The sequence below is a fragment of the Camellia sinensis genome, chromosome 11 (genome assembly GCF_055761805.1).
Source record: "Camellia sinensis isolate YWXY chromosome 11, ASM5576180v1, whole genome shotgun sequence".
NCBI classification, from domain to species: domain Eukaryota; kingdom Viridiplantae; phylum Streptophyta; class Magnoliopsida; order Ericales; family Theaceae; genus Camellia; species Camellia sinensis.
The window spans coordinates 57098384-57242562 of record NC_138971.1 but is presented as its reverse complement, the minus strand read 5'-3'; the positions used below and the strand labels follow the sequence as shown (position 1 = coordinate 57242562).

Sequence of the window (144179 nt, the reverse complement as noted above, 5' to 3'; positions counted from 1 at the left end):
AAAAATTTGGAATCAAAATAATGAAGATAAGTTGCGCGGGCCCAGCCAATACACAAGGAATTATTCAATGCATCTAGGGCATAACATCTACACATTTCATCAAAGCCAAGTGTTTAAATATTTATTTGAGAGAAATATAACACAAGGCTGACGCAGCATGATGCAGGCAGATATTCCTTGATATTGGCGGAATAGTCCCTGATATTTTGAAAATTGTAATTTGGTCCCGAATTTTTAGATAATTATCGTGTGGCCCACCTCTCGGGAAAGTATTTTAGTAAGGCTACAGCGAAGGTTGATCCTAACTAAACGGACCGTTTTGGATGTAATTGCGAGGTCGGAATGGTGAAATTCTAAATTTTTTTTTAAGATTTCAAAAGAGCCTAATAACACATGCCCGAGGAAATGAAATGAAGCATGGCCGAAGCAGTGATTGTGCATGTCCGAAAAATTTAAAATTTCCCATACATGCAAGGGGCAAATGTACAAGGGGTTAACTTACGCCCATTAATTAATTGGGCCCGGTTGGAGCCTAATCGAAATGCCCAAAATTAATGGGTTCGGAGAAATTATTGCCAAATAGGCCCAAGTGAAATCCATTGAAAGGGCCCAGGAGAAAGCCAACAAATTGCGCCGAGAAAGACTCATCAAGTAGATATCTCTAAAAAGAATCCAATAAGCCTATCCGAGAAGACCCAGATCGTACGGGTGTTCTAGAAGGTTAAACGTTACTTTCAGAGGAGATCCATTCTCTGAAGTATTGGTTTAGTCTTGAAAGGGTTCGGAACCACGAACCTAGAGGCCTATTTGAGCTCGGACTCGAAAGGGTTCGGATCTACGAACCTAGAGATCCGAAGCACTTGGCTTCAAACGGATTCAAACGCAATCTAGAAGTCGCTCCGTTAATGAGTCCCAGAACACTTGTGGGCTCGGAGCTTTCTCGGATCTACGTACCAGAACCATGGGCGTAATGGAGTTCGAACAATGGACCCAATCCCGAGGATGGTGAGTGGAGATAAATTCACTCTTTGGTTAAACTAGCCTATACCCGGGTCGAGGTGGCACGATCTAGGGGATCCCTGAGACTCGGTAATATTTACAACAGGGCGTTCTCTTGAACTACCCCTGACCCTTTTGCAGTAGGGCGTCTTCTGGGACTGCCCCTGACTCTTTAGGATGATTGGGGATCATTGGTTAGGTGTGGCTAAGAAGAAGGGTTCGCCGAGAGGTTGATCTCCTCTTCGGAGTTTTCTTTATACTCGAAGAGGTCACCTCCTCAGATAAGGTGGTTAGAGAGAATATTCCCTATGTGCCTTGTACATGGGCTCCATTCTATATCATGAGGTATCCATATATAGCACCCACCCATAGCTTTACAAGTAATAGATTTTGGAGAGATAACTCTTGGGAAAGAACTAATTTCCCTTCTCCATTATCAACCTTGAGAGTGAAAATGAGAGATCCATGGGAGAGCCTTGCCATTATTCTCTCTCTAGCTACTTTGCCTTCTTCTTCACCCAATCTCTTATTTCCATTATCTCTTTGCTTTTGTGTTCTTAGTTGTGACTATTGAAGAATCTAAGCCTCTTACTATTTCTAGAGAATTTGAATTTTCTTCAAAGATCTTCGAATATCTTTGAATTTTCCAACAATGTTCTTGGACCCTTTCATACTACACAACTTCGGTGAAGATAGCGAGTGAAGAAGAAATTCATCAATAAGGTTCTTTCAACGGTAGTGACGAGACGACTCTAGTTCAAGATGCACCTCTCATCATTGAAGCCATTCAAGGACTCTAGCACACTCAACAAGAGATTCTCATGACCCTTCAAAATCCCATCTACACCATGTTAGTGATGGGTTCGAATTTCGTACCACTAGCAACAAATGGAGGTCAAGTCGGTGCCGGCAAGCATCAATAACTTCATGGTGATGTTGGGAATGGTCAAAACCATCAAGACCCACCCTTAATTCTCCTTGAAGTTGCTCAAAATGATGTGCAAAATCACGCACCTGGAGAATTGAGCCATGGTCCATTGGTGGTTGAAGGAGTTTCCGGCGCAATGAATGGTGTTTCAGCAGTAGTGAAAGTTCAAGAAAGGCCCACATAAATTTCTCTACAAAATGGTGCTTCATTCATGCCTATATTTGTTGCACCAATTGTAAATTCTACTCATGCATTGAGCGGATCTCCTTTGGCTCTAACGCCAAGTTTGCAAGCCCAACCTAGTATAGTCGTGGCATGCAATGAACTTTATGGGGCCCAATGCAATGTTCCATCACCAAATGGCATGTCCATAGGTGCCGATGGCCAATATCGTCATGTGTTTTCACTAATGATGAATTCTCAACACCCAAATGGCCAAGTCGCTCCAAGTTCAGTCTTCGGGTTTACAAGCCAAGTTCGAGGAATACCACTATCAAGTTCTCTCCCTCAACAATTTCTCATTCTCGCTGATGTGCAAGCCATGTTCTATCTCGAACGGGGTAAGAGGGCTTTACCCTCTTTGCCCGATTCGGATGTCAAGCCACCATACCCTATCGATATGTTGAGTTATCCATACTCGGAGGGGTACATGGTGCTGAAGTTTATCAAATTCGATGGCAAACAAGGAAATGCTTGAGAGCATGTTGTTCAGTTCATCGAGACTTTGGGATTCATGGTTCAAATCATGTCCTCCGACTGAGAGAATTATCCAAGTCCCTCACCGACCGAGCATATAGTTGGTACGTTAACTTGACCCCAAACTCTGTTCGGAGTTGGGAGGAGATGGTCAACAAATTCTACACCAAATTCTTTCAAACGACTGAGAAGGTAACTGTACTTACCCTATGTAAGGAAAAGCAACAAGAGGATGAAGACATTCTCGAATATGTGAAGAGGTTCCAAGACAAAGCCATGGACTGTCATAAGGCTGTGGAGGAAAGCTACTTGGTCCAAATCTGTGTTGAAGGGGCTTTGAACGGGTACAAGATGCTTTTTGTTAATCACAAGCTACCCACCTTCTCGACACTAATTGAAGCATCTAGGAACATCAACACACCTCAATCTCAGGAAATTGGGTTCGAGACAAGTTATAAAACCAGCTTCAAGTCATCCCGAGAACCTTCTGTCACTGCGACTTCCGCGTCTTCTACACGAAAGTCGTAGGGGGAGGAATTCAGAGGTCAGAAGAGGAAAAATTGTGAAGATAACACTCATTTGCCGTGTAGTGTTGTGGAGGTGAAGGCCTTAGTTAAAGAATGGATGGCAGACGAAGAACTAAAGTTGCCTCGTATCAAAGAGCTTTTTCCGAAGAAGGACCGCGAGGGTCCTAATTATTGTGTTTTCCACCGATCACTAGGACATCCTATAGAAAAGTGCCAGACACTTAAGAAGATCTTTAGAAAGAAAGTCGAAGCAGATGAGCTAGAGTTCAAAGAACAGGGGCCCCAAGATATCTTAGATGATGTGGCTATGATGGTATATGACGGCCACAGCTCAAGCAGCTAGTGAAAGCTTTCCAAATGACCTTGCAACTCTAGGGGCAAATGTTAACATTCTATAGAAGAAGTCTATCCATGACATTTACAATTTGTATTTACGGCATTGTCCAAGAGGTTTTATCTTTCTTTCTTATGTTATGAAAAAATTTATTTCCTCCTTATAGTATATCTCCATTAGAAGTTATTTTCTCTATATTGTGTATCTTTATTGTAGTATGTTGCTTGAAACAGTTTTCAATTTTTGTTGCCCCCTCAAAGATGAAAGAGAAATAGTAGACTCGGTTACCAACCTGAAAGGACTTTTGTTGACGTAGTAGAAGTGTACTCTTACTCAGAGAGGGACACCTTTGCTTCTATTAGTTGCCGAAATAGTGTGTGTTTCCACTCGGACCTCCAAAAAGCAGCCATTACTTTCATTAATGCAAGCTTTGAGGGTCTTTCTTACTAAAGTAAAGTGTGTGCTCCCACTCAAACTTCCGAAGAACGGCCCTTACTTCCATTAGTGCAAGCTTTGAGGGTCTTTTTTGTTGAAGCAGAGTGTGTACTCCCACTCGAACTTCCGAAGAACAGCCCTTACTTCTATCAGTGCAAACTTCGAGGGTCTTTCTTGTCGAAGCAGAGTGTGTGTTCCCACTCGAACTTCTGAAGAACAGCCCTTACTTCCATCAATGCAAGCTTTGAGGGTCTTTCTTGTTGAAGCAAAGTGTGTGTTCCCACTCAGACTTCCGAATAATAGCCTTTGCTTCTATCCGTGCAGGCTTCGAGGGATCTTTCTTTCCAAAGAAAAAAGTGTGCCTCCACCAGGACTTCCGAGGGACAACCCTTGCTTCTATTTGGACTGCCAAGGGATAACCCTTATTTCCATCAATGTGAGCTTTGAGGATCTTTTTTACTAAAGTAGTGCTCCCTCTCGGACTTCTGGAGAGTAGCCCTTGCTTCCATTAGTACGAGCTTCGAGGATCTTTCTTGCCAAAGTAAGGTGTGTGATAGCCTTGCTTCCGCTCGGACTTCTGACAGACAATCTTTATTTTTGTTGGTGCAAGCTTGGTAGACTCAATTACCTTCTAGAGAGATCCCTCTTGTCGAACTAGGGTGTGTGCTACTTTCGAACTCCTGAGGGACAATCTTGCCTCCGTTCGGACTTTCGAGGAACAGCTCTTGCTCTCATCAGAGCGGGATCTGAGGGCACCGGGGTTATGGAGTTCTTACGAGAATTCATTCACTTGAAATAGTAAAGCCAACAAATGAGATAAGCGATATTGAGTTCAGATTATGATTCAAGCGTTATCGAAATAGAGGTGACATCAACTATTTATTTTCCAAGCATCCACAAGATCAAGAAGACAATAATTAATCATTTAACAACAAGATTTATATGCAATATGAGGGGCTCATTTCCTCGGGTTTCGTTTGCAACAACATTTATTTTATTTTGCTCTACAAATTTCAAGACAAGCAAGTCTAACAAAATTTTCAGTAACAACACCAACAAAACGCAAAGGATTCAAATTTTCTCTCTCTACACCAATGAATCTTTGCAACATTAATACCCCATCTATATCAGATTTATCAACACAAGGTCAAGCTCCAAAACAAGAATTTTAGGACTACATTTCATTATAAGTTCAAGATCCAATCGGAGGCGTTCAACAAGTATCTCATCTTCTCTCAAAAAAATCAATTGCCAGTGTCCTAAAGGCTATAATGTTCAAACCATATTCAAGCACCAGTGACTCAGCTTATATGAGACTAGCAATTCAAATTGATTTCACAAATTTTGAGGTTTTGTACAAATTAAACATTCTATGTTCCAGCTCCAGAGTCATGAATATTAAGCCCAACCAATCAAAGCTCAAAGCATAAATATATACGTGTATATATATATAATACGATATAAGAAAAAGGAGAAAAGGGTTTTGGTAGAAGTAGTAAGATCAGATTCAAAGCAACAATGAGCAAAGAAGAAATTGAGAATAGCGCAAGCAGGTGACGAAGCAGCTGGGCAGACCGACACTGTGCTGAGTCGGCAATGTAGTTGGCGTCTGTTGGTCACAGCTGAAACCAACAGTGGTGGACTTTAGTGGGTGTGAAAGTAGGACTGAGATCTGTGTGTACGGAGCTCTGAAAAATGTGGCTGAGGTAGAACACCGACGGCAAGCTGGGTTGGTGTTGGTGCAAGATGACAGGGCTGAGGGATTATGCCACTGGGCCGTGACACCGACGTGGCTAGCTGAACCGAAATCATGGTGTGGCTACGGCGTTATATGTCTGAAAAAATATTAATATTGAGAGAGAGAGAGAGTGATTGAAAGACTAAACATAAACATAGACTCTTTTTATTTCAATCTTTTAAGCATTACAATACTACTCCATTATATAGGAGGTTTATACAATATGATCAGATGGAGGCCATGAGGCCACGAGGCCAAAAACACAAACCAGCAGGCCACGAGGCCACTACATATTATTATAATAACTAACCACCGAAAGCATGAAATAAATAAATCAACCGAAAGCATATGGAATAAAGAAAAGGCACGTGGCTTGATTTTCAACACTCCCCCTCAAGCGACGTTGTAGATGTTAATCATGCCCAATTTGTCCGTCAGAGCTTCGAAGTTAACTCGAGCAAGAGCTTTGGTGAGAATGTCAGCTTTTTGACAGTTTGTTGGAGTGTAGCTGACTTGAAAAACTCCCTCTTCAATCTTTTCCTTGATAAAGTGTCGATCTATCTCCACGTGCTTAGTGCGATCATGATGAACCGGATTCTTAGCGATACTGATGGCGGCTTGGTTGTCGCAGTATAAAACCATGGGATGCTCAGATGGAACTCGTAATTCTTCTAACAGTCTGTTCAACCAGATTCCCTCACAGATACCTAGGGCCATAGCACGAAATTCTGCCTCAGCACTACTACGGGCGACCACTGACTGTTTCTTGCTTCGCCATGTAACCGCGTTCCCCCAAACAAATGAACAATAGCCAGAGGTTGATCTTCGATCAGTTACTGAACCTGCCCAATCTGCGTCTGAAAAAATCTCAATTTTTCTATTTGTTGTTCTTTGGAAGAAGAGACCCTTTCCCGGTGCCTTTTTTAGGTACCTCAATATTCTGGTCACAGCAGTCATGTGTTTGTCGGTAGGATTGTTCATGAATTGACTGACCACACTAACAGAGAAGCCGATGTCTGGCCTTGTATGAGAAAGATAAATGAGTTTTCCCACAAGACGTTGATATCTCCCTTTATCACTTGGTGCACTACCGTCACTTTCTTCCAATTTGATAGTTGTGTCCATAGGAGTTTCTGCCGGCTTGCATCCTAGCATCCCTGTTTCATTCAGTAAGTCTAGAACGTATTTACGTTGTGAGACGACTATGCCTTTCTTTGACCTAGCAATTTCCATTCCAAGAAAGTACTTAAGATTTCCAAGATCTTTAATCTCAAATTCCTTTGTTAGGAATGTTTTAAGTAAGCCAATTTCCTCTTCATGATCACCTGTTAGAATTATGTCATCCACATAAACAATGATAATTGCCAATTTCCCTCCTAGGGAGTGCTTCACAAATAATGTATGATCGGATTGACATTGAACAAAACCGTACCCTTTTACTGCCTTAGTGAACCGTTCAAACCAGGCCCTGGGAGATTGTTTGAGACCATACAAGGATTTTCGGAGTCTGCAAACTTTGTTGAAATTTGATGTCGTCTCAAGTCCAGCCGGAATGTCCATGTAAACTTCTTCCGCTAAGTCACCATTGAGGAAGGCATTTTTTACATCAAGTTGGTGAAGTGACCAATCGAGATTAGCTGCCAAGGATAAAAGTACACGAACAGTGTTGAGCTTGGCAACCGGAGCAAAGGTTTCTTGATAGTCAATGCCATAGGATTGGGAGAATCCTTTGGCAACCAACCAAGCTTTATAACGTTCCACATTACCATCTGCCTTGTGCTTTACTGTGAAAATCCATTTACATCCAACGGGTTTCTTACCTCTTGGAAGATCAGTAATTTCCCAAGTACCATTCGTTTCCAGAGCCCGAACTTCCTCATTGACTGCTGCCTTCCACTGAGGAGACTTGAAGGCTTCCTGAATATTCCGAGGAATGTTTATCTCCGTGATGCTAGAAGTGAAGGCACGGAACGAAGGTGATAGATTATCATAAGAAATAAAGTTCCCAATGGGATGCTGAGTACATGATCTAACTCCTTTTCTCCAAGCTATGGGCATATTAAGAATACTGTTTTCGAACTCAGAATCAACAGTACTATCTGTGGTAAGAAGATTGTTACCTGGAATGTTGCTTGGATTAGAACCCGGTTCAGCCTTATGGGATTGTTGAGAAAGTGCTCCTTCCTCCATTTCCTCTTGGATGTGTTCATTATCCCGCAAGGCAACAATGAACTCGGAATTTTCGGCAGGTACAGATGGATTCAATGACTTAGGAGGTGTGGGATTTTTGGTGGTGATGGATGGCTCACTAAATGACTCAGGGGTCCAAAATTGATATTCAGGGGTCCAAAATTGATTTTCCTGGGTTGGAGTCTCCCCCTGAATATCAATTTTAGGGTAGTAAGACTGGGTTTCAAAAAATGTGACATCCATGGAAGTGTAGAATTTCCTAGTGACCGGAGAGTAACACTTATACCCTTTCTGATGTGACGAATACCCAATGAAGACACACTTGAGCGACCGGGGATCAAGTTTACCTCGATACTGTTGATGGACATGAACAAAGACAGAACACCCGAAAATTTTGGGTGGGATGGTGGAGATGAGGCGAGTAGTGGGAAAGGATTTTAGGAGAAGTTGACAAGGAGTTTGGAATTGTAGGACCTTAGATGGCATCCTATTGATAAGATAGGCAGCTGTAAGAACAGCTTCCCCCCAGAAGAATTGTGGAACATTTGTGGAAAACATGAGTGATCTAGCAACATCTAACAAATGCCGATTTTTCCGTTCAGCGATGCCGTTTTGTTGTGGGGTGTCAACACATGAACTTAAGCGAACTATCCCTTTGTCTGCTAAAAAATCTCCTAGAATTGAGTTGAAATAGTCCCGAGCGTTATCAGACTTTAGAATTTGGATTTTTGACTGGAATTGTGTCTGAATCATAATTTGAAAATTTTTGAAGATTTGGCTCGTTTCAGATTTGTCTTTCATGAGGAAGACCCAGGTTAATCTAGTGTGATCATCTATGAATGAGACAAACCACCTAGTACCAGTTACATTTTTTATTCTGGATAGACCCCAGATATCACTATGAATTAGTGAGAATGGACGAGACGCTTTATAGGATTGAATGGGAAAATGGGACCGTACATGCTTAGAAAATTGACAGATTTCACAATCAAAAGGTTTTGGATTTTTATTAAATAATGAAGGAAATAAATGCTTGAGATACATAACATTAGGATGACCTAAGCGATAGTGCCACAACATAATTGCTCTATCGTTATTTTGACACGAAACCGAAAAAGAACTACCACAAATTGCCGTTTGAGGTTGTTCTTGTGGATAGTGGCGTTCCTTAAGGATGTAGAGTCCAGAGCATTCCTCAGCATTGCCAATCATCTTCCCCGAATCCAAATCCTGAAATTCACAATGAGTGGAGAAAAAATTAGTAACACACCTCTTTTCCTTAGTGAGTTTACTAATTGACAATAAATTACAGTCCAAGTCAGGAACAAGGAGAACAGAGTTGAGAATAAGATTACTAGACAGCACAACTGAACCTGTACCAGCAACCTTTGATAGTGAACCATCTGCTATTCGGACCGTTAAATTATTTTGACATGAGTTATATGTATCAAAAATTGTTGCATCTCCCGTCATATGGTCAGATGCTCCTGAGTCCACAATCCAAGGTTTTTTACGTTTCTTACTAACAGTAAAGGCGTTCAAAGAATTACCTTTGTGAGCCAAGGTTCCGGATCCTATGATGTGGTTGGAAGACGAACCAGATTGTGACTGTAGTAGTTTCTGGAGCATCTCCATTTGCTCCTTGGTGAAAGGGCTTGCTTCAGGTTGTGGTGATGGTTCATTTGTACCTACATGATTACCTCGTCCTTCTTTCTCAAGAGGCTGACGTGGTTTCCAATCTACTGGCTTTCCATGAATCTTCCAGCAAGTTTCTCTCGAGTGACCCGGCTTTCTGCAATGATCACACCAAGGCCTACCTCCTTTATTTTTCTGACGGTTGTCGATAGGAGCGAATTGAGTCTTAAGAGCCGAGCTTTCTGCCATATTCAGTTGTTGATGAGATCCCATCATGAGTTTTTTCCGACTTTCTTCGCGACGGACTTCAGAGAATGCCTCTCTAAGGTTAGGGAGCGGTTTTACTCCCATAATTCTTCCTCTGATTTCATCAAGATTTGTGTTCAATCCTAACAAGAATTTAAACACACGCTTCCCTTCGACAATCTTTTTATATAACAGACCATCAGTAACACACTGCCAGTTATGAACCTCAAACGTATCAAGTTGACGCCATAGACGAGTAAGGGTATTGAAATATTCAGTTACCGTAAGATTGTCTTGACGTAAATTGTGGAGGGAGCTTTCAAGCTGGATGATTTCAGATGTGTTTTCCTTGTCTGAAAACGTTTCTTTTGCCATGTCCCAGATCTCTTTGGCAGTATCAAATGACAGAAAATTTTCGCCAATGTCAGTGGTCATAGAGTTGACGAGCCACGACATGACCATATTATTTTCAGCTATCCACCTTTTGTAGGTTGATGCTGTGGTTTCTGGTAGCGCCGAGGCTCCGGTGATGTAGTCATCTTTCTCCTTTCCCCGTATAAACATTAACATGGATTGAGACCATTGCAAATAATTTTGCCCATTCAGTTTATGGGCAGTGATCGGAAGATGAGAGGTTTCCATTTGATGAGAGGATGAAGAGGATGAGATGATAATATCAGAAGAAGAGGAGGATGAGTTGATAGTCATTCCGAAAGCTGGACCGTATTTAGTCATGCAATAGAAGGATATATTTGAGTAGAAGAGAAAAATTCGAATATTGACTGAAGAGGCGAAAATGACGAGACAGGATTACACCCGCTCTGATACCATGAAAAAATATTAATATTGAGAGAGAGAGAGAGTGATTGAAAGACTAAACATAAACATAGACTCTTTTTATTTCAATCTTTTAAGCATTACAATACTACTCCATTATATAGGAGGTTTATACAATATGATCAGATGGAGGCCATGAGGCCACGAGGCCAAAAACACAAACCAGCAGGCCACGAGGCCACTACATATTATTATAATAACTAACCACCGAAAGCATGAAATAAATAAATCAACCGAAAGCATATGGAATAAAGAAAAGGCACGTGGCTTGATTTTCAACAATGTCGTCAGTAATTTCTGGAGTAAGATGGAGCTGTGGTTTGCTAATTACAAAGGAAGATGCTGAACTGCTGATTTTCAAAAAACAAACAAATGGGTTTCAAATTTCAGAGAGAGAAAAGCATACCCAGAGAGAGAGAAAGCCGAAATGGCTATATCAAAAAAAGAATGGAGCTATTGTTTAGGGTTTGTCTTTTTCTTTAAATAAAAAAATTAAGGTGTGATATTTGGAATATTCTTTCCAATATTCTGAATATGTGTATATATATATATATATATAAATGGGTCTTTTGTTAAGTTGATTTTCTTTTGACTTTGAGGAGACAAGTTTGAATTGGTGAATAGTAAGAATTTGACAAAATCTGGAATCAAAATAACAATGAGAAGTTGCGTGGGCTCAAACAAATACACAAGGAATTATCTAGTGTATCTAGGGCATAACATCTACATATTTCACCAAAGTCAAGTGTTTAAATATTTATTTGAGAGAAACATAACACAAGGCTGAGGCAGCATGATACAGGCAGATATTCTTTGATATTGGCAGAATATTCCTTGATATTTTGAAAATTGTAATTTGGTCCCAAATTTTAAGATAATTATGGTGTGGCCCACCTCTCGGAAAAGTGTTTCAGTAAGGCTCCTAAAAATACAGCGAAGGTTGATCCTAACTAAACGGACCGTTTTGGATGTAATTGCGAGGTCAAAATGGTGAAATTCTAAACAATTTTTTGAAAATTTCAAAAGAGCCTAATAACACATGCCCGAGAAAATGAAACGAAGCATGGCCGAAGCAGTGATTATGCATGTCCGGAAAATTTAAAATCTTCCATATATGCAAGGGGCAAATGTAAAAGGGGTTAACTTAAGCCCATTAATTAATTGGGCCCAATCGGAGCCCAATTGAAATGCCCAAAATTAATGGGTCCGTAGAAATTATTGCCAAATGGGCCTAAGTGAAATCTATTGAACGGGCCCATGAGAAAGCCAACAAATTGGGCCAAGGAAGACTCATCAAGTGGATATCTCTAAAGAGAGTCCAACAAGCCTATCCAAGGAGGCCTAGATCATACGGGCGTTCTAGAAGGTTAAACATTACTTTCAGAAGAGATGAAACCCTCGGAGGAGATCCATTCTCCGAGGTATTGGCTTAGTCTTGAAAGGGTTTGAAACCACGAACCTAGAGACCTATTTGAGCTCGGATTCGAAAGGGTTCAGATTCACGAACCTAGAGATCCGAAGCACTTGGCTTCGAATGGAATCTAGAAGTCGCTCCATTAATGAGTCCCAGAACACTTGTGGACTTAGAGCTTTCTGAGATCTACGTAGCAGAACCATGGGCGTAATGGAGTCCGAGCAAAGGACCCGATCCCGAGAACGGTGAGTGGAGATAAATTCACTCTTTGGTTAAACTAGCCTATACCCGGGTCAAGGTGGCACGATCTAGGTGGTCCCTGAGACTCGACAATATTTGCGATAGGGCGTTCTCTTGAACTACCCCTGACCCTTCTGCGGCAGGACATCCTCTGGGACTACCCCTGACCCTTTGGAATAATTGGGGAACATTGGTTAGGTGTAGCTAAGAAGAAGGGTTCGCCAAGAGGTTGATCTCCTCTTCGAGGGTTTTCCTTATCCTCGGAGAGATCACCTTCTCGGACAAGGTTGTTAGAGAGAATATTCCTCATGTGCCTTACACATGAGCTCCATCCTACATCATGAGTTGCTTATAAATAACACCCACCCATATCTTTACAAGGGATGAATTTTGGAGAGATAACTCTTGGAAAAGAACTAATTTCCCTTCACCATTATCAACCTTGAGAGTGAAAGTGGGGGATCCATGGGAGAGTCTTGTCATTATTCTCTCTCTAACTACTTTTCCTTCTTCTTCACCCAATCTCTTATCTCCATCATCTCTTTGCTTTTGTGTTCTTAGTTGTGACTATTAAAGAATCTAAGCCTCTCATTATTGAAGATCTTCGAAGATCCTTGAAGAAAAATTTGAATTCTCTAGAAGATGATGAGAGGCTTAGATTCTTCAATAGTCACAACTAAAAACACAAAAGTAAAGAGATGATGGAGATAAGAGATTGGGTGAAGAAGAAGACAAAGTAGTTAGAGAGAGAATAATGGCAAGACTCTCCCATGGATCCCTCACTTTCACTCTCAAGGTTGATAATGGAGAAGAGAAATTAGTTCTTTCCCAAGAGTTATCTCTCTAAAATCCATCCCTTGTAAAGCTATGGGTGGGTGTTATTTATAGGCACCTCATGATATAGAATGGAGCCCTTGTGCAAGGCACACGGGGAATATTCTCTCTAACAACCTTGTCCAAGGAAGTGACCTCTCCAAGGATAAGGAAAACCCTCGAAGAGGAGATCAACCTCACGGCGAACCCTTCTTCTTAGCCACACCTAACCAATGATCCCCAATCATCCCAAAGGGTCAGGGGTAGTCCCAGAGGACGTCCTGCCGCAGAAGGGTCAAGGGTAGTTCAAGAGAACGCCCTGCCACAAATATTGCTGAGTCTCAGGAACCCCCTAGATCGTGCCATCTCGACCCGGGTATAAGCTAGTTTAACCGAAGGGTGAATTTATCTCCACTCACCATCCTCGGGATCGGGTCCTTTGTTCGGACTCCATTACGCCCATGGTTCTGGTATGTAGATCCCGAAAAGCTCCGAGTCCACAAGTGATCTGGGACTCATTAATGGAGCAGCTTCTAGATTGCGTCCGAATCCGTTCGAAGCCAAGTGGTTCGGATCTCTAGGTTCGTGGATCCGAACCCTTTCGAATCCGAGCTCAAATAGGTCTCTAGATTCGTGGTTCCAAACCCTTTCAAGACTAAGCCAATACCTCGGAGAATGGATCTCTCTGAGGGTTTCATATCTTCTGAAAGTAACGGTTAACCTTCTGGAAGCCCGTATGATCTAGGCCTCATTGGATAAGCTTGTTGGACTCTCTTTAGAGATATCTACTTGATGAGCCTTTGTCGGCCCAATTTGTTGGTTTTCTCGTGGGCCCAGTCAATGGATTTCACTTGGGCCCATTTGGCAATAATTTCTCCGGACCCATTAATTTTGGGCATTTCGATTGGGCCCAATTAATTAATGGGCTTAAGTTAACCCCTCTTACAAAAGGGTTTTATGTTAATTGTTTGTTTGTTTGTTGTTGTTGTTTTTTTTTTCTTTTTTTTTTGGTAGCAAATGATACGCGATGAATCACGATTCCAACAAAAATTGACCGATACATGTTTGTATTGCACAATTCATATTCTATCAATACTATACATGATACGTATCTAGTTTGCTAATGATACGGTACGTGTTGTAAGATACAAGCTGGTCAAGATTTGTCTTAAAAACTTATACTATTTAATGTCTCATTTGTAAATATTGTATAACATGCCTTTGTAAGCTCTACCTTCAAATCCTAACATGGTAAACATCTATCTAAGCGATGTACTCTTAGATGATGAAACCCAAAGGAAATTTTAGAGATCGAAAGAAATGTGTTGAGGAGGAAGAAGATGATAACAATAATGGAAGGGATTGGGCTGAAGCCATTGAATCATGATTTATCGTTTAAGCTAATTACTAGAAAACCCTTCACTTCTAGGTGATTTATCTTTCATTCCCAAGTTGTAGTATGTCGATAGACGTAAATCTATACTTTAGCATTTTTGGCGAATAGGGTTGGATGTTAATTTTTGTGGTTCCATATAGTTAACTCTCGTTCGGCGCCCATCCACCACATGTGCAAATCTAGGTAGTATAAAATCCTCCATTAGGCTCTCTTCGTTGCACGTGCAGGCCTATCAACTTTATGTGCAAGCGGTTTGCCTAAGATTCCACTGTGATTGCACAAATCTACATGTGCAGGCCTACCCCAACACACGTGCGAAGCACCCTGACGGGTGCTCATCTTCCAAAAATGATTTTAAGTTTGAGAATCACTTCCTCAAACCCAAAACTCAAATACAAAATGATTCAAATAAACAAGCATAGTCCGACACAACACTAATGATCTTAGAAATAGAAATTAATAACAACTAAATACTCAAAAGGATCCAAAAGCAATACAAGTACGTCCAATTACAAAGTTCAAGTCGGGTTTAAGACGTGAGTTGCTACACCCCCAATCTATTTGAAATGAAACAAAATCGCTTGTAGATACTCCAATCACCTGAAAAGCATGCAACTTGTGTAATTTAGGATAGAGCCAACTAAAAATCTAAGTATTTCTAGTCAAATCTTCCTTAAAAACTTCTACTATTTAATGTCTTATTTGTATATATTGTATGCATGCCTTCATAAGCTTTACCTTTGAATCCTAAAATTGTAAACATCTATCTAAGCGATGTACTCTTAGATGATGAGGCCTGAAGGAAATTTTAGAGATCGAAAGAAACGTGGTGAGGAGGAAGATGATGATGGTGAAGCCATTGAATCATGACTTATTGAATACGTCAATTACCAAAAAAATCGGTCACTTCCAAGTGATTTATCTTTCATTCCCAAGTTATAGTTTGCTGATAGATGAAAATCTAAACTTTAGCATTTTCAGCGAATAGGGTCAGATTTTAATTCCATTTAGTTAACTCTATTGTCCTCATATTCTCTTAATTTGCAGTAGCATACTCTTCTATATACTCCATGAAAATCCATGAAATTTGTGATTTTGTAAAATTTACATAGTTTTTTAATGCACAAACTTTGAAATTTCGTAATATTTTAGAAAAATAATAAATTTCTCAATTTTAATAAACTTTCACAACTTTTATACAAGTGTGAAACTTTAAAGATTTTGTACAAATTTTTTTAGTTTCTCAAAAAGAAATAAGAAATCAACTGTGATATGTAGCCCGAATTGTTCGAGCTCGAATTTGCCCCGAATCCAAAATGACGTCGTTTTAGATTTTTTTATTTTTTTTTTCTTTTTTCGTTCTCACTGTTTGGAAGATGAAGATGAAGATGAAGATGAAGATGAAGAACAAGCAGAAGAAGAAGAAGAAGAAGAAGAAGAGAGGAAGAAGAAGAACATCATCAACAACAACATTTTCATCAACTAGAAAGAAAAAAAAAATCAGATCAGATCAGATCCACTAGAAAAAAAAAAAAAAATCAACATCTTCATGAACACATCATCATCATCAACAACAACATCTTCATCAACATCATCATCATCAACACATCATCATCAGCCCAAAAAAAAAAAAAAAAAGAATCAGATCCGATTCAACTCCAGCTCCGATGACCTCTATCACCGTCGATCTTCCTCCTCCGCTATTACTGCCATCACCGTTTTCTTCTCTTCCTCCTCTCTCTCTCCATCTTTTCTCCTTCTCTTTTCCTCTTCTTTTCTCTTCTCTTCTCTTCTCTCTCTCTCTCTCACCTCTGTAAAAAAAAGCAAGAAAAGGAAGAAAAAAATGAACCAAAAACGACGTTGTTTTGGGTTTCGAGCCAAATTCGAGCCAATTATTTCGAGCCCTCAAACAATTTTCATAAGAAATATCTCAATTTCCTATGCAAAAAATGCAAAATTTTATAATTTTTGAACAAAAACTGTATAATTTTGTAATTTCTCTAGCATAAAATTGTAAAATTTCATAATTATTGATAATTTTTTTTACATAATTTAATATCCAAAATATTGAATTTGTTTGATAGATGTCGATGAGTAGATTCTAAAAATAGAAATTTGACTAAAACGTAAGTAGCATTCTTAAACATGTAACTTAAGGTGTTTTCGAGTAAGGGGCAAATCAATTTGAATGTTCATCTACATTTTCAAAACATGACAATCTACGTAAAGTAAAATCAACAAGATCTCTTGGATTAACTATAGAAGAGTAATGAGATTTGGGAGTTGCCACCAAAATCTCTCTTTTTTTCTTTCCAGTTGATATATACTTCCAACAATAGATAAATGTACATCCAACAAAACTGTACTTTGCTTGGTTTGAGTTTTCTAAAAACAGTTTTTAGAAAATTCTATTTTCTTATTTTTCATATTTTTTTTATTTCTACTAAATTTTTTTAATTTTTAGACACCTACCATAAATACACTTAAAAAATATAATTTTTGTGAAAAAAATCTTTAAAAAATTCACTAAATAGCAAAAATACAAAAAATATGAAAATTCAGTACATTTTCGTATTTTTGTGTATTTATTAATTTTTTAAAATATTTTTTCAGAAATATTTTATTTTTGAGACACATCTAAGTAAGATGCATCTAAAAAAGTAAAAAAAAAATTAAAAATATTCACTAAAAACAAAAAAATACCAAAAACAAAAAACTCAATTTTTAAAAAACTTAATTAAAAAAACTCAAACCAAACACACTTCTTTTTATTTTAATTGATTGTAAACAAGTTGAAAGTCTCTAAACAATATTGTTTGAAACTAGTGGACTATGTCCAAAAATACCTACAGAGTGCTAGGAGTTAAGGGATTCAATTCTTTCCACATAAGAATGGATTTTCCCTTATTTTTTTGTGGTCTTTCTTATGCTTATTGGGGGGGTTTTTGTTTTTATTTTTTATTTTTTATTTTTTATTTTTTAATACCATTATAGGTATATATGTATTAGACTTTCTTTCACACAGTTGAATATATGGTTTGATGTAATTCTTATGAGGATTGCTATGTATTATCAATTTAGATGCACATGGACATTGTTTTCAGGCTCCATCAGTCCACTATAGGAACCACTACACAAGGTATATAACTACAACAGAGATGGGAATTTTTTGTAGTTGTCAACGGAGTTTCAATTAATTCAGTTTTCATTGTAAACAAATTAAATAAATGCTGATTACATTTCTCATCCATTCTAGGCATAATATTCTTCATTCTTAAATTGTTTGTTAGGTTCTTTATCGATTAGACACTTTGGTAGATTGGTTAGACAAATATGTTGCTATTAGAAGGAATTGTAAGACCTATGTGTGGCTACAGACTGAATTTTGTAGAAGTATTTGGCCTATTAATTTAATTCTTATTTACGCCAACCCCAGATATTTTGAACAATGAATCGTGAAGTTGGCATTGGTGTATTTGCATTTTTGGTTTTCATGGCGTTAGTATTAGATAATTGCTGATAATAGGATTTGTTCTTTAGGGGATATGGTGGTGGAGAAGGATTTGAACTCTGAACATGTGAATCATGTTTCTAGTGAGCCAAATGGAAATCATTTATTCGAGGTTCAATGCGAGTATGGACTAGAACCTGATATAGTGATGGATCAAAACTGCCAAACATTCCTGGATTTGAGCAAAGAGGAAGGTGAATGCACAGTTCTTGCAATTAAAGATGGTGAGCCGGTGATATGTGAAGGACATAAAGTTGAAAGTTGTTCTGATTCTGAACAATTTATGACATATAATGCTTCTGATCTTAATAAAGGAAACTATAACCCATTTGGAAACTTCAAAACGAATTGATTCATTTGTAAGAAACCTCTTCTATTGTGTAATTTTGATTTGATTTCTTACATTTTTAGCAAAATACTCTAAATTAGGTAGTTTGGAAATTTTGTTTTTCACTTGTTTAATATATGGTTAATTTGGTTGTGCATTTGTAAAGATGGAAGAAGATGAGAAACAGTGCCTTGGAAGTCCTGATGTAGGCAATTGTTATGAGTTCAAAGATAAGCTCATGTCTAAACTCAGAGAATCATATGACCAAGAAGAATATGAAACACTTTCTCAACTTATAAATGGGCAGAAGCTGATGGACAAGCGCCATGGAGACTTTCGTGGGCCTACGACGTTAAAATCATACTCGAATGCAACCCGTTTTATCTTGAACAGCATAAGAGTGAGTTGAATACCATATGCAGGTTTTTCTGGTGATTAGTTCTTTGATTTCTTCTCTTTTTAGTAGCACTACACTCGTGGCACGGCATAACTGTCACAAAACCACCAGATTAGAGAATAAACTTATGCAACTTCATAGAAAGAACTGTATTTATTTGAAACTGTAGGTTTTATTCAACGTTTCACTACTAGAGTTGATCTAAAGAGATTATTTATTTGTTTTATTTTGATAAAATTTTTAGCTCCTCGTCATTTTAAATTTTTTGTAAAAAATATATACAATGCATTAACGACAAAATTGAATAACCAGAATGATATCAATCTAATAATAGGATTTGTATCCAAATAAACAAAGAGCAAAATAATTAGAATTGAAATACAATCCATTCATTCAACACCATTTCCTTTGAAGGATTGAAGTAATTACATTAATTGAACATAGTAGCAAAACATAAATCTTGAAATTCTCATCCAAAATATAATGAAATTTAACTAAGCCAAAGCTGATCATACACTGTCTCCACCTGACACTTCCCCTCCCAAAAGCAACTTGGCAAACATTTCCAATTAGAAAATCATATTGATTTCTTCCAATTGCTAATCTACATAAGCACCAACAAAAATAGAATAATTGCTTATTTTGAACAAATAGTTAATTATATTTCAATTTGAAATGCAAAAACTAGCCATCAAATGATTGTTTTATCATATTTTGTTCATTATTTCACATGTCAATCTTGTAATGGTAATAGATATGGGTGATGGAACATTATAAGATTGACATGCATGATGAATAAAATGTGATAATTTTTTTTTTTTAAAAATGTAGTCATTTTAGCACGGGTTAATTACGTTTTTAATTCTTAGTGTAATTTAGTCTTCAAAGTGTTTCAATTTGATTCTTGAAATTAATGTCATCAACATATGCCATTAAGACAAGCAATAAATGTGAAAGCTCACTTAAAAAAGAAACATTTTTAGTTCCCAAAATATGTGATCTATGTCATTTGGCTCTAACTAAATCCTATTGACGAAATTAGTTTGGACCAAATGTAAACACTTTTTATGGATTGGAGATTAGATTGACACAATTTAAATATATATATATATATATAGATTGTTTTTTGGATAATCAGGAATCTGGATCAACTTATGCACATCTCGACTAATCTCAGAAGATCAATCTGACTGTTTGAAACAATTTAAACATAGAGTAACAAAATGACAGAGATCTCATGCTTTGATAATGAAAAATGTAATTAACCATTTTATCATGATTGGATTCCAAATCTATCTGCCTCTAGTTATTGGCAACACGATTACTAAGGTTCTGTTTGGATAGATGTAGATTTCAATTTAAGGGATTTGACCTTTAATTATTCAATGATGATTACTCAAATTCGGATGTAATAATTTATTTATGAATTTTAAGATTGAGTAAAATAGTTTAATCTTGAGGGATTTAAAATCATCATATAAAATTAGTTATTTGAAATCATAGTAAGAATTCTTTTTCAATTATAAGGATCTTACTAAAATGTATATATCTTTTTATCTCAACTTGTCTTTATCAATTATTTTTGTATATATTTAAGCATAAATTTCTTGATTTAAAATTTACAATCATCCAAACAGACCCTAAATGTAGTACATGTACCAACTTGCATATGTTCAAGGACACGTACCTCCCATTTACGCTCTTTTATTTGGGTGGATAATATTTTTTGAAATATATTCTCCTTATTTTCTAATATTTGGTATAATGAAAAACGAAAATCAATGAGAAATATTTTTCATAATCAACAGAAAATAAACTTATTTAGGCTAAAAAATATTTTTCACTTTTAGATGGTCGAAAACATTTTTTGAGCTAAAGTCTTACCAATATTACCACACTACCACCGCCACTCTCACCTCCACCACCACTGCCACTGTCGCCATCACTTCCGCCACTACCCCACCTCCACGCCACGACCTCCACCTCCACCTCCACTTTTGTCCCACCAGCACCACCAAACATAAAAAATATTCTCTCCTAAAAACTTTTTTTTGAAAAAAAATTTATGTAGAAAATGATTTTGGCCCAAACAAATGGAGCATTCTACCCACATATATGTATGGCAACTATACATGGCAACATGCAGGGATGCAATGACCTTTTACTTTGGTACTTTCAAAATGTGGTGCAACACTTTGATATTCTACTGGAAAGGGGTAAGGGAAGCGAGAGAGGAGTGGGGGAAAGGTTATGGTGGCAGGCGAGGAAGAGGTTGGGGTGGCGAAGAGGGGTTGCGATGATAGAGGACATGAGGGAGAGGGCTGGCCAGTGGCGGGTGAGATTTGAGTCATACCATAACTGCGAGAGGCATTAAATGGAACATAATAATATTTATAAGACTTATGGGGAAACAAGTCTATTAAAACGGATTTAATACCAAATACCCCTTTCAGTTAAGCAATAATACACATGACCTTTTTATTATATGAGAAATTCTATTTACACATTACCAATTCTCTCACTACACACCATGTCTTTAAATTTTTTATTACATCTTTATCCTTTTAGTCAATTACATTTTTAACCTTTACACTAATTTCTCAATCCACACCACACCACCTGCTCTAACCCACCACACCACCTGCTCTAACCCTCACCCTTACCAGCGAAACACCTCCCCCCCACGACTATGAAGGATGGGTACTTCGAAAAACATGTTGTACCCATATCGGGTACTTGCCGGCGTATGGTACCTCGTATGATACTTCTGCATGCGTACTGGATACTCGAAACACGTAATCAATTTTTTTCTTCTTAATTTTTGACATACCTATATATCCAAGCCGTACCGTACCGTACCTTTGTTGAAACAATATTTTCTTATACTATAGAGATAAAACTCCTTTTGCTGGATTTCTTTTTTATTTTTTGTTTTATGCTTAGCATGATTTTAAAATTAAATTATGATTTGTAAGTTATTTAATATATTGACATTTAATTTTGATTTATATCTTTTCTTTTGGCATTAATTGTTAATTGTAGGTTGGACCTTAACAAATTAAACCATTTAATTAATTTTGCATTACTCTAAATTAAAAAATAAATATTTTTTTTACAAGCGTACCAAGTTCTACCCGTACTCTATCTTTTCTTGAATTTTACCATATCGACGTATCCATATCGTACCAGTATCCATACTCGTACTCGTACTCATGCTTCATAGCCCCACGATGATCTTCCCCAACCCATTGGAGTGGGCTTCCAATGGCAACGATTGTGAGGATTAGGAGCTTCTTGCAGAAGGCAACTATGGTGGCCTAAAAACGATTAAAGCTTCGAATCGAAGCTTGAAATTAGAGGCCGAATTTATGAGTCTATTGATTGATGATGGTGCTTTCTGGTTTACGCAATTGGACTCTTGCAGACCCTACATCTAGGGTTTGTTCCATTTTTCCTCTCTAGCTAATGTTGCTAACACCACTCTTCCTCGAGTTATAGAGGAAGAGAGAGAGTGAGAGAGTGAAAGAAAGAGAGAGATGTGACAAAGAAAAAGAATAAAGAGAGAGAGAGAGAGAGAGAGAGAGAGAGAGAGAGTATCAAGGTGAGGCCAAAAATGATGTCGGTCGAAGGGTAACGGTGACAGAAAGAGGTGGGAAGGCTGACGACAACGATTGATGGCGATAGTGGAGGAGTGGAGTTAAGGTTAGGGTTAGAGGTAGGGCTGTGATTGGAAAAGATGGGAATATTTGAAAATTGATGGTGTGCATTGAGTGAAAAATATAAAATCAAAATTGGATGTGGTGTGCAATGAGTAAATGATGTGTACTAAAACAATTTGTGGTATGTAAATAGAATTTTCCTTTTCATATATATGATGGTCAGAAAGCATATTGCAAAATAGATAATGCATTAAATGCCATAAGGGAATAAAGTCCAAGTGGAACTTTCACCATCTAGACAGATAGATTGTCAAAAAAGCCATAGCTACTTCAAATGCTTCAGCATAATCTGACAAAAGGAAGTTTCTCCCCAACAAAGCTGCAATAACCTCTCATTTGTGGTAGCCAGTGATCCCCTAACACCAACAACATTTTGACTATCAAACAAGCCCCTGTCAAAATTAACCTTAAAGATACCCTCGGCAGGAGCTTGCCAATTCACAGAACTAGAACAATGCTGCACCCCTACCATCCGGCCATCACTTGACAGAAATCCTGAACAAGGTCACATACATTTCTAACTATTTCCGCAACTGATCTGAAGTTTTTATTAAAAATAGCCTAGTTTTGGGCTATCTACGTGCTTCAACAGAGCGTAAAGAATAGGCCCAGAACAATGTTGGCACATAAATTTCAACCAAGTTTCAAATACGGTCAATTAGTTAATAACACACATAGAGCCTATGATAAGATTGTTGTAGGTAATCACTTCCTAAAATGATCAACTTGATCTGTTGAAGTGCATAAATAAAGCGTCATATCTCATCGACGTTATTTAAGATATTCAAATGACATGTGGAGCCTACGAAAGATGATACTTGTAGAGCCTATAGCAAGGACACCACACAAGATGAAGTTTAAAGGGTCAATATGGTTAATCAGATATACGATTAATCAGATATGGTTACACCCAAATTCAGATGGAGCTATCATTCAAAATTCAGATGGCGTTATCATTCAATTGAAATTTGAAAATGAAATTGAGGATAAGGCCCTCTTATCACCTAGATGGCCCTCTATAAATATGAGGACCATTACACAAGAGAGGAGGTCAGAAAATCAAAAGCGAGAAGATCGAAGAGAGAGAAAGAAATCAGGAGCTAAAAAAGTAGTTACAAGAAAGAAGAAACGAAACTCAAAAAACTCAAGAGCCTACGCTACAAATGCAAAATGGCGATGAATAGGTAAAAGGTTCCAAGCCTAAGAATTGTACTTCGTATTCAAGGGTTCAAAACCCATAACAATTTCAATAAAATATTTATTTTTTCCTAAATTGTCTTCTGTTATTTATTTTATTCTTCATTAATCAGAGATTTTATTTAAATAAAATATGTAATTAATGATCTGGAATACAGATTGGAAATAGGAACCTGCTATTCAAATAATCAACACTATTTAGTCCAAAAACTAAACAGTGGACCTTGTAACATGAATTTTGAAATATGTTGAAACACTTCACGTTTCCAAATTTTTGTCTACAAATTCTAGCACGCCCAGTGAAAGGAATCAATTCACTGCCAAGGATCCAAGCCGTTGGGGGTGAAAGGAGCACATTCACTGCCAAGGATCTAAGCCATTGGGGTGAAATGAGCGCATTCACTACTAAGGATTTAAGCTATTGGGGTGAAAGGAGCCTAGTCACTGCCAAGGATTCAAGTCATTGGGGTGAAAGAAACCCATTCACTGAATTCAAGCCATTGGGGTAAAAGGAACACATTCATTGGCAATGATTTAAGCCAATCATTGCCATTGGAGTAGAAGGGGCAATGATACCTACAAAAACTCTGAAGCCTTGCGTGTTGCCTGCAAAAGAGGTAAAAAAATAATTAAAAAAAACCTAATTATCGTGATTCCTACAATTAAAATTTACTTGCACAAATCACAAGGGGGCAAGGCTAATTTGATTTTAAAAAAGAAAAAAATAGAGGTTTGTTCAGATGGCCAATTGTACATACAAGGGGCTGCTACTGGTACAAAATAAAATAAAGGGTAGCAGGCTTAAAGCATAGTATCCATGAAGCTAGTATGGGTATAGGAAAAAAAAGGGAGATAAAAAGCTACCTGCGTTGGTTTGTTCTAACAAAAATAAAAAAAAATACACAACCAACAACAAACAGGTTGCTGCTGTAAAAACAAAAAAAAGAAAGGACTGTCTGTTTTCATATTTAGGTTTAGCAAAAATCTGCTAAATAAACAAATACATGCTGTTACAAGAGGTATAGCAGGTTTTTCTTTGCTATCATAAAACAAGAAAAGTCTTTGTTTGGGCTCATGGTTAGCAAAAAAAAAAAAAAAAAAATGGTAGCAGCAGCAGACAAAAAAAAGGTGCTATGGATAAAAGGCATAGTGCATACTTGATGAACAGCTTGATGCCAATAAAAGAACTTGTTCTTTCTTAAAGTAAAGAAATCTTATGCCTTAAAAAAAATGCAGAGGTAGAAGTCTTGTTATGCCAAGGAATGCTACTGCATGCATAACTATGAACATGACATCCATGAAGTTGGTATGGGTGTTAAAAAAAAAAATTAAGCAAATACTGCGAGAAGATGATCATTTAAAATACAGTAGCATGCCACAAACAAAGGGCTGTAAAGAAGCAAAAAAATAATAAAGAAAATTAAAAGAAAGGAAAGAAAAGCTTTAGCTTCTAAAAAAAAACAGGCAGTAGGTTTTTTCTAAAAAAAATTATAAGTTTTTGTTCATATTTAAAAGCAAGGACTTTGTTCATATTTGGGTTAGAAAAAAAATATGCTTGAAGGCAGCCATGTCAACAATTTTGTTCTTGTGCCAAAGCACTAGAAAAAAAAACAAAAGAAAAAAACAAAAACAAAAACAAAAACAACAACAAAAACAAAAACAACCAAAAAAAAAAAGAAAAAGAAAATAGACAAACAAAAGAAGAAGAAAGACATACCTGACATGAAAAGATCGTTGAAGAACAACTTTTGCTGGGAAGATAAGAAAGAAAATGGTTAGAAAATTGTTGTTGGAAATATGTTGGAAGGATAAATATTTGCTAAAAAAAATCTGCTGGGAGAAAGAAAGTTGCAGGAGGAAAAAATATATATAGTCTACATGCATGGATAGGTGTTATATAAAGCAAAAGGTCTTACTTAAGAGGAGCGGTAGTGGTCTCCTAAAATACTCCAAAGAAGCAAGAGTTCATGTAGGATTAGAAATTCTATCAATACCAATCCATCCTATTTCATTTAGGCAAACTCCTAGCAAAAATCTGCTGTAAAATTGAAAGGGACTGATTCTGCAAATCAGTGTAAAAAAAAAAAAACAAATACAAAAGGATTAGGAGTCTCATAAATAAAAAAAGGCTCTTGCAAAAAGAAGTGGTGGCAAGTTGGTAAAAGGCCCACATTATAGAACGGAGAAAGAAGCCAACAAAATAAAAGGTCAATTAAATTTTTGGGCCTTACCCATGACCTTACATATAAAAAAAGGGGGTAATTTACCAACCAATCTCCCTTTCTAGCCTTATTACCTATTAGGTTCTAACTTATATTTTTATGTTCTATTAAGTCCTTAGTTGCCTATAATACCCTCATTGAATTTATTCCTCATTAATTTTCTCAATTTTTATTAACTTCTCTCTCTTGATCATTTTTCCAAAACCCTTCTCTCTCTCTCTCTCTCTCTCTCTCTCTAGAAAATACCACCACTGTTGCCATGGCCATGGCCATGGCCATCCACCCACCACCACTGCCACCACTGTCGTTTGTCACTGATCACCACCACCTTCGTTAGACATTACCATTACCATTGTTCACTAACCATCTCCACCATCGCCCATCTATTCACCAGCTTCAATTCACCGCCACTGTTTACCAACCACCTTCGCCATCGCCATCGCCATCGCCATCGCCATCGCCGATTTACACTATGCCATCGCCGATCTATACTCCGTCCTAGATCTACATTGATCTAGTTGTTTTTATTGTGAAATCAACTTCAAACGACTACAAGCAACATTGATTCTCCAAATCTCACCTTTCTCTCCCTCCCTCCCTCCCCATCTCTTTATTTCTCTCAAACCAAATCTGTTGCAAAGAAGGGTTTAATATATCAGTGATAAATTTATCACCGATATATGTCTTTGAATCTTGTGTTGATTTGTTACAATGATGATGAGATTTTCTTTTTGTAATTTTTTAACAAACAGTCAGTGAGAAATTATCAATGAATGTGTCTATTAGTGATTATCACTGAATATGTCTTCGAATCTTTGTGTTGATTTGTGACAATGATTACGAGATTTTTTTTATAATTTTTTAACAAACAGTTAGTGAGAAATTTATATGAATGTGTCTATCAGTGATAAATTTATCACTGAATATGTCTTTGAATCTTTGTATTGATTTGTGACGATGATGACGAGATTTTCTTTTTATAATTTTTTAACAAATAGTCAATGAGAAATTTATCAATGAATATGTCTATCAGTAATAAATTTAACATTGAATCTTTGAATCTTGTGTTAATTTGTGACAATGATGACGAGATTTTCTTTTTTCTTTTTTCTTTTTTTTACAAACAGTCAATGATAAATTTATCACTAAATATGTCTTTGAATCTTGTGTTGATTTGTGACGATGATGATGAGATTTTGTAATTTTTAACAAGCAGTGGTTAAATTTATCGTTGAATGTGTCAATTATAATTTTTTTTATTAGGTTTGTCTTTGATTCTTTGTGTTAATCTACGAATGTGAATAATTATTTTCTGGTAAGGATTCCTCATCTCTTTCCTTCATTTTCTTCATCCTTATTCTTCTCTTTTTCTCTTGTTGCCACATTGTTTGAGGAGGTACTTTGGTATTGACATGGTTGGGATGGAAAATGGCCGCACAAAAAATATTGTCAAAGTTCAGAGGTAGTTGCTGGAGGTCAATAATGGCTGCTGGCAATCAAAGATCAAGGCCAAAAGAGTCATTGGAGGTCGATGATGGTTGCCGACAGTCAGAAGTGGTTTTCGGTGGCCAATTAAGAGAGAGATTCTAACAGTTGTGATAGAGAGAGAGAGTAGAATTGTGGAGTGGTTTCTTTATTTGGACTAAATGTCAAGGGTAAAATGGAAAGATGTTCTAAATCTTTTTGAGTAAGGACCTCATAGGAATTAAGTCCGGTCCAAAGGACCAGCCCATAACTCCCTCTAAAAAAAAAGAGAGGATCAAGTCCACAAAAAGGGACCATGCCACAAAAATAAATAAATAAAAGGCCCATAGACTATAAAGAGCAATCAACCCATAGAAAAATAAAATAAAATAAAATATATTTTTTTTTAAAAAAAAGGATTAATTAGATTTTTTTGGGGGGGGGGTGTCAATGTATGACATAGCAAAGTTACAAATAAACAAAAAAAAAGAAAAAAATACAAAGCCTGAAAAGTGGCCAAAAGGAACCAAGGCCAAGAAATAATCTCATCCATGATCTAAAGAGTGTCTACATAAAAGTGCCAAATTGTCATGACTCACACAATTAAGAAAATTCACTTGCGCAAGTCATGAGGGGGCATTTGTTGGCACACAAATTTCAACCAAGTTTCAAATACAATCAATCAATTAATGACACACATAGAGCCTATGATAGGATTGTTGTAGATAATCACTTCCTAAAATGATCAACTTGATCCGTTGAAGTGCATAAATAAAACAACATCGTATCTCAGCAACGTAATTTAAGATATTCAAATGACACGCGGAGTCTACGAAAGATGACACATGTAGAGGCTACAACAAGAACACCACACAAGATGAAGTCCAAAGGGTTAATACGGTAATCAAATATCCAATTAATCAGATATGGTTACACACATATCTAGATGGCGCTATCATTCAAAATTCAAATGGCGTTATCACTCAATTTGAAATTTGAAATTCAAATTGAGGATGAGGCCCTGGATGACCCTTTATAAACATGAGAACCATCACACAAGGGAGGAGATCAAAAAATCAGTAGTCAGAAGTGAGAAGGGAGGAGCTAAAGAAGTTGTTACAAGAAAGAAGAAAAGAAACCCAGAGAACTCAAGAGCCTACGCTACAAACGCAGAATGACGATGAATAAGTAAAGGGTTCCAATCCCAAGAACTATACTTTGTATTCAAGGGTTCAAAACCTATAATAATTTCAATAAAATATTAATTTCTTCCTAAATTGTCTTCTGTTATTTATTTTGTTCTTCATTAATCGGAAGTTTCATTTAAATAAAATGTGTAATTAACGATTTGTAATACAGATTGGAAATAAGAACCTGTTATTCAAATAATCAACACTGTTTAGTCCAAAAACTAAACAGTAGACATTTGTAACATGAATTTTGAAATGTGTTAAAACACTTCACGTTTCCAAATTTGTGTCTACAAACAACATCATCATTCTGTTTCTCAACTAATACGAGGGACTTCGTGGGTTAAGAACATGGACTATTCCTTCTATAAGCTATATATATGCCTTCTCTTACGAAGGAGGCACACATGGACTACTTTTTGGTGGGTCTTAACCAAAATTTTCAATTAAACCATTATGCCATTGAACCAATTTCAGATCATCCTTGAATGAGGGTTGCTTTTGAAGTACTACCCTCTTCGCGATTCGCCCGTCTGCCAACCTCTGGTTGGGTAGAAAAATTAGCCTCCTTGTCACTATTATCACTAGTATCACTCTCTAAAATGGCTAGCTCCGTGATAGTGATAGTAGTAGTTTTGTTATGTTGGCTCTGCTTATTACCCGCAGAAGTGGCAATGCCCTTTCCCTTCACGCTTGTAACTCCCGTTTTGGGAATATTGCTAGAAGGTGCCCCTTGTGGTACCTCTTGAGGTGGTTCCTCTCCATTCCCCCTAGGAGCACTGGCTGTGATAGACATCTCCTGTTGAAAACAAAAGCAATCACAAAAAAGTCTAAGAGGGGAGGGGGGAACCATAATCAAACTTGATCAAGCAAAGTCATAATTATAATAAGGAGCCAAATATCAGGAAAAATTCCAATTTTGTTGTACCATTAGATTCCAGTTTTTGTGAATCATTCTCATGTAGAATTCTAGAAGATTTTGAAATGCATATTCACAATTTGAAATATTCGGTATAAACTCGGACACAACTTAATGTCTACAATACTTGACAAACTCACATTTTTTGGAATTCGGGCCTTAAGAAAGTCTTTTCATCCAATCCTAGTTTCATACCAGTTGACTTCACACAATCCAATTGAAGGTTGGAACATTTTAACTCTCACAAAAGAAAATGCTAAATACTGTCTTATATTTCACACACCATTCACAGTGTGAGAGCCATATTAAAGTCTGGGCTCATACTATAGTCCCAATTTTGAATCACAAATTTTTTTTTTTTTTAAAAAAAAAAAAAAAAAAAAAAGTGATGATGCAGTATCTATTACTTGGTTAGACAAGGCATATCCACTTTGGAAGCCTATGGTCTCCAAACCACACAATAAAATTTTTGGAGTCTAAAGAGAATGGTTTTAGTACTGTTTAGAGTCTCATTTTTACTTTATTTAAATTTAGTTTATTCTTAGTTGGTTTTATTTATATCAATCTTTCAAGAGTTAAACAGAGTATCTTGGTTCTTTGTTTGTTGTACATGAGTAGGCTGACCCATAAATCATATTTGGGGTCAAGTATTGTTATTTGGGTCTTCAATGCGGTCTATACTAGGCCTAGAGTTTTCTAAATAGTACAAGACTCAGAGGTATTATTAGCTTCCGGATTTGAAGTCTTTAATCCTATTAGAATTAGAAGTAGCCACCAATATAAATATTATGTGTGTAACCAATTTTTTTCAAATGGAGAGTTGAATTTTGGAGAATTTCTGCTTTTGTGACATTTTCTTTGCCCCTGGAGAGTAAGTCCTTTCTTTTCTTCTCTTTACAATCTACTTCTTCCCCTACTTTTTCTCATTGCAAGAAAACCAACTAATATTCTAGTGTTACATTTACAACCATAGAACAACTCCTAATTTAGGCTCAAAACCTTACCAAATCAAGCCTAAAATACTCATAATCCTTTCTCCCACATTTCAGCTTTTAACTCTGGGAGTAGCTCCCCTCAAGACTCCATTCTCTCCATATCCCTCAAAACTCTATTTCATGAATCCCGTGGGCCCACGACGGTGATCTGAACTGTTCATCTCGTAGATCTCAAAGAGGAATATATATGAAAAAAAATTAGCTTGTTTGGACATTGATAGACATACTTATTGTATTTTGTTTTATAAAGAGGATGGTTTTAGTTTAAAATGATACTTACCATTCATTTCATAAAACAAAACACGGTTAGCTCAAAAGAGAAGAATATATATACAAAAAATTGTTTGATTGGACATTGATAGACGTACTTATTGTATTTAGTTGCTGGAAATTGTGTTCATGCATATAATATGATAGTGGTGTTGGTGGTAGATAGTGGCATGTATAGAATATGATAGTGGTGTTGGTGGTAGATAGTGGTATGTATAGAATATGATAGTGGTGTTAGTTGTAGATAGTGGCATGTATAGAATATGATAGTGGTGTTGGTGGTAGATAGTGGCATGTATATAATATGATAGTGGTAGATAGTGGTAATATATAATATGTAAGTGGCATATAATGGGTTATGATGATGTTTGTAATATCTCCTATATAAGGAGTGTCATTTGGTCTTGTAAGATAAGAAGTTTTGAATATAACAGAAATATATTCCTTCTTCCTCATATTTTCGGAGTTCTTCTTCTTTATATTTTCTAAGTTGGTATCAGAGCAACAAAAAACACAGCAGCCCTAAAACCGTCATAGCCACGTCGGAAGTCACGTCCGGAACCACTTCAACCCCTGCCGCTGCCATTCCGGTGAAAACGTCCAACTCTCACTCTGTCCAAATCACCACCATCCGCCTAAATGGTGATAATTTTCTCCGCTGGTCACAATCTGTCCGGATGTATATCCGTGGGCAAGGAAAGATCGGTTACATCACTGGTGACAAGAAGGCTCCTGCTGTTAATGATCCGCTGTTCGACAATTGGGACGCTGAAAACTCCATGGTTATGACATGGTTGGTCAATTCCATGGAGGAGGATATAAGCTCTAATTACATGTGCTATACTACTGCACAAGAATTGTGGGATAATGTTAGTCAGATGTATTCTGACCTAGGAAATCAATCTCAAGTTTTCGAATTAACTTTGAAGTTGGGAGAGATTCGTCAAGGAGATGATTCCGTCACCAAATATTTCAATTCGTTGAAAAGGTTGTGGCAGGATCTTGACATCTTCAACACATACGAATGGAAATTGGTTGACGACTGCAACCACCACAAGAAAACTGTGGAAGACAGCCGTATTTACAAGTTTCTTGCCGGTCTCAACATTGAATTCGATGAAGTGCGAGGAAGAATTATTGGCAAACCTCCTCTCCCATCCATTGGCGAAGTATTTGCCGAAGTCAGAAGGGAAGAGAGCCGAAGGAGCGTCATGCTTAAGAAAAAAGGTAATGGTGAATCAATTGAAATTTCTGCTTTAATTAGCGATGCTGCGGCCAACAAGGCTGCAAATTACCAGCGCAGGTTTGATGATAAGCCACGGGTCTGGTGTGATTTTTGCAACAAGCCTCGCCATACACGCGAAACGTGTTGGAAGATTCATGGCAAACCTGTCAACTGGAAAAGCAGCAAACAAGGAGAGAAGAATCGTGGCTTTCCTACCGCTAATGAAGCCGATTCAGGTCCCTTCAACAAAGAGCAGATTGATCAACTCTTAAAGCTGATAAAATCCAACTCCTCAACCGGTACTCCTAGTGTTTTGTTGGCACAAACAGGTAGAAATCCTAAAGCCTTCTCTTGCCTAAACTTCTCTCCGTGGATCATAGATTCCGGTGCCTCCGATCACATGACTAGTTTTTCCCATTTATTTAGTACCTATTTCCCTTGTTCTGGTCATGACAAAATCAGAATAGCCGATGGTAGTTTTTCACCTATTGCAGGAAAAGGATTTATTAAACTAACTGAGAAAATTAATCTCAATGCTGTTCTTCACGTCCCCAACTTAGCCTGTAACCTTTTGTCTGTCAGTAAACTATCTAAGGATTCTAATTGTCGTGTTACATTTTTTGAATCCCATTGTGAATTTCAGGACCAGAACTCGGGGATGATGATTGGGCGTGCTAGGATGCTTGAAGGTCTTTACTACTTTGATGAAGTACCTGTTAGTAATAAAAAAGCTCAGAGCTTTAATAGTACCAGTTCAATCTCTGTTCGAGAAAAAATAATGCTATGGCACTATAGGCTAGGACATCCTAGTTTTCTTTATCTGAAACATTTATTTCCAGAATTATTTAAAGGGATTGATTGTTCTTCTTTTCATTGTGAAAGTTGCATTTTTGCAAAATTTCATCGCTCTACTTATTTGCCAAAACCTTACCAGGCTTCAAAACCTTTTTATTTGATTCATAGTGATGTTTGGGGCCCTTCTAAAATCACTACTCTTTCTGGTAAAAGATGGTTTGTTACATTTATTGATGACCATACCCGCTTATGTTGGATTTATTTGATGAATAAAAAATCTGACGTGAAAAATTTATTCACAAATTTTTACAATATGATTGAAAACCAATTTCAAACCAAAATTGGTATTTTACATTCTGATAATGGAACAGAATATTTCAATGAGCAGTTGGGTGAGTTTTTGGAAAAAAAGGAAATTTTTCATCAATCTACATGTCGGGATACCCCTCAACAAAATGGCATTGCAGAACGAAAAAATAAACATCTACTTGAAGTAGCACGTGCTATAATGTTTTACATGCATGTTCCTAAATATTTATGGGGTGAAGCAATTTTAACAGCCTCTTATTTGATAAACAGGATGCCTACAAAGGTGTTAACATACAAAACACCTTTTGATTGTCTCAAAACTTTTTTTCCTGACACGAGGTTGTTTTCTGATTTACCCGCCAAAGTTTTTGGATGTACTGCCTATGTTCATGTTCCCAGTCAATTTCGTTCAAAACTTGACCCCCGTGCTATAAAATGTGTTTTTTTGGGTTATTCCTCAAACAAAAAGGGGTATAAGTGCTTCGATCCTCAAAACAAGAAATTTCATGTGAGTATGGATGTGTCATTTGTGGAAACAAAATCCTATTTCCCCAACACTTCTCTTCAGGGGGAGACAAGTGGAGTAGAAGACCGTTTTTGGGATATTTCTATCCCGCTCCCCAATGTCATTTATCCTACACAAAAACCACATCTGTCTGATAATGATCACTTAGGAGAACCAAGTTCTACGGTGCCTAGTCAAGAAGATTCTTGTTTAGGGGGAGAAGTACTACAAAATGATCTAAATCCTGAGCTTCAGGTTTATACTAGGAAGCGATTTCATCTGAGGAATAATGACCCGAATGTCCATCCTAATGACCCGAATGTCCACCCGAGTTCTGGCATCGAAATTTTAGGTAATCCTATTCCTTCAATTTCCGACCTTGATGTACCTATAGCAATTAGGAAAGGTGTCCGAAATTGCATTAAACATCCTATTGCAAATTACCTCTCCTATCAAAGACTGTCTAAAAACCATAGAGCTTTCACATCTAGGATTTCACACTTGTTTGTTCCAAGGAATATACAGGAAGCATTGGATGATCCGAATTGGAAATTAGCAGTCATGGAGGAGATGAATGCTTTAAGGAGAAGTGGTACTTGGGAGATAGTTGATCTACCCAAAGACAAGAAAACAATTGGGTGTAAATGGGTGTTTACGATAAAATGTAACGCAGATGGAAGCGTTGAGAGATACAAGGCGAGACTGGTAGCTAAAGGCTTCACTCAAACTTATGGGATCGACTATCAGGAGACGTTTGCTCCTGTTGCTAAAATAAATTCCATCAGAGTACTGTTATCTCTTGCAGTAAATTCAGATTGGCCTCTACATCAACTTGACATTAAAAATGCATTTCTCAATGGTGATCTTGAAGAGGAGGTGTTCATGAGCCTACCGCCGGGATTTGAGCAGAGACTTGGAAGTGACAGAGTATGCAGATTGAACAAGTCATTATACGGACTCAAACAATCACCAAGAGCGTGGTTTGAACGCTTTGGGAAGGCAGTTATCAGTTGTGGCTTCTCGCAGAGTCAAGCAGATCACACAATATTTTATAAACATTCAAAAAACAGTAAAATTGCAATTTTGATTGTTTATGTTGATGACATCATTTTAACTGGTAATGATGAAGCAGAGTTAGCAGCCCTCAAAGAGAAACTCGCAAAAGAATTTCACATTAAGGATCTGGGAGCCCTCAAGTATTTCCTCGGAATGGAATTTGCAAGATCCAAGGAAGGTATATTCGTTAATCAGAGAAAATATGTTCTTGATCTCCTTGGAGAAACAGGTATGCTTGGCTGTAAGATGGCGGAGACTCCGATCGAGCCTAACTTGAAGTTACAAGCTGCTAAGGCTGAAGAAGTCAAAGAGAGAGAACAATATCAGCGACTTGTAGGGAAATTGATTTACTTGTCTCATACGCGGCCTGATATTGCCTTTGCAGTCAGCATGGTAAGTCAGTTCATGCACTCACCAGGGGCAGAGCACTTTGAGGCCGTTTATAAGATCTTAAGATATTTGAAAGGAACTCCAGGGAGAGGCTTACTGTTCAAGAAACATGGACATCTTCAAGTTGAAGTATACATAGATGCAGATTGGGCAGGAAGTGTTACAGACAGGAGATCAACATCCGGATACTGCTCCTTTGTAGGTGGGAACCTAGTTACATGGCGGAGTAAAAAACAGAATGTGGTAGCTAGAAGTAGTGCAGAAGCAGAGTTCAGAGCTGTTGCCCATGGAATCTGTGAAGTAATGTGGATTAAAAGAATTCTTGAAGAATTAAAGTTTTCTCACCCGACACCTATGAAGGTCTATTGTGACAACAAAGCAGCTATATCTATAGCTCATAATCCAGTTCTACATGATCGCACAAAACATATAGAAGTAGATAAACATTTCATCAAGGAGAAAATCAATGCTGGCATAATCTGTATGACCTACCTTCCAACAGGTGAACAATTAGCTGATGTGCTAACGAAGGGACTACACAAGAAGCAATTTGATAAGCTGACTAGCAAGCTGGCTATGGAAGATATCTTCAAACCAGCTTGAGGGGGAGTGCTGGAAATTGTGTTCATGCATATAATATGATAGTGGTGTTGGTGGTAGATAGTGGCATGTATAGAATATGATAGTGGTGTTGGTGGTAGATAGTGGTATGTATAGAATATGATAGTGGTGTTAGTTGTAGATAGTGGCATGTATAGAATATGATAGTGGTGTTGGTGGTAGATAGTGGCATGTATATAATATGATAGTGGTAGATAGTGGTAATATATAATATGTAAGTGGCATATAATGGGTTATGATGATGTTTGTAATATCTCCTATATAAGGAGTGTCATTTGGTCTTGTAAGATAAGAAGTTTTGAATATAACAGAAATATATTCCTTCTTCCTCATATTTTCGGAGTTCTTCTTCTTTATATTTTCTAAGTAGTTTTATAAAGTGGATGGTTTTAGTTTAAAATGATATTTACCATTCATTTCATAAAACAAAACACAGTTAATTAATTTGTCTATCAATGTCCAAACAAGCTAATTTTTTTTGTATAAGTTCTTCTCTTCAAGGACTACGAGATGAACGCTTTGGATAATTGTTGTGGGTCTCATGAGTCACACGAAATGGAGTCTTGAGGGAAAAGTGCCAGCTGTACAAATCTTCCAGTAGCCACTTTTCAGAAAATTCTGCAACCTGCCTTCTGGGAAATCGTGCCTAATCTCGCACCGATTCAGCTCCCAACTTGCACCTAAATTTCTCTATTGACCTACCACAGTGGTTACTAATGTGGAGTTGTCGACAAAAATTGAGGCATTTGTAAATTTTTTTGAATAAACTCGTATATTCAATTGTATGTAAAATATAAGAATACATTGTTTTATACATCAATCTAACCCTAGAACTGAAAAAAGGAAACAAAATCCCTAATATATACAGAATATATAAACTACCATTTATACATGAAATATAATATTCTCACACCTCCGCTCAGACTCAAGGTGTTTTAGCAGAAAACACTGAGAGTTTACCACGAAGAAACTGAAACCGAACAGTGGTGTGAGTCTTGGTAAAGAAGTCAGCAAGTTGCAAACCCAACGAGGCGAAAGGAAGCAAGATAGAGCCAAACTGCAAATGGTGACGAACAAAGTGACAAGCAATTTTAATGTGCTTTGTCCGCTCATGGAAAACAGTGTTATGGGCAATCTGAATAGCACTACGGTTGTCACAGTAGAGGGAGGTTGGAGAAGACTGAGGGATACCCAAATCAAATAAAAGACAATGAAACCAAACAATCTCAACAATAACATGAGCTATAGCACGGTACTCAGCTTCGGGAGTAAAACAAGCAACAACAGTTTGTTTCTTGCTTTTCCAAGAGAGCAAGGAATCACCAAGAAACATACAAAACTAGACGTGGACTTGCAATCAGTAACATCACTAGCCCAATCAAAATTAGCATATACCACCAAATCTGGAGAGGAAGTAGAGGACAATAATAAACCCTGAAATATAGTACCTTAGAGATAATGAAGAATGTAAACCAATGCAGCCCAATGTGTGGAGCAAGAAGCAGAAGCAAACTGGCTAACCACATGAACAGCATAAGCAAGATCAGGACGAGTAACCATTAAACAGACTAAGCAACCCGCAAGCTCGCGATATAAAGTGAAATCATCTAGAGGGACACCATCAGTAGAGTTGAGCTTCACGTTAAGCTCAGTAGGTGTATCAAAAACCTTAGTATCAGTAAGACCAGCACGGTGAATGACCTCATTAGCATACTTAGTCTAAGACAGAAAATAGCCCTTTGAAAAAGAAACAACCTCAATACCGAGAAAATACTGCAATGGACCCAGATCCTTCATCTCGAATGTGCAGAAGACATGCTGCTTGACCTTAAAGATAGCAGCAGAGTCAAAGTCAGTAATGATCATATTATCCACATATAGTAAGAGAGCAACAAAACCAGCCGAGGTATGTCTCAGAAACAAAGCAGAGTTGGAAGCAAAAGGATGAAACCCAAGCTCAGTAATAGCAGTCTAAAAGCGATCATACCAAGCACGAGGAAATTGCTTCAAACCATACAGAGCATGCCGAAGATGACAAACCTACCCAAAAGAGTGGGGAAGGTCATGGGGTGGACACATGTAAACCGCCTCAGTGAGATGAACGTTAAGAATGAGATGACCATTAAGAAAAGCATTCTTAACGTTCATCTAATAGAGAGGCCAATGTCAAATAGCAGCAACAGAAATCAAGGTACGGACAGTAATCATCTTGGCAACAAGGGCAAAGGTCTTCTCATAATCAATACCACTCTTGCGAGAAACTCTTGGCAACCAGGCGAGCTTTATATCGCTCGAGAGAACCATCAGAATAAGTCTTGACTTTATAGACCTATTTGCAACTAACCAGATTCTTGTCAGTAGGCAACGGGACCAACGCCCAGGTGTTAGTCTGCTGCCAGGCAAACAACTCATCCTCCATAACTCGAACCCAATTGGGATCTTGACAGGCCTACTTATAAGACTGAGCTTCTAAAAAATAATGAATAGCAAATAAAAAAGTACACTAAGAAGCAAAAAAAACATGTATTAGACCAACCCAATCTGTTTGGAGGATGACACTCTCGAGTAAGATATCGATGTGCAACAGGATCAGAGTCATCAGAAGCAGGAGGATTAGCAGTAGGAGCAGAGACAACTAGTAGAGGGAGAGCCTAGCGACGAGAATAAACTAACAACGGAGGAGGAGAAGGAGCAAGCTAGGGGGAAGAGAAAATAGAGTAGATTCATGGGATTCAGTGGAGAAAGACTCGGCATGAGGGGTGGTAGGAGGAGAGGAGGGAACAAGTTCAGGAGGAACAGTAAAGATATACTCATCATGAGGAACCTCGAAATGAAATGGATCAATATGAACCAAATCCTCTTTGGAAATAGAAGCAGTGATAGGAGAAAGCTGAAAGTAAGGCAGATGTTCGAAAAAAGAAACATGACAGGAGATATAAAGACGATGGGAAACAGGGTCATAACACCGATAACCTTTCTGAGTAAGACTATAACCTAAAAAGACACCAGGGACAAACCGGGCACTAAGTTTGGTCCGATCTTTGCGGGGAAGAAGGACAAATAGGAAAACCCAAACACACAAAAGAGGGAGTAATTAGGAATTTGAGAAAACAAAACCTTATAAGGAGACCGACCAAAAAGAAGGGGAGTAGGCAAGCGGTTGAGAAGAAAACCAGCAGTAAGAACTACCTCTCCCCAAAACGGAGCCAGAACTAAGATAGAGAGAAGAAGAAACCTAGTTGTCTCAAGGAGATGACGGTGTTTACGCTCGGCTCGACTATTTTAGGCAGGTGTATCTGTACAGGAAGTTTGGTGAATGATACCCAAATTGGCTAAATACTCACAGAACTCATTTTTAAAATATTTCTCACCCAAGTCAAATCGTAACACTTTAATTGTAGACCCAAACTGAGTAGTAATCATAGACTGAAAGGTATGGTATATTTGATAGAAATTGGACTTATGAGTCATAAGATAAACCCAAGTATAATGGGTGCAGTCGTCAACAAATGACATATAGTATGCAGAACCCCCTTTGGTGAGAATAGGAGAAGGGCCCCAAACATCAGTATAAACGAAAGAAAACAGTGTATCAGATAGAGAAGTACTTCTATGAAAAGGTAAGGCTGTCATTTTGGCAAGTTTACACCCTCGACATTCAATAAATTCACTAGGAGAAACTTTACCCAATATACCTGATTGAGCTAAAGACCGTAAACGGTTAGCAGACAAATGCCCCAATCTAGAATGCCACAAGTAGAAAAGACTGGACAGAGAATCTAACTAAAAAGAGGAAAAGACAGTCGGAGAGGTTGTCATAGGCAGATGCAAGCTCACCACCATATAGAGGTTTCCAATTCCACGACCAGTCCTAATCTGTTGCTTTGACATCCGATCCTACACAGAGATAGAAAAAGAAAAATAACATCAAAACTGGAGGCATCAAGCTGACTGATAGATTATAAACTGACAGATAATTGAGGAACATAAAAGAAAGATAGAATAGAGACAACAGACCTATCTGACAGTAAGACAGACCCAACAGATATAACAGATATACTAGACCCATTAGCAGCATTAACAGTAATAGGAAAAGGAGGGGGAGTACAATTTTGACGTAAGAAGAGATGGGAAGTCATGATGAGAGGCACCAGAGTCAAAAATTCAAACAGACGAAGAGATACTTGAAGAATACCCAAGCAAACCTAAATGAAGAGATGAAACAATGGAGGCAGATGAGGATGGCTGGGAAGTAGATAGCATATGCTGAAACTAACTAATCTGAGCACTCAAGGAAGCCAAGGTAGGATCGAGAGCTGGAGCAGATGCAGTAGAACCGGCAAAAGGCCAAACGGTACTCAGAGGAGCGGCGTAGAAGTGGATCGAAAACTGCTAAGAAGACGAAGCAGACAGACATCATTTCTTGCGACAATGGTACTTCCAATGACCCACCCCTTTGATGGCAGTAGGCACATTCATCAAAAGCCAGAGACATTGTAATAACCAGAAAGCTCAGGGGTTCAAGTGTAAGAACCCAAAGATCAGAACTAGAACCGTAATAAGCAAAAAAGTTATCCAACGAACCCATAAATTAACAAGGTCCCAAGTGGGGTCACTTTATAATAACCAAAATCTTGACCCAACCCACAAATATTCCAAGTCAAATAGACAGAACTGGAAGCCCTGACCCACAAATATCCCAAGTAGAATCAGAGAGAGAGAGAGAGAGAGACTGAAGCAGAGATAGAGACCAGCGATGGAGCTTCATAGGGCTCTGAATAGCAACGATAGTGAGAGAGATGATGCCACGACTAGCGACTTGGTTCCTAGGCCAACTTGGTTCTTCGACTGAAACTGAAACAGAAACAGAAACAGAAACAGAGGCAGAGACCAGAGGAAGAGTTATGATGATCAAGAACCAAAGAAATCCAAAGAAGGGTCACGTTGAACTCAACCTAGAGAGATAAGGCCAATGTGACACTCCTTCAACCAGTGCAGACGGAGCACGAAGTCATCTTCCTAAAGCAGATGAGGAACCAGTTGATCACGTGAGACACTCGTGACCTTCGATTGAACCAAACGAAGACAGAGGAAGTCACGACTTGTGACTTAGAGAGAGATGAAACCAAAGGGCTGCTTTCCGAGAAATAATCGCGACGAAGGAGACGACCTATGATCACGACTTAGTGAGAATTTGATGAGGAAGACGATTCAGAGACAACGTCTAGGGTTTGGGCTCAGAGGCGGCTCTGATACCATGTAAGAATTTCTAAACAACCCGTATATTCATTTGTATGTAAAATATAAGAATACATTAGTTTATATCAATCTAACCCTAGAACTAAAAAAAGGAAACAAAATCCCTAATATATACAGAATATATAAACTACTATATATACATAAAACATAATATTCTCACAGCATTTTCAAAAGAACATGAAGCTCAGAGAGAAATCATGGTTCAATAATAAGTTCTTCAAAAACAAAAGTTGATACCACTCAATTCTTGAAGGCTTCCACTAATACTTTTTTTGTTTCTTTTTTCATTTTTCAACAAGGGTATAGGAGCGGGTAGCTAATGTATCATGCTTCAATATCCCTAGTTCAATATCAAAAGTTGAAACAATTGGACGCTAATTTGCCAATACAATTCCCACCACCAATGTTACTCATAAGGGAAGAACCACAAATTCAACTAAGGTAGCAAATTCCCCCTCTACAACCACAACAATGGCTTGAAAGGAATCATGGAGATAGAAGAAACTGGGTGGTTGACAAAGAAATATAGTAAGAAGTTAACTATTTTAATGAGGACAACCATTCCCATGTTTTCCTTAATTTAGATACCTAATCCAGAAAGCTTTAGATGGTATGAGATGAATGAAAATTCAAAAGGTAGTGTTTGGTTTGATTTTTAATACATGATTTGGATGAAAATTTGAAATAAAGCTCAAGGGAGCAACACATGTTTGGTGGATCAAAGTGCAAGCAAACATTCAAAGGACTGGAATGGGTGAGATTGGAACTTGGGAAAAGATTAAGCAAGCAATTATGCACCAGTTTCTGCCAGTAAACTACAAGCAAAGTACCAATCTTCAATTATGCCCTTGAGGCAAGATAACATGTCTATGGAAAAGTATACATGTAACGTCTATCACTTGGCCATTCATTCTGCTTTTGAATTTTTTTTTTTTTTTTTATATAAATTTTTTTGGGTAGTTCTTTTGATTGGAATGAAGATGTTATGATTATAATGAATTAAAGCCACAGCTTGCTTTTAAACTTACTGCAACTATGCTCTATTCGTTAAGTGATACTATTCAAGTTATAAGAGGATTTGTCACTAAAATCTTCCATAAAATTTCCACTGCAAAATAACTATCTAAGCGAGAAATTAGTAAGCTGGTTTTAGTGATTGTTGAGAGATTGCATAGTGGTTCTTCTAATTCTAACAGCAGCCCAACTCATTCTTCAACAAGCACATTAGGGAATCTAATGTACCCAATAAGCGGTCTAGTTCTAGTGCTTTTAAGCAATGATGCTTCTGAAACATGATGCTATAATTGTAATGGTTTTGGTCATCTCCCTTTTGACTGCCCTACCAAGTTTGTTGCCATGGTTGAAAAGGAAATTCCTAAAGAGTCAAGGGGATTTCATAAATCACCACTTGACAAAGAGAGATGTAATGCCCATCATGTTCTAGGTCTCCAAAATTTTTGAACTCCTAGACTCTTTTTTTTCCCCTAGAAAAGATAAGCATAAAGGCTAAATAGAAGCAAAGAAACATGATAAGATAAAATAGAAAGGCATGCAACCTACTTCTAAGGAAGAGAACCTTTATGTTGTGTTTGGATCATGCATTTGTAGACAGATTTGTGGAAGGAAAAAAAAATGGGAAAGGAGAAGTGTATGAAGTAGAAGCATTTTTTTTTTTTCACTTTCCCATTCTCATCTCTTTTCCCTCCACAATTCCAATGCGATCCAAAGCGATGCTCTATTTGAATCTTTTATGAAATCAAGCATTTTTTTACTCATCTTTTGGGCGTTCATCATTTGCTAGAAGTTTCTATTCAAGTGTGGATCTTACACTAGTTTTGGCTATTTGCATTGATCAAACCTTATCAGGCAAAATGTCAATATCAATAAAGACAGTCTCTGCATACCAAATTTATAATATTCAACGCTGATTTCAACAAACTTTTTTTCATAATTTCCTTTCGAGTGCGTGTTGGTTTTTAAATCTCCACCTTCATTGAGCCTCCCATGATTCACAACCTCCCTCCCTTAATATGATTTTAAACCTTTTTCTGTCTTTGTTTTCACCCATTTGAACACAATCTTCTAGAATCACTCTTGGCAACTACGTGTAAATGAACAAAGGAACACGGTAACTGCTAGGCAATAAGATATAGGGTTATACAACTATAGAAGTATTCACATAGTTTCAAGGGAAAGAAATGAATGAACATGTTTGACAGCTCCACAAATTTACTTCAAATTTTTACATTACCTTCAGATGTGTCACTTTCTCTTGGTTATCTGTCTCCCCCAAGTAATCATTTGAAACAGAAACCCCTGCCAATGTATCGTCAGTATCGCTCTCAACAACAAGCTCCATTGCCACATACTGTATCGGTACCCAGAAAAGTAAGAATGCAGAAAATGAAAAGGAAGAAGAACAAGTGGAAGAAAGAGAAGAAAAAGAATAGATTTGATAAATGGAGGATGCAATCATCGAGAAGGATAATGACAATCACAATTTTTTTTTTTTTTTTGTATGTATGGATATTATAGGCAGTTTTTGCAGACTATTTATAGATGTGGCATGAGTAAATTAGACGTTCCACCAAGCTCCCTTGCTGCAAAAATGTTGTTTTTACTAATGTATGAAAACTTTGAAACCTTTAGTATGTGTAGTTTTGAATCAAGTCATTTTTCTTTGGAAAGATAATAAAACTTAAAGACAAATGAATACCAATGCAATAAATTTACTACAGGGTAAGGGGAAAAAAACCAGTTGGAGCCGTAAAAACTGAAATGGCTACTCAAATTCCTGTAATACCACCAGTGTGCATGCAATAATTTCATTAAGTGTCCCTCAATTCCAGTTTTATATAAATAAAATAAAAAATTATGTAAATCATTTCAACAATATAATAAAATTTAAAATGCTCTTGCTCCTAGAGTGAAGGTCCAACAAGATTTTTACTTAAATTTCTTATAATGAAACACAATGGTAAGTCTTTATTCATGGGCAGTGGTCAATATTTAAAGACCTTTAAAGGAAAAATAAAAACCCTATACACATATATGAACTCGTGTTCATGATAAAATTAAAATAACAATAATAAATAAATATTAATAAAAAAGAGTTTCATACATACCTGATTGTTCAAGCTGAAGAATTCGAAAGTGTTACATGATGCACTTCTCCAAAGCCATTCATCAAGTCCTGCTTGCATTCTCACTAGCTTCTTTGAGCCTTCGTGTCCACAGATGGACTTCATTTTGGGACAGTCTTTTACCCATATTGCATTCAAGGATGGGCACTTCAAAGTGTATTTTCTAGGGAAGAAACTAATGAGCTTTGGTAGAGATTTAAGGGTAATGGAGTCAAGTTCAGGGAACTCAATCATGTTGGCAGTTACTACATCCCCTTCTTCCTTTGTAATAATTTCTTCCATCATTTTGCATCTTCTCACATCTAGTTTTTGAAGTCTAGCAATGCCTCTAAATATGGAGATTGGAAAGAGATTTTGCAAACTATCACAATCATGTAATTTCAAAGTTTTTAGATTTTGAAAGACAGCTTTTACTGTGGGGCCCTTCTTCAATATGTGCTTCAAGACAGGTAGTTCTCTTAGCACCAACTTTTTTAACATTGAGAACGGCGGTACATGTTCATCTTCAACAACAATTCCTTCCAAGTCAAAAACCACAGCCAATGAGCCACAGCATTGAACAACAAGATCTTGTAGATTGTGTAAACTTTCTAATGTACTAGATGTAACAACACTCAACAGTTTGTCACAGTTTTCAGCCCACAAGGTTCTTAGCTTGCATAAAGACAAAGAGGGAAGGCTGTGGCATATGTCATTCATGTTCACAAAGTTGAGATTGAATTCCTCTAGGCTAGGAAATGAAACCTGTCAAACCATTTTTTGCTGTGTTAAAGATAATTATGTAACATAACCCCCAAGCTTTTAGAAACTTTCAATTCTATTCTATTCACACATTTATCAGAATGCACAATTGTGAAAATTACAGTCTACAACTAAATGGATAACCTAAAGAAAGGAAGGAGAAGAGAAAAAAAGCAATGGATAATAACCAAATCATCTGCCCATTACAATCTTTTTCAAGCACTACTATTGGTCTGGGCCATGTCATAACTGGTTCAGAACTTTCATTGGCTTTTATTTCCTCCCAAAACAAGTTCTTAGAAATAATTCATTTATCAAATTGAACAAGAAAAAGGAATTCCCTCCCCGAAAGAACGGGAAAAAAAAAAGTAGTTTGTTTTCATACCTTTTCATTGAACAGATACTGAACAGATATATTGAGGTCAGCCTCACGAACTGTTTCTTCGGATTCTACATGTGTTCCCCTTAACTTTTGAGTGCTCCAGAATCTGGATGGAAAGGACTTCAACTGGGGGCATTTATCTATGGTTAGTTGTCTCAAGGAGGGCCATTCTAAAGTGCAATTCCCCAAACAAAAACTCATGAGATTTGGTAGATCTTTGAGCACAAGAGCATCCAAACAACGGAACTCAATTATATCAACTACTTCTTCTTCTACTACTATTTCTTTCATTGAGTTGCATGTAATTATGGTTAGAGATTGGAGCTGCACTAGACATTTTGCCACGGAAGCTGGGAATACAAATCTCAAGCTATCACAATTCTCAATATTCAGGGAACCTAGGTTCTGAAATCCTTGAAACCCAGGGGGTACCCCGTGACAAACATATGTTAACTTAGCTAAATGTTGCAATGTCAATTCTTTCAAATTACGGAGTTCTGCACATCTGTCCACAACATTTAGTCCTTCAAAGTCAAAAACCTTCACCAGAGAAGGGCACCTTGCAACATAAAGTCTCTCTAACTGTTGTAACCTTTGGAGTAAATTGGATGGAACAATGCTCATCAGTTGGTGACAGTCTTCCACCTCTATGAGCCATAGTTTACAAAACGACCCAATTGGAAGTTTCCCATGCCATATCTCTCTCAAATTATTAGCATATGAGAGCTTCAATTCCGTCAAGCGAGGCAATGTAATCTGGGGAAAGATATCCACGTTAGCCATATGTGTTCCATGATTTACAAAGACTACTGTATCAACTTTGACCTTTCAGACTGAACCCAAATAAAAAAATTTAAAGTTTTTTAATGCTTGAGAAAGTGAAAGGTTAACTTGGCTTATTAAACCATAGAAACTTAAAAGAATAAACAAGCATTTTATGGATCTCCTTTAACAACTCTTATCTGCTATTACAATTGCCAATATTTAAACCATGATCTAGACTAAGTTGCCAAGGCAGGAAACTGCCATGGCACAAAAATTAGGGGGCATATGGTACGCAGCAACAAAAATAGTTCCATTTGTTCACCGGAGCATTTTAATAGGAAAAAGTTCATTCATAAATCAAATCGTAAACAAATCTTTTTGTTATAATTACAAAAGATGAACAAGAAGAAGGAGAAAAGGTAATCATCAATCATATGTAGAAGGGGCAAGCTTTAACCGAAATCAAGAACCCACCCAATTTTACCTGTTTAAAACCCATTTAAATGTGTCCATGCCATAAAGGGGTTTAAATGGTTTGCAACTTACAAACCCATTTAAAATGGGTTGGACATGGGTACCTGTTGGGAAAGCATAAAAACAAGCAATAAATAAAGAACCTACCATCCCACCCCCACCCCCACCCCCACCCCCACCATCCAAGCTGATAATATGCCCTCATAATTGGCTTAGGAAAATCTTATGAATAATAAAAACAGAGAGAACGAAACAGGCCAGTAAATTTAATCTAGTTGCCATCAGATACAGAAGTCCTCAAGAGAACTTGTAATTTTTACCAGGCCCTCTATAACAGAATACATGACATCAATGTGATCTCCCACATAAAAAAGGTCATAGCAATCATATTCATTGGCATAAGTCTCAACCCATTCTGGAAACATCATAGCAATCTAGTTGCCCATGTCTGTCGTAGTGTGGGGATGAGTTCCTGATTTTGAGCTAAACAACATCAAAAATGGCTCCACCACCACCACCAACGTCCCACCACCCCACCGTCCATTGGAAAAAGAGTTCAATAAAATAAATGGATTAGTCAGGTTGATTTGTCCAACCCATACCTAATTCAACCCAAGGGCTTGGGTTGGAGTTGTTCTAATACATCCATCTTGACCTTCCCCAACCCGCCAGTTGGTCACCTCTAATCATATGTCAACAAAAATGTATAATAATTACATCATTCTGAAAATAAAAAATAATGAGCCTAAATGGAATCTATTGAATAAATAAATAAAATTCACTGTGAGAAACACACACACACATGTTTAAGTTCATTGTGGGATATCCATGTTGCAGTATGACAAACCACTAGACAGTTCCCTATTGGCTTTTCATAATTTTATTTATTTGTTCATTTGTTTGCTTATTCTCAACTAGAGTGGACTTTTGGGTCAAAACCTAGACCAAAAGGTGATTTGGAGAATTCTCCTGGATCTTCCAGTTTTAGAAGATATGGATTTAGAGAAATAAAGTTATTTAAACTACAAGGGTAACAATAAATTTCCAAAGTCTGCAAATATGTTTGTCGAACATCCATAGCAAGTTTTACATAGATAAGGTGTCCAAAGATGTTAGAGAAAATATTACGTACTGCATTTCAAAGCCTAAATTTAGAAGTGTTCTCTCTTTTTTAATTTTGCAAATATATGTTTCAATTATGGCTACAAATTTAGAAAATTTTGACATCAAGAAACTGAGCACTGTCTTTTATAAACCTCTTGGGAGTCAAGTTACTCAAAGAAATGTTATTTAGGTCATTATGGCTTTCCAGTGCTTCAAATACTGGCCCTGATAAACTAGTACATTTATCAGATTACTTCAGTAAACATGGGAAATAAGCCTTTGTAAGCCAATTTCTAATTGTCTCTAAAAGTGCACACCAAATCCATATCCATATCCATATTCATTTCCAAAATAGCATTGCAAACAAGTTGGCACATCTTGCCACCTTATCAATTTCAACACCATCAACTGAATGGAAGCATGCATAATGGTCAGTAACCTTCAACTCCAATCTTAGTGACTAAAGTTGTGGGATATAACAAAACAGAAAAGCATATCATCTGAGTAGAGGCTCTATAAGCAGGTAATCAGTGATAAGAAAACTGGTCATAATATGAAAAGAATGTTGCAACCATCCTAGCTGGATATTGACAAGATATGTGCATACCTTTTCATTAAAGATGTGCTTTAACCGTACATCAAGATTTCCCTCCAAATGTGTTACCTCCAATCCATTGTTGGTTATCCCTACCTTTTCTGCAGTGAATTTATCAATTTGGGAACATTTTTTCAATGTTAAAGCCTCCAAAAGTGGACAATCCAAAGAATAACTTCCATTGCAGAAAGCAGTAAGGCTTGCGAGTTTTCCAAGTGATATAACTTTCATATTGGGGAACACAATCTTTTCAACGATTTCACCATCCCTTCCCCTAGCAATAACTTCTCTTAATTTCTTGGATTTTCTTACATCTAGACAATAAAGTTGCACAAGAACTCCAGCAATTGATGGTGAGAAGATACTAACCAATGAGTCACAGCAATCAATTGTTAGAGTACTTAAGCTTTGAAAGCCCATATATACTTTTGAATCCATGCTCCATAAATGCATCAACCCAGGAAGACTCAGTAATGTCAAATCTCTTAACCGGGAGAGTGGCTTTGCATACCCTTCCTCAATATCAAGCTCCTCAGTGTCAAACATTTCTTCCAATGAGCTACAGTCTTCTATAGTAAGTGTTTCTAGATTTCGGAGTCTTTGTAGAAAACTGGAAGGACCAACAGACAATAATTTAGGAAAACAGACCACCTTTAGTTCAAGTAGTTTCAAGAAAGACAAGACCGGTATTTGTTTGTGCCATATCTCTATGATATTTTCCATATCACCAAGGATCAATTCTTCCAATTCTGGGAATGCAACCTACATAATTCATCTAAAGGTGTTAACATTCAAAATGGGGACTAAATAAAACATACATTATAATATTAAAAGTCACTTGAACAGGATTTTTGTCAAAATTCAGTCTGCAAAGCATAAATCGAAAGAAATGCTAAACATATCATGTGATCACTTATTGTACAGCATAAATATGAAAGCTACATCCCCCAGTGTGTTGGGAATAAACCCACCTAAAACTCTAATGCCACTTGTTGGGAAAAATTTCCTGTGTGCCAGTTTAAAGCATGCCCAAAATAAATTTGCAAACACACGCTATTTCACTTGGTTCGGCAAAAATGCCTACATCCACAGATGAGAGAGATAAATCCACCACGAATAATAAAGAGTACAATGGTGAAATAAAAATACACAAAACCCAACACCAATACACTAAGACCCTTGCTGTAGGAAAAGGTTTTGTATACCAATCAGGTACCACATGGCACTACCTTTCACCAATCACAAATGTATATGCCCCTATTATTCCCAAACACCCAACAATATGCCCCTATTTCACTACCTTCCACCAATCACAATTGTAGAAGGTACCACATGGATATATCCTATCCACATACAAATCTCTCTCCTGCTCAAGGGTAATTGAGTCCCGAAGCACCAAGCACTATAAAGTTCCCACTCACTATGTTGTTTTTACATCTCACACCTTGCACCTCTCACCTCACTATCACACAACCACTTTTACAACACTCTGGGCTGTCCTTGTAGCACCCTTGGGCTACCTTCCCTCTCAGACTTTCTCACTGTAAAGACACCAACTTTCATACACTCAACATGAAGATTTAGAGAAGAGAAAATGATAGGGAATAGGTTAGACCTCATCCCCTTTTATATTGATAATACTAAGTAATTACAAGAGTGCCATAAGGCATAAATTATGGGCCAACCCATTACATCCATAAACGGAAAAATAAATATAGAAAGAATAAAATATAACAAAATAATCTTTTATATTCTAACACTCCCCCTTAAGCTGGTACGAAATCTCTCATACCCAGCTTGTTGAGAATGCCATTAAATGGTTTGCTCCCTATGCCCTTGGTGAGAACATCTGCCAGTTGGTCCCCAGTCTTCACAAATGGAATACATATGGTGCCACTAGTGAGTTTTTCCTTGATGAAGTGCCTATCAATCTCCACATGCTTAGTCCTGTCATATTGAGCTGGATTATGAGCAATGTTGATTGCGGCTTTGTTGTCACAGTACAATCTCATGGAATCGGTCTGATGGATCCCCAAGTCTTCCAATAATAGTCTAATCCATAGCAACTCACATACACCCTGAGCCATAGCCCGGAATTCTACCTCAGTACTAGATCTAGCAACCACATTTTGTTTCTTACTTCGCTACGTGACTAGGTTGCCTCCAACAAATGTGCAATATCCAGAAGTTGATCGTCTGTCAGTGATGGGTCCAGCCCAATCCGCATCAGTGAATGCCTCCACACTAAGATGTCCATGTTTTCAAAAAAAGAGACCCTTTCCAAGGGAAACCTTCAGGTATTTTAGAATTCTCATAATTGCCTCTAAGTGGGAATTTCTAGGAGCATGCATAACCTGTCTAACCATGCTCACTGCAATAGCAATGTTTGGACGGGAGTGGGATAAGTATATGAGCTTACCCACTAGCCTCTGATATCTCCCCCTGTCCACTGGATCTCCACCTTGATCCTCACTTAGTTTCTGGCCCAGTTCTAGAGATGTATCACATGGTCTACCTTCAAGCATTCTAGTTTTCTTGAGCAAGTCAAGTACATACTTCCTTTGGCATATGAAGATGCCATCCTTGGACCGAGCTACTTCAATGCCCAAAAAATATTTCAAATTGCCTAAGTCTTTGATTTCAAACTCCTTGGCTAAGTATTTCTTCAACCGAGGAATCTTCTCAACATCATTTCCTGTCAAAACAATATCATCACCATAGACAATAAGAGTTGTGGTTTTACCAAGTGAGAAATGTTTCACAAATAAGGTGTGATCAGCTGGACTTTGCTTGAGCCCATATCTCAACATAGCTTGATCAAACCTTTCAAACCAATGCACACTTTATCTTTGGACCTAGCATCCTCAAAACCAAGGGGAATATCCATATAGACCTCTTCTTCTAGGTCTCCATGAAGGAAGGCATTCTTCATATCAAACTGATGAAATGGCCAATCCAGATTTGCGGCAAAAGAGAGTAGTATTCTCACAGAGTTCATCTTAGTAACCGGTGCAAATGTCTCCTGGTAATCTACCCCATAAGTCCGAGTAAAATCCTTAGCAACCAGTCTTGCTTTGTACCGTTCTATGAAACCATCTGCTTTGTATTTTACAGTATACACCCACTTACATCCAACTAGATTTTTGCCTCTAGGTAACTCCACTAACTCCCAAGTGCCATTCTTGCTGAGAGCTCTCATCTCCTCCATCATGACATGTTTCTATTCAGGAATAGTGAGAGCCTCCTGAAAATTGTTAGGCAGACTCACAGAAGAAATAGAAAGGCTTTATATGAGGGAGACAGATTATAATAAGAGCCATGATTCGTAATTGGATGCTATGTACATGACCTAACCCCCTTTCTATTAACAATGGGAACATCAAAATCTAAAAGCTCAGGAATGGGAGCACTATGATCAAAATTACCTGGACTCTCAGGAGAGGGGGGTGACTCTGGACACTCATCCGAGGAAGCGGTTTGTAGTAGAGGAGGAAAAATAGGTTCCTGCATCCAGGTGACTTGCTGTCTGTCCTTGTCGCTGACATAAACTTTGCCTGCGTCAACCGCTACTGGCTCATTATCCTCTATCTGTGCAACCACTGGCGGAAGTGGAACAAGAATCTCTTCACACCAAGGATCCCCCTGGAAGGATGACTAGGACACTGGAGAGGAGAGAAAGTAAGACTGGGACTCAAAAAATATGACATCCATGGAGATAAACCATTTGCAAGTGAGAGGATGATAACACTTATAAGTCTTTTGGGTGGCAAAGTAACCTAGGGAAACACACCTAAGAGAGCTAGGATCCAATTTACCATGAGTAGGGGAATGATTATGGACAAAACAAACATAGCCAAAGGTCTTAAGGGAAAGGGAAAACCCAAAAGAGGTGGACCCGAACAGAACTTGGAGAGGTGTTTGCTTTTAAAGGACTTGGGTACGAAGAGGATTAATCAAATAAGCGGCAGTGAGAACTGTCTTCCCACAATAAGATCGAGGAACACGCATTTCAAAGGATAGACAACGGGCCACATCAAGAAGATGATGATTTTTCCTTTCAGCAACCCCATTCTATTAAGGGGTATTAGTGCAGGAAGTTTGATGAATAATGCCACGAGTGACAAAATAACTGGCAAGACCAAAGTCAAGATATTCCCCCCCTAATATCATAACGCAAAATTTTGAATACCGCCCCAAACTGGGTGCAAATCATTTTGTGGAAGGTTTGAAACATAGAAAACACTTCACTTTTATCTTTCAGCAGATAGACCCAAGTTGCCCTAGAATAATCATCGATGAAAGTAACAAACCATTTTTGATTTTTTAAAGACACGAAACGTGAGGGACCCCAAACATCAGAATGAATCAAAGTAAATGAAACTGAACTTTTATTAATAGAATAAGCAAAAGAAGCTCGGTGTTGTTTTCCAAGTTGATAAAGACTCACATTGAAAATCAGACACACTATTATTCTCAAAACCAAAAGGAAATAAATGCTTAAGTAGTAAAAAAGAGGAATGCTTTAAACAACGATGCCACAGCCAGAGGTCTTCCTTGGTGGATGGTAACTGAACAGATGAATGAGCCAACCTATTTGTCTAATCGAGAATGTAGAGACCATGTTCCTCTCTACCACTGCCAATCTCCTTCCTTATGATAAGGTCCTGGAAAAGACAACGATCAAGAAAAAACGTCACACTATAATTTAAACCACGAGTAATACGACTCAAAGATAAAAGATTAACACTAAAATTAAGAACATGAAAAACAGAGGATAATGGAAGGGAAGGTGTGACATGAATTAAACATTTCCTAAATACAGATGACATAGTACCATCAGCAATACGTACTTTTTCTTAACCTGAACAGGGGTTATACTCGGAGAATAACTGAGAGGAACCAGACATATGGTCAGAAGCACCAGAATCAATAATCCAAGGCACAGTGGTATGAGATAGCAATCCATATGGAGAAGAAGCCAAGTTACTCAAATTGGCAAAGGAAGAAGAGAGTGCACTTGTGGCAGAAGTGGAGGCGCGACAGTCTAGCAAGTGGTGAAGAACGATCTCAAAATCCGAATCAGATAACTCTGAAACATCAGCAGCTGGTAAGACAACGGGAGATGAAGGTGGTGGCTCAACCGTGTCTAAAAGATGAGCCCGAGCATTGGTCCCTCAACCTCTAGACGGGCCAGATCTATCCCCTCGATTACCAGGATGGTCCCCGCGACCACTAGGAGTCCCATGCAACTTCCAACAAGTCTCTCGGGCGTGTCGAGGTCGACGACAGTAGTCACAGAAAAGATTATCCTTCTCAGAAGAAGGACGAGAACCATGAGACATACGCTTGCCAGGTCGGGAAGGTGCATAAACCAAAGCAGAACGATCAATGGTAATAGAAGGAAGCATTGCAGAGCGGTAACTCTCCTCATTCTGTACAAAAGCAAAGGCTTCCTGGAGAGAAGGAAGCACGTCCATGCCAAGTATTCGGCCCCGAACAGGGTCATACTCCACATTTAGGCCTTCCAAGAACTTGAAGACCCGCTCTTGTGCCACAAACTTCCGATAACCAGCAGAAGCAGTGGGATAGACAGGCTTGTAATCCTGAAGATGATCAAGCCTCTTCCACCCATTGCTAAAAAAGGTAAAATACTAGAGAATAGTCATCTCACCTTCTACTGACCTTTCAATGGAGCGACGTAACTCGAAAGCCTGGGAGAAGTTCCCTTTTCGGGAGTAAGTGGTAGCCACGGCCTCCCAAATATCCTGTGCAGTGTCCATAGAGAGATAGCCCTCTCTAATCTCGAGAACCATAGAATGGATCAACCAACCCATAATGAGGGAGTTGGTGATCTCCCACTGATCATAACTTGAGTCCGTGGTGGTCAGTGCTGGTATATTGCCATCAACATATCCCATCTTCCCTCTACTCTTCAAAAAAATAGTCAAACGTTGTGACCACGCTAGATAGTTCTAACTATTGAATAGAGAGGTAGTGATCTTGAGGCCACGGTTGAGGTTATCAGTCATAGTAGGAGATATAATGGAACTCTCGCTCTGAGGTGGCTGAGAAATAGTGGATTCACTAAGGGAATCTACCATGGATACTCTACCATTGAACTCTCAAAAACAAGGCCAATCACAAACCCAGAAGATAAAAGTGGAAGGAAGAAAAGACACAACTACCACTATGAAAGTATAAAGAAATTAAGAACTCTCAATATATATATATATATATATTTTTCACTGCATTTTTTTTTTCTTTTTTCTTTTTTGTGGTTTTAGGTTAAAACATCAAACAAAGAGTTTAAGACATAAAAGCGAGAGACCCAGAGACTGCCAATAGAGACAGAGGGCCAGGGGACAGAGACAAAGTGTCGTGGAAGGGCTAGACAGCCAGAGGAACTGTCGTGATAGCCAGAGCGACTACCGTTGAAGGGGAAGAGCCTTGAAGGACTACCGACAGGGGCTCTGGAGTTAATAGGACCTTGCGACACAGCCTACAGAGCCAGGGAGGGCTCTCAACAGACCCCTAGAAGACGAGAGGGGGGCTGCCGAGGCCTAGGTAGAGGGTGTCGGGAGACTTGGGTGAGTAAGAGAGGCTAGGTGAAGGGTTTTTGTGGCTGGGTGCTCGGTTTCGATGGCTCAGAGAATGCCAGATAAGAAAGAGGCTAGAATAGGATGGCTAGGGTCTGTGTGGCTCTGATACCATGAAGATTTAGAGAAGAGAAAGTGATAGGGAATAGGTTAGACCTCATCCCCTTTTATATTAATAATACTGAGTAATTACAGGAGTGCCATAAGGCACAAATTATGGGTCAACCCATTACATCCATAAAGGGAAAAATAAATATAGAAAGAATAAAATATAACAAAATAGTCTTTCCTATTCTAACACAACACATCTCATACCCCCATTACATACATATAGATACAAAAATTTCAACTGTTGATCTCCCCAAAGTTGGTTGCCACATTTCAATGATGAAGAAAAATTGTGCCAAATTAATATTGTATCATTCTAGGCACTCAAGAGCTTCCCCTAGAAACTCACCAACCTTTTTGACTGACTTCAATAAAAGACCATATTTATTTATCTAGCAATGTGATGCTAGCCTTCTCCATTTTTCAAAGCATCACATGAATAGAAAAAGATGACTATTCACATTCATTGGTCCCACATAGACATAATCCCAACACAAAGACAAATTCTCCGGTCTATGTACTAATTCTAGGCATCAACCACAGTTATGATGCACTAAAGCATTCAATATAAAGCCCAACTCAGATAGTTGGATTCAATTGGTTAAAGCTTCATCCTTGTGTTCCATATAACTGTGTGTTTTCTGTTTCAGGGTTCTATACCTTCTTATCAAAGGCTAGAATGTCCTCGAATTGTCATTCCAATGTTCATGCTAAAAGATTAAACAGGAAAGCAAGATATTGAAAAAGCCACAAAACAAGGTTTCAGGGTTGTCCGCAGAAGCTGATAAACCAATGTGAACTAATAGAACAAGAGGAAACAGGCTCTGCGAATTGTTGCTGGAAAGAAGTTTACAACAATGAGCCATTAGATCACGACGTGAGTTATTTTTTACCCATTATTTGTTTTTTCTGTTCTTTTGCAGAAAAATGATGTATTCATGAAGTCAAAGACAGGTTTTCCCATTGTTTTAAAGCAAAATAATCAATATGGAATGGTATAGGAGCTCACATAAATGAAATTAGAGAGGCTACCCTGTATAGCTTCTCACCCCGTACGTACCTTATCATTAAAGAGTTGTTGTTTGGAAACAGTAAGGTCGAGATCAGAGGGGGCGAAGGAAGTCAATTTGTGACAGCCAGCTATCCTCAGCGTTTTCAAGGATGGCCACTCAAAAATACAACATTCTGGGCTGAAGCTTGTGAGGCTTGGCAGGTTTTCAAGTACAAGGCTTCTTACTTGAGGAAACACAATCTCTTTTGCTGATGCTTCTTCTCCTTTCGCCTTAGCAATTATCTCTTCTAGAAACTTGCACTTAATAATTCGTATTTCTTTAAGTTGCACAAGGGTTCTGCCCACCGAGGATGAGAAGAGATTTTCCTGACACCCACAATTTCTCACTTCTAGAATTGTCAGATTTCTAAGGCTAAGGACTCCTTGAGCATCATGGCTCCATAAATGCTTCAATGTAGGCAGGTTAATCAGCTTAATTTCCCTTAACCGCAAGAGAGCAAACTTTGCTTCTTCTTGTTTAATTTCAAGTATTTCAATGTCAAAGACCTCTCTCAGTGAATCACAGCTGCGTACTTCTAGCAATTCTAGATTATGAAAACTTTGCAGCAAATTGGTTTGAGCAATTTTCAACAGAGCGCAACACCCAATCACCACCAGAACTCTTAACTGATACATGGATGTAGGTAGAACTTCCGTGCTCCATATCTCTTTCAAGTTGTCCATGAAAGTGAGCTCCAGTTTCTCCAGATTGGGAAAAGAAACCTGCAATAAAATTTATCCATACTTTTAGTAACTGAAAATATATATTAAATTTTCTTTTCGTGTCTCTCTTTTTGTACACCAGTTCTTAGGGGTAAAGATCCTGAAGATAAGAGTCCAACCAAGTTTGACTCCCAATTGAAAACGGGTCCTCCAAATTATATTAATGACGTAGTGTATTTATTTATTATTATTAGGGGGCAAGTACTTTGTTGCAATGCTAAATGGCCTAATTCTTATAAAGAACAAACTGTTTCAATTAGTCTTCCAATAAATTTCCTACAAGGCATGTTTGAGCTTCACAATGATCTGCATTTTACTTTGAAATGAGAAAAGAAATGAGCTAGTCAGCTAGCTCAGATGGAAGATACGGCACTACTCAAAAAGTATATTTTACTATCTAAAGATTTGTCCAATTCTTAAAAAGCCAAAAAATCATCCCAAACATACTAGCTTTTTTTACCTCATATTTTAGTCAAAAAGCCAAAAAATTACTAAAATAGCCTGTTCCCAAATGAAGCCTCACGTCAGATGTATTTATTTTAAGTTGGGATCATATTGTCTGCAACTCTGCTATTGCTCAAGTTCATGGAAGGTCTTCCATTCCAGAAGCTCTTAAGAAATGACATAGGATAATAAATATAAGATTTTAAGATACGAAAATACCTTTGCATTGAAGAGAGGTTGTCGGGTGACCTGTTGTGCTGACTGATTTACCATAGGCCAAAAGCTAATGATGTTTGGCAGGCTTCGAAGTTTCAAGGAATTCAACTGAGGGAGCGAAATCTCGCCAATGACTTCTTTTGCACTTTCATTGCTGAATATTTCCTTTATCATCTTGCACTTGTCCATTATTAGTAACTGGAGATGTACAAGAGTTCTAGCAATGGATGGTGAGAAGAGATCCTCCAGTGCATCACAACGTTCTACCTCCACAATTGTAAGATTTTTAAGGGATAAAAGTTCTATGGTGCCTTTCCACATATGCTTTAAAGTATGAAGTTGAGAGAACCTCAACTCTGTTAATTGTGAGAACAGTAGAGTCTGTGCCTTTTCTACTAGAAGGCCAGTAAGGTCAAATACCACCTGTAGCAAAGGACAATTGAACACCTCAAGCACACTTAGCTGACCAAAGGACCCTTCTGGAAGTTGGCCATGGCAGCATATGCTCTTCAATTGTTCCAAGTCCTGGACATACAGTTTCTCTAAACATGGGAAGGCAATATATTTACCTACCTGCATTGTATCAATGATATTCTCTACATCATGGCAACCAAAAATTTTGAGATACTTCAGTAGTCTAAAGCCCTTGCGATCTAATTCATAAAGAATATTCTTCAAGTCCTTTAATCCATCTAGACAGAGATCTTCAGTTCTACCCAACAAGTCAAGAAGTCCATATTGTAGAGGAATACCCATATCAAGTTTGAGTCTCAAAGTAGCTGAGAATAGATAGCTAGCCTTCTCATTAAAATGACTGTCAACCGACAATCTAAATCTCACCAGATTTCGAAAGAAGCTGCTTTTGCCCAACAATTTGACATCAGGTACATGAATGTCTAAGATGATTAAATTTGACAACGATTCCAGCTCAACAAAGCTTGCATTGCTTCTCTTTCTTCCTTCTTCTTCAATCTCCCAACACACAGAAGTGTCTCCCATATACAACTCTTCCAGTTGGGACAGGCTTGATATTATACCTGGTTGAATAACTTCTAGTTCATGACAGCTGTCCAAATCTAATAACCTCAAACAAGTCAATTGTCCAATTTCACTTGGCAACTCTCTGATGCTTGAATTTGAGAAGCTAAGAATCTCAAGTGACTTTAGTTCACCCAAAATTGACACGTTATCCAAGTTGCAATGATTTAGGCGCAATGTCCGAAGGTTTGCCATAAATCCAAATGATGGTGGTGACAGAATGTTACTCATATCCAAAACACTAAGTTCTGTCATTCCCTTAAACACAGTTTCAGGGATTCTTAGAGATCTAAAATTTCCTAACAACGATAAAAGCTGGAGTTTTGGGCATTCCAGTGATTGTGGAAGATCATCACCGTCATTAAACATCAAGGAAATCCCAGTATATGGTGTCAAAGTGTCCTTCCTCGGCCGCCATGCTTTCAATTCAGCACCTGCTTTTGCCATAAATATATGTTTACCTTTGGATGCAATAAACAGGCCAACATCCCGAATGACATCGTGCATTCTCACACATCCTACATGCTTGCTATCTGATAACAAACCAGAAGCTTTGAGGTCATATATCAAAGAATATGTTCTGTTTCTCTCGTCTTCAAATGTATTGACATTTTCAAACAACCTTAGCCCTATTGCATATATTACCAATTGTTCAATTACAATATCTGTGTCTGCTGTAAAAAGACAACCAAGCAAGAAACATGATTTGGCCTCCTCACTTTCTAAAGAGTTGTAACTCAACTCTATATTTGCATACACTTTGCCATGCATTCCTTTGATGTTTCTTGGAGCAGAATCTTTTAGCAAGTGAAGAGCATCCTTCCACCCATGTATACCTTTCTTTTTCAATGCATTTCCAACAGTTATAATCGCGATTGGCAAACCACCACATTCTTTAGCAACTTGTGTTGCTATCGAACGCAAGTCAATGGTCTCCAAAACATCACCCACGATCTCCCTGAATAGACTCCACGCTTCTTCGTCACTCAAAACGTTGATGAAGAAATCCTTTTGGGTTTTCATCTCGGTACACACATCTTTGTCTCGAGATGTAAACATGATTTTACAGCCCTTACAATCATTTCCAAAAGGGATGCCTATAGTGGCCAAATCAAGGCCCGACCAAACATCATCCAATATTACAAGAACCCTTTTTCCATTCAGCCTCGCATGTAATCGACCAGCTCTTCCAGCTTCAGTCTCCTCAGAAAACTTCAAATCTAAGAGATCCGCAATTTGTCCTTGGATTTCTCTTATTTTTGGTGCTTGAGACACGACTGCCATCACAACCTCTTCAAATAATTCATCTTTTTTTGCCCTAGCAAAAACCTCTTTCGCAATTGTCGTCTTCCCCACACCTCCAATCCCATGTATCCCAATCATCCGAAACTCATCTTTCTTCAAAACCTCCATTATCTCCTCCATAACCGGCATTCTCGATTCAAAAGTCTTAAATGCTGTCGGGGCAATACCCGGATGAGGGGCTGGATGTGAGACGCCGTCCCCAAAATCACCGTCTTGTAAAAGCGCAACAACAATGGCGTCCTCTTTCTTGGCTTCCTTACTCAGCTTATAGGATGAACAAAGATGAAGACAACACACATTGAAGCAGCTCCTTTTCTCCCCAATAGCATCATCTTCCAAGAATTTTCCCAATTTCTCAACAACCTCACCTACTCTACTAAGCCACCTCTCAACATCTGATTCAATAAGTTCCCCATTTCTTTTGGCTAGATGTACCCTCCCTTGAACCCTAGATCTCTTATCTTGCAATTTCTCAAGTAATTCTCTGATGTTTTTCACATTTTTATTGTAGTGAAACAGATAACCAAATCGATCCGTGATGGGAGGGAATATGTAATCCGATAGTTTCGAAGCAATTGGAGCAATCACAGAACCAATCATAGAAATATAACTCATTTTTCTCTCTTATTTTCACTTTTCTTTAGATCAAAATGATAATATAAAAAGCAAAATCAAAGAGTATGCGACAAGAACTTGTAATGCTTACCTCTCGTGCTTTGCTTTTGCTTGCCTTCCCAAATGAAAAAGAAAAGAACTAGCTAAGTGAACGTAGAGAACAATGAAGCTGAAGACTGAAGCTTTATATGGGAACTGGCTCAGAATTAGCTGAAAAACGATCCCCTGTTTGTGTGTGAGAGAAAAGTGAGTAGGAAACAGGGGGAGATTTTTCTCTTTGCTTGTCGTTTATCAACTGTATATATTTTAGGTAAAAAAAAAAAAAATTAATATAAATTATCATACCACTAATTATTATAAATTAACATATCATTCTTACGTAATTTTATATATACCAATTAATATATTATTATTATTATTAATTTCATTCATTAATTATATTATAAATATTAAAAAAAATCTAAATTTTATTACATCATTAATTAATTAGTGTACTAATTATCATCCATTATATTTTTTCACTTATCTTTATTTAATAAATAAAAAAATTTATTAAAATAATTTATTTTCAGTCTCAAAATGTAGGAGTTGACCGACTTTGCTCCGCATGTGTTGAAAATACAACCACAGTAGCGTATACTATTAATGGCTTGATTTGACAGCAGTCGGTAATAATATCTATCAAAATAAAAGTCAATTTAAATTGGTTGGAATTATGTAAATACATATTATTTTTTTTATCTTTTTTATAAAAATAGTGCGGAGAATAGAGAAATAAAAATATATATTTTTATAATACACTTTAAACACTTAATTAAATTATACCATCTCTTTATTTTTTTTATATATTTTTTTATAATAAATAAAAAAATCAACTTATAAATTATACTCAAAACAACTCTTATTTATTGACTTATTAATTTATTTATATTATATCATCTTTTTATTTTTTTATATATCGTTTCATAATGAATATATAAAAAATAAATAAAGTTAACTTATAAGGGATACTTAAAACAAATATCACTTTTATTACTGTAGACTTTTTCATACCATAAAATTTTTTTAGTTCAGAAGTTAATATATACGAGTTTATAGATTAAGGTTAAGTTTGACATCTTTAAAAAAATTCAAAAAGTTAAAAAGTCACTATCCTAATTTTGGCAACATAGTTTTAAGCCACTTTTTTTGTTTAGTAGCAAAAGCCAAAAGTTGGCTTTTTTGGCTTTTTTTTCATTTGGGAAGTTGGTTTTTAGCCAACAGTGAAATTACAATTTTACCCCTCATGGATCAAAATGTGTTACATAGGTGAAGTTGTAAATATTTTAAATAAATGGGGGTAGTTTAGTCATTTTATTATGATTTGACATCATAAACAAATATTAATCAAAAAAGTCAAAAGTCACTTTTTACTAACTTCCCAAATCATTTGTCAAAAAAAGCCAAAAGCTTGGTTAAAAGCCAAAAAGCCACTTTTTACCATCTTCCCAAAATAAGCCAAAGTCACTATCCTATTTAAGTCACATCATCTTATTTAAGTAACATTACATCTCTACCACATCATTTTAAACTCAATCTATATTTCATAAAAAGTCAAAAAATACACTTATTTAGAACATTCCAAAAAAAAAAAAGTAAACTAATATTTTGAATGTGTTTTCATAATAATTCTAAAAACTTCAACTCCAGGCCTTGTTTGATTTTTCATAAATTGTTTTCAAATGGATTTTGATTTACTTTTGGTAATTTTTTTAAAAAAAAAAATTTAGTCAAAAAAAAGTTTACTTTAAAAACAAACCAAAATCTATTTGAAAATAGATTTTAAAAAAAAGTTCACATCTCTACCACATCATTTCAAAGTTAACCCATACCCAACTCATATTTCATAAAAAGTCAAAAAATACATTTATTTAGATCATCTCAAACCATCCCTAAGCATGATTTGCTGGTGTTATTTTTTCCGGGTGATTTTAGATTGATTTTTTTTAAATGACTGAAATTTAATTTTATAAAAATAGAAGGTATAATATGTGACGATCTCGCCATGTGTAATATTTGGTATTTAATTAATTAAGGAGATTCGAATTTTAATTAGTCATTATTCTGATTTAATTTGAGAGTTATAGGAATTATTTAGCCTGATTCGTATATGATTTGATTAAGGATTTATTTTGAAATTAGAAATTAAAAGCTTAAATGGCTTAAGAAGGTGAAATTGATGAGTTGGATCGGTTCAATTTCGAGTATTAGACCATATGGGAGTTAAATAAAATATTTGATTCATTTTAGTGAAATTAAGATTTGATCAATTGGGTCCGAATTGAATTTAATTAAGTTTTGAGGATTGAGAATTAAGATTATTATGGATTAAATTTATTTATGAGGTGTTCAATTTGGGGGCTTTTCCCAATATAAGCCATTTTTTCATTGTATTTCCAAAACTAGGCCAACTTCTGACGGAATTCCAAAACTAAGTTAAAGCGCCATTACTATTCGCGTTTTTACTGTTAGGACCGTAAAAGTAGATGAACAGGAAAGTCGCTATTACAAATAGCGACTTTGATTAAGAAGTCGCTATTGCAAATAGCGCTTCTAGCTTTACTTTTTGTCCGGATAAAAACGCTTTTCTCAACAGCGATTTTCACACAAAATTTTCTTGCAAAAAAACGCTATTCATAATAACGATTTTAAGAAATTTTTTTTGCAAAAAAACGCTATTTAAAATAGCGATTTTACTGTGCATATAATAATTTATTTATTTTTTTTTTAAAAAAACGCCATTTGAAATGGCGTTTCTACTTCATTCACCCAAAGCCAACCCACACACTGACACACACACACACACACCAATGGGCACACCCATCAAGCATTGAAATAATATAATTTATATATATAATAATAATTTATAATAATTAATTATATAATTTTTATAATTTTCGTAAATATAAACCATTTTTAGGTTATGAATGGTTTGATTTATAATACGTATGTAAGGATAAAATTTTTTATAATCAAAAATAATTTTTATAATTTTTATAATCGAAAACAATTATAATACGTATGTATTATAAAAAATTTTATAATAATTTATAATACGTATGTATTATTTGAATCTTTACATTTTTTATTTAAAATTTTTCACAGTAAACCCATCTTCACATTTTATAATACGTATGTATTATTCAAAAATAATTTATAAAAATTTATAATTAATACGTATGTAAATAATTTAATACGTATCTTCACATTTACATTTACAGTAAACCCATCTTCACATTTACATACGTATGGTTTAAGGGTAAATTTTTTTATAAATGACTTAAATGATAAATCAAACCATCCATAACCTAAATTTTTTTACCCTTACATACGTATGGTTTAAATAATTTATAAAAATTATTGTCATACGTATGTAAAAATCGATTATAAAAATTGCAAAAATTATTCAAAAATTATTACAGTAAATCCATCTTCACATTTAGATTATTTATAATTTTTAAAATTGCAAAATATAATTTTCGTAAATATAAATCATTTTTTTACCCTTTATTTATAAAATAAAGTGTAAAAAAATTGTAAAAATTGTAAAAATTAAAAAAATTTAAAAAATTATAAAAATTATATAATTGATTATTATAAATTATTATTATATATAAAAAAATTTATAATCAATTTTTGCAATTTTTATAATCAATTTTTACATACGTATGGCAATAATTTTTATAAATTATTTAAACCATACGTATGTAAGGGTAAAAAATTTTAGGTTATGAATGGTTTGATTTATCATTTAAGTCATTTATAAAAAAATTTACCCTTAAACCATACGTATGTAAATGTGAAGATGGGTTTACTGTAAATGTAAATGTGAAGATACGTATTAAATTATTTACATACGTATTAATTATAAATTTTTATAAATTATTTTTGAATAATACATACGTATTATAAAATGTGAAGATGGGTTTACTGTGAAAAATTTTAAATAAAAAATGTAAAGATTCAAATAATACATACGTATTATAAATTATTATAAAATTTTTTATAATACATACGTATTATAATTGTTTTCGATTATAAAAATTATAAAAATTATTTTTGATTATAAAAAATTTTATCCTTACATACATATTATAAATCAAACCATTCATAACCTAAAAATGGTTTATATTTACGAAAATTATAAAAATTATATAATTAATTATTATAAATTATTATTATATATATAAATTATATTATTTCAATGCTTGATGGGTGTGCCCATTGGTGTGTGTGTGTGTGTGTCAGTGTGTGGGTTGGCTTTGGCTGAATGAAGTAGAAACGCCATTTCAAATGGCGTTTTTTAAAAAAAAAAAAAAAAAAATTATTATATGCACAGTAAAATCGCTATTTTAAATAGCGTTTTTTTGCAAAAAAAATTTCTTAAAATCGCTATTATGAATAGCGTTTTTTTGCAAGAAAATTTTGTGTGAAAATCGCTGTTGAGAAAAGCGTTTTTATCCGGACAAAAAGTAAAGCTAGAAGCGCTATTTGCAATAGCGACTTCTTAATCAAAGTCGCTATTTGTAATAGCGACTTTCCTGTTCATCTACTTTTACGGTCCTAACAGTAAAAGCGCGAATAGTAATGGCGCTTTAACTTAGTTTTGGAATTCCGTCAGAAGTTGGCCTAGTTTTGGAAATATAATGAAAAAATGGCTTATATTGGGAAAAGCCCCTTCAATTTGAGTATGTAATTTATTGATGGAGATTTTGAGCTTTATTTGAAATTGAAGGCTTTAAAGATTTGGAAAACCGAAACTGATGATGGAAATAAATTTAATTTGATATTTGGAACCTTTTGAGAGTTTGATTAAAAATCTGATTCAGAATGAGAAAATTAAATATAATTAATTGAGCTCTAAAGAAAGTCAAATTAGACTAATTAGATTGAGTGGGATTTGTGATTAGTTATGATTAATTTCATTATGTATTAATCAAGATTTATTAAGACTAAGTGTTGCCTAATTAAATTAATCTTGACCATAAATTAAATTGTAGAATGCTCTAAAATTTGAGGATGCATGTGGGTGTGGGTGTGCAAAGAACTATTGTGTGTGTGTGTGTGTTGAGAAATCAGTGTTAGTGTACATGTGAATGATGTATATGTGTAATGTTTGGTTGGTTTGCTTCAATTGTTTTGCTGGAAGCTCAAAGAGCCGAGAGAAAGAGAAGAAAAACCGAGAGAGAGAGAGAGAGAGAGACCAACTCCAGAGAGAGAGTGAGTTCCAAAATTGTGAAGAGAATAATAGAATTAAGCTCAAAAAAGAATCAAAGAAGGAATGTGTAAAAAGGAAGGGAAAAATGAGGAAAACATCGAGGAAATCATCAGTTGAAATAACTTTAGGTAAGATTTCTTCATGTTTTCATGTCTTGATCTTGTTTTGCATGGATTTACATACTAGAACTTGTATTTTGGGTTTTGTAGAGAAGTTCATGGAATTTTGTAACCTAGAGTTTGAGATTGATGAGTTCATGCATCTATCTTGTATTTCATCCTTGTATTCATGCATTTTCATGATTTTATGAGAGAAATTATGTATATTGCACTACAAGAAAACTGGGCTTAAGAGACGGAACTTTTTGCGACTGCGCATTTGCAGTCGCAAAAAATGACTTTTTGCTACGGCACAACTTGCCGTCGCAAAAAATGTGACTTTTTTAGACGGCACAACTTGCCGTTGCAAAAAAATGTGACTTTTTGAGACGGCACAACTTGCCGTCGCAAAAAATGTGACTTTTTTAGATGGCACAACTTACCGTCGCAAAAAATGTGACTTTTTGAGACGGCACAACTTGCCGTCGCAAAAATTAGAGTATTTGCGACGACATAAAATACGGTCGCAAAAAAAAAAAAAGAGTATTTGCGACGGTAGAGATTATTGTCGCAAAAAAAATAGAGTTTTTGCGACGGTACAAGCTGCAGTCGAAAAAAAAAAAAAAGTTTTTGCGACTGTAATAGGTACCGTTGCAATATATATATATATTGTGGCTTTGAGACGGCTTCATATATATATAGTCACAAAATGGTTTAAATAAATGCAACGGTATTTCTCTATCACAAAAAAAAATTAAAAATAAAAAACGACGTTGTCTTACTCTTTTGAACGTTTCTCTTTTCACTCATTTTTTCATCTTCCTATCTCTCTGTCTCTGTCTCTCTTCTCTTCTCTCTCTTACTCATTACTTTTCTCTGTCTGTCTGTCTCTCCCTTTCTCTATGTGTCTCTATCTCTCTTTTCTCTCTCTCTCACTCATCACTCTTTTTTGTCTGTCTGTCTGTCTCTCTCTCTGTGTCTCTGTCTCTATTCTCTTTCTCTCTCTCACTTATCACTCTTCTCTGTCTATCTGTTTGTCTCTCTCTCTCTTTTTCTCTGTGTCTCTCATCCATCTCTCTTCTCTCTATCTCTTTCATCTATTTTCTCTCTCTGTCTCTCTTTTCTCTTTCTTATTTTTTTCTCTCTCGCTCTCTCGCTCATCTATTTCTGTCTCCCTCTCGTTTATCTCTTTTCACTTTTTTTTTTCTCTCTCTCTCTCTTTGTCTATATATTTTCACCCATTTTTTCATCTTTCTCTCTCTCTTTTCTTCCTCTCTCTCACTCATCACTCTTCTCTATCTGTTTGTCTGTTTGTCTCTCTCTCTTTGTGTCTCTCATTCATCTATCTCTTCTCTTATCTCTTTTCTCTCTTTGTCTCTTTCGCTCATCTCTCTTCTCTCTATCTCTCTCACTCATCTCTCTTCTCTCTATCTCTCTCACCTCTCTCTTACTCATCGCTCTTCTCTCTGTCTCTCTCGTTCATCTTTTTTCTCTCTATGTCTCTCTCGCTCATCTCTCTTCTCTCTATCTCTCTCGTTCATCTCTCTTCTCTTTTTATCTTTTTTTCTGTCTTCCACTCTCTATCTCTTTCTCTTTTTGTCTCTCTCTCTCTCCTCTATCTGTCTCTCACTCATTTCTCTCTCTCACCACCCATCTTCTCTACCACCTTCACCACTACTGCAAACGCCATTTCACTACCACCACTACTGCCACAGTCGCCACTTCACCTCTACGACTACCATTACTACTACCATCACCACCACTCCACTACCACTATTGCCACCACTACTACTACTACTACTAATACTACTACTACTACTACTACTACTACTACCACCACCATTACCTCTCCTTCACCCCTGTCACTCCATCTACTCTACCACTGCCACAACTTCACCACTAATCTCATTCGCCGCCGCCGCCGCCACCACCACCATCATCTCTTATCAATCACCTTCACCACTACTGTCGCTCCCTCTCCTCTACCACAAAATATTACCTTTACTTCTACCAAATAAAAAATAATAATAATTTTTTTTTCATTAAAATAAAAATAAAACAAATAAATTTTCAATCTTAATAACTAATTTTTTTTTTTTAAAAAAAAAATTCATTAACTACAAAAAATAATTTATTTTAAAAAAAGTAATTTTTTTTTGGCAACACAACCCCCGTCGCCAAAAAAAAAGAAAAAGGAGTTAAACCACGTTATTTAAGTTTGTTGTTTAAATTTCATTTGGGACTGAAATTTTTATTTATTTTTTCATTCCCCGCTTTGTTCCCCCCTCTTTTTTTTTTCCATGGGAAATGATAGAGAGCTTTAAATATAGAGCTCTAATTTAAGCTTTAATGATGTGTCAAAACAAAAAAAAAAAAAAAAAAAACAAAACAAGACACAAACATCACATCAACGTGGGATCCACCTTCCCATTAGAGCTATTAGAGCTCTAAAGCATTTTTGTTCCCCCCCCCCACACACACACACACACACACACACACACACACACACACACACACACACACACACACACACACACACACACACACACACACACACACACACACAAAAAAAAACAAAAAATCCCTAATCTCAAAGCCCCCTCCTCCCAAAACCAAAAATCCCTAATCCCCCTCCTCCCAAAACCAAAAATCCCTAATCTCTTGCCAAGTCATTCTCTCACATGCTTAACTTGGCTAACCTCGCTGAGGAGGTTCAGATTGCTTGCCGTCGACGAATCAAGTTGAAAAAGGGGGATTTTGCTTAGGAGAACTCGGCAATGACTGAATCAGACATTGAAGAAACTCTCAAGAGACTTGTGGGGGAACTGAAGAAATCTCCTGAAGAAGTTTTTGATGCTCTGAAAAATCAAACTGTCGATCTGGTCTTCACTGCTCACCCTACTCAATCTGTCCGCAGATCTTTGCTTCAAAAGCACGGAAGGATTGTCATTAAATAGTTTGTAATCTTTCATTTGTGTTGTCAACGTGTTATAATCTTTGATGCTATGAATTGTTTTTTATTTGCTTTGATCAATCCCTTATTTTTTTCAGTCAGGATTCGTAATTGTTTAACCCAATTATACGCCAAAGATATCACTCCTGATGATAAGCAAGAACTTGATGAGGCTCTACAGAGGTAAGTTTGACTGCATAATGCATTAGCTTATGCATACCATCATGCTTTGGCATTTTTCCCAATACGTGACTTCTCACAGATTTACCATAATGCACTAAATATCAGGAACATCAATTATGAGTTGCACCACCCACCATTGTCATTAGATTGAGAAGGGTTAGGTGGACAGAAGTTTGTAGCAGTCACAGAGTCACTTTAGTAGACTAAAACTCAAGATAAGTAAGATGCGAAGTTATAGGTCAAAGCAATGCAATTTTGTTCTGCAAAATCAACAATTCTAAAATCACATATTTTTTTATTTATTTATTTACAGGTAAGTGCTCAAAATAGCAACACTGCATATTCATCTTAGACAATAAAGTTAATATATTAGACAATAAAGTTTGAGGCCTCAGTTTTTAGGAGTCTTGTATGTCTTTTAAGCCTTTTAAATTTTGACATAGCCTCAGGGTTGTAAGAGAGTTTCTTTTGGTTTGTTATGTTTTCTTTTGTATGATTCCATGAAGAGATTTGTTGCCTAATGCATTTTTCATCATGTGACTCCTGAGGATGTCTTTTGCATCATTGTATATCTTTATTGTTTAGTATATTAACCTTCTACTTACGAAAAGAAACAAAAATATCAGACAGTTTCAGGACCCGAACTCAGAAGTAGAAACTTTGTATGCATAGATTAATCTGAAAATAGGGACTGCAATAGGAAGTTAGTGGCCTAATTCATCAGGAATTATAAGACAGAATGCACCATGTATTTTATCCAGCAAACCAACAGAAGAATGTCTCTTAATCCAAAATGAAACAAAGTCATTTACCATAAAGGAAGCACATCGACTGTAAAGATTTTGTACACGGGGAGGGAAAAAAAATTTGAGAGAGAGAGAGAGAGAGCAAAAACCAAAGTATGTTACAAAAGAATTTTAGTATCATCCTACCTTGTCTACAGTTTTGATCTCAAGAACATTCCGTATTTCAAGGAGTTGCCGTTACACGTTTTCATTCAAATTCAGTCAAACACATCAAATCATTTCTACAAAATTATTTATTATAAGTCAGAAAATTTATAGCAAAAGAACAAAACAGTTCACCAGAGTAATGAAATTACAAGCAAAGACGCAATTCATTCTATATCTTAATAGACAACCAATTTGATTACCAATTAATATTCCCTTGCCAATTTCTCATACAGTTTAACTACGAACACAAAAATCAAATAAACCCATAAAGATTTTACAGAATACGTTGTTTGTGCCAGATTCAATTATAGAAAATTTTATCGATTCATACATATTCCGTGACTGATTTATGTGTTCAGATACTTATTACTCCCCTAATAATCATACTGATTCACCCTAATTAACCAATTTTAACAATCTTGTTGATGATAATGATGATGATGATGATCAGTACTGAAAGATATCAGCAGTAGCCATGATGGGTTGTTGATTAAGATATATCAAGTTCCAAGAATTGTTCATGAAACTATCAGGACTGGTCTCAAAACCTTAAATCTCACAGATTTCTTTATTTTTAATCATGCACCCAAATTTTATACTGTTACTTCTTGGTAGAAGTAATGTTTTGTAATGCATGTCACTCTCTAACATGGCTGATCAATATGGAGATTTATTTATTTATACATGGAGAGAGAGATTGATGGAGAAAAAAATAAGATGCTCGCTTACCTGTGTTTGTGTCTTTTTTTTTGGGTGTATGGAAGTGATATGACAATCAAATTAGGGATTAGGTGAGTCCACAACCATGAGAACTACTCTTTAGTCCAAATTAATGAGTTTGCTTCGCAGTTGGTAGTATATTGAGACAAAATGATAGAAAAATTTGAATAAGGAAAATTTTGTCCCATAAAATTAATTACAAGTACGTGGAATTAAATTTTGATTCAACCCGAGCTCGCGTTCTACAGACATATAAAATGTTGCATTATTATTATTATTTTTATTGCTTTCATAATAATCATGTTTGCATTTTTTATTTCAAATTTTATAATGTTTGATTAAGAGAGGGTTTTACAAGACAACAACCATCTGGATTAAGGTCTACCAGATTTGCAATTTTTTTATTCTAAACAAAAGGGGTAAAAAATGTGTTGTTTGGTATACGCTTTTTGAATCAAATCATATGGGCAAGGAATCAAGGCAGATACAAAATTGTTCTAAAGAATCATCATTTTGGGTATTTTTGATTGTGACTTGAGAGACGACCCAAGTAGGATTTGGTTGTGACTTGACATTTTCTACATTATCTTGGTATTTGGTTGTGATTGGATTTTGAATTTATTTTGAATGTGTTTGTGTGGTATAAATTGAATTGATGAAGTGTAAGGTTTATATATAAAATAAATTTGAGTTATTAATTTTTTAGGTAAATTTTGGATTTCTAGTATTGTTGATTTGAGATATGCATAAATTTGGAATTCATGATCAATAAAATTTGTATTATTGTAAATTTTATGTCTGCACAAATTTAATGACTGTCTCTGAATGGTATGTTAATTGATCAACATTTTTAAAGAAATTAATTCTTTTATAAAATAATATATAGTTGTGTATTCAATCAAATTATTCATTTATTTGAGGATATAGAACCTTTGTTGTTAATTGGACATGTTTTCACTATGGTATTTTTGGAAGATGAGATTATTACTCGGTGCTAAGATGTTTTGGAAACGTTCAGATTACCAAAGAAAGATAACATATGAAACTTATGATTGGCAAGTGGGGATGTAGCTCAAATGGTATGCGCTCACTTTGCATGCTCCAAAATTTTACTTTTTTTTTTTTTTTTGTAGTTTTGTTTCTAGCTTTACTGGTTCACCAAATCAAACAGATCTTATGCTGAGAGTTGGGAGATCGTCACTTTGTTTCTCGTCCTCAACGAAGCTTTCAGTTCTAGAATTAAACTATTTGATTTTTGCTGAAACGTAATCCTTCCATCCATCTCATTGCACATTAAATTCATTTTTCCATTCAACTTTGTTTAGCTTGGAAAATAAAAAACAAGTATTTTTTGAGAGGTGACTATTGTTTAATTTTACTTTTTTGAATTTTGCAAGTGAAAGTCAAAATTTATTTTATATTGGATTTTGGGCAATGTAAATGATGAAGTTTAATCCCAAAAAAAAAAAAAAAATCTCACATCAAAAGTAGTACAGAATCTTATCATAACAATCGAATGGAAAGAAGTTTGGTTTGATGAAGATGTAATAAACAAAACAATTGACAGTCTGTTAAGACAAATAGAATCGTTAGTATTTATTATGTCCATCTAATCACTTTATGTCAAATAGAGAATATTTATTTATTTCCCAACTTCATCCAAAAACTTAAATTTTGATTTTTTTTTCTTCTGATTTTTTAGATAACCAAATAAAAGTTTTAAATTTTTAAAAAAATTGAAGTCAGAATTTAAGAATCAAACAGGGTGATTAGTTTTTGTTACAGTATTAAAATTTATAAATTTTTTTTTTTGTATTTGATGCTATAGTAAAATTTTTATTTTTGTATTTGATTGAGATGTTTAATTATCCATGTGGGATTTGATGACTAACAAAAAAAATGTTGTATTTGATGCTATAGTAGTTAAATTTTTATGTTTTTTTGTAATTAACATTAACACATAATTATATTGTCATTAATTATTTTTATTTTTATTTTTAAGATATTTTCCATGTAAGAGTGTGCTTCTTGTGAAATGCATGCCTGTGGAGAATGTGGCTAATTTTTGTTTTTGTTATCTACGAAGAATGATGAGAAAAATATTTAATTTTGGTTTATGTTATTTTGAATTATGAACAAAACCATGTATTTAAACATTATATATGTATAATGGAACATTATGTAGTGGGATAATTTTGTTGATGTGTAATCATGAATGGAAGAATATTTTATTATGAAGAAATTATTTTTATACAGGAATTTTTATATTATTATGCAATTATTATGGAGAAATTTTAATGTTTTTAATAATTTTATCGGAGGATGTCTTTTTCTTTTTTGTGACAGCACTACACCGTCGCAAAAAACAGAAAATTTTAATATTTTTATTGATTTTGTTATAGGTTTTACTTTTTGCAACGGCAATAAACTGTCGCAAAAAATAGAAATTTTATTATTTTTTAATACTTTTTGCGACGGCAGTACACTGTCGCAAAAAATAGAAAATTTTCATATTTTTAATACTTTTTGCGACGGTACCACACCGTCGCAAAAACAGTGTTCTTGCCATCGCAAAAAAAAAAAAGACTATTAGCGACGACAGTTTTTGCCATCTCAAATAACATTTTTAACGACGGTAAAATAGTGCCGTCGCAAAAAGTCAAGAAATTTCAAACATTATTAGCGACTGCAAAGTACCGTCGCAAAAGGCAAAAATACCGTCGCAAAACATGTGCCGTCGCAAAAATTCTTTTGCAACCCCCCTAGTTGCGACTCCCCTCTTGCCATCGCAAAAAGTTTTTTGCAACAGCATTAAGAGTATTAGCGACGGCATTTTACCGTCGCAAAAAGCTGAAATTTTAGTAGTGAATCATATTTTGTAAGATCTGGCATGTGTATTTGAAGATGCAAGAAATTCATCATATATAAAATAGTGAATGAGAAATCTTGAAAATTTATTTTTGTTTTGAATCTTGAATAAAGCTTTCAATTGATGTTATCTAACATATTTTTAGAACTTTATGACTCATTTTATGAAAGGAATTTGAAGTTTGTTGATGATTTTTAAAGATGAGTTTTCATGTTAAATTTACGAATCAGAAAACTTGGAGATTGTTTTGAATATTGAATTATTCTCTCAATTGAAGTTATTTTACTTATTTTTGGATATTTGGGACTTTATTGAGGTTGATTAATTTGAGTTTGAGAATATTATTTTGAAGATGAGTTTATATACAAATTTACGAAGCATAAATAATTGAATTAGGCTTAATTCATGGATTAAGTTTTCAATTGACCATGTTTTTCATGTTTTCTTGCGTATAGGACCCCTCATATAGCGATATTGGTTTTGACCCGACACTTGTAGTAGTCCGAACTCGGGTTTATGGTTTCTAAATGTTGTTCATTGTCATTTTCTCTTTATTTCTCCTTAAATTTGATTATTTGGACGTGTTGAGCGTGTTCAGAACAAGTGGGTTGCTTGGTTTTCAAACCTTAAGTTTCCTAGATTTTTGGTCCTCTGCTCAAGTGGCCCTTTTTGTGCTTGAGCGGGATTTGCACACTCTCAGTACCTTGTACGTCTGTAAAAGTACTGAAAGAATGTTTTCTACGCTCGAGCGGCGTTTCTTATGCTTGAGCGGTGGGCGCTCGAGCGGTCTTTCCTGCACTCGAGCAATTTGTCTGTTGTCTGCAAAAGTACTGGATATGTGTATTCTGCGGTCGAGCGGGTCACTTTTGCTCGAGCGGAACAACTTATTATGTTTGACGCTCGAGCATCAACTCTTGCGCTCCAGTGGACTGTGCGTATATTAGATCACGAAAATGACTTTTTGTATCACTTTTTCAAATCTTTTCTTCCGAAAACCCTAAAGTGAGACACTCTCTCTCTAAAGTACTCTCTCTCACTACATTTTCTTCTTGATCCGTTGATCTCTCCGCTGTAGTGTCTTTGGGAAAATGGTAGAACATCTTGAGAGCTCCGTTTTGATTCGATTGGAGTTTGGTTTCGGCGTCGTTGAAGTTTCGTCCTTGCTCCACTAATCTTCTAAACTTGAGGTAGAGAATTTCTACACCTTAATATGAGTTTTAACTTGGTTATAGGTTGTTGTGTGAAAATGGTGAGATTTGGAAGGGGGTGTTTTGAGCAAACTTAGGGTTTGGGTTCAAGTTTGAAAAGAGGAGTTTCTTTGTGGGTGTTATAAAAATGATTATAGGTATTGGATATGAGGTCATTTTGGGTTAAAACAATTGATTTTGGCCTTTGAGTTAATATTTGAAAAATGATGAGTTTTGTCCTAAAATGTCTTGAATAATTATTTTGTATAAATAATAAAATTGGTATAGAAAATCTAAAATTGTGAGGATATATACATGAATGGTGTTGTTGGATTTGTTTAATCACTCACCTATGGAAATTTGACGATTTATCTGTTATAAAGATTGTATATCTGTTTAAAAATATCTGCTTTGGCTATTGGTGGAGGGTAGTCATAATTGTTGTAGACATCGCATGTGGATTAGGCGAATTGAAACTAATCCCTGAACCATTTTTCATTGAATATGATTATGAATGATATACGCTGTATATGTATGATATTTGGGAAGAGAAATGGGATGTACTCCATGTTTTGAGGAGAAGAAAAGGGATGGATTCTATTGAACTAAGTTGGCCTGTGTGTCCAAGGTGAAAGTCTCGAAACCATTAGTATACATGGGTGCCGATTCCCGCGGACGAAATTTTCATAAAATGGCAAATAGAAGTGAATGTATTTGTATGATGATTTTATCTGTTGGAAACTTGAGATATAACCTCTGTTGATGGGTTAAATACAATGGAGGTGTCTATTGAATCAAAATGAATGAATTGAGATGCGAGTTTGACATAACATGGTTTTGGAAAGAATTATAAAGATTTTGTCGTATGACAATGAACATGTGCATCATACTTATATCTTATTAATTCTTATATATTGCGTTAGTATGTTTCTACTACGCTTTAGCTCACCCTACTTAGGGACCATTTTTAGGTGTTGGAGACATGCTTCCACCGAGACAGTAGTTTGGGGAGACTTGAAGCAAGAGCTTCTTTTTATTTTGTTTATTTTGTACAGCCAAGGGCTAAGTTGTATTGAGTTAGACTCTCCCTTTTGCTGTGACTAAGCAATGTCTTGGAAAGATGTAAACCCGTAGAACATTTATTTTGTTGATTACTATCTGGCATTACATGCTATAAATTCAGGATAAACATTTATGAAGTATATTGCATTTGTTATCTTTTATAATACGAACTCTGATGAATGAAAGCATATCACTTTATCATATTCATTTCTCTTATGAGTTGGATTAGTTGCATTTATTTTAGGGGTGCCACAATGGTGGGTTTTGGGAGTATTTTGGACAAACCTAGGGTTTGGGGTGTAAAATCAAAAGAGGGGTTTCTAGTGAATATAATGTAAATGGTCATGGGGTTTGAAAATGAGGTTATATTGTGTCACAATTGTTGATTTTAGCATTTGGATTGATATGTGGGAAAGATGGAAGTTAACCTAAAATGGTTCAAATATTTATTTTATATAAATATGAAATTGAATGAATGTTGAGATAAATGATGGAGTCGTGTATGTATTACCTCACACCATTGAAAATTTGAATAAATTATCTGTCTTGAGATTGAATATTTGTTTAGAAATATTTGTGTTGGGCTATCGATGGAGGATAGCTGTGGTTATTGTAGAAGTTGAATGAGGATTAGGTGAATTAAAACTAATCTCTTGTGGGTTATCATTGACGATGACTATGTTTTAAATACATTGTATATGTATGATTGTTTGAGAGAAGAAAAGAGATGTACTCCATTGTTTGGGAGGAGATAAGGGATGGACTCCATTGAAATTAAGTTGGCATGTGTGTCCAGGGTAAAAGTCCCGAAACTATGTGTATACATGGGTACTGATCCCGCGGACGAAATTTTTGTAAAATGGCAAATTGAAGTGTTTGTGTGATAATTGTGTTAATTTGGGAACCATTGAGTTGTAGTCTCAGATGAGTTTGAAAAATGATGAAATTGGTTCATGAAGTGAGGTGAAATGAATTAATTTGAATTGACGAGAAAGAAAAAAGATTAAGATGTGAATTTTGGTACTTTATGATTATATAGAATATAGATGTTTTATCACTGGCATTGTAAATACACTTTATATTTATATCTTTGTTAAGATCTATATACTGTGTTAAATTGTTCCTACTAGGCTTTGGCTCATCCTATTTGGAAAAAATCATTTTCAAGTGTTGATAATATGCCTCCATCAAAGCAATAGCTTGGAGGGACTTTGGAGCAAGAGCTTCCTTTTGTTGCATTTTCTTTTGTATAGCCTAGGGCTTTATTTGTAATGAGCTAGTCTCGCTTTTGTTGTAACCAAGTAATGACTTGGAAAGATGTAAGCCCTTAGGGCATTTAAGTGTCTGTTTAACTTTCATTCCTCTTTACTACTTGTAACACATGTTGTAAATTCAAGATGAATTATTTATGAATGTATAGCGCATGTGTCACTTTTGTATATCAATTCAAATTAATGAAAGTTTATGATTTCGATTATGTTGTCTTGTGTTAATTGTGTTGGGTTGGATTATTGTAATTATTTTCGGGGCGTTAGAATTTTAAACCCTTGAATACAATTCTTGGGCTTGAAACCCTTTAGCTATTCATCGTTATTATGTATTGGTAGCGTAGCCTTTTGAGTTCTTTGGATTTCTCCTCTTCTTTCTTGTGAAGACTTCTTTAACTCCTGATTTCTTTTTCTCTCTGTCTCTAACCTTTGATTCTATGACTTCCCATTTTCGATCCCCTCTCTTATGTGATGATCCACATATTCATATAAGGCCATCTATGTGATAAGAGTGTCTCATCTTCAGTTGGAATTTCAAATTAAATGACAGCGCTGTTTGAATTTAGGCGTAATCATATATGATTAACCGTTTATCTGATTTTATGAACACGTATGGTATTTATTTATTTGAATTTAGGCATAATCATATCTGATTAATCCTTTGAATTTCATCCTATGTGGCATCCTTTCGGTAAGCTCTACAAGTGTCATCCTTCGTAGGTTCCATGTGTCATTTGAGTATCTTGAATAACATTGTTGAAATACGATGTTTGTTTTATTTATGCATTTCAACAGATCACATTGATCATTTTAGGAAGTAATTACCTATAACAATCCTATTATAGGATCTATGCGTGTAATTAATTGATTGACTTTATTTGAAATTTGAATATAAATTTAGTTGAAATTTATATGCCAACAAATGCCCCCTCATGACTTGCAGAAGTGAATTTTCTTAATTGTGCGAGTCACGACAACTTGACATTTTTATCTAAACCCTATTTAGATCCTGAGTGAGATTATTTCTTGACCTTAGTCACTTTCGACCTTTTTTTATTTTTATTTTTTTTATCCCATCATTTTTTTATATATATTTTATTTTATGGAAGGTTATAGGTAAGGTTCATGCTTTAATTGATCTCCTTTTATGAGTTGGGTATGCTTTATTTTTTATTGCATGTGTTCATTTTTTTTCTTTTTTTTTCTTAATTTTTTCTTGTATTTTTTTGTATTTTTTTTTTTTTGTATTTTTTTGTATGGACTTAGGCTCCCAAGAATTTAGTTGAAGCTTTATGCCACATGGGATTTAGATAAAAAAATGATAATAAATGATATTAAGCACCCATGTTCTTTCCACTAAACACGTTCTCCAATACAATAGTTCCATACTATAGAGATCCTGGTTTTGACCAAACTCTGTTTGCATCCCGAATTCGGGTTTAATGATTTCATATTGTTGTTTACCTCTTGATTCCCTTGTATCTCCTTGAATTGGGCTTTCAAGTTGTTGTGGTTGTGTTTGGACAGGTTGGTCGCTTGTTTTTCAAATCTTTTGTTGCCTAGATTTTTGGTCCTCTACTTGAGCAGCACTTCCTGTGTTCGAGCGGGCTTTGCAAACTCTCAGTACTTTTGCAGGTTTGCAAAACTACTGGGAAAATGTATTCTACGCTCGAGCAGCATTTCCTACGCTCGAGCGGATGGGTGCTCCAGCGGCCATTCTTGCACTCAAGCGATGTTCTTCTGTCTGCAAAACTACTAGATGTGTGTTTTTTACGCTCGAGCGTCATTTCTTGCACTCGAGCGGTGAGCGTCTTTTTCATTATGTCTTGGCGCTCAAACGACACTTCTTGCGCTCGAGCGGAACAACTTATTGTGTCTGACGCTCGAGCTTCAACTCTTGCCCTCGAGCAAATTGTACGTATATCAGATCGCAGCAACACCTTTTTATATCACTTTTTCATATCTTTTTCTCTCAAAACCCTAGATCTAGAGCCTCTCTCTCTAAAACTTACCTTCTCTCTACATTTTCACCTAGATCTAGTGATTTCTCTACCCTTGTGCCTTTGTTAAAAAGGTAGAGCATCTCAAGGGTTACGTTTTGATCCAAATAGAACTTGGTTTCGGTGTCTTTGGAGTTCCTCCATTGCTTCCTTTGGTCTTCTAAACTTAAGGTAAAAATTTTCTATGCTTCTATATGACTTTTAACTTAATTATTTGTTTTGTATAAACATCATTGTGATTTTGGGAGGATTGAAACAAACCTAGGATTTTGGTTTAAATTCAAAAGAGGGGTTTTCAAATGGGAGTATCGAAAATGGTTATGGAAGTGATTATGAGGTTATATGGTAACAAAATGGTTGATTTTGATACTTAGGTTGAATAGTTTGAAAAAATAGAAAGTTTGCCCTAAAATGTTTTAAATGTTTATTTTGTATAAATAAATGAAATTGGTATTGTAAATGTGAAATTGGATGAATGTTGATATAAATGGTGGAATTAGGTATGTATTACCTTACATCCATGAAAATTTAGATAATTTATCTGTCTTGAGATTGTATATCTGTTTAGAAATATCTGTTTTGGGCTATCGGTGGAGAGTAGCTATGATTGTTGTAGAAATTGCATGAAGATTAGGTAAATTGAAACTCATTTCTCATCCGCTGTTATTGAATATGACTATGTTTTTAAATACATTGTATATGTATGATGTTTGGGAGGAAATAGGAGATGTACTCCATATATGATTATGTCTTTAATTACATTGTATATGTATGATATTTGAGAGGAGATAGGGGATGTACTCCATGTTTGAGAGGAGATAGGGGATGGACTCCATTGAATTAAGTTGGCCAGAGCGTCCAGGGTGAAAGTTTCAAAAATCACGATTATATATAGGTGCCGATTCTCGCGGACAAAATGTCCGTAAAATGGCAAATAGAAGTGATTGTATGATGATTATTCTGGTTAAAGACTTATTGAGTTATAGTCTCAATTTGGTCGTCTGAATAAAATAGACTGTTGCTATGAAGTGTAATAATACTGTTGGTACTACATGTTTTGCAAAGAAATTATGAAACGGTTTATCAATGGCATTGTAATTACATCTTTACCCGCATATCTTCGTTAAGTTTCATATCTTGTACTGGATTATTTCTACTGGGCTTTGGCTCACTCTATATGGGAAAACCATTTTCAGGTGTTGGTGATATGTCTCCCCTAAGGCAGTAGCTTGGAGGAATTTGGAGCAAAAGCTTCTATTTTTTTTATATCTATTTTGTATAGCCGAGGGCTTAAAATTGTGCTGAGCTAGGCTCATTTTTGTTGTAACCAAGCAGGGACTTGGAAAGATGTAATCCATTAGGGCAAATGACTATATATGTAACTTTTATTCCTTCTTGTATCTGTCTCTCATATATATTAAACTCTAATGAATGAAAGCTTGTTAATTCAATTATATTTCCATTTATGAGATGGATTTGTGTATTTACTTTGGGGCGTTACACATACCATTCTAGACTTCTTCTCTGCCACAATCAGTTACTCTCATCATTTATTTATTTATTTTGATTTCTTTCTCCTTTTAAAACGTTGTGTAGTTCCTATCTAAAATAATAATAATAATAATTATTGGGCAGTTTCCATTCATCTTCACCATCTTCACTTCTCTCTATTCAGTGTAAAACAACACTTCTCTATTCAATAATATTGCAATCTTATGGCTATTCAATAACATTGCAATCGTATCCTACACTATAAGTGTAATATTTGTTAATTATACTTTAATTTTTATTCCATTAAAATGTTCCACCAGGTTATCAAGTTCTTTGGGAAGAAAAAAAAAAAAGTATAAGAAATAATTCAATATTTCTTAAAATTTATTTATTTTTTTAAAAATGATTTTTTTTTTGTTTTTAATTTTTTATGGTAAAAATCTTTTTGACAGTATAAGAGTCTTAGGTTTGTAATTTGTCAAAAAGTTGTTTATTTGTTTTGTTAATTTTTTTTAACAAATATGTTTTACTATGACTGTTTATTTTTCTTTCTGTATATCAAATTTCTTTGAAAATAAGTGTTCTAAGAATTTTGGATTTATAGTTATTTAAAAATTTGTTTATTTGTTTTCTTAATATTTTTTGCAGTGTTTTTTTTAAAGAAAGAATTTAGTGTTCTGAAAAAAAAAAAGAGTTTCTTCTTTGGTTTTATTATTTTTTTAATGTTAATAGATTTTTATTATTATTATTATTATTATTATTATTATTATTATTATTATTATTATTGTGTATATCAAATCTCTTTGATTATAATATTCTAATAGTCTTGACTTTGAATTTTTCTATTTTGTGTGCTTTATTGTGCAGTTTTATCAAATACGTTTTACTATAACTGTTTATTTTTCTTTATGTATATCAAATCTCTTTGAAAATAAGTGTTCTAAGAACTTTGGATTTACAGTTTTTAAAAAATTTGTTTATTTGTTTTCATAATATTTTTTTGTCGTGTGTTTTTCTAAAGAAAGAATTTAGTGTTCTTAAAAAAAAAAAAAGTTTCTTCTTTGGTTTTATTATTTTTATAATGTTAATATGTAACTCCCTCAAAATATGGAATAAATCAACCCAAGAGATTCACAAGCATAACATGAAATGTATTACTTTCATTCACTAGAGTTTATATTACAAAAGAAATTACATGCATTACGCTTTCATAAATATTCGTCTTGAAACTATAGCATGTAATCCTATTTGATATCAACAAAATAAATGCCCTATAAGCTTACATCTTTCCAAGAGATAACTTGGATACAACAAAAGTGAGAGTCATAAGCTCTTTACAATTATAGCCCTTGGCTCAAAAGAAAACATATAACACAAAGTAAAATAACAAAAGTAGAGTCTCCAGCCCCCTAAGTCTCTCAAACTATGCCCTTGGAGGTGGCATGTCACCTGTACCTGAAAGTAGTTTCCCAAGTAGGGTGAGCCAAAACCCAATAGAGATATGCTAAACAATATATGAGAACTAACTAAGATATAAGCATCAACTAAAAGTGCAATATTCTTAACCAATACAGATTCTTTCCAATACCATTCAATATAGATAACCAATATATCAATTCATTTCCATTCTTCCATTTCGGGTAAATCAATTAACCAAAGTCATTATTATCAAAGCAACTAATATGAGACTACAATTCAATGGTTCACAATTCAATACATTCATCAATGCAACACTTCTATTTCTTGCCAGTTTACGGAACCACGTCCGAGGGAACCGACACCCATAAGTATATAAGATTTCGGGACTTTCACCCTGGACACTCCGGCCAACTTAATTCTCAATGGAGTCCATCCCCTATCTCTTCTCACACAACAGAGTACATCCCCTAACTCCTCCTAAACAATGATACATATACAATGTATTTAAACACGTTGTCATATACAATGACTAATCAAATCGCATATTCAGTAGTTTAATCAAACCGTTATATTCTATGACATAATTCATATGACTAGTTTCAATTTACCTAGTCCTCATGTAGTTTCTACAACAATCACAGCTATCCTCCACCGATAGCCCAAAATAGATATTTCTAAACAGATAAGTAAATCTATCAATAGATAATTTATCAACTTTTTTCATAGGTGTGTGATTTATCAAACCAAACTACACCATTCAATCACATTTTCCCCCAATTTCATAATTTCCAAACCAACTTCATTATTTACACAAATAGTTAATTCAACTCAACTTAGGGAAATTTTCCCCCTATTCCAAAACATCAACCCATAGGTCTAAATCTCACCATTTCAACACTAAAGAACCTTATACATAAACCCCCAAGGTTATTTTGTAAATCAACATAAAAACCCCTCTTTAGTTTAGAGCCCAAACCTTAAGTTTTACCCAAATCCCTCCATATATACAAATGACAAATATCTAGCTTAAAACCCATATAAAAAAATAGAATATCCCTACCTCAAGTGTAGAAGCTCAAAGGAGAAGAAGGGAGAAACTTTGAAGATGGCCAAACTCCACCTTTTTTTGGATCAAATGGAAGCCCATATCAAAAAATACAATATACAATCACGGAATTCGAGTCCAGAACGCAACAAAGGTCGGGGTAAAACCGGGATCGCTATGTAATAGATTTCACTATTATTATTATTATTATTATTATTATTATTATTATTATTATTATTATTATTATTATTATTATTATTATTATTATTGCGCATATCAAATCTCTTTGATTATAATATTCTGAGAGTATTGGCTTTGTATTTTTCTATTTTGTGTGCTTTATTGTGCAGTTTTGTCAAATATGTTTTACTATAACTGTTTATTTTTCTTTGTGTATATCAAATATCTTTGACAATAAGTGTTCTAAGAATTTTGGATTTATAGTTTTTAAAAAATTTGTTTATTTGTTTTCATAATATTTTTTGCTGTGTGTTTTTTTTAAGAAAGAATTTTGTGTTCTTAAAAAAAAAAGAGTTTATTCTTTGGTTTTATTATTTTTCTTAATGTTAATAGATTTCACTATTATTATTATTATTATTATTATTATTATTATTATTGCGTATATCAAATCTCTTTGATTATAATATTCTAAGAGTATTGGCTTTGTATTTTTCTATTTTGTGTACTTTATCGTGCAGTTTTGATTCACTTTCACCATTTTCACTTCTTGTAATGCCCTCAAAATGTGACATAAACCAACCATTCATAAGATCCATAAAAAGGTAATAGATATGTTATATTTCATTTATCAGAGTGTATATTACAAAAGATATTACATGTAATTTCTAAATGTTAACAACAGAATAGGTGCCCTACGGGCTTACATCTTTCCAAGTTGTCACTTGGTTACAACAAAAGAAGAGTTCTAACTCGTTTACATATAAAGCCCTTGGCTTGGATTTACATTTGAATACCGAAAATATAACAAAACGGAGCCTCCGACCCTTAATCCTCCCAAGCTATGCCCTTGGAGGTGGCAGGTCACCTGCACCTGAAAGTGGTGTCCCAAGTAGGGTGAGCCAAAGCCCAGTAGAGATATGCTACACAATATATGAGAAATAACTAAGGCATAAGTATCAGATAAATGTAGGATATTTCTTAATCGACACATATTATTTCCGTGACCATTCAATACACATAACCATAACTCAATTCATTTCCAATCATCCATTTTGGGTAAATCTATTTACCAAGTTCATAGTGATCAAACAACCAAAATGAGATTTCAACTCAATGGTTCACAATTCAATGTATTTATCAATCCAACACTTCTATTTCTTGCCATTTAATGGAACTACGTCCGACGGAACTGGCACCCATAAATAAATAAGATTTCGAGACTTTCACCGTGGACAGTCTGGCCAACTTAATGCTCAATGAAGTCCATCCCCTATCTCCTCCCAAACAATAGAGTACATCCCCTATCTTCTCCCATACAATGATACATATACAATGTATTTAAACACGTTGTCATATACAATGACTCATTAATTCACATATTCACTGGTTTACTCAAACCGCCATATTCAATGACATAATTCAATTGATTAGTTTCAATTTTTTCTAATCCTCATACATTTTCTACAACAATCATAGCTATCCTCCACCGATAGCCCAAAACATATATTTCTAAATAGATAAATAAATCTATCAACATATAATTTATCAAGTTTTCCATAGGTGAGTGATTTATCAGTCCAACTGCACCATTTAATCACATTTTCCTTCAATTTCATAGTTCCCAAACTAATGTCATATTTCCACATTGATTTCATTATTTATACAAAATAGTTTATTTAATTCAAACTAGGGCCTTTTTTCCCCCTTTCCCAAAGATTACACCCAAGGCTAAATTTCATCCCTTATACACAAACAACCCCATTTTCAAGACCTCACATACACATATGGAGTCCAAAATAGAAAACCCCTCTTTCACAATTTGAAACCCAAACCCTAACTTCACCCAAGCTTTCCAACTCCATCATTTATGCAAAAATGACAAATGTCTAGGTCAAAACTCATATTAAAGAGTAGATTATCCCTACCTTAAATGGAGAAGCTCAAAGAGGAAAAAGGAGAAACTTGAAGATACTCCAAACTTGAACTTTTTTGGATTAAAAGGAAGCCCACGCGATACTCTACCCTTTTTACAAAGGAAGTATGGTAGGAGGACTCTAGATCAAGCAGTATTTGTAGAGAGAGAGAGTGTGTGTTTTAGAGAGAGAGACAGTCGATCTAGGGTTTTTAGTGAAGAAGAGATCAAAAAGTGATATAAAACCACGCTGCGGCGAACTGATATATACGAGGCTCGCTCGAGCGAAGGAGTTGTTGCTCGAGCGACCAGACACAACAAGTGACCTCGCTTGAGCGCAAGAAGCCTCGCTCGAGCGACGCACCTTTACTTTCCCAGAAAAGCTACGTCTAGGAGAAAACCTGAAGACCCTCATTTCTCGCTCGAGCAAAGAAGCAAACTATACAAGGCTCGCTCGAGCGCAAGAAGCCTCGCTCAAGCGAAGAGGCCAAAATCTAGGCAACAACCATTTGTATGAATAGACAACCAACCTGTTCCAAACTCGCCCAACAAGTTCCAAAAGCTCAAATTAAAAGAATAAAAGAAAGGAAATAAGACATAGACAACAACATACAATCACAGAACCCGAGTCCGGAACACAATAAAGGTCGGGATAAAACCGGGATCGCTATACTTCTCTCTATTCACAGTAAAACATTATTTTTCTATTCAAGAACATTGTAATCTTATCCTATATTGTAAGTGTAATATTTATTAATTATATTTTTTATTTTCTTCATTGAAAAGTTCCATTATATTATCAAGTTCTTTGGGAAGGAAAAAAAAAGAGAGTAGAATATAAGAAATAATTCTGTATTTCTTAAAATTTATTTATTTTTTTAAAATTAGTTTTTTTTTTGTCTATTTTTTGTTTTTTGTTTTTTTTTAAATTTTCTTTTCCATATTAAAATCTCTTTGACAATATAAGAGTATTAGGTTTGAAATTTGTTAAAAAGTTGTTTGTTTGTTTTCTTTTGTGTATATCAAATCTCTTTTAAAAGCCAACCCTTAATTTGGTGTCTCAAAACTTTATGCCACGTGGAATCCAGATAAAAAAATAATAATAAAGAAATTAAGCACCTGTCACGCCCCACTTTTTATTACTCGGAGTCAGTACCAAATTCTTTAACTTAATCCAATTTCAGAGATAACATGCGGAAATAAATTCATACATTCAATCCGTAGAAATGATTAACAATACTCTCATTCGTATGCAAAGTAAACATTACATGAACTAACTTAATAAATTGCCCTTGGGCTTACATCATTAAAAGTACAAGAAGAAGGGTGTAACCCTTTACAACAATGGCATTCCGCCAACATAACTAAGGCCCCGTGGCCAACATATAAGAAGATCCAAATCTTGTAGCACACCCTGCTAAACACCTGAAAAAGATTCAACAACGTGGGATGAACATATAGTCCAGTAGGGAACTCAACATGCTCCTTAACAATAACAACATTACAGATAGCTATGATCATGAATACCCATTCTCATACTAGAATAATAATGTGACAGTTTATACAAAATATATATATAAATATATATATGAACTTTTCTTGAAAACAATCATTTATTTCACTGCTATAAGCGATTTATCCTCCCTTTTTCCTTTCATTAACCCCCGTTCCCAATCTTTTATAACATTAACAACTACTTAGAAACATAGATTCACTAAGCCCATTACTCTTCCATTTGCCACACATACAACAGATGTGCCTTTTCAAAACATATTTGGCATTTCAATGCAATTCCAATTATATCATAATTATCCATGCACACCTCTATAAAAAAAAAAAAAATAACAACTCAACTACATACATACAATCAATCAATGAGTCAACTCATCCCTCCAACACTGTAACAAATACAATCCACAATGTTTCCAGATACACTGAAACAATAACAAAACAACACTGCACTACTAGCTATATGCGTAGTAAGCCAAAGATACACTTCTCACCACAATCTACCAGTTTACCAGGCGCTAGCTGGAAGGGTATGGTACCTTAGATTATCAACGCGTCAGTTCTCCAGGCGCTAGCTGGAAGGGTATGATACCTCTGATTATAAGCGCTGAACACATAAGTGTGTGGAGTCCATCCCCTATCTTCTCACACACACTGGAGTATAACCCCTCTCTTCTCCCCAACCGGTATACAAATATAATGTAATTCAGCATTTCATTACATATGATGTTCAATCAACAATGGTGTATTACATACACGGCAATTCAACACAACCACGTCATCCTCCACCGATGACCAAGGACAAAACCTCTAGATGCAAATATATAGTACACCTATTAAAGACTCAATTACTATGAGACCACAAACCCGACAACAACATTAACATGGTAGTTCAAGATACAATTCCACACATGTGTGTGTTCAACACTCATGAAACAATAATCCAATTTTCATACGTATTTCAAAACACTTTTCCCATTTCACAAAACAAGTTCCACTTCCCTCTTTGTTTTAACAAAACCAACTCCGTCTCTGTAACGCCCTCAAAATAATAACATTAAACCCATCAAATAAAACATCCATTGACATATAAACTAACCACATTCCTTTATTCCTTAGAGTTCCATTACATAAGTATTACATGTTAACATCAAAACAAAATGCCTTACAGGCTTACAGCTTTCCAAGTTAACACTTGGTTACAAACAAAGAGTACTAACTCGTTTACACAAAAAGCCCTTGGCTTGAAGTTACATGTAATACATCAAAAGTCAAGCAACAAAGTATGCCCGCTACTAGCCTCCCAGCTATGTCCTTGGAGGTGGCATGCTTCCTGCACCTGAAAATGATATTCCCATATAGGGTGAGCCACAGCCCAGTAGAAATACACTAAACCAACCATGGACAATGACTAAAATATTAGCAATTGATAGATGGCCAACACTGATACAATCACATAAATCATATATTTATGTCAAACGACTTACAAGTCCCAATTACTATTCATTTTCCCTTTTTCAACAGATAAGCATGCTAGCTCTATCATCATTTCCACAGATACGTATAAAAACTATATCTCACATTCAGATAAGCATAAAAACTATATCCACATTCTCAACAGATATGTATAACAACAATATCCACAGATAAGCATATAAGCTACATCCACATTCTACAACAGATATGTATATCAACAATATCCACAGATAAGCATACAAGTTGTATCCACACTTCACAAAGATAAGCATATAAGCTCTATCTTCACTTCTCTAGACAAGCATATGAGCTGTGTCTACGGAGTTCATCCCCTATCTCCTCCCAATACCTATCCGGTTTAGAGGTACATCCCCTATCTTCCCCTAAACCGCGGAGTACATCCCCTATCTCCTCCTTTACACATAACGTATATAAACACATTGGTTCTATATACAATCACCCAATACATACAATTAATGTATTCTATCAACTGTCAAGTTCCATGACACATTTCATTGATTAGTTTCAGTTTACCTAATCATCATGCATTGTCTACAACAATCACGACTATCCTCCACCGATAGCCCAAAGCAGTTATTTCTAAACAGAAAATAAATGCACAATGGATATTCAATCAACATTTCATTTCCTCATTTCTTACCATTAATTATCCCAATTAATCAATCAATGTAATTAGGCCATTTTCCATAATTACCATTTCAACCCTTAGGTCCCATTTTCATCAATGATTCAACAATCATTCCATTTTTCTATGCCAAACATGCAATCTAGGTTTATTATGAATAAAACCCCAACTTTTGTAAAATTACACAAAAGCCCCAAACTTTCACAAAATTACCAAACCAAGCCCAACATCTCAAAATACCAAAATTTAAAGACAAAACCCATAGAGAGGAGTAGGATATCCCTACCTTGAAATTTTAGCCCAAAAGGAGATGAAGACTCGAAGAACAACTTGCTCCAAATCCAAACTTTTTCAGATTAAATCGAAGCTCTCAACGCCCTCTATCTTTTTAACAAAGGCCCTTGGCTAGATTCACACCCTAGGGAGATCAAATCTTAGAGAGAGTGCAAGTTTAGAGAGAGAGGGTGTCGGATTTAGGGTTTAATCAAAGAAAGGGACTGAAAAAGTGATGTTTAAGACGCTGGTGTCCGCTGATATAAAACACTCTCGCTTGAGCGAAGACTTGGTCGCTCGAGCGACCAGACACAGAAAACTCTCGCTCGAGCCAAGAAGTTCTCGATTGAGCGAAGAAAAACCCAGACCGCTCGAGCCACGAAAAGCTCGCTCGAGCCAGGAAATACAACTCTCAGGTCCAGAACCAGATGCAACACTACACTCGCTCGAGCGACAAACTCCTCGCTCGAGCGAAGGACCAAAAATCTGGGCAGCAACACTAGGCTCCCAAACACAACCAACCTGTAACAAACCTGCCCAACACATCCCATAACTCAATATGAAGAAAAAGGAATGTAAACACGATAATAAACAACCACCAACATCCACGGACACATGTCCGGATCACTGTACAACAAGGGTAAACCCGGGATCGCTATAACCTCCCCCCCTTAAAGAATTTCGCCCCCGAAATTAAGCACAAGTTTTCAAAACAAGTTTTCCTCCATTTTAAACAAAGTTACACTTGAACATTCAACCATTCGACCCCATACCGGTCATCCCATCCCTTTAACAAGAGACATATCACAATATGTAAACAACATATGTATTTTCAACATGCATCAACATTATGCACTATCTTTCCAATTTCAACAATAAATTCAACACATATAGTGTCACATTCGACTTCCATATGAGGCAAGTTCCCAAACATACTCTCAATAACCAAAACATTTTCAATGTTTCACAACTTAAGACATATATAAAAGCTCTTAAGTTCAACAAAATGTAAAAATTTAAATACAAGATTACATATCAACAAACAAGTCCGGATATTTCTCTCGGACTTCCAACTCACGTTCCCAAGTGGCTTCCTCCACTCCGTGATGTTTCCACAAGACTTTCACCAAAGGAATGGTCTTGCCACGCAGGACCTGATCCCGCCTATCCAAGACCCGAACCGGTTTCTCCTCATACGAGGCATCCTCATCTACCTCTAAATCAGTCCAATCCAACACATGTGATGGATCTGGCTCATACTTCCGAAGCATACTCACATGAAACACGTCATGCACTCCGGACAACTGCGGTGGTAAGGCTAATCGATAAGCAACCTCACCTATCCTCTCAAGAATCTCAAAAGGACCAATAAACCGAGGGGATAACTTCCCACTCTTCCCAAATCTCATCAGGCCTCGTCTAGGTGATATCTTCAGAAAGACATGATCACCTACCTCAAACGCCAAAGGCCTCCTCCTACGGTCGGCATAACTCTTTTGTCGACTCTGGGCTGTAACAAGCCTCCTACGGATAAGCTCAACTTTCTCCGTCGTCTCCCTAACCAACTCCGGACCCAACAAAGGTGCATCACCCACCTCGGCCCAACAAACTGGAGACCTACACGGTCGGCCATACAAGGCCTCAAACGATGCCATACCGATGCTAGACTGAAAACTGTTGTTGTAGGCAAACTCTACCAAGGGCAAGTGCCTCTCCCACGTCCCACTGAAATCAAGGACACAACCCCGAAGCATATCCTCAAGGATCTGAATAGTACGCTCGGACTGCCCGTCAGTCTGAGGATGATAAGCCGTACTAAAGGTCAACTTAGTGCCCAAGGCACTCTGCAAACTCTACCACAACCTAGCAGTAAAACGAGGATCTCTATCTGAGACGATCGTCACTGGGACCCCGTGCAATCTCACTACGTCCCGCATATACAAATCGGCAAGATGATCTACTGAATCTCTCACGCGCATAGGAATGAAGTGCGCCGACTTAGTCAACCGGTCTACAACCACCCAAATAGCATCACTACCCCGCTGAGTCCTCGGAAGACCTACAACGAAGTCCATAGTGACATGCTCCCACTTCCACTCGGCAACAGGCAAGGGTTGCAACAAACCCGCTGGCCTCTGATGCTCGGCCTTCACTTGCTGGCAAGTAAGGCACTTTGATACGAAAATAGCCACATCTCTCTTCATACCCCGCCACCAAAACTGGCGACCCAAATCCTGATACATCTTAGTACCTCCCGGATGCACCGCAAGGCGCGAATGATGAAACTCTCGGAGTACTTCCTCTCAGCAAGACTCCGGTACAAACAAACGGTCTCGGTATCTCACACTCAGGTCGGGATACACCGTCAAACCCTTCTCAACTTTCCCACTGGAGATCTTCTCTCGGAGGGATTCTACCTCAAGGTCACCTCTCTGTGCCTCTAACACTCTAATCACAAGTGTAGGCTGCGCAACAACAGAAAACAAGGCCGCAGCCTCAACAGATTCGCCCAATAGCAAATCAAACTCGCCAAGTGCTCCCAACATCTTCCATTCTCGGATGGCTATACAAGCTACATCACCAATGGATTTCCTACTAAGGGCATCGGCCACAACATTGGCCTTTCCCGGATGATAATGCAACTCAAAATCATAATCCTCGATGAAATCCATCCATCTCCTCTGCCTCAAATTCAAGTCTCTCTGTGTAAACAGATACTTCAAACTCTTATGATCCGAGAATACCTCGAACCTCTCACCATAAAGGTAGTGCCTCCAGATTTTCAAGGCAAAGATCACAGCTGCTAACTCTAGGTCGTGTGTGGGGTAATTCTTCTCGTGTATTTTCAACTGACGTGAGCCATAAGCTACCACTTTCCCCTCTTGCATCAACACACAACCCAAACCCTCTCGTGAGGCATCACAATAAACCGCATAACCCAACCCTCTCTCCGGAATAATCAACACCGGAGCGGTGGTCAATCTAACTTTCAACTCTTGAAACGACTTTTCACAAGTCTCACTCCACACAAACTTGACTCCTTTCCGAGTCAGTCTAGTCAACGGTGACGCTAACCTGGAGAAATCTTTCACAAACCGACGGTAATACCCAGCTAATCCCAGAAAACTACGGATCTCAAACACACTCTTAGGCTGTGCCCAATCCTGCACTGCCTCTACCTTGGATGTATCAACAGACACCCCTTCCCCGGATACCACGTGGCCTAAGAATATGACCTCCCTCAGCCAGAACTCACACTTCCCTAACTTGGCATACAGCCTATGGGCTCTAAGCAGCTCAAGCACCACTCTCAAGTGTGCCTCGTGCTCCTCCTCAGAAGACGAATAGATAAGGATATCGTCCACGAAAACAACCACAAATCGGTCTAAGAACTTCCGGAAAATCCGGTTCATCAAGTCCATAAAGACTGCCGGTGCATTGGTAAGCCCGAATGGCATCACCAGAAACTCATAATGGCCATACCGCGTACGGAATGCCGTTTTCGGAATATCCTCATCCCTGACCCTCAACTGGTGGTAACCCGATCTCAAGTCTATCTTAGAGAAACAACGGGAACCCTTCAATTGGTCAAACAAATCATCTATACGGGGCATAGGATACTTATTCTTAACCGTAGCCCGATTCAACTTCCGGTAGTCAATACACAATCTCAAGGCACCATCTTTCTTTTTAACAAAGAGTGCCGGTGCTCCCCACGGTGAAACACTAGGGCGTACAAAGCCCTTATCGAGCAATTCCTGGAGCTGAACTTTCAACTCAACCAACTCTGCTGGAGCAAAACGGTAAGGTGCCATAGAAATCGGCGCCGTGCCGGGCACTAAATCAATAGAGAACTCTATCTCTCGGTGAGGTGGCAAACTAACAAGATCTTCGGGAAAAACATCCGAATACTCACAAACCACCCTCGGCAATACATGCTGGGTCTCACCACTCTCACCACTCTCAAAACTAGCAAGTAGACTACTAAGTTCACTTCGCCCTCGCGAATCATACCCCGGTGGCAAAACACTACCAACCCGGTCTCCCAAGAAATGGAACCACTCCCCGCTCAAGGTACATAACGTGACCCTCTGGCGGTAGCAATCGATAACAGCCCGGTATGACGATAACCAGTCCATACCCAAAATAACATCAAAGCCCTTCATGGGCATGACAACAAACGGAAAAGGAAGCCTATAGTCGGCGACCTCTATATCACATCCTCTAACACCCTGTTTCAGGATCAACTCACCACCCAAAGGCGATACCACACAAATAGGAGATGCTAACTGTGCTAACTCCAATTCCAAAACAGATGCAAATGCAGCAGATACAAAAGAATGAGATGCACCCGTGTCTATCAACACACTAGCAACTGAGTTGCAAAACAGAAAAGTACCTCTCACTACTGATGGAGCCGGTACTAAATCCTGTGCGGTAACAGCATACACGCGCCCCGTAGGCCCCTGGTCTACCTGCTCACCTCTCGGAGCAAAAGACTGCTGCACAGACTGGGATGACGAAACTCCCGGATTGGCCCTCGAGGCCTACACAGACTGAGCTGGCTGAAAACCCTGCGTCTGCCTAGAACCAGACGCTCCCGAAGTGGCACTCAACTGTGGGCAAAACCTCTTCAGGTGCCCAGGCTGTCCACACTGATAACAAGTCAAGGGCTGCCCCCTGCCCAAACCCTGACTTTGCGGTCTAGCTGAAGAAGAAGCAGCTTTCTGACCCTCACCCTTCTGCGGGCAAACTGAAACCTTGTGACCCAGCTGGCCACACTTGTAACAAGTGAATTCCCCCTGAATGCCTCTCCCCGAGCCTACACTCGGCACTGGAAAGGTCGATCTAGAGACTGCACCCTGAGACTGCTGAGGGTTATAACCCTTCTGTCTCCTGCCATCACTCTGACTATCCTGGCTCCTCTTGGAGCCCCTCTGTTCTTCCTCCTCCTCCTGCATCATAATCTCCATATGAGCAGCAGCATCAACTAGGTGTCTATACTCTCGGATGTAAGACCCACCAACTCTCAACTTGAGGCCCCGCCTTAACTTCCGCTCAAACTCATAACAACGGCGTTCCTCAGACGCCACCAGTTCCGGTGCAAACCTGGACAGACTGGTAAAAGTAGCCTCAAACTCGGCCACTGACAAGCCCTGCTGATTAAGCCGGCTAAACTGATCCCTCAGCTTCTCCCTAGCTGCTGCAGACAAAAACCTCTCCTGAAAAGCATTTATAAACGCCTCCCAAGTACCACCAACACGAGCCTTCTCGTACTTCCACCATTGACCCGCATCTCCCTTCAGTTAGAAGGATGCCAAGGTCACTTTCAGTGCTCCGTCCTCAATGCCAAGCATCTCGAACGTCTTACTCATCTGTTCTAACCACTCATCAGCCTTCAGTGGCTCCTTCGGATCCCCGATAAACTCATCCGGATTAGACCGGAAGAACTCCCTCTTCAAGAAAGAAGGCCCTGTCTCAGCTGCCTGATTCTCAGCTCTAAGAATACCCAAAGCTCCTGCTATCTCTCTGGCCAAGGCACCCATAGCCTGCTGACCCACTGGCTCGGCCACATTGGCCTGCCCAACTCCCTCATGCACTGCCGGAATCTCACCCGGTAACGGTACTTCCTGCCTCGCAGGTCTACCACGCCTAGCTCCCCTTCCTCGTCCTGACATCCTAATAAAGGCAACACAGAACGTTAGCACATTCATAAATGTGCCGAAACTAAACACTCACGTCCCAATGCATGGACAACTATAATTCACTCCACATAAGCACATAAACACATAAGCACTTACGAATTTCATTTCCGGATAATGATAGTCCCGAGGCGTTACTAGAGTTCCGGTTAGAAACAGCATTGATCAAGTGCTTTTCCAACAAGACTCCCAGAAACTCAAGGATCCAATCAACATCCCAGAAATTAAATCCCATACCCACATAGTCACATAAGCATGTCATCAAATAAGCACATAGCATATGGTACTACATCTAAGTCTCTGTCAAGCGAGACAAACCCATTGTGATACTAATCACTTCCCACGTACCAAAAGTATTCGAACCCGGTACGCTCTGATACCAAGTTGTAACGCCCTCAAAATAATAACATTAAACCCATCAAATAAAACATCCATTGACATATAAACTAACCACATTCCTTTATTCCTTAGAGTTCCATTACATAAGTATTACATGTTAACATCAAAACAAAATGCCTTACAGGCTTACAGCTTTCCAAGTTAACACTTGGTTACAAACAAAGAGTACTAACTCGTTTACACAAAAAGCCCTTGGCTTGAAGTTACATGTAATACATCAAAAGTCAAGCAACAAAGTATGCCCGCTACTAGCCTCCCAGCTATGTCCTTGGAGGTGGCATGCTTCCTGCACCTGAAAATGATATTCCCATATAGGGTGAGCCACAGCCCAGTAGAAATACACTAAACCAACCATGGACAATGACTAAAATATTAGCAATTGATAGATGGCCAACACTGATACAATCACATAAATCATATATTTATGTCAAACGACTTACAAGTCCCAATTACTATTCATTTTCCCTTTTTCAACAGATAAGCATGCTAGCTCTATCATCATTTCCACAGATACGTATAAAAACTATATCTCACATTCAGATAAGCATAAAAGCTATATCCACATTCTCAACAGATATGTATAACAACAATATCCACAGATAAGCATATAAGCTACATCCATATTCTACAACAGATATGTATATCAACAATATCCACAGATAAGCATACAAGCTGTATCCACACTTCACAAAGATAAGCATATAAGCTCTATTTTCACTTCTCTAGACAAGCATATGAGCTGTGTCTACGGAGTTCATCCCCTATCTCCTCCCAATACCTATCCGGTTTAGAGGTACATCCCCTATCTTCCCCTAAACCGCGGAGTACATCCCCTATCTCCTCCTTTACACATAACGTATATAAACACATTGGTTCTATATACAATCGTCCAATACATACAATTAATGTATTCTATCAACTGTCAAGTTCCATGACACATTTCATTGATTAGTTTTAGTTTACCTAATCATCATGCATTGTCTACAACAATCACGACTATCCTCCACCGATAGCCCAAAGCAGTTATTTCTAAACAGAAAATAAATGCACAATGGATATTCAATCAACATTTCATTTCCTCATTTCTTACCATTAATTATCCCAATTAATCAATCAATGTAATTAGGCCATTTTCCATAATTACCATTTCAACCCTTAGGTCCCATTTTCATCAATGATTCAACAATCATTCCATTTTTCTATGCCAAACATGCAATCTAGGTTTATTATGAATAAAACCCCAACTTTTGTAAAATTACACAAAAGCCCCAAACTTTCACAAAATTACCAAACCAAGCCCAACATCTCAAAATACCAAAATTTAAAGACAAAACCCATAGAGAGGAGTAGGATATCCCTACCTTGAAATTTTAGCCCAAAAGGAGATGAAGACTCGAAGAACAACTTGCTCCAAATCTAAACTTTTTCAGATTAAATCGAAGCTCTCAACGCCCTCTATCTTTTTAACAAAGGCCCTTGGCTAGATTCACACCCTAGGGAGATCAAATCTTAGAGAGAGTGCAAGTTTAGAGAGAGAGGGTGTCGGATTTAGGGTTTAATCAAAGAAAGGGACTGAAAAAGTGATGTTTAAGACGCTGCTGTCCGCTGATATAAAACACTCTCGCTCGAGCGAAGACTTGGTCGCTCGAGCGACCAGACACAGAAAACTCTCGCTCGAGCCAAGAAGTTCTCAATCGAGCGAAGAAAAACCCAGACCGCTCGAGCCACGAAAAGCTCGCTCGAGCCAGGAAATACAACTCTCAGGTCTAGAACCAGACGCAACACTACACTCGCTCGAGCGACAAACTCCTCGCTCGAGCGAAGGACCAAAAATCTGGGCAGCAACACTAGGCTCCCAAACACAACCAACCTGTAACAAACCTGCCCAACACATCCCATAACTCAATATGAAGAAAAAGGAATGTAAACACGATAATAAACAACCACCAACATCCACGGACACATGTCCGGATCACTGTACAACAAGGGTAAACCCGGGATCGCTATAGTCTCTTTAGTTGTCACAAAACCAAACCCATCCCTTTTGTTTTACAAAAACCGATTTCTACCAATAAGGAAGCCATAACTCACATTAGTACACTACATACATTTCAAACCCATTCCAAAGCCAAAGTTAACCCCTTAGGCATTAACACCTTCACCCACTCACATCAACAATAGAGAGTTACAATTTAGGTTCATTATTCTCCATTTTAATTTATCAATCAAAATATGATTTAGGCCTTTTTCCTTTATCAACTACAACATGCTAATTTACACTCCAATTAGCCCAAAACAACCCTCAATGATAACATAACCATTTTCATATACCCAACCCTAGGTTCCTTCTCATGATTTCAAACAAATCCAACATGGATATGATTTTTATGCAATACAAAATTACCACATGTCTATCTATAGACGAGGTATTGAGAAAGAACAAGGAGAATCCCTACCTCAAATGGAGAACTCAAATGGAGAAGATGAGCAAAACTCGGAAGTGCTCCAAATCCCAAATTTCTTGGATCACAACGAAGCCCTCGACGATCAACACACTTTTTACAAAGGCCCAAGGTGAGGAAAACACTCTAGCTAGATCAATCCTAAGAGAGAAGTTAGGTTTTAGAGTGAGGTGCTCTCCAATAGAAGTTTTGAAAAAGTAAGAGAGAGAAAGGAAATCAAAAAGTGAACAAAAAAGTGATTTCACGGACTGATATAATAACAGGTCCGCTCGAGCGTACAACACCCCGCTCGAGCGTCAGACACAGGTTCACGCTCGAGCGTCCAAAGATCCGCTCGAGCGCCGGATGCACTCACCCAGAATTTTCTGCAGACGTCCAAAATGCTGAGGGAAGGAAATTCACGCTCGAGCGTCCAAATTGCCGCTCGAGCGGAAAGGCAACAACAAATGCCCGCTCGAGCGTCAAATCTCCACTCGAGCAGAGAGACCAAAACCTGGGCAAAAATTCAAAGCTCCAAAACACAACCAACTTATTCGCAACTTGCCCAACACAGCCTAAGGGATAGAAATGAAGATAAGACCACAACGAATCTACGGAACCGAGTCCGATTTACAGTTAAACAACAACAGGGAATACCGGGATCGCTATAACCTCCCCCCCTTAAAGAATTTCGTCCCCGAAATTTAGAACACGCCAAAAGCACAAGGCCCACTGATCACACAGCACCCAACACCTGAGTACTAGGAAAGAAACTATTCTCCCTACAAACCTTCAATTTACTCTTACCAAGGAAGAGACTAACCAAGGGAACACGTTCCAAAAGACAGCACTGTAGGCATAAAAGCCACAACAAAACCAAACCTTTTTCCGAAACAATTCACCAACAACAGACTAGCGCTTCAAGCCAAGTCACTACCCAACAACAAAACTTCAAATAAAAGGGTAATCAAGGCAAATCTATTACATCAATATAAGGAAAACATTTTCTTGCTCATGAAACATTTCAAAATAAACCTTGCATTTTCAACGCAAAAACTCAAAAACTTTGTATACATTTTCACCAACACGATGTTATCCAAAACACATAACCATCCACAGTTTATTTGCCAAAAAGATTCATTTGGAATTCCTCTAAACCCTTGAATTAAATCAATTTCTCAACAACATCTTTAGGTGGCCCAACCACCAGAAAAATTTTGTTTTCCATTTCTTTCCAAAATAATACCATCAACAACCATCACTCACACAGTGATGTCACAATCAACACGGAACATAACATTTCTATAATGATAGCTAATAGAAATAACAACAGTCCTATCAACACATAAGGCATAAGAAATTCATGGTTTTGCAATTTCATCCCGCCTCCCTTTACTTAACCAATTTAATAACATACACCTGGCTCAGAACCTGGCCAAACAATTAAATGAGATAAAAACTCATATAAAACAGTTTTCACTTCACAATAGATAAGCATATGAGCTATATCAATCTTTCAACAGATACACATTTTGGTGCTGTATCATCGGAGTCCATCCCCTATCTCCTCCCAAACAATATACATATATAATGTATATAAAAAAAAATCCAATCATTCACAATGATCATTCAATACACAAATTTGCTGTATTATTATAACCGTCATATTCAATGACACAACCGGATGATTAGTTTCAGTTTTCCTTAATCAACACACAAAGTCTACAACGAATGAGACTAACCTCACGGTGACCGATGTCAACCAAAACCCAATATCAAAAGCTAACTAATCAACTCAATAAACCACCACTCTCAGTAAACCACACACTGAAATGCCACTAACCCCAAACACGGAGTTCCCCACACGAACCCTCAAATTTTGGAATCTCAACAGATCTCCTAAAATCAAACCACAACAACACTATGTCTAAGGGAAGTACTATCCCCCACAATTGATAACCAATCACCCCACAAACACTACCCCAATACAACCGATGGAATCACCACGGACTCACTAAGTAGCAAGGCCCAAAACACGAACCAACATACAACATCAGGATCATTGACCCCATTAACAACTTCTCAATATAAAAGAGAGCTTAAAACCCATACATACTCCCCAATACCTGAGGATTAAACAAACAACACTATGCGTACATAAGCAATACATAAACATGGTGCCTCAGCATCCAATAGTACACCGGTCAATAACAAAATCATCCATATAATACATTACCGGTCAACAACACAAAAAGTCCTCCTCCAGGGTAATACTATCGGGCTACTTAATAAGTCCCCCCTCGCGAGACTCTCGAAGCCCGGCCTACACGTCTCTGGTACCGATAACGTCCCCGACTGGACGGGCACGACTGAGTCTGACTAGGTTTTGAAACACCCAAAGAATTTACACGTAAAGGACAAGAACGTCTACCATGGCCCAGCTGACCACAAACAAAACAACCACCAGACCCCCTATCTTGAGACTAGTCTGAAACCTGCACCTCTCCGGACCTCCCAACAGAAGAGTCCGAAAACCCTGGCGAAGAAAAGGAACCAGCCCCCTACTGAGCATGTTTCCGCCTCCACCCCTTACTGAGCCTAGAGTATTTAGAAATCGAAGGACTTACCGCAATGGTCTCCTCCTTAACCCCATTATCTCTTGCAATCATGGCCTCCACATGGGCCGCTGCCTCAACTAAATAATAATAATCCTTCCAAAAGGATCCAGCTACCTTCTCCCGAATATTGAAACACAACCGCCTTTCAAACTCAAAACAACGACGCTCCTCTGTTACCACCAACTCTGGAGCAAACCTTGACAAGCTAGCAAACCGCATCTCAAACTGCGCCACAGGAGTATCATCCTGACGCAACTCCAAAAACTGATCCCTCAACCTTTCCCGAGCAGAAGGAGGGAAATACTTGGCCAGAAAGGCCTCGGTAAAAGCAACCCACGTGCTACCCACAATATTCCTAGCATACTTCCACCAATAACTCGCATCGCCCTTCAATTGAAAAGTCGCCAAAGAAACCCTCAACTCCTCATCTTTGACTCTGAGCATATCAAGAGTCTTAGTAACCTGTTCCAACCAACTTTCTGCCTCCAACGGTTTAGCCTCCCCCACAAACTCTGGTGGGCCGGAGCGGAAAAACTCCTTAGTAAGCTTGAGAGCATGCCCGCTGCCGCCCTCAGTACGAGCTAGGGTGTCTTGCACTGCTCTCACAATCTCACGTGCGACATCCTCGCCGACAGCCGATGCTGCAACGGCGGGCGCTAAAGGAGCCGCTGTGCCCCTACCGACACTCCTACTACTCAACCGTCCTCTACTTCCTCGTGTAGACATCCTATAAAGCACAAAATAAATTACACTTAGTGCATAACACAATAGCCTTCTCCGAGGCACACTCTACCGCCAAAAGGTCACAAGACACACTTAGTCTTAAAACATACATTTCTATTGCATATAATCATCTAAACATATAAACACATAATCGAATCAAGTCCACAAAGATAGCCACTCATCCCGGAACTCTCAAGGAATTCCTATCAGAAACCACGTTGATCAGGCGTGTTTCCGAAAGGACCTCAAAGCAAGTTCACCGGCTATGGATACTATCCGAGAGACTAAATCCCATGCTCACATAAATGCAACACATAAGTCCTAACTTTCATGATATCTATATGCAACGTCCTCACTATACGTAATAAACCCACTGTGGTAAAAACCACTTCCCACGAGCCCAAAGTATTCAAACCCGGCTCGCTCTGATACCAAGTTGTCACGCCCCACTTTTTATTACTCGGAGTCAGTACCAAATTCTTTAACTTAATCCAATTTCAGAGATAACATGCGGAAATAAACTCATACATTCAATCCGTAGAAATGATTAACAATACTCTCATTCGTATGCAAAGTAAACATTACATGAACTAACTTAATAAATTGCCCTTGGGCTTACATCATTAAAAGTACAAGAAGAAGGGTGTAACCCTTTACAACAATGGCATTCCGCCAACATAACTAAGGCCCCGTGGCCAACATATAAGAAGATCCAAATCTTGTAGCACACCCTGCTAAACACCTGAAAAAGATTCAACAACGTGGGATGAACATATAGTCCAGTAGGGAACTCAACATGCTCCTTAACAATAACAACATTACAGATAGCTATGATCATGAATACCCATTCTCATACTAGAATAATAATGTGACAGTTTATACAAAATATATATATAAATATATATATGAACTTTTCTTGAAAACAATAATTTATTTCACTGCTATAAGCGATTTATCCTCCCTTTTTCCTTTCATTAACCCCCGTTCCCAATCTTTTATAACATTAACAACTACTTAGAAACATAGATTCACTAAGCCCATTACTCTTCCATTTGCCACACATACAACAGATGTGCCTTTTCAAAACATATTTGGCATTTCAATGCAATTCCAATTATATCATAATTATCCATGCACACCTCTATAAAAAAAAAAAAAATAACAACTCAACTACATACATACAATCAATCAATGAGTCAACTCATCCCTCCAACACTGTAACAAATACAATCCACAATGTTTCCAGATACACTGAAACAATAACAAAACAACACTGCACTACTAGCTATATGCGTAGTAAGCCAAAGATACACTTCTCACCACAATCTACCAGTTTACCAGGCGCTAGCTGGAAGGGTATGGTACCTTAGATTATCAGCGCGTCAGTTCTCCAGGCGCTAGCTGGAAGGGTATGATACCTCTGATTATAAGCGCTGAACACATAAGTGTGTGGAGTCCATCCCCTATCTTCTCACACACACTGGAGTACAACCCCTCTCTTCTCCCCAACCGGTATACAAATATAATGTAATTCAGCATTTCATTACATATGATGTTCAATCAACAATGGTGTATTACATACACGGCAATTCAACACAACCACGTCATCCTCCACCGATGACCAAGGACAAAACCTCTAGATGCAAATATATAGTACACCTATTAAAGACTCAATTACTATGAGACCACAAACCCGACAACAACATTAACATGGTAGTTCAAGATACAATTCCACACATGTGTGTGTTCAACACTCATGAAACAATAATCCAATTTTCATACGTATTTCAAAACACTTTTCCCATTTCACAAAACAAGTTCCACTTCCCTCTTTGTTTTAACAAAACCAACTCCGTCTCTTTAGTTGTCACAAAACCAAACCCATCCCTTTTGTTTTACAAAAACCGATTTCTACCAATAAGGAAGCCATAACTCACATTAGTACACTACATACATTTCAAACCCATTCCAAAGCCAAAGTTAACCCCTTAGGCATTAACACCTTCACCCACTCACATCAACAATAGAGAGTTACAATTTAGGTTCATTATTCTCCATTTTAATTTATCAATCAAAATATGATTTAGGCCTTTTTCCTTTATCAACTACAACATGCTAATTTACACTCCAATTAGCCCAAAACAACCCTCAATGATAACATAACCATTTTTATATACCCAACCCTAGGTTCCTTCTCATGATTTCAAACAAATCCAACATGGATATGATTTTTATGCAATACAAAATTACCACATGTCTATCTATAGACGAGGTATTGAGAAAGAACAAGGAGAATCCCTACCTCAAATGGAGAACTCAAATGGAGAAGATGAGCAAAACTCGGAAGTGCTCCAAATCCTAAATTTCTTGGATCACAACGAAGCCCTCGACGATCAACACACTTTTTACAAAGGCCCAAGGTGAGGAAAACACTCTAGCTAGATCAATCCTAAGAGAGAAGTTAGGTTTTAGAGTGAGGTGCTCTCCAATAGAAGTTTTGAAAAAGTAAGAGAAAGAAAGGAAATCAAAAAGTGAACAAAAAAGTGATTTCACGGACTGATATAATAACAGGTCCGCTCGAGCGTACAACACCCCGCTCGAGCGTCAGACACAGGTTCACGCTCGAGCGTCCAAAGATCCGCTCGAGCGCCGGATGCACTCACCCAGAATTTTCTGCAGACGTCCAAAATGCTGAGGGAAGGAAATTCACGCTCGAGCGTCCAAATTGCCGCTTGAGCGGAAAGGCAACAACAAATGCCCGCTCGAGCGTCAAATCTCCGCTCGAGCAGAGAGACCAAAACCTGGGCAAAAATTCAAAGCTCCAAAACACAACCAACTTATTCGCAACTTGCCCAACACAGCCCAAAACTCTAACACAAAGAGTAAGGGATAGAAATGAAGATAAGACCACAACGAATCTACGGAACCGAGTCCGATTTACAGTTAAACAACAACAGGGAATACCGGGATCGCTATAGCACCTATGTTCTTTCTACTAAACACGTTCTCCAACCCAATAGTTCCATACCATTCGAGACTTATTCTCTGCTACAATCAGTTACTCTCATCATTTATTTATTTATTTAGATTTCTTTCGCTTTTTAAAACGTTGTGCAGTTCCTATCTAAAATAATAATAATTATTATTGTGCAGTTTCAATTCATCTTCACCATCTTCACTTCTCGCTATTCTATGTAAAGTATAACTTCTCTATTCAAGAACATTGCAATCTTATGATTATTCAACAACATTGCAATCTTATCATACACTGTCGGTGTAATATTTGTTAATCATATTTTTTATTTTATTTTTTCATTAAAATGTTCCACCATGTTATCAAGTTCTTTGGGAAGGAAAAAAAAATAGAGTATAAGAAATAATTCAGTATTTCTTAAAATTTATTTATTTTAAAAAAAAATTATTTTTTTGTTTTTTTTTTATTTTTTTATATTAAAAATCTCTTTGACAGTATAAGAGTCTTAGGTTTGTAATTTGTTAAAAAGTTGTTTGTTTGTTTTCATAATTTTTTTTTATCAAATATGTTTTACTATAGCTATTTATTTTTCTTTGTGTGTATCAAATCTCTTGGAAAATAAGTGTTCTAAGAATTTGGATTTATAGTTTTTTAAAAATTTGTTTATTTGTTTTAGTAATATTTTTTGCTATGTGTTTTTTTTAAGAAAGAATTTAGTGTTCTAAAAAAAAAAAGTTTCTTCTTTGGTTTTATTATTTTTTTTAATGTTAATAGATTTCACTATTATTATTATTATTATTATTATTATTATTATTATTATTATTATTATTATTGCGTATATCAAATCTCTTTGATTATAATATTCTAAGAGTCTTGGCATTGTATTTTTCTATTTTGTGTGCTTTATTGTGCAGTTTTATCAAATATGTTTTACTATAACTATTTATTTTTCTTTTTGTATATCAAATCTCTTTGAAAATTAGTGTTCTAAGAATTTTGAATTTATAGTTTTTTAAAAATTTGCTTATTTCTTTTCTTAATATTTTTTGCTATGTGTTTTTTTTAAGAAAGAATTTAGTGTTCTTGAAAAAAAGTTTCTTCTTTGGTTTTATAATTTTTTTTAATGTTAATAGATTTTTATTATTATTATTATTATTATTATTATTATTATTATTATTATTATTATTATTATTATTATTATTATATCAAATCTCTTTGATAGGGGTGTAATTTTAGCCCGAAGCCTGCCCGCGGCCCAAGTTGGGCCCAGCCTGTTAAGGCCCAAGCCCAAGCCCAGCCCGATGCCTTGAGCTAGGGCCTGGGCCATCGTTTTGAAGCCCGGCCCGGCCCATTGCCTCGCTCAAGGCCCACCCAAAAGCCTGGCCCAAGGCCTGGCCCACCCGATGCCCAGTTTTTTTTTAATGGAAAATAATAAAATTTTGGTGAAAAAATTTTTAAAAAATTGTTTAGGCCCGCCCAAAGCCCGAGCCCAAGCCCGAGCCCATGGACCCAGCCCACTGGCCCGCCCAAAGCCCGAATACCCCTGAGCTTGGGCTAGGGCCTGGGCCTAGTTTTCTAGCCCGTGGGCCGGCCCGGCCCGGCTCATTTTTTTGGCGGGAGCCCGCAAAGCCTGACATGGGCCGGGCCGGGCCAAGATTACACCCTTACTCTTTGATTATAATATTCTAAAAGTCTTGACTTTGTATTTTTCTATTTTGTGTGCTTTATTGTACAGTTTTAATTCACTTTCGCCATTTTCACTTCTCTCTATATTCACAGTAAAATATCACTTTTCTGTTCAAGAACATTGCAATCTTATGGTTATTCAAGAACATTGCAATCTTATCCTATACTGTGTAATGCCCCCCCAAAAATATACACAATGAAAGTGCATTTGCCTCTACACCTTACGATAACGGAAGTAGTTTTTCCCCCAACACTTAAATACGTAATCATAAAATGTTTACAAAAATAATTCCACATGAGGGTATACATTCAATGACCTCAATACATGAATCTATATCATGTAAAACACCTAATCAAAATAAGTAAACACCCTCAAGGGCTATAAAGTCCAAGGCTTAAGCCTGGTTACACAAAACGGTCGCTCGAACCCATACAAGTATAGCCCTTGGCTTACAAAAATACAATCACAACCAAAACAAGAGCCTTGTGCTCTCACATGCACATCCATGCCCTCAGTTAGGCGGTATCACCATATCTTTTCCTGCACAAAGTCCCATAGGGTGAGCATAAAACCCAGTAGGAAATTCTTAACAAAGTATATACATTTTATACAAGTCTCAAGGGGTGAAATGCACAGGCCATGCCATGCTTTTGAAAGAAAATCACATCCTCATCTTTTGGAAACCATCATGCTCAATGAAAATTTGAAGTTCTAATAATCCAACAAATTATCAAATTAGTTCAAGGGGCAGTAAATACGACTCAGGTAGTCCCTAGGTTGGTGTCTGCAAGTAGGCATAACTAGCACTACCAAATCTCCACTTTATCGGTAGCTAACTGGAAGGCACGTGGTACCTCCTCCACGCGTGTTTTTGGTCTTTCACCCTGGACACTCAGGCCAACTTAATTAATTTCTTCTTCACTCCCTATCTGGACTTACAAACGTATTTACCCCAAAACATTCCAATAAAATCTTATTTCACAACATTCCCTTCTCAATGCAAAGTTTCAAATCCCAATTCAATATTTGTAACAAGCAAAAGTATTGAAATGCCAATGCAACAATTATCAATGCCATGAAACACCCTTTCCATTTTCAATTATTCCATGCAATGTTCCCATAGAAATCATAACATTCATTTCCCTTTCCAATGACATCCTTCATGATAGCCATATGTTCATTTAAATCCTTCAATGAATAATCAACAATCTCACATTTCATGCATTCTCAACGACTTACTCATTTCATAACCACATCAACATTTTGAGCAACAACTTCTCAAAATCAACAATTCTCATACTCCATGAAATTTGTCATTTATTATATAAAATAAGAGATTGTTAATCATTCATTCATTTTAACATGGTAATAGGTAAACACCCATAAATTTTCAACATCTCTCACAAAAATCTCAAGTTTTCTAGGTTTTTGCCAAAACTAGGCATTTCTTCATCTTACAAAAAGAAAATCTCTCCAAAGCATCCTTTCTTACAATGTAGTCAAGCTTTTAAAAAAAAAAAAAAAAAAAAAAAACTCACTTTCAAAATCATCACTACATATGAACTAAAATCAAGCTCCTATACTTTCCAAAAGAGTTCCAGACCAACATAATCTTGCAAAAATATATATATAACTCTAAGAAAATCCCTACCTCAAGTGTTGGAGAAGAAGAGATGAGAAACCCCCAAATTTGACGGTGTTGAAATCCAATCTCCATTGTACAACACGAAGCCCTCAGTTAGCTCTCCAAATTTAATGAAGGATGTTGGGTCAAAACTCTAATGGATCTAAAGAAATCAAGGTTTTGATCTTGTTTGGTGTAGATAAATGTAGAGAGAAGGTAGAGAAATGGGTTCTTACAGAGAGAAAGGTATACAAAAAGTGATATACACACAGCCCAAGAAGAGAGAGAAAGAAAAATTTCGGACACAGACCTGTTCCGCATATGCGACACCCATTCCTGCACGTGCAGCAACCCCCCTCCGCACGTGCGGCACTTGTTCCCCGCACTACTCTCCGCACCTACATATAATGCAATAGCCAAACCCAAATTCCCCTCCCTCATTGCACGTGCGGCCTCCCTTTTGCACGTGCGGCCTCTCTTTTTCACGTGCGACCCTCATCCCCGCACGTGCGGCCCTGCTTCCAGATAGAAAATTTAACAACTCAACTCGATACGCCTCGAATCCAACCTCGCACCTCCCGAAGCAAGTGAAACTCAAATTCGAAATAATTAAGAACGAGAATATTGAAAGCAAGTTCACAAAAACAACTGACCTAACAGTTAATAAAACCACGCATTAAAATCCAACACTAAAACGAGAGTAATCCCAACATAATTCAAAAGGGATGAGACGAATAACGTACCTGGTCATCACATACTGTAAGTGTAATATTTATTAATTATAATTTTTATTTTCTTCATTGAAAAGTTCCATTATGTTATCAAGTTCTTTGGGAAGGGAAAAAAAAAATAGAATATAAGAAATAATTATGTATTTCTTAAAATTTATTTATTTTTTTAAAATTAGTTTTTTTTGGGTCTGTTTTTTGTTTTTTTTTTTAAATTTTATTTTCTATATTAAAATCTCTTTGACAATTTAAGAGTATTAGGTTTGTAATTTGTTAAAAGTTTGTTTGTTTGTTTTCTTTTGTGTGTATCAAATCTCTTTTAAAAACTAACCCTTAATTTGGTGCCTTGAAGGTTTATGCCATGTGGAATTTAGATAAAAAAATAATAATAATAAAAGAAATAAAGCACCTATGTTCTTTCCACTAAACACGTTCTCCAACCCAATAGTTCGATACCATTCTAGACTTCTTCTCTGCCACAATCAGTTACTCTCATAATTTATTTATTTATTTAGTTACTCTCATCTTCACCATCTTCACTTCTCTTTATTCTGTGTAAAGTAGCACTTCTCTATTCAAGAACATTGCAATCTTATGATTATTCAACAACATTGCAATCTTATCCTACACTGCAAGTGTAATCTTTGTTAATTATACTTTTTTTTTTTCCATTAAAATGTTCCACCATGTTATAAACTACTTTGGGAAAAAGAAAAAAAAATAGAGTATAATAAATAATTCAGTATTTCTTAAAATGTATTTATTTTTAAAAATCTTTTTTTTTAAAAATATTTTTATATTAAAAATCTCCTTGACAGTATAAGAGTCTTAGGTTTGTAATTTGTTAAAAAGGTGTTTGTTTGTTTTCTTAATTTTTTTTTATATCAATTCCGATTTTGACCCGCCACTTATTGTATTCCGGACTCGGGTTGATATGGTTTAGAATGGTTATTCATATCTTGTTTCCCTTGTCTTCCCTTTTATTTTGGTTATTGGGTTGTAATTGTGCATTTGGAACATGTTGGTTGCTTGTTTTTCTAAACCTGTGATGTCTAGATTTTGGCTCTTCCGCTCGCTTGAGCGGGCATTTTTGCGCTCGAGCGGGCTTCACAAATTTTGCTCCTCTGCTCAAGCGGCCATTATTGCGCTTGAGCGGGACTTGTTAACTCTTAGTATTTTTGGCAGACCTGCAGCTACTGGAAAAGTGCATTGGACGCTCGAGCGCCCAGTCCCACGCTCGAGTGGAACTTTGTGTTTGACGCTCGCGCGTCACTTTCCATGCTCGAGCGGACTACGTGTATAACAGTCCGAGAATATGATGTTTTGAATCACTTTTTCTTCTCTCTCTCTCTCTCTCTAAAACTCCCCAAATATCTAGATCTTGAGTTTCTCTCTGTAAAACTCACATCCTCTCTTCGATTTCATCTAGATCCGTTGGGATTCCCACCCTAGTGCCTTTGAGAAAAAGGTAAAGCGCTTCAAGATCTCCGTTTTGATCCGATTGGATTTTGATTTCGGCGTCATTGAAGTTTGGTCCTCATCCCATTGGTCTTCTAACTTGAGGTAGGGATCTTTTTACAGCTTCATATGACCTTTAGTTTAGTTATCCGTCATTTGTGTAACAATGGTGTGATTGGAGATGTTTTAGGCAAAACCTAGGGTTTGGGTATAAAATGGAAAAAGGGGTTTTATGTGAAGGTGAAATAAATGGTTGTGGGGTTTGAAAATAATGTTGTGTTGTGTCTAATTTGATGATTTTGGCACTTGGTTAATGTTTGGGAAAAAAAGGAGGGGAGGAGTTTGCCCTAATAGGAATCAAACTATTATTTTGTATAAATAATTGAAGTTGACATTAAAAATGTGGGATTGGAAGGATGTTGGCATGAACGGTGAGATTGGTTATGTATTACCTCATTATTTGAAAATTTCGAATAGATTATCTGTCATAAGATTGCATATCTATTTAGAAATATTTGTATTGGGCTATCGGTGGAGGATAGCTTTGTTTGTTGTAGAAATTATGTGGATTACGTGATCTGAAACTAGCCCATGGTTGGTTGTCATTGAATATAACTATGTCTATATACATTGTATATGTATGATTATTTGGGAGTGGAAAGGGAATGTACTTCACGTATGATTATGTGTTTAAATACATTGCATATATATGAATGATTGTTTTGGAGGAGACAGGGGATGGACTCCATTATAATTAAGTTGGCCGGAGTGTCCTGGGTGAAAGTCCCGAAATTATACATGGGTGCCTAGCCCGCAGACGAAATATTCGTAAAATGACAATTGTAGTGCTTGTATAGCCTACGTTTACATGGGTCCCGTTTGACAGTTGCCCGCGGACGAAATATCCGTGAAATAGAAGTTTGAAATGTTTATGCATATGTGTTGTATGATTTGAACATCATTAAGTTATAGCCTTAGTTCGATTGTTGAGAAATAACGAAATTGACTCATGAATTGAGAGAGATAAGTGAACGAAATATGAATTGAATGTAAATGGATTAAGACTTGAAATTGATATCTTATGAGTATATAAAGTTGTGAAAAGTTTTGCCACAACCATTGTTTATGCACTTTGTACTTATATGTCTACTAAATTTCATACATTGTGTTAGATGATTCCTACTGGGCTGTGACTCACCTTATTTGGGAAAACATTTTCAGGTAATGATGGAATGCCTCCACCAAGGCAATAGCATTGGAGAGATTTTCTGGAGCAAGAGTTTCTTATTTTGATTATATATTTTTGTAAAGCCAACGGCTTAAGATGTAATGAGTGAAGCTCACTTTTGTTGTAACCAAGTCAATGCTTGGAAAGTTGTAACGCCCTCAAAATTAACCCATTGTATATCATTGACATGCATTATTTTAAGAAGACAATTTATTAATTCATTCATCAGAGTATTACTAAATAAAACATTACATGTAACATCGGATATAATGCCCTACAGGCTTACATCTTTCCAAGCCAACACTTGGATTCAAAAATATGAGTTCTAATCTCAATACAAGAAAAGCCCTAGGCTTGAATGTTTACATGTACTAATAAATAAAAACTATTAACTAAAGGTAGTCTTCTTCAATCCAGAAGCCAAACCCTCCCAAGCTAAGTCCTTGGAGGTAGTTTATCACCTGAACCTGAAAATGATGTTCCCATAAAGGGTGAGCCACAGCCCAGTAGAAATATACTAAACCACATATAAGCAATGAATAAAGCAATAGCATTCAACAGATGGTTAACCAAAATAATCAATTACTTCATTTTACAGTCTCATGACACCATTGCCAAAGATACGTTTTACTTTCCAATTTAATCAACATGGCTTAGAACCTGGCCAAACTTATAACAGTGAATCACATATATCATATTCACATCCTTCCAATATCAACAAACAAATGAGGCTCAAGCTCAAATCAAACACTTCATACTTCCAGATTGATACACATTTTAGTGCTGTATCAATAAAACACTTCTATATAAATAAGCACACATAAAAGTGATGCTAATGGAGTCCATCCCCTATCTCCTCCCAAACAAAATCCGGTTTAGAGGTCCATCCCCTATCTTCCCCTAAACCGTGGAGTACATCCCCTATCTCCTCCCACACACAAAACAATGTATGCAAATGCAATGCTCAATCAATACACGTATTTTCTGTATCAATGCCATAGTCAAAATTAATGACTTAACCAATGTGATTAGTTTCAGTTATTCCTAATCCACATGCAATGTCTACAACAATCACGACTATCCTCCACCGATAGCCCAAAACAGTTATTTCTAAACTGAAAATAACTATGTCAACAATTCAATAGACAAATGATTCCAATTACCCAATTATGCTATTTAACCAATAAATTCCCCAATTCCATGGATTTAACCATTTTTTCCCATTTCCATGAATTACTTATACAAATTAATTCAATAATATAACTAGGGTTTTTCCCAAAATTTACCAAAGTATCCCCAACATATCAAATTACCAAAGCTTAGAACAAAACCTATAAAATGGAGTAGGAAATCCCTACCTTGAAGTGAAGAACTCGAATGGAGAAGATGACGAAAACCAAAGTGCTCCAAACCCAAGATTGTTCAGATTAAACGGAAGCCCTCGACCCACTCTATCTTTTTAACAAAGGGCTTAGGGTAGAAATACACTCTAAGTAGATCAAACCTAAGAGAGAAGGTGTGTAGGGAGAGGGAGAAGACGGTTCTAGGGTTTTAAAATCAAAAAGGAGATGAAAAATGATCCTGAAAGTCGGATCTCGGATTTTTATACCAGTCGCCCCGCTCGAGCGTGGAAACCCCCGCTCGAGCGCCACTCACAGACTCCCGCTCGAGCGGCCAAACTCCCGCTCGAGCGGCGAATGCACTCTCCCAGAAGTTTTTGCAGACAGGTCCCCGCTCGAGCGCCCAACTCCCCGCTCGAGCGTCACTCACGACTTCCCGCTCGAGCGTCCAATCCCCCGCTCGAGCGGCCAACACTACACAGGACATACTGGATGGGTGTATTCCCCGCTCGAGCGTCCAAACCCCCGCTCGAGCGGACAAGCCAAAATCTGGGCAACTAGACTTGGTTCCTAAGCTCAACCAACCTGCTCCAAATCTTCCCAACACAACCCAAGACTCAAAATAAGAAAATAATGAATGACAACAACAATTATACAATGACGGAATCTACGGAACCTAAGTCCGGATACAATAATCAAATGGGAAAAGACCGGGGTCGCTATAACCTCCCCCCCTTAAAAGAATTTTGTCCCCGAAATTAAGCATAAGTTTGTAAATAAAAACAAGTTTTTCTCAATTCTCAAAGATATTGTATAACAACAATAAACATCTTGACCCAATACTGGTCACTTCATCTCTTTATCAAGGGGTATCTCACAATATATATAAAATAACATGTATTTCAACCTGTATCATTATTATGGATTATTCCTTTTAATGTTAACAATTCCCATATCATATTCAATCGCATGATATAAACAACACATTCAACGATGTACTCAACAGATGCAATGTTACACTAAACTTCTACAATGAAGCAAGTTTCAAGACGCACCCATTTATCAAACATACTCACGTTTTACAACTTAAGACATATGTAAAGCTCTTAAGTTTAACAATATTACAAAATCTAAATACTAGATTATAAATCGACAAACATGTCCGGGTATCTTTCGCGGACTTCCAACTCACGTTCCCATGTGGCTTCCTCCACCCCGTGATGTTTCCACAAAACTTTCACCAAAGGGATGGTCTTGCCTCGCAAAACTTGATCCCGCCTATCCAATACCCGAACCGGTCTCTCCTCATACGAAACATCCTCATCAACCACTAAATCGGTCCAATCCAACACATGTGATGGATCCGGCTCATACTTCCGAAGCATACTCACATGAAACACGTCATGTACTCCGGACAACTGCGGCGGCAAAGCTAAACGATAAGCAGCCTCGCCAATCCTCTCAAGGATCTCAAACGGACCAATGAACCGAGGGGACAACTTCCCACTCTTCCCAAACCTCATCAAACCCCGTCTAGGTGATATCTTCAGAAAGACATGATCACCCACCGCAAACACCAAGGGTCTCCTCCTACAGTCGGCATAAGATTTCTGACGACTCTGGGCTGTAACAAGCCTCTTACGGATAAGCTCAACCTTCTCCGTCGTTTCCCTCACCAACTCCGGACCCAACAGAGGTGCATCACCCACCTCAGCCCAACAAACAGGAGATCTACACGGTCGGCCATACAAGGCCTCAAATGGTGCCATACCGATACTAGACTGGAAACTGTTGTTGTAGGCAAACTCTACCAACGGCAAGTGTCTCTCCCACGACCCACTAAAGTCTAGAACACAACCCCGAAGCATATCCTCAAGTATCTGAATAGTACGCTCGGACTGTCCGTCAGTCTGAGGATGATAAGCCGTGCTAAAGGTCAACTTAGTGCCTAAGGCACTCTGCAAACTCTGCCACAACCTGGCAGTAAAACGAGGATCTCTATCCGAGACAATCGTCACTGGAACCCCGTGTAACCTCACTATGTCCCGAATGTACAAGTCGGCAAGATGATCTACCGAATCTCTCACGCGCATAGGAATGAAGTGCGCCGACTTAGTCAACCGGTCTACAACCACCCAAATAGCATCACTACCCCGCTGAGTCCTTGGAAGACCCACAACGAAGTCCATAGTGACGTGTTCCCACTTCCACTCAGCAATAGGCAAGGGTTGCAACAAACCCGCTGGCCTCTGATGTTCAGCCTTCACTTGCTGACAAGTAAGGCACTTAGATACGAAAGCTGCCACATCTCTCTTCATACCCCGCCACCAGAATTGGCGACCCAAATCCCGATACATCTTAGTGCCTCCCGGATGCACCGCAAGGCATGAATAATGGAACTCTCGGAGTACCTCCTCTCGACAAGACTCCGGCACAAACAGACGGTCTCGGTATCTCACACTGAGGTCGGGATACACCGTCAAACCCTTCTCAACCTTCCCACTAGAAATCTTCTCACGGAGGGATTCTACCTCAAAGTCACCCCCCTGAGCCTCTAACACTCGAGTCACCAGCGTAGGCTATGTAACAACAGAAAACAAGGCCGCAGCCTCAACAGATTCGCCCAGAAAGAAATTAAACTCCCCAAGTGCACCCAACATCTCCCATTCTCGGATGGCTATACTAGCTATGTCACCAACAGGTTTCCTGCTAAGGGCATCGGCCACCACATTGACCTTTCCCGGATGATAATGCAACTCAAAGTCGTAATCCTCTATGAATTCCATCCACCTCCTCTGCCTCAAGTTCAAGTCTTTCTGTGTAAACAAATATTTCAGACTCTTATGATCCGAGAATACCTCAAATCTCTCACCATAAAGATAATGCCTCCAAATCTTCAAGGCAAATATCACAGCTGCTAACTCTAAATCATGCGTAGGGTAATTCTTCTCGTGAACTTTTAACTGACGTGAGCCATAGGCAACCACTTTCCCCTCTTGGATCAACACACAACCAAGACCCTCTCATGAGGCGTCACAATAGACTGCATAACCCAACCCTCTCTCCGGAATAATCAAGACTGGAGCAGTGGTCAATCCAACTTTCAACTCCTGGAATGACTTTTCACAAGTCTCACTCCAAACAAATTTGACTCCCTTCCGAGTCAATCTAGTCAAAGGCGAAGCTAATCTGGAGAAATCTCTTACAAACCGGCGATAATACCCAGCTAATCCCAGAAAACTGCGGATCTCAAACACACTCTTAGGCTGTACCCAATCTTGCACTGCCTCTGTCTTGGATGTATCAACAGACACCCCTTCCCTAGAAATTACATGGCCTAAGAACTTCACCTCCTCTAGCCAGAACTCACACTTCCCAAGCTTAGCATAAAGCTGATGGGCTCTAAGTAAATCAAGCACCACCCTCAAGTGTTCCTCGTGCTCTTCCTCTGAAGGTGAATAGATAAGGATGTCGTCCACGAAGACGACTACAAAACGATCTAGAAATTCCCGGAATATCCGGTTCATCAAATCCATAAATACTGCCGGTGCATTGGTGAGCCCAAATGGCATCACCAAAAACTCATAATGGCCATACCGCGTACGGAATGCCGTCTTCGGAATATCCTCCTCTCTGACCCTCAACTGGTGGTAACCTGATCTCAAGTCTATCTTAGAGAAACAACGGGAACCCTTCAACTGGTCAAACAGATCATCTATACGAGGCATAGGGTACTTATTCTTAACCGTAGCCCGATTCAATTTCCGGTAATCTATACACAGTCTCAAAGCACCACCTTTCTTTTTAACAAAGAGGGCTGGTGCTCCCCACGGCGAAACACTAGGACGTATAAAACCCTTGTCTAGCAACTCCTGGAGCTGAATCTTCAACTCAACTAACTCGGCTGGGGCAAAACGATAAGGTGCCATAGAAATCGGCGCCGTGCCGGGCACCAGGTCAATAGAGAACTCAATCTCTCGATGCGGTGGCAAACCAACAAGATCCTCGGGAAAAACGTCCGAGTACTCACACACCACCCTTGGCAACACAATCTGAGTCTCACCGTCCTCACTAATCGAAAGGTTAGCAAGTAGACCACTAAGCTCACTCTGTCCTCGCGGAACATACCCCGGTGGCAAAACACTACCAACACGGTCCCCCAGAAAATGAAAACACTCACCATTCACGGTACAACAAGTGACTCTCTGGCGGTAGCAATCAATAACTGCCCGGTATGACGATAACCAGTCCATACCCAAAATAACATCGAAACCTCTCATAGGCATAACTACAAAGGAAAATGGGATTCTATGGTAATCAATCTCTATATCACAACCCCTAACACCGTGTTTCAAAATCAATTCACCCCCAAGAGGCGACACTACACAAATAGGAGATGCTAACTGTGCTAACTCCAACTCCAAAACAGATGCAAATGCAGCAGACACAAAGGAATGAGATGCACCCGTATCAATCAAAACATTAGCAACCGAGTTGCAAAACAAGAAAGTACCTCTCACAACAGATGGAGCCGGTACAAGATCCTGCGCGGTAACAGCATACACGCGCCCAGATGACCTCTGATCAACCTGCTCACCCCTAGAAGCATAAGATTGCTGCACCGACTGAGACGATGAAGCCCCCTGATTGGCCCTCGAGGCCTGACCCGACTAAGCTGGCTGTTGACCCTGAATCTGCCTCAAACCAGATGCACCAGGTGTGCCACCCAACTGTGGGCAATACCTCTTCATATGCCCTGGCTGACCACACTGATAACACGAGAGTGGCTGGCCTCTACCCTGACTCGGGCTCTGAGATCGAGCCGAAGATGATGCTGCTCTCTGCACTCCTTCCCTCTGAGGGCAAACTGGAGACTTGTGGCCCAACTGGCCACACTTGAAGCAGGTAATGTTTCCTTGACTGCCTTTCCCCGAATTAGCACTCGGCACAGGAAAAGTCGATCTAGAAAAGCTACTCTGAGACTGTTGGGGATTAAAACCCTTCTGTCTCCTACCATCACTCTGACCATCCTCACTCCTCTTGGAGCCCTTCTGTCCTTCCTCCTCCTCCTGCATCATGATTTCCATGTGGGCTGCAGCATCAACCAAACGCCCATAATCCCGAATCATAGTTCCCCCAACTCTCAGCTTGAGGCCACGTCTCAACTTCTTCTCAAACTCAATACAACGGCGTTCCTCAGACGCCACCAACTCAGGTGCAAACCTGGACAAACTAGTAAATGCAGCCTCAAACTCGGCTACTGAAGAACTCGACTGCTTAAGCTGGCAGAACTGGTCTCTCAGCTTCTCCCTAACTGCTGGAGATAAGAACTTCTCCTGGAAAGCATTCACAAAAGCCTCCCATGTACCTCCTATACGCCCCTTAGTGAACTTCCACCACTGACCCGCATCCCCCTTCAACTGGAATGATGCCAAGGTCACCTTCAACCCCTCGTCTTCGATGCCAAGCATCTCAAACGTCTTCGTTGTCTGTTCGAGCCATTCATCTGCCTTAAGCGGCTCTTTTGGATCACCCATAAATTCATCCGGATTAGACCGGAAGAACTCCCTCTTCAGAAAGGAATGTCCTGCATCCGCAATAACAGCCTGAGCTTGATTCTCAGCTCTGAGAATGCCTACTGACTCCCTAAATGCCCCTGCTATCTCTCGGGCTAGAGCGCCCATAGCCTGCTGGCCTACTGGCTCGGCCACATTGGCCTGGCCAATTCCCTCTTGAACTGCCGGAATCTCTTCTGGCACCGGCACCTCCTGCCTACCCGACCTACCACGCCTACCGCGTCCTCGTCCTCGTCCTGACATCCTAATAAAGGAGACAAAGATATTAGCACATTAATAAATGTGCTGAAGCTAAACACTCGCGTCCTAATGCAATGGACAACAATAATTCATTCCACGTAAGCACATAATCACATAAGCACCTACGAATTTCATTCCCGGATAATGATAGTCCCAATGCGTTACTATAGTTCCGGTTGGAAACAGCAGTGATCAAGTGCCTTTCCAACAAGACTACTAGAAACTCAAGGGTCCAATCAACATCCTAGAAACTACATTCCATACCCACATAATCACATAAACATGTTATCACATAAGCATATAACATTACACTAAGTCTCTATCAAACGAGACGAACCCAATGTGATACTAATCACTTCCCACGTACCCAAAGTATTCAAACCCGGTACGCTCTGATACCAAGTTGTAACGCCCTCAAAATTAACCCATTATATATCATTGACATGCATTATTTTAAGAAGACAATTTATTAATTCATTCATCAGAGTATTACTAAATAAAACATTACATGTAACATCGGATAAAATGCCCTACAGGCTTACATCTTTCCAAGCCAACACTTGGATTCAAAAATATGAGTTCTAATCTCAATACAAGAAAAGCCCTAGGCTTGAATGTTTACATGTACTAATAAATAAAAACTATTAACTAAAGGTAGTCTTCTTCAATCCAGAAGCCAAACCCTCCCAAGCTAAGTCCTTGGAGGTAGTTTATCACCTGAACCTGAAAATGATGTTCCCATAAAGGGTGAGCCACAGCCCAGTAGAAATATACTAAACCACATATAAGCAATGAATAAAGCAATAGCATTCAACAGATGGTTAACCAAAATAATCAATTACTTCATTTTACAGTCTCATGACACCATTGCCAAAGATACGTTTTACTTTCCAATTTAATCAACATGGCTCAGAACCTGGCCAAACTTATAACAGTGAATCACATATATCATATTCACATCCTTCCAATATCAACAAACAAATGAGGCTCAAGCTCAAATCAAACACTTCATACTTCCAGATTGATACACATTTTAGTGCTGTATCAATAAAACACTTCTATATAAATAAGCACACATAAAAGTGATGCTAATGGAGTCCATCCCCTATCTCCTCCCAAACAAAATCCGGTTTAGAGGTCCATCCCCTATCTTCCCCTAAACCGTGGAGTACATCCCCTATCTCCTCCCACACACAAAACAATGTATGCAAATGCAATGCTCAATCAATACACGTATTTTCTGTATCAATGCCATAGTCAAAATTAATGACTTAACCAATGTGATTAGTTTCAGTTATTCCTAATCCACATGCAATGTCTACAACAATCACGACTATCCTCCGCCGATAGCCCAAAACAGTTATTTCTAAACTGAAAATAACTATGTCAACAATTCAATAGACAAATGATTCCAATTACCCAATTATGCTATTTAACCAATAAATTCCCCAATTCCATGGATTTAACCATTTTTTCCCATTTCCATGAATTACTTATACAAATTAATTCAATAATATAACTAGGGTTTTTCCCAAAATTTACCAAAGTATCCCCAACATATCAAATTACCAAAGCTTAGAACAAAACCTATAAAATGGAGTAGGAAATCCCTACCTTGAAGTGAAGAACTCGAATGGAGAAGATGACGAAAACCAAAGTGCTCCAAACCCAAGATTGTTCAGATTAAACGGAAGCCCTCGACCCACTCTATCTTTTTAACAAAGGGCTTAGGGTAGAAATACACTCTAAGTAGATCAAACCTAAGAGAGAAGGTGTGTAGGGAGAGGGAGAAGACGGTTCTAGGGTTTTAAAATAAAAAAGGAGATGAAAAATGATCCTGAAAGTCGGATCTCGGATTTTTATACCAGTCGCCCCGCTCGAGCGTGGAAACCCCCGCTCGAGCGCCACTCACAGACTCCCGCTCGAGCGGCCAAACTCCCGCTCGAGCGGCGAATGCACTCTCCCAGAAGTTTTTGCAGACAGGTCCCCGCTCGAGCGCCCAACTCCCCGCTCGAGCGTCACTCACGACTTCCCGCTCGAGCGTCCAATCCCCCGCTCGAGCGGCCAACACTACACAGGACATACTGGATGGGTGTATTCCCCGCTCGAGCGTCCAAACCCCCGCTCGAGCGGACAAGCCAAAATCTGGGCAACTAGACTTGGTTCCTAAGCTCAACCAACCTGCTCCAAATCTTCCCAACACAACCCAAGACTCAAAATAAGAAAATAATGAATGACAACAACAATTATACAATGACGGAATCTACGGAACCTAAGTCCGGATACAATAATCAAATGGGAAAAGACCGGGGTCGCTATAAAAGTGCAAGTCAATAGGGCATTTTTTATGTTAAACTCTTTTGTATCATTAATTTCATGTAATGAATGGACTATTTACTCTGACGTATGCAATTATTAATGTATGATTTGGGTTGTATCTATTGTGTATTTTGGGGGCGTGACATTTTTTATCAAATAGGGTTTACTATAACTGTGTATTTTTCTTTGCGTGTATCAAATCTCTTTGAAAATAAGTGTTCTTAAAATTTTGGATTTATAATTTTTTAAAAGTTTGTTTATTTGTTTTCTTAATTTTTTTGTTGTGTGTGTGTGTTTTTTTTTTAAGAAAGAATTTAGTGTTCTTAAAAAAAAAAAAAAAAATCTTCTTTGGTTTCATTATTTTTTTAATGTTAATAGATTTCACTACTATTATTATTATTATTATTATTATTATTATTATTATTGTTATTATTATTATTGCGTATATAAAATCTCTTTGATTATAATATTCTAAGAGTCTTGGCTTTCTATTTTTCTATTTTGTGTGCTTTATAGTACAGTTTTGGCAAATATGTTTTACTATAACTGTTTATTTTTCTTTGTGTATATCAAATCTCTTTGACAATAAGTGTTCTAAGAATTTTGAATTTATAGTTTTTAAAAAATTTGTTTATTTGTTTTCTTAATATTTTTTGTTGTGTGTTTTTTTTAAGAAAGAATTTAGTGTTCTTAAAATAAAAAAAAATTCGTCTTTGGTTTTATTATTTTTTTAATGTTAATAGATTTCACTATTATTATTATTATTATTATTATTATTATTATTATTATTATTATTATTATTATTATTATTGCGTATATCAAATCTCTTTTATTATAATATTCTAAGAGTCTTGGCTTTGTATTTTTCTATTTTGTGTGTTTTGTTGTGTAGTTTTAATTCACTTTCACTATTTTCACTTATCTCTATTCACAGTACAATATCACTTTTCTATTTAAGAACATTGCAATCTTATCCTATACTGTAAATGTAACATTTATTAATTATACTTTTAATTTTCTTCATTGAAAAGTTCCATTGTGTTATCAAGTTCTTTGGGAAGGAAGAAAAAAATAAGAAGAAGTAGAATATAAGAAATAATTCTATATTTCTTAAAATTTATTTATTTTTTTAAAATTAGTTTTTTTCTTGGTCTGTTTTTTGTTTTTTTTTTTAATTTTTTTATAAAATTTTCTATATTAAAATCTCTTTGACAATATAAGAGTATTAGGTTTGTAATTTGTTAAAAATTTGTTTGTTTGTTTTCTTTTGTGTATCAATTCTTTTTTAAAAGCCAACCCTTAATTTGGTGTTTTTTCAAATTTTATGCCACGTGGAATTTAGATAAAAGAAAATAATAATAAAAGAAGTTAAGCACCCATGTTCCTTCTACTAAACACGTTCTCCAATCCAATAGTTCCATACCATTCTAGACTTATTCTCTATCATAAACAGTTACTCTCATTATTTACTTATTTATTTTGATTTCTTTCTCTTTTTAAAACGTGGTGCAGTTCCCATCTAAACAAATAATTATTATTATTGTGCAGTTTCAATTCATCTTCACCATCTTCACTTTTCTTTATTCTGTGTAAAATAGCACACTTCTATATTCAAGAACATTGCAATCTTATGATTATTCAACAACATTGCAATCTTATCCTACACTGTAAGTGTAATATTTGTTAATTATTGTTTTTATTTTTATTTTTTTCTTTAAAATGTTTCACCATGTTATAAAGTACTTTGGGAAGAAGAAGAAAAAAAAAATAGAGTCTAAGAAATAATTCAGTATTTCTTAAATTTTATTTATTTATTTAAAAATCATTTTTTTGTTTTTTATTTTTTTATATTTTTATATTAAAAATCTCTTTGACAGTATAAGAGTCTTAGGTTTGTAATTTGTTAAAAATGTATTTGCTTGTTTTCTTATTTTTTTTTATCAAATATGTTTTACTATAACTTTTTATTTTTCTCTGTGTATATCAAACCTCTTTGAAAATAAGTGTTCCAAGAATTTTGGAATTATAGTTTTTTTAAAATTTGTTTATTTGTTTTCTTAATATTTTTTGCTCTGCGTTTTTTTTTAAGAAAGAATTTAGTGTTCTTAAAAAAAAATAATTCTTCTTTGGTTTTATTATTTTTTTAATGTTAATAGATTTCACTATTATTATTATTATTATTATTATTATTATTGTGTATATAAAATCTCTTTGATTATAATATTCTAAGAGTCTTGGCTTTGTATTTTTCTATTTTGTGTGCTTTATTGTGCAGTTTTATCAAATATGTTTTACTATAGCTGTTTATTTGTAACGCCTCAAAAAATTGGGCAGGGTATATCTATTTATACAACAAACCCACCTGATAGCCAAACATATATATATATATATATATATAGCTAACTATTCCATACATTCATTTTCATTTAATCCCAAATGCGAAATACATACTGTTTACATCTCAATGCCCTAGTTCCAATCCCAAGCATGCATTTTACAACAAGTATGAAATGGAAGCCAAATAGTTAATAAGTGCCCTACAGGCTTACAAATTTATCCAAGAACATTCTTAATTACACAAAATAGAATTTCAACTCTACACAAATACAGCCCTGGGCTTACATTTAATAAATAACCATAAAACAAAAATGGAGCCTCAGCTCCGAGTCCTCCCAAGTCAGTGCCTTGGCAAAGGCATATCACCTATATCTGAAATGGTTTCCCTTATAGGGTGAGTCACAGCCCAGGAAAGATATACTACACAACATATGGACCATGACAAGACTAAAGAGGGGTATGCTCATGCCATGCTCACGATAAAACAATTTATCTCTCTTTTTATAAAGCATGCAATGTTGAAATGCAACAACAGATATAAAACTATTTTCATTTTAAACCATATCTGTTACATGAATACAAGCTCTGTGAATCTCTAGGTGAGTGTCTGCAAGGCTCTAATGCACTACCACTGTCATTTTTACCAGCAAACTGGAAGGCTTGACACCTAACCGTGCGGTTCTACACCCCCTACCCAGATTCACCAAGTATTCATTTTTTCGCAAACAGAAACATTTTCAAACATTTCTCAAAAATAGATACATTTCCAATGAAATGAATGTAATGCAACGTCCAATGCAACGAATATGGAATGTGGTTCAATTTACCTTAAGTCTCATGCATTTCTACAACAATCATGGCTATCCTCTACCGATAGCCCAAAACAAACATTTCTAAACAGATATTTAAACAATTAAATTCTAAAAATTTCGATAAAAATACAATCTATTCCACATCTCATCAAATATGAACAACTACACTAGTTTTCATATCACAATCATGTCCAGTAACCTCTCAAGGTCCATTTCTAACCGTGTCGATTTTATTCCAACAGATACATTAAGCAAAATAATACCGTTAATGCCCAGGAAAACATCATTTTCTTTCTAAACTCATTCTCCAAGCATTATTCAACTATGACATCCTATTTTGATCAAAAGCCTCAAAAGTTAAACATAATTCATTCGTTTTCTTTAAAAATGCTCTTTTGGTCGCAAACCGGTAAAAATTTCAAAACCAATCGAGTCGAAGTCCATTTTTGTTCAAATTTAAAACATAGCTCTTTCATAACCTTACAAACATATTCCAAGTTTACACTTTTGCAATTTGGGCATCAACTCTTTATTTTTCTCAAAATTTTTCTTTTAAGCAAATAAATCACAAATTTTCTAAAAAATCTAATTAAATCATATACAACTCTAAGTTCCATATAATCAAGTAAAAGTACATAAATAAGTGTAGGAAAAATCCCTATCTCAAGCCAAGAAGCTTTCAAATTTTTTGGCAACAGAAATTAAATCTGCTCGGAGCCAAACGACACATTTTCCGCCTTCTACGTTTTGATCCGAAGCATTAGGGGTAAAAAATGGCTTACACTAGATCAAACCCATGAAAAATCAACATTGGAACCCTTTTTTTCTTTGGCATTCTCCCAAAAGTGGAACAAAAAATCCTTTTTGGTTACTATTTATAGATATATACACCTAAACAAATATCTAACCACAAATATCTAACTATATATATACACACACATATATATATATATATATAAATTAAAAATACATTTCAACATCTTTAATGACAAAAGTAAATATAATATTTTCTCACTACAAAATATATTTCGTTTAATAGTACACACCATAAATATTCACAACTCTTTTACGGTAATCAAATAATAATAATAAAACCACAACACTATTACATGGTTACTAACGGGTCACAATTCAATCAATTGGGTTCAAAATGAATGAAGTTTAATAATTTAAAATAAATCCCCAATTGAGATTAAAGTATAAATTCAATTTGATTCAACTCGTTACATTATTTTTCTTTGTGTCTATCAAATCTCTTTGAAAATAAGTATTCTAAGAATTTTGGATTTATAGTTTTTAAAAATTTGTTTTTTTCTTTTCTTAATAGTTTTTGTTGTGTTTTTTTTAAGAAAGAATTTAGTGTTCTTAAAAAAAAAAGTTTCTTCTTTGGTTTTATTATTTTTTTAATGTTGACAGATTTCACTATTATTGTTATTATTGTTATTATTATTATTATTATTATTATTATTATTATTATTATTATTATTAGTGCGTATATCAAATCTCTTTGATTACAATATTCAAAGAGTCTTGGCTTTGTGTGTGATGATCAGGCACGTAATCGTCTAGTTCTTTATTGGTTATTGTTGGGTTTACTCTTGTTAGAGTGTCGGATTTTAATGTGAGGCCTTGTCAACTACTGGGTTCGTTGCTTTTGAAAACTTTTTCTCAAGATTTTCGTTCTTATTTATTTCAATCCTGAGTTTCACTAGTTTCGGTAAGTGCAAGGTTGGATTCGGGGTGTCACGGGTCGAGCTAGGAAATTTTATGACTGGGAAGTAGTGCCATACGTGCGGGGGCTTAGGCTGTACGTGCGGAAGAGGGACCGCACATGCAGGAAGAGAGGCCTCACGTGCAGTGGGAAAGGGAAGTTCTGGATTGGCTACTGCATTATATGCACGAATAGAACAATGTGTGGAAGAGAGTGTCGCACGTGCGGAGGTAAGAGCCGCACGTGCTGATAGGGGTGTCGCACATGTAGGAATGGGTGTCGCATGTGTGGGATAAAGTTGAGTCCCAAAAATCTGCTTTTCTTTCTTCTTAGGCTGAGTGTATATCACTTTTACACATTTATTTCTCTCTCTTTAAAACACTTTTCTCTCCATTCTCTCTACTTTCCTATACCAAACTAGATTAAATCCTTGATTTCTCCAAACCCATTAATATTTTGACCCTAGTTCCTCGATCAAAGTTGGAAAACTTTTTGAGGGCTACATTGTGTGCGGTGGAGATCGGGTTTCGACATTGTTGATTTTGGGGGTTTCATCTCATTTCTTCTTCAAATTTGAGGTAGGGATTTTTCTTTGAGTTATATATACATTTTTACAAATTATGTTGTTGTTGGGACTCTTTCTTGTGGTGATTGAACTTGGGTTTGGACTCATGAGTTGTGAGTGATTTTAAAAGTGGATTTCCAAATGTTTTCTAAAAATCCTTGAGATTTTGAGTTATATTGTTGTAGAGAAGTGTTATCTTGAAATAATTTCATTCAAAACGAAGAGAAGACCTAGAGTATGGAAACCCTAGAATTTGGAAATTTTTAAGAAAATGTGGTGATGTTATGAAATTGATTTTTGACAAATATTATGAACATCTTGAATGAAAAGAATTTCATGAAATATGAGAAATAGTTGGTTTTGAAGTTGTTGTTCAAAATGTGAATATAGTCATGAAATGACTAGATTGTTGAGAATGCATGAAATGTGGAAGTGTTGCTACTCTTAGATAGATATGAATTAATATATGTTTATGTTGTGAAATTGCATTGGAATGGAAAATGTATAACGATCCCGGTTTTTCCCGTCATTTATTTTGTTCCGGACTTGAGTTCCGTAGTTGTATGTGGTTGTCTGTATCTCGTTTCCATCCTTTGATTCTTTGTATTTGAGTTTTGGGATATGTTGGGTAAGTTTGAAACAGGTTGGTTGTGAGTTGAAACAAACGGTTGCTGCCCAGGATTTTGCTTCTTCGCTCGAGCGAGGCCTGGGTATTTGCTTCTTGCGCTCGAGCGAGAGTTCTTGCACTCGAGCGAGAGTTCTTGCGCTCGAGCGAGGATTGAGGGTCTTCAGGTTTCTTTTCAGACACAGCTTCTGCTCGAGCGAGCTTTCTTGCGCTCGAGCGAGCCTGGTCTGGTGTGTCTCTTCGCTCGAGCGAGCAGTCTTGCGCTCGAGCGTGCGTCTGCGTCTCTTTTAGGCCTGAAGGTTGGTATTCTTAGCTCGTGCGAGGATTTTTGCGCTCGAGCGAGTGAGCTCTATGTTTTGTGTTTCTTCGCTTGAGCGAGAACTCTTGCGCTCGAGCGTGCTTCTGCGTTGCAGACCTAAAGCTTCGCATTGTTCGCTCGAGCGATACTTCTTGCGCTCGAGCGAGGTTCTTTTGTGTCTGGTCACTCGAGTAACCGATTCTTTGCTCGAACGAGGTTCGAATATATCATTTGGCAACAGCGTGATATACATCACTTTTTCATCATCTTTGTCATCCAAACCCTAGATCCGACACTCTCTCTCTCTACACACTTCTTCTCTCTACAAATATTCCATGTTCTAGGAGTCTTCTACCCTAATCCCTTTGTAAGAAAGTTAGAGCTTGGCTTGGGCTTTCCATTGATCCGAAAATTTGTGGATTTGGAGCATCTTGGGTTTCACTCTTCTTCTCCTTTGGGCTTTTAACTTCGAGGTAGGGATAATCTACTCCTTCTTATGTGTTTTAACATAAATTTTAGTCATTTTGTATAAATGGTAGGATTTGGAAGTTTTGGTGAGTTAGGGTTTGAGTTTGAAATGTTTAAAAGAGGGATTTTAAATTTTAAACTCCATATGTGTATGCGAATCCTAAATGGGGGTTATTGATGCATTATTGTCGAAATGGTGAGGGTTGGACCTTTGGGTCAATTTTGTGGATTTTGGGAAGTAATGCCCTAATTAGATTAAGTAATTAATTTGTATAATTAATATGGTGAATTATGGAAATGTGAAATTGAGTCGAAAATTATGAAATTGGGAAAACATGGGCTCGAATGGTGTAGTTGGATTAATTAATCACTCACCTATGGAAACGTTGATAATTTATCTGTTTCATAAATTTATTATCTGTTTAGAAATAGCTGTTTTGGGCTATCGGTGGAGGATAGTCATGAGTGTTGTAGAATTGCATGATGATTAGGTAAATTGAAACTAATCGATTGAAATATGTCATTGAATATGACGAATGGATTATAACATTGAATATGTTATTGAATTGGTCATTGTATATGACAACTTGTTTAAATACATTGTATATGTATATTGTTTGTGAGAAGATAGGGGATGTACTCCATTGTTTGGGAGGAGATAGGGGATAGACTCCATTGATAATTAAGTTGGCCGGAGTGCCTAGGGTGAAAGTCCCGAAACCTTATGTACATCTGAATGATGTTGATAATTGAAGTGTTGAATATATGGAGTGTTGAATATATGAAGTGTTAATTATATGAGTTGTAGTCTCATTTCGAATTGTTAATGATTGAAGTATTAATAATATGAATTGTAGTCTCATCTTAAACTATTTAAGTGAATAATGACCCTCGCTTATGAATTAACTTGGGTAAATGAACAGAAGTGAGTTTGAAATAGGGATGTACTTATTGGTGGCCTTGTAAAGAATGTAAATTGGTTCATAAGTGTTAACCATTTACCGAATGCTAATGTTTAGTTATTTCTCATATTTGGTTTAGCATATCTCTACTGGGCTTTGGCTCACCCTACTTGGGACACCATTTTCAGGTACAGGTGACATGCCGCCTCCAAGGTCATAGCTTGGGAGGTCTCGAGGCTGAAGTCTCTGTTTTGGTTGTTTTGTATATATTATATGTTTTCATTTCAGAGCCAAGGGCTTAGACTTGTAAAGGGCTTCTAACCCTCTTTTGTTACAACCAAGTGTTAACTTGGAAAGTTATAAGCCTGTAGGGCATTTACTTTTGTTCCCAACATGTAATACTTTTGGTAACGAACACCCTGATGAATAAACATATTGTATTCTCTTATGTCTATGGATGTTATGAATGATTGATTTACGCATTTATTTTGAGGGCGTTACAACTTGGAATCAGAGTGTACCGGGTTTGAATACTTTGGGTACGTGGGAAGTGGTTAGTACCACAGTGGGTTTGTCTCGCTTGTTAGAGACTTACGTATGATGTTACGTGCTTATGTGATAACATGTTTTTGTGACTATATGGGTATGGAATTTAGTTTCTAGGATGTTGATTGGATCCTTGGATTTCTGCGAGTCCTGTTGGAAAGGCACTTGATCACTGCCGTTTCTATCTGGAACTCTAGCAACACCACGAGACGGTCATTATCCGAAAACGAAATTTGTAAGTGCTTATGTGATTATGTGCTTATGTGGAGTGAATTACAATTGTCCATCGTATTAGGACGCGAGTGAAATAGCTTCGGCACATTTGTGAATGTGCTAATCCTTTTGTTACCTTTATTAGGATGTCAGGACGAGGATGTGGTGGTAGGCGTGGTAGGCCTAGGAGGCAAGAGATGCCTATACCGGATGAAATTCTGGCGCAGGATGAGGGAATTGGCTAGGCCAATGTGGCCGAGCTAGCAGGGCAGCAGGCCATGGGCGCCTTAGCCCGCAAGATGGCAGGTGCATTGAGGGAATCCATGGACATTCTCAGGGTTGAGAATCAAGTCCAGGCCCATGTAGCTGAGGCAGGGCCGTCTTTTCTGAAGAGGGAGTTTTTCCGGTTAAATTCAGACGAGTTTTTGAGTGATCTAAAAGTGCCACTGAAGGCTGATGAGTGGCTTGAACAGATGACGAAGACGTTTGAGATGCTTGGCATCGAAGACAGAGATTTACGAGTGACCTTGAAATCCTTTTAGTTGAAGGAAGACGTGGGTCAGTGGTGGAAGTTTCTTCGGGGGCGTATTGGAGGGACTTGAGAGGCTTTCATTGATGCCTTTTAGGAGAAGTTTTTGCCTCCCACTGTTAGGGAGAAGTTGAGAGACCAGTTCTGTCAGCTCAAGCAGCTGAATACACCAGTGGTGGAGTTTGAGGCCACCTTTACCAGTTTATTGAGGTTTGCACCAGAATTGGTGGCAACCGAAGACCGTAGGTGCTTGGAGTTTGAGAAGAAATTGAGGACCGAACTCATGTTTCGAGTGACCGGGTCCATGATTAGGGAGTATGGGCACCTTGTGCAGGCTGCAGCCCATCTTGTGACTATTATGCATGCGGAGGAGGAGAGGATGAGGGGCTCTAGGAGGAGTCAGGAAGGTCAGGGGGACGGTAAGAGGCAGAGGGTTCTAACCCTTAGCAGACCCAAGGAGCACATTCTAGATCTACCTTTCCAGTACTGAGTTCAGGTTCTGGGAGAGGTGGTCAGGGAGACATTACTTGTTACAAATGTGGTCAGCTGGGCCACAAGTCTCTAGCTTACCCGCAGAGGAGAGGAGGACAGATAGTAGCTTTTTCTTCGGTTCGTTCTCAGAGCCAGAGTCAGGGCAGAGGCCAGCCGCTCACTTGTTAACAGTGTGGGCAGGCGGGGCACCTGAAGAGGTTTTGCTCGCAGTTGAGTGGCACATCTGGTGCGTCTGGTTCGAGGCAGACACAAAGTTGTCAGCCAACTCAGTCAGTTCAGGTCTCGAGGGCCAATCAGGGAGCCTCTTCGGCTTAGTCAGTGTAGTAGTCTTATGCTCCTAAAGGTGAGCAGGTGGATCAGAGACCTACGGGGCGCGTGTATGCTGTTGCAGTACCGGATCTTGTACCCGCTTCATCAGTAGTGAGAGGTACCTTTTTGTTTTGCAACTCGGTTGCTAATGTGTTAATTGATACGGGTGCATCCCACTCTTTTATATCTTCTGCATTTGCATCTGTTTTGGGGTTGGAGTTGGCACAGTTAGCATCTCCTATTTGCGTTGTATCACCCATTGGAGGCGAGATGGTTCTGAAACAGGGGTGTCGGGGTTGTGATATAGAAGTCACTGATCGTCGGTTTCCCTTTTCTTTTGTACTGATAAAGATGTCTGGGTTTGATGTGATTTTGGGTATGGACTGGTTATTGTCATACCAGGCTGTTATAGATTGCTACCGTCAGAGGGTTACTGTATGTACCTTGAACGGGGATTGTTTTCATTTCTTGGGAGATCGGGTTGGTAGGGTTTTACCACTGGTGTATGATCCGCGAGGGTGGAGTGAGCTTAGTTGTCTTCTCGCTAGTTGTATGTGTAGTGAGTGTGATGAGACCCGGACTGAACTGCCCAGAGTGGTTTGTGAGTACTCGGACGTCTTTCTCGAGGATCTTGTTAGTTTGCCACCCCATCGAGAGATTGAGTTCTCTATTGATTTAGTGCTCGTTACAACACTGATTTCCATGGCACCATATCGTTTTGCCCCAGCTGAGTTGAGTGAGTTAAAGATTCAACTCCAGGAATTGCTAGATAAGGGCTTTATTCGCCCTAGTACTTCGCTTTGGGGAGCACCAGCCCTTTTTGCTAAAAAGAAAGATAGGGCTTTGAGACTTTGCATTGATTATCGAAAGTTGAATCGAGCTACGGTTAAGAACAAGTACCCTATGCCTCGTATAGATGACCTGTTTGAATAGTTGAAAGGAACCCGTTGTTTCTCTAAGATAGACTTGAGATCGAGTTACCATTAGTTGAGGGTCAGGGTGGAGGATATCCCGAAGACGGCATTCTGTACGCGGTATGGCCATTATGAGTTTCTGGTGATGCCTTTTGGGCTTACCAATGCACCGGCTGTGTTTATGGACTTGATGAACCGGATCTTCTGGGAGTTCTTAGATCACTTTGTGGTCGTTTTCGTGGACGACATTCTAATTTATTCACCTTCTGATGAGGAGCATGAGAAACACTTGAGAGTGGTGCTTGAGTTGCTTAGAGCCCATAAGCTGTATGCTAAGTTTGGGAAGTGTGAGTTCTGGTTAAGAGAGGTTAAGTTCTTAGGTCACGTGGTATCCGGGAAAGGAGTGTCTGTTGATTCATCCAAGATAGATGCAGTGCAAGATTGGGCACAGCCTAAGAGTGTCTTTGAGATCCGCAGTTTTCTGGGATTGGTCGGTTATTACCGTCGATTTGTAAAGGACTTCTCCAAGCTAGCATCACCGTTGACTAGATTGACTCGGAAAGGGATCAAGTTTGTGTGGAGTGAGACTTGTGAAAAGTCGTTCCAAGAGTTTAAAGTTAGACTTACCACCGCTCCAGTCTTGATTATTCCGGAGAGAGATTTGGGTTATGCAGTATATTGTGATGCCTCACGAGAGGATTTGGGTTGTGTGTTGATGCAAGAAGGAAAAGTAGTGGCCTATGGCTCGCGGCAGTTGAAAACACATGAGAGGAACTACCCTACACATGACCTAGAGTTAGCAGCTGTAATATTTGCCTTGAAGATTTGGAGGCACTACCTTTATGATGAGAGATTTGAGGTGTTCTCGGATCATAAGAGTCTGAAGTATCTGTTTACACAAAAGGACTTGAATTTGAGGCAAAGAAGGTGGATGGAGTTTATAGAGGATTACGACTACAAGTTACATTATCATCCAGGGAAAGCCAATGTTATGGCCGATGCCCTTAGTAGGAAATCCATTAGTGATGTGGCTTGTATTGCTGTCCGGGAATGGGAGATATTGGGTGTCCTTGGGGAATTTGACTTGTATCTGGGCGAGTCAGTTGAGTCTGCAGCCTTGTTTTCCGTAGTTGCACAACCTACACTTGTGAACCGAGTGTTAGAGGCACAAAAGGATGACCTTGAGGTAGAATCTCTCCGGGGGAAGATATCCAGTGGGAAGGTAGAGAAGGGTTTAACTGTGTATCCTGACCTGAGTGTGAGATACCGAGACCGTTTGTTCGTACCGGAGTCTTGCCGGGAGGAAGTACTCCGAGAGTTTCACCATTCACGTCTTGCGGTGCATCCGGGAGGCACGAAGATGTATCATGATCTGAGTCGCCAGTTTTGGTGGAGAGATATGAAGAAAGATGTGGCAGTTTTTGTATCTAAGTGCCTTACTTGTCAGCAAGTGAAGGCCGAGCATCAGAGGCCAGCGGGTTTGTAGCAACCCTTGCCTATAGTCGAGTGGAAATGGGAGCATGTCATGATGGACTTCGTTGTAGGTCTTCCGAGGACTCAACGGGATAGTAATGCTATTTGGGTGGTAGTAGATCGGTTGACTGAGTCGACGCACTTTATTCCTATGCTCGTGAGAGATTCGGTAGATCACCTTGCCGACTTGTATATTCGGGACATAGTGAGGTTGCATAGGGTCCCAATGTCGATTGTCTCAGATAGAGATCTGCGTTTCACTACCAGGCTGTGGCAGAGTTTGCAGAGTGTCTTGGGCACTAGATTGACTTTTAGCACGGCTTACCATCCTTAGACCGACGGTCTGAGCGTACTATTTAGATACTTGAAGATATGCTTTAAGGCTATGTCCTTGACTTTAGGGGGTCGTGAGAGAGGCACTTACCCTTAGTGGAGTTTGCCTACAATAACAGTTTCCAATCGAGTATTGGTATGGCACCGTTTGAGGCCTTGTATGGCCGACCGTGTAGGTCTCCAGTGTGTTGGGCCGAGGTGGGTGATGCACCCTTGTTGGGCCCAAAGTTGGTGCGAGAAACGACGGAGAAAGTAGCACTTATCCGTAAGAGGCTAGTTACAGCCCAGAGTCGCCAAAAGAGTTATGCCGACCGTAGGAGGAGACCTTTGTCATTTGAGGTGGGTGATCACGTTTTTCTGAAAATATCACCTAGGCGGGATTTGATGAGGTTTGGGAAGAGTGGGAAGTTGTCCCCTCGATTTATTGCCCCTTTTGAGACCTTTGAGCGGATTTGGGAGGTTACATACTGTCTAGCTTTACTGCTGCAGTTGTCCGGAGTGCATGACGTGTTTCATGTTAGTATGCTTCGGAAATATGAGTCGGATCCATCTCATGTATTGGATTGGACCGACTTAGAAGTAGACGAGAATGCTTCATATGAGGAGTGACCAGTGAGGGTCTCGGATAGACGGGACCAAGTCTTGCGAGGCAAGACGATTCCCTTGGTCAAGGCATTGTGGAAATATCACGGGGTTGAGGAAGCCACTTGGGAACGTGAATTGGAGGTCTGAGAAAAATACCCGGATCTATTTGTGGACGTTTAAGCTTATATTGAGAATTTTGTTTTGTGATGAACTCCAAGAACATTGTATATGTTTCGGAATTATGGAAGTATTGAAATTGTTGCATATGTTTCAAAGAAATGAGTTTAATTTAACATTGTATATGTTGAATGTGTTATAGAAATGAAAATATGTTTTTAACATTGCATATGTTATGGAATTGTAGAGTATGTGTATTGGAAATTAGTTGAAATTCAAAAGAATGCATGTTGATAATGCATATTAAGCTATATTTGTAAAGTTGTTCTCTTGAGAAGAGATGGGATGATCGGTAGTGGATTAGGCTGATAAATATTGTATTGTAATCGTGTTGAGAATTGAAAAGATCGCAATTTTGAAACTTATATATCTAATTTCATTGATAAAATTCTTTAAGGGGGGAGGTTATAGCGATCCCGATTTTTCCCGTCATTTATTTTGTTCCAAACTTGAGTTCCGTAGTTGTATGTTGTTGTCTGTATCTCGTTTCCATCATTTGATTCTTTGTATTTGAGTTTTGGGATGTGTTAGGTAGGTTTGAAATATGTTGGTTGTGAGTTGAAACAAACAGTTGCTGCCCAGGATTTTGCTTCTTCGCTCGAGCGAGGCCTGGGTATTTGCTTCTTCGCTCGAACGAGAGTTCTTGCACTTGAGCGAGGATTAAGGGTCTTCAGGTTTCATTTCAAATGTAGCTTCTGCTCGAGCTAGCTTTCTTGCGCTCGAGCGAGCCTGGTCTGGTGTGTCTCTTCACTCGAGCGAGCAGTCTTGCCCTCGAGCGTGCGTCTGCGTCTCTTTTAGGCCTGAAGGTTGGTATTCTCCGCTCGAGCGAGGCTTTTTGCGCTCGAGCGAGCGAGCTCTATGTTTTGTGTTTCTTCGCTCGAGCAAGAACTCTTGTGCTCGAGCGTGCTTCTGGGTTGCAGACCTGAAGCTTCGCATTGTTCGCTCGAGCGATGCTTCTTGCGCTTGAGCGAGGTTCTTTTGTGTTTGGTCACTCGAGCGACCGCTTCTTCGCTCGACCGAGGTTCGAATATATCAGTTGGCAGCAGCGTGATATACATCACTTTTTCATCATCTTTTTCATCCAAACCCTAAATCCGACACACTCTCTCTCTACACACTTCTTCTCTCTACAAATACTCCATGTTCTAGGAGTCTTCTATCCTAATCCCTTTGTAAGAAAGTTAGAGCTTGGCTTGGGCTTCCCATTGATCCGAAAATTTGTGGATTTGGAGCATCTCGGGTTTCACTCTTCTTCTCCTTTGGGCTCTTAACTTGGAGGTAGGGATAATCTATTCCTTCTTATGAGTTTTAACATAAATTTTAGTCATTTTGTATAAATGGTGGGATTTTGAAGTTTTGGGGAGTTAGGGTTTGAGTTTGAAATGTTCAAAAGAGGGATTTTAAATTCTAAACTCCATATGTGTATGTGAATCCTAAATGAGGGTTATTGATGTATAATTGTCGAAATGGTAAGGGTTGGACCTTTGGGTCAATTTTATGGATTTTGGGAAGTAATGCCCTAATTGGATTAAGTGATTAATTTGTATAATTAATATGGTGAATTATGGAAATGTGAAATTGAGTTGAAAATTATGAAATTGGGAAAACATGGGTTCGAATAGTGTAGTTGGATTAATTAATCACTCACCTATGGAAACGTTGATAATTTATCTGTTTGATAAATTTATTATCGGTTTAGAAATAACTATTTTGGGCTATCGGTGGAGGATAGTCATGAGTGTTGTAGAATTGCATGATGATTAGGTAAATTGAAACTAATCGATTGAAATATGTCATTGAATATGACGAATGGCTTATAACATTGAATATGTTATTGAATTGGTCATTGTATATGACAACTTGTTTAAATACATTGTATATGTATATTGTTTGGGAGAAGATAGGGGATGTACTCCATTGTTTGGGAGAAGGTAGGGGATGGACTCCATTGATAATTAAGTTGGCCGGAGTGTCCAGGGTGAAAGTCCCGAAACCTTATGTGCATCTGAATGATGTTGATAATTGAAGTGTTGAATATATGGAGTGTTGAATATATGAAGTGTTGATTATATGAGTTGTGGTCTCATTTCGAATTGTTAATGATTGAAGTATTAATAATATGAGTTGTAGTCTCATCTTGAACTATTTAAGTGAATAATGACCCTCGCTTATGAATTAACTTGGGTAAATGAACAGAAGTGAGTTTGAAATATGGATGTACTTATTGGTGGCCCTGTAAAGAATGTAAATTGGTTCATAAGTGTTAACCATTTACTGTATGCTAATGTTTTAATTATTTCTCATATTTGGTTTAGCATATCTCTACTGGGCTTTGGCTCACCCTACTTGGGACACCATTTTCAGGTACAGGTGACATGCCGCCTCCAAGGTCATAGCTTGGGAGGTCTCGAGGCTGAAGTCTCTGTTTTGGTTATTTTGTATATGTTATACGTTTTCATTTCAGAGCCAAGGGCTTAGACTTGTAAAGGGCTTCTGACCCTCTTTTGTTACAACCAAGTGTTGACTTGGAAAGTTATAAGCTCGTAGGACATTTACTTTTGTTGTCAACATGTAATATTTTTGGTAATGAACACTCTGATGAATGAACATATTGTATTCTCTTATGCCTATGGATATTATGAATGATTGATTTACGCATTTATTTTGAGGGCGTTACAAAATGGGAATTGTGACCATAATGGGAAAAATTGCATGGAAGAATTGAAAATGGAAAGATATTGCTATGTATTGTTATATATTGCATTGACATCCCAATTCATTTGGTTATTATGAGTTTTGAATTGAGAATTTGATAATTTTGCATTTAAAGGAGAAATGTTTATGAAATGAAATTCCATGGAAGTGTTTGGGGGTAAATACGTTGATAAGTCCGAATAGAGGATGTAAAGAAAAGTGATTAACTTGGCTTGAGTGTCCAGGGTGAAAGACCAAAAACACGCACGGAGAAGGTACCACGTGCCTTCTGGTTAGCTACCGGTAAAGTGGAGTTTTGGTAGTGCTATTTATGTCTACTTGCACACACCAACCTAGATATTACTTGAGTCGTATTTACCGCCCCTTTGAACTTGAATTAAAATTGTTGAATTTTGTTGAAATTTTAAGGTTTTATTGTGCATGATGGTTTTCAAAGGATGAAGATGAGACTTTTTTTTTTTAAAGGCATGGCATAGCATGTGCATTGCATTTCATGGGACCTATATAAAATGTATATATTTTATTAAGAATATTTCCTACTGGGCTTTATGCTCACCCTATGGGATTTTGGTACAGAAAAAGATGCGGTGATTCTGCCGAACTAAGAACGTGGATATGTATGTTGAGAGCACAAGGCTCTTGTTTTGTTGTGATTATATTTTTGCAAGCCAAGGGCTATACTTGTATGGGTTCGAGCAACCATTTTGTGTAACCGGGCTTAAGCCTTAGACTTTGTAGCCTTGAGGGCATTTGTTTACTTTTGATTAGATGTTCTACATGCTATAGATTCATGTGTTAGAAAATGTTGAATGTATATTTGCATGTGGGACTATTTTGTAAAAACCTCTTTTGATCATGTAATGTAAGGGTTGGAGAATTACTCCTGTCATTGTAAGGAGCGGTAGTTGGTATGTTCTTATTGTTTTTTTTTTTTTTGAAGGGGGGGCGTTACATAATATTTTTCTATTTTGTGTACTTTATTGTGCAGTTTTAATTCACTTTCATCATTTTTACTTCTCTCCATTCACAGTAAAATATCACTTTTCTATTCAAGAACATTGCAATCTTATGGCTCTTCAAGAACATTACAATCTTATCCTATACTGTAAGTGTAATATTTATTAATTATACTTTTTATTTTCTTCATTGAAAAGTTCCATTATGTTATCAAGTTCATTGGGAAGGAAAAAAAAAGAAGTAGAATATAAGATATAATTATGTATTTCTTAAAATTTATTTATTTTTTTTAAAATTAGTTTTTTTTTTTGATCTATTTTTTTAAATTTAATTTAATTTAATTTTCTATATTAAAATCTCTTTGACAATATAAGAGAATTAGGTTTGTAATTTGTTAAAAAGTTGTTTGTTTGTTTTCTTTTGTAACGCCCCCAAAATAATACAATAAATCCAACTTATAAGCAGAAGAATAATAGAAATAGAGTGCATTCATTCATTAGAGTTCGTTTACAAAAGTTAACACATGCGATATATATTCACAAATGTTCATCTTGAACCTATAACATGTGTTACCCAAAAGATAACCTAAGAGGAGGGGTGAATTAGGTTTTTACAAATAAAAACAATAATACCTTAATAAAAATTATGACTAGCACAATAGATAAATATAGTTGATAAAATAAAAATGATTAAAACAAGTGTTCTAACAACTATGTCAATTAATGATTTTAGCACAATAAAAATATAAAATATAACTATGGCAATTTAAATAAATTAAAGAGATAGGGGGGAGAGAGACAAACAAATTTATAGTGGTTCGGCTTTAACTCAACCTATGTCCACTCCTCAAGTTTCACTTGAGATTTTTCACTATACTCTAGCTTCACAGGATGCTAGCAACCTTTTCACAGATGGAGCAATCCTTCACAGATTTTACACAGACTTTCTAAGTCAAGAACACTGAGTGTATTACACTCTTACAAGGTTGAAAAGAATGTGTTTTTGCTTTCACAGAAAGCTACAAGAATTATCTCTCAAAGATAGATATAAAAATGAAACTCTGGTTTTTCTATAAACCTCACACAGGAAAGATGGGTTTAAAGCTATACGACTTAATGTATAATTTCTAAGAGAGGATGTAAACAAAAATCGAAGAACACTTCTCATAAAATTTTTCAAAGAATAGATGAGAGTGATTTTAAATCAAAGAATATTTTTTGATTTTTTTTGTAACTTGTTTACATTAGAGGCTTTGGTATATATAATGAAACTTATAGCCATTTATAGCCGTTGTATTCATTTGAATATTTTCCACTCCATCATTACTAATTTGAATATCTTCCACTTGAATCTTTTGGCCTGCTGCTGTGTTGGGCTGTTTGAACCTTTTGGCTTGCTGCTGTGCTGGGCTGTTTGAACCTTTGTTTTGGGCTGTTTGAACCTCTGGTTTGGGCATTATTTTTGGGTTGAAATGAACTCTTGATTTAAGCAAATATTAAATACATTCAAACAATATTTAGGATAAAAGTTTAGGTGAGAAATAATGGGACAAAATAAATTTTGATTCTATTTTTCTTTTTCAAATAAATTAAAACATAACTAAATAAATCATCAAAATAAATTTTGGATTTAAAACATAATTAAATAAATCATCAATATAAATTTTGGATTCTATTTTTCTTTTTTAAATAAATTAAAATATAATTAAATAAATCATTAAAATAAATTTTCGATTCTACTTTTCTCTTTCAAATAAATTAAAACATAATTAAGTAAATCATCAAAATAAATAAGTCTAGCAATCTCTCCCTTTTTGATGATGGCACACAATGATATTTTGATTTGATTTGGGAGTAAGAAAAGCTCCTCCTAAAGTCATGCTCCCTGAATTCATTTCTAAATACATAGGTTAACACATGTATAATAAATAAACTTTAATTAGAGACATGATATGAGACTAAGATATCAAACTATAAATACATAATATCAAATTAGTTTGAAAATAATACCATAATTTGAAAATAATACCATAATACATAACATCATAAGTTTTCTCTCCCTGTGACATTATCAAAAGGAAATCATGGGTCAGAACTGGAGAAGGAGGAGGAGGAGGAGGAGGAGGAGGAGGAGGAAAATGATAGGAATAAATGACATCAAAAAATAGATAATCAAACATATATATATTTATATATATATATATATATATATATGATTCGTCCACGTCTCTCTTTGCCGTAGAAAATCGTGTCAGACACGTGGCCTCGCTTTTGCGTCAGCCGATTGACAAAAGCGAGATGGGTCAATCAACTGCCTCGGCTCTCTCTCCCTCTTGTCTTCTTCTTCTCCGTCTTCTTTTTAAGCACGCTTTTCGCCTTCTTCTTCCTCATTCGGTTCCATCCTTTTTGTCTTCTGTGTGAGAGAGATAGAACAGAAAGACTGCCAAAAATGACTCTCTTTTCGATTACATCCCTCTCTCCTACTACATGGCCTCGTCCCGTCCCCTTACTCTCTTTCTGAACCTGAATGATCCTGTAAGCGCTGTTGGGCCGAGTGCCCCAGCTCCTACTCTTCCCAACCTTCCTATGATGTCGATTGAACAAATAATGGTAGCTCAACCAGACATTGAAGCCCATCATTTCACACTGACGTCCTGTATGGAGACGGTGACTGCAGTCACAAAATTGGCTCACCAACTGCAGAACAGGACGAGTGAGCTCCATCAGGTCAACTCCCAACTCTCTCTGCTCTAGCGCATATACAAGGATGCGCGAGCAGAGATAGGCGCACTGAAGGCTGAAAATAAAGAACTTAAACGGAAGACCACCTCCATGGCCCGATTTAGAGCAACGTCGTTCTTGGCTTTTGATAGTCAGTGGGGAGTGCTCGCTCTTGACGAAAGCACGCGGGCAGGGATGTCAAACATTGCCCAAGGTGATAAAAAGAAGAAAAGAGCGGTGGAAGAGGCGAGTAAGTAAGATCGGCGTATGGCCATTAAAAAAATGAAGGTTTTTTTTTTTTTGTTTTTATGTTAAAATGTTTATTTTGATTGGTGTATGGCCGTAAAAAAATGAAGGGTGTTTTTTTTTTTAATCTAAATATTTGTACTTTGATTTGTTTTTGTTTTTAAGTTTAAGTGCTGAAAAATGAAATTAAAAAGCAGAAAAAAATAAAAAAATTAAGTCCAAACAAAAAATAATAATGAGAAAAAAAATAAAAATAAAAGAAATTAAGCCTAATAGAAAAATAAAAAATAAAATAAATTAAAATAAAATAATACCAGCAGAAATTAAACTTAATGGAACTTTGGTATTGCTGGAATGGTAATGCAAAAAAAAAAAAAAAAATAGCACGAGGATTTAAAAAAAAATCAATGTATGCAAAGTTAATTTTACCTCAAGATGCAGAACCAAAAAAAAAAAATTACACAGTTGAGAATAGCAAACTGTTAAGGAGAATAAATGTATGAAGGACTTGAGAGTATTCAACGGAGATAAATGTTTCCATATCAATGTAGCAATACACATGTATCATTTTAACAAAAATTCAAGTTTCACAGTCATAACAAAACTTTTTAAGTAGAAATCGACATTTCAAGCTCGCCACGAATAAAATTGAAGCGATCTTTGCTTAGGGATTTTGTGAAAATATCTGCCAATTGCTTGTCGGTGTTTATAAATTCAAGTACAATATCCCCTTTTTGAACACAATCTCTTAAAAAATGATGTCGAATTTCAATATGTTTTGTTCGTGAGTGTTGAACCGGATTTTTGCTTAAATTGATGGCACTAGTATTATCGTATTTAATAGAGATATGATCATAATGCAAATCAAAGTCTCCCAATTGTTGTTTCATTCAAAGTATTTGGGCACAACAACTTCCGGAAGCTATATATTCAGCTTCGACCGTTGATAAAGCAACAAAATTTTGCTTTTTGCTAAAGCAAGATACTAATGAGTTACCAAGAAAGTGACAACTGCCACTGGTGCTTTTTCTATCAAGTTTGCATCTGGAAAAGTCGGCATCCGAGTAACTAATTAAATCAAATGCAACATCTCTAGGATAAACAATCCCAAATTTTGAGTGCCAACAAGATATCAAAAAATTCTTTTAACAATACTGAGACGTGATTCCTTAGGATTTGATTAATATCTAGTACACATACAAACACTAAACATAATATTGGGTCTACTTGCAGTTAAATAAAGAAGTGAGCCGATCATACCTCGATATTTGGTTTGATCAATGGACTTACCTTTTTCATCCTTGTCTAGCTTAATGGATGTGCTCATAGGTGTTCCAGCTATTTTTGAGTCATACATACCAAACTTTTTGAGTAGTTCTTTTGTATACTTAGCTTGGTTGATAAAAATTCTTTCTTTACATTGTTTGATTTGAAGCCCAAGGAAATAATTTAGCTCCCCCATCATGCTTATCTCAAACTCACCTTGCATACGCTTAGCAAATTCCTTACACAAGGTTTCATTAGTAGCACCAAATATAATGTCATCCACATATATTTGCACAATAAGTAAATCACCATTTTTAGTTTTAACAAAAAGTGTTGTGTCAATCGTTCCTCTAGAAAAATTATTTTCAATAAAAAATTTACTTAATCGTTCATACCATGCACAAGGTACTTGTTTCAAACCATATAAAGTTTTTGATAGTTTAAAAACATGATTTGGAAAAGCATGATCTTCAAAACCTAAGGGTTGTTTAACATAAACTTCCTCATTTATAAAACCATTAAGAAAGACACTTTTTACATCCATTTGATAAAGTTTGAAAACTCTAAAACATGCAAATGCAAGTAACATGTGAATGGCTTCTAATCTAGCAACTGGAGCAAAGGTTTCATTGAAATCAATACCTTCTTCTTGATTGTATCCTTGTGCAACAAGTCTAGCCTTGTTTCTTATAATTGTGCCGGATTCATCAAGCTTGTTTCGAAAGATCCATTTGGTATCGATAATGGTATGATCTTTAGGTTTTGGCACAAGTTCCCACACTTTGTTTCTCTCAAATTGGTTAAGCTCTTCATGCATAGCTATCATCCAATGTTCATCGAATTCGGCTTCTTGAAAGTTTTTAGGCTCAATCTGTGAGAGAAAAGTCAAGTTACTACAAATGTTTCTAAGTGAAGAACGAGATTCAATACCTTTTGTAGGGTCACCTAGGATTAAATCTTTAGGGTGATTATGAACAAACTTCTATTCTCTTGGCAAATCATCATTGTGTCCTTCTTCTTCTTGAGGTGGGAGAATAGGTTGTTCAATCTCTTTGTTCAACTTACATGGTTGGTTCTCTTCTTTGTAGATACTTGAATATTCCAGATTTGGTTCCAAATTTATATTATCACTAACAATTTGCTTTTGAGTAGAGATGTTAGTTCCATAAAGTGCCACATATATAGATTCTTCCACAACAAGAGTTCTTTTATTAAAAACACAATAAGCTTTGCTAGTTAAGGAATAGTTAAGAAAAATTGCTTCATCAGATTTTGAATTAAATTTACCTAAGTTATCCTTACCATTATTATGTACAAAACATTTACAACAAAAAACATGCAAGTGACTAATGTTGGGCTTTCTATCATGCCAAAGTTCATAAGGAGTCTTTTTGAGAATATGTCTAATTAATGCACGATTTAAAATGTAACATGCGGTGTGAACGGCTTCGGCCCAAAAATATTTAGGAAGATTATTTTCACAAAGCATTGTTCTACTCATCTCTTCTAAAGCTCTATTCTTCCTTTCTACTACACCATTCTGTTGAGGGGTTCTAGGTGCTGAAAAATTATGTCCAAGTTATAGCGATCCCGGTTGTCCCTTTACTGTTCTGTTGTATTCCGGACTCGGTTCCGTGGAGTTGGTAGTTGTATCTATCTTGTTGTCGTCCTTTAATTCCATTTGTTTGAGTTTTAGGATGTGTTGGGCATGTTTCGAACAGGTGGGTTCAACCTTGGTCTAAAATCTTGTTGCTAGGTTTTTGGTTGTTCCGCTCAAGCGGGCCTTGTTGCGCTCGAGCGGAGATTGCACGCTTCCAGTATTTTGGTGCTCTGCAGAACTTCTGCAAGCATGTTTTTCACGCTCGAGCGGGTTTCTTTACGCTCGAGCGGTAGCGCTCGAGCGGATGCTATGGCGCTCGAGCGGGTAGTACTTCTTGGTGTAAGTTCTGGGAGGGGGAAATCTATGCTCGAGCGGACTGGTTTTCGCGCTCGAGCGGATGTACTTTATTCTTGTGTCTTGGCGCTCGAGCGGGCCTTTTTGCGCTCGAGCGTACCTAGTTTTTTGTTCTTGACGCTTGAGCGTTGTGTTCTCCCCTGGAGCGAAAATGTCGTATATCAGTTGGCAGTTGGGCATTTTAAAATCACTTTTTACATTCTCTCTCTCTCTCTCTCTTACTTTCTAAAGAGACATTTTGAGAGTTCCTCTCCCTAGAAACTCCCTTCTCTCTAGGGTTTGATCTAGTTAGAGTGTTTCATTTTCCTTCGGCCTTTGTAAAAGTTGGATTGATCGTCGAGGGCTACACTTTGATCCGAGAATATTGAGTTTTGGAGCACGTTGAGTTTCTTCATCTTTTTTCCTTGAGCTCCGATTTTTGAGGTAGGGATTCCTATTCACTCTTATGGTCTTTGACATAGATTTTTGGTTATTTTGATAAAGTGTTGAAGTTGGGTAATTTTGGGACTTAGGGTTTCAAAATGCTAAAAGAGGGTTTTGTTATTTTGATTCCAAGAATGTGTATTATGAGTTTCAAAATAATGATATTGAGGTTGGTTGTTGATATATTGACCATTGGGTCAATATTGGGAAATGGGGTAGGAAAACCCTAATTGGTTATATAAATTAATTAGTATGATTAATTTGGGAAAATTGTGGCTATATGGAATTGAGCTGGAAATAATGAAATTGGTTCATTATATGGTAGAATAGTGGAGTTAGATTTATTAATCGCTCACTTTTGAAAACATTGATACTTTATCTGTTGGAGCTTTTATTATCTGTTTAGAAATAATTGCTTGGGCTACAGGTGGAGGGTAGTTTTGATTGTTGTAGACAATGCATGATGATTAGGCAAACTAAAACTAATCAATTGGGTATGTCATAGAGTATGACGGTTGATAGAATACATTAACGTTATGTATTGATTGATTGTGTATATGACCTATGTGTATATACGTTGTGTATGTGGGAGGAGATAGGGGATGTACTCCACGGTTTAGGGGAAGATAAGGGATGGACCTCTAAACCAGATGTTGTTTGGGAGGAGATAGGGGATGGACTCCACTGATACAGCTCATATGCTTGTCAGTTAATGTGTTGATACAGCTCATATGCTTATCTTTGGAAGTGTTGATATAGCTAATGTGCATATCTGTTGAAATGTGGATACAGCTTGTATGCTTATCTGTTGAAATGTTGATACAACTAGTATGTTTATCTATTGTAAAATGGGAAATGTCTAATATGAGTCACTGTCTCATACAAGTGGTTGGCCAGGTTCTGAGCCGTTGATGTAAATTGCGAAATTGATAAGAAATGGAAACTGTAATG

At 37.1% G+C, this 144179-nt stretch overlaps 2 protein-coding genes, 2 long non-coding RNA genes and 1 other non-coding gene across 12 annotated transcripts; 2 read left to right on the top strand and 3 right to left on the bottom strand.

Moving 5' to 3' along the window:
• Nucleotides 1-8827: 8827 nt before the first annotated feature.
• LOC145801963 (uncharacterized) lies at nt 8828-10637 on the bottom strand. The gene is made up of 2 exons (XM_082893962.1): nt 9398-10637; nt 8828-9077 (listed from the first exon to the last, which is right to left on the bottom strand). The coding sequence occupies exons 1-2, from the start codon at nt 10461-10463 to the stop codon at nt 9043-9045; spliced, it is 1101 nt and encodes a 366-aa protein (XP_082750088.1). The 5' UTR covers nt 10464-10637; the 3' UTR covers nt 8828-9042.
• A 13096-nt stretch (nt 10638-23733) lies between these two features.
• LOC114260878 (uncharacterized) lies at nt 23734-25405 on the bottom strand. The gene is made up of 2 exons (XR_003628772.2): nt 25298-25405; nt 23734-24186 (listed from the first exon to the last, which is right to left on the bottom strand). It is a non-coding gene; the product is annotated as an uncharacterized LOC114260878 (long non-coding RNA).
• A 3221-nt stretch (nt 25406-28626) lies between these two features.
• On the bottom strand, nt 28627-60369 carry LOC114261269 (uncharacterized). Of its 8 annotated transcripts, none has more exons than XM_028201509.2 (8): nt 57146-60369; nt 55769-56482; nt 48017-48766; nt 45070-45822; nt 43926-44687; nt 43052-43168; nt 39379-39438; nt 28627-29255 (listed from the first exon to the last, which is right to left on the bottom strand). In XM_028201509.2, the coding sequence occupies exons 1-8, from the start codon at nt 60098-60100 to the stop codon at nt 28935-28937; spliced, it is 6432 nt and encodes a 2143-aa protein (XP_028057310.2). In that variant the 5' UTR covers nt 60101-60369; the 3' UTR covers nt 28627-28934. The 8 variants fall into 8 exon arrangements, 7 of the variants coding, with proteins under 7 accessions (XP_028057310.2, XP_028057315.2, XP_028057324.2 ...); XR_003628882.2 differs by having other exon boundaries at nt 29179-29255; nt 43052-43116; XM_028201514.2 differs by lacking the exon at nt 39379-39438.
• Nucleotides 60370-68082: 7713 nt separating this feature from the next.
• LOC114261300 (uncharacterized) lies at nt 68083-80101 on the top strand. The gene is made up of 3 exons (XR_014343928.1): nt 68083-68411; nt 68507-68595; nt 79847-80101. It is a non-coding gene; the product is annotated as an uncharacterized LOC114261300 (transcript).
• LOC145801962 (uncharacterized) lies at nt 71208-72506 on the top strand. Its single transcript, XR_014343929.1, has 2 exons — nt 71208-71343; nt 72267-72506. It is a non-coding gene; the product is annotated as an uncharacterized LOC145801962 (long non-coding RNA).
• Nucleotides 80102-144179: the final 64078 nt, after the last annotated feature.

Coding starts and splice junctions, on each gene's coding strand:
- LOC145801963 (XM_082893962.1), bottom strand. CDS start 10,463: ATGACTAAATACGGTCCAGCTTTCGGAATGACTATCAACTCATCCTCC. Junction 9,078..9,397: donor CGGAACCTTGGCTCACAAAG/GTAATTCTTTGA, acceptor TGTGAATTTCAG/GATTTGGATTCGGGGAAGAT.
- LOC114261269 (XM_028201509.2), bottom strand. CDS start 60,100: ATGAGTTATATTTCTATGATTGGTTCTGTGATTGCTCCAATTGCTTCG. Junction 45,823..48,016: donor AGCACATCTTTAATGAAAAG/GTATGCACATAT, acceptor ATCTTTCCCCAG/ATTACATTGCCTCGCTTGAC. Junction 29,256..39,378: donor TTGGAAACCTCTATATGGTG/GTGAGCTTGCAT, acceptor TGTTTTCAACAG/GAGATGTCTATCACAGCCAG.